The 141520-nt window shown below is 47.8% G+C and overlaps 4 protein-coding genes and 1 long non-coding RNA gene across 7 annotated transcripts in view; 4 read left to right on the forward strand and 1 right to left on the reverse strand.

Annotated features, from left to right (window-relative positions):
* The first annotated feature begins 13390 nt into the window (after positions 1–13390).
* SIRPB2 (signal regulatory protein beta 2) lies at positions 13391–26222 on the forward strand. 2 transcript variants are annotated; one of them, XM_014844998.3, is made up of 5 exons: positions 13391–13597; positions 20328–20693; positions 21770–22111; positions 22667–22732; positions 24043–26222. In XM_014844998.3, the coding sequence occupies exons 1-5, from the start codon at positions 13540–13542 to the stop codon at positions 24186–24188; spliced, it is 978 nt and encodes a 325-aa protein (XP_014700484.1). In that variant the 5' UTR covers positions 13391–13539; the 3' UTR covers positions 24189–26222. The 2 variants fall into 2 exon arrangements, with proteins under 2 accessions (XP_014700484.1, XP_070341789.1); XM_070485688.1 differs by lacking the exon at positions 22667–22732 and having other exon boundaries at positions 13399–13597; positions 24043–26221.
* A 6238-nt stretch (positions 26223–32460) lies between these two features.
* NSFL1C (NSFL1 cofactor) lies at positions 32461–56217 on the forward strand. The gene is made up of 9 exons (XM_044748048.2): positions 32461–32695; positions 34947–35044; positions 40867–40941; positions 43459–43624; positions 44119–44211; positions 45284–45393; positions 45794–45931; positions 52495–52659; positions 54497–56217. The coding sequence occupies exons 1-9, from the start codon at positions 32591–32593 to the stop codon at positions 54657–54659; spliced, it is 1113 nt and encodes a 370-aa protein (XP_044603983.1). The 5' UTR covers positions 32461–32590; the 3' UTR covers positions 54660–56217.
* A 16290-nt stretch (positions 56218–72507) lies between these two features.
* On the reverse strand, positions 72508–94421 carry LOC139040311 (uncharacterized). Its single transcript, XR_011494600.1, has 3 exons — positions 76014–94421; positions 72956–73069; positions 72508–72825 (listed from the first exon to the last, which is right to left on the reverse strand). It is a non-coding gene; the product is annotated as an uncharacterized lncRNA (long non-coding RNA).
* Positions 75742–101094, forward strand: FKBP1A (FKBP prolyl isomerase 1A). 2 transcript variants are annotated; one of them, XM_044748171.2, is made up of 5 exons: positions 75742–75954; positions 76047–76094; positions 94430–94542; positions 97461–97625; positions 100019–101094. In XM_044748171.2, the coding sequence occupies exons 1-4, from the start codon at positions 75918–75920 to the stop codon at positions 97587–97589; spliced, it is 327 nt and encodes a 108-aa protein (XP_044604106.1). In that variant the 5' UTR covers positions 75742–75917; the 3' UTR covers positions 97590–97625; positions 100019–101094. The 2 variants fall into 2 exon arrangements, with proteins under 2 accessions (XP_044604106.1, XP_044604107.1); XM_044748172.2 differs by lacking the exon at positions 76047–76094 and having other exon boundaries at positions 75761–75954.
* Positions 101095–127707: 26613 nt separating this feature from the next.
* The window catches only part of SDCBP2 (syndecan binding protein 2), a 23098-nt gene continuing 9285 nt past the window's right edge, over positions 127708–141520 (forward strand). The window contains exons 1-2 of the mRNA XM_014845002.3: positions 127708–132947; positions 141318–141390. Coding sequence (XP_014700488.1) covers positions 141337–141390 — 54 coding nt within the window. The 5' untranslated portion in view covers positions 127708–132947; positions 141318–141336. The remainder of the gene's footprint in view (positions 132948–141317; positions 141391–141520) is intronic.

Genomic DNA, 141520 nt, shown 5'->3' on the forward strand with positions numbered 1-141520 from the left:
AGTAATTCCACTTGGATGCCCAATAACATTTCAAAAGCGACATTTCAAAAAATGACCTTATCCTCCCAAACCTCCTCCACCCACACACTGCCCCATTTCAGTTGATGGGAACTCCATTCCTCCAGGAGTCTGAAACAAAAATCTAGGAGGCATCCTTGTCTCCTCTCCTCTCTTGTCTCACATCCTTTCTATCAGGAAATTGTGTAAACTTGACCTCAAAAGGTCTCCAGAATCCGACCGCTTGTCTCCATCTCCACGGCCTGGATTCACCCACCGTCCTCTTTCTCTAGTTGCTGCAATTAGCTCCTCACTGGTCTCCTGCTTCTGCCCTTGCCTCTCTCATCCTTCTCAATACGGCCAGCAGGGGATCCTTTAAAAACAAGAGTCACATCCTGGCCCTCTTCTACTTCAAACCTTGCAATAGCTGCTCACATCACTGAGTAACAGCCAGAGTCCTTTCCTCAGTCCCATGGTCCCTCACCACCAACTCACCTCACCCCTGCTTCCTCGCTCTATGCTTTCTCCATAGGACTTACCACTTTCTGACATACTGCATCATTTACTTATTTGCTTTATTCGTTATTTATTCTGTATTGCTGTCTTCCTCCCACCCCCTGGAATGTAACTCCAAAGGGCAGCGAGTTGTGTCTGTCCTCTTCACTGATGTCTCCTAAGCACCAAGAACAGTACCTGGTACATAGTGGGTACTCAATAGTTGTTGAGTGAATGAATGACTGCACTACACAATCTCTCGTGTTGAATAGGTGAGAGAAGAAATGAAGAGAAGGATAAATGGAGGGCAGAAGGCAGAAAGGGAGGAAAAGAAAGGGGCATCCTATGGTCTAGGGCTGCAGAAAATATTCCCTGATCCTGCCAGCTCCAAAAGCTTATCCCGTGATCTGTGACTAGAAGTTTCTAGGAGACCACAATATTTAGGCAAATCATTCTTTTGGAAAAGCAGCCACGAGTACTAAGCAATGAAGAGGATTTGTGAGGTAGTTCTGAGCTCAGATGCAGGGCTCATCAATGTCTGCCATTCCTCTGGCTACTCAAAGACACATTCTCTGATGTGGGACATTGTCACCTGCCATCACCAGGTTCTGGGAGGGAAGACAGGGAAAAAGTAGCTCTTTACTTCATCTTCTCTGAGGGGTAGGGCTGAAATCCTTCATATCTCCTCTCTGGCCCCAGACACTGTCCTGTCCCTGCCCCTTCCTTCTTAGAGTAGATCTGGTTATCAGAGCATGACGCCCTAAGCACTATGATGGGCCACATCCAGCCCACCCACACCAATGCCCCTGGTCATCTCCGCTGGTGACACTACTCACAGGACCCTCCTGAGAGTAGGATAAGGGACAGAACAGGAGTACCAGGGAACTGAATCCAGAGGCCCCTCACGTTGCAGACTAAGAGAAGAGTGAGAGAGAGAGTGTCTACTCAAAAGACCACGACGTTCCCCGACCTCTGTCCAGGTGAAGTTCACCCAACCCCCTTGAAAAGACTCCCTTTGTGTTCCTGTTCTTGTAGCCAGTTTGTTGGACGTACTGGAGTCCGAAAGGTTCAAGGTGAAAGTTGCTTCATTCTTCCTCACACCACCTTTCAAATAAGCTCAAATCATCCCTCCTACTAGGTAATAATGGTACTTGTTATTCAGGTAATAGAAATTGCAATCTCACTTTCAGTAGGTTCCTCTCCCCTGGGGGGACCAACCTCAGGTTGGGAAACCTGTGTGGGGCTGAGTGGTGGATGGGCTTCTTGGCCATTTCCCACCTTGGTTTTCCATTCATTCTCCCTCCCACTGCTGCCTCTGGCTTCCCCATGATTGAGAAAGATGAAGAGAAGAGAATGAGGGAGTTCTCTACCCACTTTCATTTCTTTCTTCCCCCTTCAGTGAGACCTTAGTAACCAATTGGTGGTGGAGAAGTCCAAATATAGTTCTTACAAGCGACACTTTTGTGAGTTCTTGGGCATGTCCCCCAGGGAACTCCAAGCTGCTTTCTGAGCAGGTAGCCAGCCCCTCACTCTACATTGTCTGGATGTGAAACACTGAAAATTCCAGGAGACACATGTCAAGCTTGCTGAGGGTCCTCTTAAAGCCCTCAGTCAGCCTGAGGTGGGGTTAAGCTCTCTTCTCTCCCCCAAGCATGTCTATAATCCATGCTCTAAAGAAATCCCATTCTAATGTCTCTCATGATTAATAGCCCAGCCTCCCCTTATATACTGTCAGGGTAGGCATCGGGGTATCACCGGCAGAGGTAGTCTTTGGCCATCTCTTTTGCTAATCCTGTGTAGATGGGCCAGCTCCTCCATTTGCAGAGATGCCTGACATCTCTTTTTCTCAGCTTTGGGGCCTCAGTGATAGAGTCTCATGAGCTTCCTGTTGTAAAACTGCATTTAGTATTGATGCTGTGCCAGGCACTTTGTTATGTCATTTTATCCTCATAAGGGGACATAGAGGCAGAGGATATGAAGGTATTTTTTCCAGAGGAGATTTACAGATGGCCAACAAGCACATGAAAAGATGTTCAACATCACTAATTATTAGGGAAATGTAAATCAAAACTACAATGAGATATCACCTCACATCCATCAGAATGACTATAATTAACAGGACAAGAAATGACAATGTTGGAAAAGATGTGGAGAAAAGGAAACCCTCATACACTGCTGGTGGGAATGCAAACTGCTTCAGCCATTATGGAAAACAGTGGGGAGATTTCTCAAAAAATTAAAAACAGAACCATCATATGATCCAGGCATTCCACTTCTGTGTATTTATCCAAAGAACATAAAGTCAACAATTCAAAAGGATATATGCACCCCTATGTTCATTGCAGCATTATTCACAATAGCCAAGATGTGGAAGCAACCCAAATGCCCATCAACAGACGAATGTATAAGGAAGATCCAGTGTGTGTGTGTGTGTGTGTGTGTATATATATATATATATATATATATATATATATATATACACACAATGGAATACTACTCATCCATAAAAAAGACAAAATTGTGCCATCTGCAACAACATGGATGGACCTTGAGGATATTATGCTGAGTGAAATAAGTCAGACAGGGAAAGACAAATATCATATGATTTCACTAATATGTGGAAGCTAAACCAACACAGAGATAAGGAGAATAGATTGGTGGTTTCTAGAAGAGAAGGGTGTGGGAGGAGGGCAAAAGAGGTAAAGGGGCACATATGTATGGTGATGGATAAAAATTGGACTGCTGGTGGTGAACACAATACTGTCTATACAGAAACTGAAATATAGTGATATACACTTGAAATTTACACAATGTTGTAAGCCAATATGACCCCAACAAAGCAATAAAAAGATATATTTGTACATAGATGGAGGTTCTGAAGAGAAACAGACTATGACTTAGCACCACACACGGAGTTTAGCTGGATTTTATTTATAATTGTATACAGTATAGATAATAAATCTGCATAGGCACATGTGTTCAATAAGTATGAATATTAGCATACAAAAAAAAGCTTTCTGATGAGAAGGGGTGATGCCAGTAAGATAGTGAAATAGGAAACCTCAGACCATCCTTCTCACAAAGATACAGATCTGACAACAATACAGGGACTGATTGCCTTTGTGAGAAATCCAGAAACCAGTTAAGAGGTTCCTGTACCTCAGGCGAGCTATAAGCCAACCACTGAAGCAGGAGAGGAATATTCATGACGTTCAGGCATCACAACCCCTCCTGCTGGCATAGGGCAGCGTTATTGGGAGAAACCCTGAACTCCCAACCTTTCCCTGGAGAGGGAGAGGAGTGGAGCGAATCAACATTCTGACTTTTCTGGGTGCTGCCAGAGGGGCTGGTTTCTGTCTTGCCTAAATACTGACAAGAATGGGACGCAAAGCTGGGGGCTGTTGAGAACAAGAGCAATCAACACGGCTTGGTCTAGCACCAGAGTTTGCGGGACCACAGATATACATTAGGTGGCGCTCCAGCACTGTGGCTTACTACAGCAGGAGTGAGGCTGCAGTACTGCAGACAGACGCAGGGGGAGCTCCTGGGTAGAAACGCAAAAACCTCTTCGTTTAGGAGATAAGTACAAAACCAGAGAGGACACATCCCCAGAAAAGGCTTGGGACGTCTCGGAAGCTCCAGAAGCACCAGACTACAAAGACGGAGAGGTAGCTGAGTTTTCAAATTCCAAAGTGCCATGGAAGACAAGACATGCAAGGAAACCAGGAAACATGGCCTATTCAAACAAATTAAATCTTCAGACATTGACCCTAAAGAAACATAGATATATGAATTATCACACAAAGAATTCAAAATAACCATCATAAAGATGCTCAATGAATTCAAAGAGCACAAATAGACAACAAAATGAAGTCAGGAAAATGATGAATGAAGTGAGAATAACAACAAAGAGAGAGAAACTATAAAGAGGAAATGAACAGAAATTGTAGAACTGAAGAATATGGTAACTGAATTGAAAAGTTCTCTAGAAGGACTCCACAGCCAATTTGACCAGGCAGAATAAAGAACCCATGAACACAAAGACAAGACTTTTGAAATTACCAAGACAGGGGAGCAAAAAGAAAAAAGAGTTAAGAAAAGTGAAAAGAGCCTAAGGGACTTACGAGACACCATCAAGAGGAACAACATACAGATTATGTGAGTCTCAGAGTAAGAAAGAGAGAAAGGGGCAGAGAGAATATATGAAGAATTCGTGGCCCAAAACTTCCCTAATCTGAGGAGAAAAATGGACATACAAATTCAAGAATCTCAAGAGACTCCAACTAGGATAAATCTAAAAAGACCTATACTGAGACATCGTGATTAAACTGTCAAAAGTCACACAAAAACAGAGAATCTTGAAAGCAGCAAGAGAAAAAGCAACTCGTTATGTACAAGGAGATCTGTTAGAGGATCAGCTAATTTCTCAGCAGAAAATTTGCAGGCTAGAAGGGAGTAGAATGATATATTCAAAGAGATGGGGAAAAAAAAAACTACCAACCAAGACTATATCCAGCAAAACTGTCCTTCAAAAATGAAGGCGAAATTAAGACTTTTGCAAATAAATGAGAACTGAGGTAGTTCATCACCGTTAGACCTGCTCTACAAGAAATGCTGAAGAAAATCCTTCAGGTTGAAGCAAAAGGATGATAAACAGTGACATAACTCCCTGATAAAGGTAAAATATACAGGCAAATAGAGTCTTGTAGTGTGTAAGTCACTTTTAAATCTGGTGTGGAATTTTTAAAAGAAAAGCATAAAATAAATATAAATCTAGATGTTAATAGTATGCAATATAAAAAGAGGTAATGTGAGTCATCAATAACATAAAATGGGGGAGCAGAGATGTAAAGAACTCGAGTTTTTATATGCAATTGTTAAATTAAAATTAAAACAAATTAAATTAAAAGTTCAGTTGTTGTCAGTTTAAAATAGATTATTTTAACTTTGAGATCTTTTGTGTAGTTGCAATGGTAACTGCAAAGAAAATATATATAAAATATACCCAAAGGGAAATGAGAAGAGAATCAAAATGTATAACTTCAAAAATCAGCAAAAGCACAAAAGAAGGCAGCATGGGAAGGAAAGATAAGTCCAAAAAGCTACAAGACAACAGAAAAAAATTTTAATAGTAGTAGTAAGTCCCTCCATATCAGTAATTACTTTAAATGTAAATGGATATAACACCCCAATTAAAAGATATAGATTGGCCAAATGGATTAAAAAATAAGATCCAACTATATGCTGTCTACAAGAGCCTCACTTTAGATCTAAGGACATACATAGGCTAAAAGTGAAAGGATGGAAAAAGATATTCCACACAAATGGGAACCTAAAGAGAGTAGAGGTGGCCATAATTAGACAAAATAGACTTTAAGACAAAAAATGTCACAAGAGACAAAGAAGGATGTTATGTAGTGATGAAAGGGTCAATACACTAGGGAGATATAACAATTATAAATACATATGCACCTAACATTTGAGCTCCCAAATATATGAAGCAAACATTGAAGAACTGGAGGGATAAATAGACAGAAACATAGTAATCATAGGAGCCTTCAATACCCCACTTTCAGTTAGGGATAGAACAACCAGACAGAAGATCAGAGGACTTGATCAACACTGTAGACCTGTTGGACCTAAGAAACATATACAGAACCCTCCACCCAACAGCAGTCTAACACACAATCTTCTCAAGCACACATGGAACATTCTCCAAGTCAGACCCCATCTTAGGCCACAAATGAATCTTAACAAATTTAAGAAGATTAAAATCATACAAAGTATCTTCTCTGACCAAAGCAAGATGAAACTAGAAATTAACAGCAGAAAGAAAACAGGAAAATCCACAAATATGTGGAAATTAACTCATCCTTAAACAAACAATGGGTCAAAGAAGAAATGACAGGAGAATTTGAAAATATGTGGAGACAAATGAAAACAAAAACACAACATACCAAACTTATGGGATGCAGCAAAAGAAATACTAACTGGTAAGATTATATGGTCAACACTTACATTTAAAAAAAAAAAAAGAAAGATCTCAAATCAACAACCTAACTTTGTACTTCAAGGTACTAGAAAAGAAGAACAAACCCAACCCCAAATTAGCAGATGGAAGGAAATAACAAAGATTAGAGCAAAGATAAATGCAATAGAGAATAGAAAACCAATACAAAAAATCAACAAGACTAAGACTTAATTTTTTGAAAAGATCAACAAAATCAACATCTGCTTAGCTAGATTAACTAAGAAAAAAGATAAAAGGCTCAAATAACTAAAATTAGAAATGAAAGGGAACGTTATAACTAATGTTACAGAAATAGAAATGATTATGAAAGACTACTATGAACAATTATACACCAACAAATTGTATAACCTAGAAGAAATGGATAAATTCATAAAAACATACAGCATACCAAGACTGAATCATGAAGAAATAAAACATCCGAACCAACCAATAATAAGTAAGGAGACTGAAGCAGTAATCAAAAACCTCCCAAGAAAGAAAAGCCCAGAAACACGTGTCATCATTGGAGAATTCTACCAAACATTTAAAGAAGAATTACCACCAACCCTACCTCCAAAAAATTGAATAGGAGGGAACACTTCCAAACTCATTCTATGAGGCCAGCATTACTCTGATACCAAACCAGGAAAAGACACCAGAAAAGAACTACAGACCAATATCCCTGATGGATATTGATGCAAAACTCCTTAACAAAATACCAGCAAACCAGATTCAACAGCATACTAAAAGGATTATACATCATGACCAAGTTGGATTTAAACCTGGAATGCAAAGATGGTTCAACATACGAAAACCAGTCAAAGTAATACACCACATTAACAAAATGAAGGGCAAAAACCACATGATCATTTCATTAGAGGCAGACAAAGCACTTGGCAAAATTCAAATTCCTTTCATTATAAAAACACTCAAAAAACTAGGACTAGAATGAAACTACTTCAACATAGTAAAAGCCATATATGAAAAGCCAACAACTAACGTCATACTCAATGGTGAAAGACTGACAGCTTTTCCTCTAAGATCAGGAACAAAGCAAGGATGCCCACTCAAGCCACTACTGTTTAACACAGTACTGGAAAATCAGTTAGACAAGATAAGGACATAAAAGGTATCCGTATTGGAAAAGAAGTGAAATTATCTCTATTCTCAGATGTCTTGATCTTGTATGTAGAAATCCCTGAAGATTACACACACACACACACACGCATGCACACACAGTTTACAACTAATAAATTAGTTCAGCAAAGTTGCAGGATACAAAATCAACACATGATAATCAGTTGCATTTCTATAAACTAACAATGACCAGACAAAAACAGAAATTTTTTTAAAATCCTGTTTACCATACCATCACAAAGAATAAAATACTTAGGAATAAACTTAAGCAAGGAGGTGAAAGACTTCTACAGTGAAAACTACAGAACATTGCTAAAAGAAATCAAAGAAGATACAAATAAATGGAAAGACATTCCATACTCATGTGTTGAAAGACTGTATTGTTTAATGTCCATATTACCCAAAGCAATCTGCAGATTCGGTGCAATTCCTATCAAAATCTCAATGGCATTTTTGCAGAAATAGAAAAAAAAATCTTAAAATTGATATGGAATCCCCAGGGACCCTGAATAGCCAAAACAATCTTGAAAAAGAGCAAAGTTGGAGACCTCACACTTCCTGATCTCAGAACATACCACAAAGAAATCAAGACGGTGTGGTACTGGCATAAAGATAGATATATAGACCAATGTAACAGAATAGGAAGCCCAGAAATAGACCCTTCCATATATAGTGTCTTTTGACAACAGTGCCAAGACCACTCAATGGGGAAAGGACAGTCACTGGAACCAATGATGTTGGGGAAACTGGATACGCACATACAAAAGAATAAGTTGGACCCTTACCTTATACCACATACAAAAATTAACTAAAAATGGATTAAAGGCCTAAACTATAAAACTCCTAGAAGAAAACATATGGGAAATGCTTCATGACATTTAATTTAGCAATGATTTTTTTGGATAAACACCAAAAGCCAAAGCAACAAAAGCAGAAACAGACAAATGGGACTATATCAAAACTTAAAACTTCTGCACATCAAGAAAACAATCAACAGGGTGAAAAAGCAACCTATGGAAGGGGAGAAAAGATTTGCAAATCATAAATCTAATAAGGATTAATAGCTAGAATATATAAGAAACTTCTATAACTCAACAGCAACAACATCAATAACCTGATCAGAAATGGGCAAAGGACTTGAATAAACAAATCTCCTAAGAAGATATACAAATGGCCAACAAGCATATGAAGAGATGCTCAACATCACTAAGCACAAGAGAAATGCAGATCAAAACTGCAATAGGATATCACCTCACACCCAGTAGAATGGCCACTATGAAAAGAACAGAAAATAACAGGTGCTGGCCAGGATGTGAAGAAATTGGAACCACGTGCACTGTGGCTGAGAATGGAAAATGGAAAACAGTATGAAGTTTCTCAAAAACTTAAAGCTATGATATGAGTCAGCAATCCCAATGTATACATCCGAAAGAATTCAAAGCAGGATCTTGAAGAGATGCGTGCACACTCACGGTCATCACAGCATTATTCCCAATAGCCAAGAGATGGAAACAACTCAAATGTCCGTCAACAGATCACTGGGTAGAGAAAATGTAGCATATCCACAAAACGAAATATTATTCAGCCTTAAAAAAGAAGGAAATCCTGTCACATGCTATGACATGGATGAACCTCGAGGACATTATGCTAAGCAAAATAAGCCAGCCACAAAAGGACAAATACTGTATGATTCTGCTCATATTAACTATCTAAAGTAGTCAAAATCATAAAAACAGAAAGTAGAAAGGTGGGTTCCAAGGGCTAGGGAGAGGGGAAATTAGTGTTTAGTGGGTACAGAGATTCAGTTTTGCAAGATGGAAAAAGTTCTATGATCTATTGCACAGCGATGTAAATAGACCTAACACTATAGGATTGTATGCTTAAAACTGGTTATGACGGTACATTTAATGTTGTGGGGTTTTTTTTACCACAATAAAGAAAAAAGAACCCACAAATAAAAAACCACCTTAAGATGAATGAATTAATCCAGACACCACTCATTGCATGACTCTATATGAAATTCAAGAACCAGTAAAACCAATCTATGGTGATAGAAATGAGATTGGTGATTGCTAATGGGGCCAGAGATTGAATGGGAAGGAGTAAGAAGGAAGCTTCTATGTCTTGGGGTTGTGGTTACACGGGTGTATACAGACATGTAAAGCCTAAAACTTCAGTGAGCCACACATAATATTGGTGCACTTACCTACAGTAGTATGTATAATGCTCAATTATTTAAAATTTAAATGAAAATAAAATTTAAATTCTGTTTTTCAATGAGAATTTAAAACAACACCAAAAAGCAGGTCATGGGATTTGACGCAAAATATCAAAAGGGGTCAAGAAAGGCAAAGCAAGCCGCAGGACAGGACAAGTTGCAAATAGTAAAAAGTCAGGTTCCAGGACTTTAGAGGCTTCAATGAAACACCAAATGCTTCCCCCTAAATGAAGAGAGTGGCAGAAAGGATGCCAGATGAATTCCGAGGTTAGGTCGTAAAGCCCTGCACTCCTGCTCTGTTCTGGTGGAAGATGTGGGATTTGGTGCTTACAGAGCACTGGAAATCCCCCACGGCTTCAGCTGCCCAGTTCACTGCTAGCCCTCGGAGAATCAGGAATCTGCAAGACTCGCAGAAACCCGCCACCAGCGATCACAGCTGCCTGTGATTTGCAGGTGATCTACAGAACAGCGTGGGGACCACTGCAAGACCCCACGTTTGCATCCGCTGACGCACACACACCTGCCCCTCTCCATGTCTAGAGGAGCAATCACGCCTCTCCTCATTCACCTTCCAAGTCTAATGCAAGCTTCTCTCCTCAGCAGAACCAAATCCAGACTAAATCTGGCAAGGAGTTCCCGGAAAATACAGTTCCCAGGCTTTCAGCCCTTCCAATAAAGAGAAGAGCAGCGAAAGGAATGGAGATGAATGCCGATTGCAAAAACATCAGTATCGCTCTTTTTTTAATTGGTGTTTATTTGATCGCTAATGAGGTTGAATGTTTTCCCTAGACTTACTGTGTTTTCCATTTTGTGGTAAAGAAGGAAGAAATTGTTGTTTTAACAAAGTTCCATTTCTGTAGGGAGTAAACAGCTCATGCAAATGAAGACTTGTGTTTTATTTGTACCTGAGGTGCCCCTGTTGAAAACAATTTAGGCTGACTCCTCAATGTAGTGACAGTCACCGCTGTTCCCGCAATGACCAAGCCCCCTGACAAGGGGAATTGCTGTTCCTTGTCACCGAGCCCTTGCTGGGAGCCAGTGCCCCCCCCCCCCCACAGTGTCACATGGCATGTATTTTACAGATGAGCAGGACAGGCCTGATATTTTTTAAGCACTTCCACGTTCATGTCCCTCTCCTGGGAGTCCAGTTCCCTCCAGCGCAGCTCTGTTTCCTTCAAAACTAGAGCCTGCAACTTGCTGCCTCGAGGAGGTGGCTGGAGAGATTCCAGCCAGAACAGAGGAGACCATCTGCTCAGAAGAGGGCTGAGGTTAGGAAAGTCCCTGCAAAAGGAAAGAAGGGAACGCCTCCCCTTATGACTTGGTGAGGGTGGCAAGAAAAGGGGGGAGAAGGGCAGGAGTTGAGAGGCCAGACCCTGGGGTCAAAACTCTGGGGTGGGGTAAGAATGGAGTATAGAACTCTCAGGTATGTTTAGAGATTCCTAGAGCAGAAGGGACCATGGCCTGTCTTCCTAGGGTGTCCAGGAGGCCACCCACCTCAGCAAGGGGCCATGTCCAACCAGGCTTCTGAGCAATAGATCAGAAATAGTGGAGGAATTAAATATCTCCAGAAATTGGTGCCTATGGATAACCCTAAAGAAGGTAATATCTGGGAGCCCTATAAAGAAAGGAGACTTTGAATCCTGTGAGTTCTGAGCCCTGTGGATGCCCGTGGTAGATAGATTGCAGTTCTTTGCCCGCTCCATGTATCCACGCCCTTTGCAATCTGATTTTGCTGCTCCTCCTATCAAGAGCTGAAGTCTATTTTCCATGCCTTGAATCTGCTCTGGTCTTGTGACTTGCTTTGGCCAAAAGAATGTGGAAGAAGTGACGTTGCATCCTGCAACTTCTGCTCTCTCTCAAAACTGCCCATCTCAAGTAAACAAGCCCAGACTAGCCTCCTGGAGAATGAGAGACCCATGGTGGAGAGCTGAGGTGGCCCAGGTGACAGTCAGCCAGCCCCAGTAGCAGAGTTACCTAGCCAACCTGCCGCTAAGCTCAAGTGCATGAGCAATCCCAGTCAAAACCAGCTGAGATGAGAACTGGAGAGCGGAGCCCAGACAAAATCATCAACATACATCCCGAAGCACAAATTAAATGTGTGCTTGTTTTAAGCCACAGCCTTTTGGGGTGGCTTGTACACAGCAACAGTTAACCACTGCAATGCCTTTCCTATTAAAATAAATAAAATTAACTTTAAGCAAAACTTGAGAAGAAACGACACAGCTGAAAAAGGGATCCGCACAGGTGGGCAGGTGATTCAGAAGTTCCCCTGGGAAGATGACATGGAGGTGCTGAGGGTCCGTTGGAATTTTCGAGGCCTGTGGTCAGTTAAAAGAGGTTCCAACATATGGGTCTCCTCTACAGGAGACCAAGTAGAAGGAGCAATGGGATTTAGCAGCAGTCCCAATGCAAGGCCCCAAGCGACCAGAGGGGACCAGCCACCTCAGCAGACCCAGTGCAAAGTGCTCAGGGACCAGGTGCACCAATCTCCTCCTGGCAGACACCAGACCCCAGACAGTGCTCAGACCCAAGGCCCGCTCTCCTGCCCCAGAGAGAAACTCCAGCTTCCTCTGCACCCAGGACCAGCTGGAGTAGGACTGAGAGAAGGAAGCGCTGAAAGCCTCAGCTTCCTTTTTTTTTCTGGAAAATACTAAGTTAACCTAAAAGAGAATGACGGTGGCTTATCCAGTGCTTACTCCACCCGTACGTCCAACCGTGTTTTCATTCCTGTTTTACAGACCAGGAAACTGAGGTACCAAGTGCTCAAATGATTGTAATGATTGGGTAAAGCCAAGATTTGAACCCCGACAGTGCTGCTAAAGAGGCTATCAGAACCTAGAAGAGCCTGGCATTGCTTAGTAGGCAAACTTCAGTTCTGCCTTCCTGATAGCCAGTGTGATGGGGGCTCCTGAGGAAGTTTAGATCAGTTACAGAAAATTAAGATGCCACAAACACAAATTTTTGTACAATCTGAGTGTCTTACATTTGGACTCCAGGAAACGGAGATTTAGAGAGTTGTCCACGATGATACATTTAGGAGTGGCATCTGTGCCCTCCGTGTGCTGCCAAAAAGAGGATTCCATGGGGCTTGCTTTATAATAAATCCTTCTTAAGCAAATGTCACCTCATCTATTTCCTACCCTTCATGAATAATGATGGCCAATATGTTTAGCATTTACCTTGTGCTGAGCCCCCACACATGTATCTTGTATAATCCTCAAACACCTTTCTGAGGAGGGGATTGCAACAGTTTGTGATTTGCAGATGAGGAAACAAGGTCACAGAGACGGCAAGCGAGTTTGAAAGGTCACACAGCCAGGAAGAGACAGATTCAATACTTGACGGAAAGTCTGGCTGACTCGAACAGACGCTGTGACAGCCGTGTCCTTCTCTCTGCCAGGGTGCCCAGGACAGCGCCTAGGGCAAGAGGTCATTAAGATTTTGACAGAGTGATTATAGGAACTACTGCCAAGATGTGGAAGCCGGAAACCCCTCCACCCAGCTCCTTCCTCTTGCACCAGCAGCCTTGTCTTGCTGTACTGAAAACACTTCCCCGAGGAGCCTTGGCAACAAGGAGCAGAAACAGCCTTGATCACGGGCCCCACTTCAGACACCAGCACCCATCAGAGAGCAGACCAGCGATCAGTCTTAGGAAGCACAGAAGGCGCGTGTGCCCCTTGCGATGTGCACCCCCACCCACCCCTGCTCCCGACTGCTCGTGCTGCTCCTTGTCCTCTCAGGTGAGTGGAGTCCGGGACAGAACAGGATCCACCCCTGGCTTGTCCCAGAGAGGGGCGCCACATGCTCTGGCATGCCTAGAGGGGCTGGACCCCACCCAGATAGAGCCGGAGAGGGGAGCTGAGAACATTCCTGTCCCCAGCAGAGCCCAGACCCAGTGTCCCGAGAAGCAGAACTTCTTGGGAGGCAGCACAGTGAAGTTAAGCTGCCAGGCTCTGGGGTTCCAGCTGGGACACTTGTGTGCCCCTGTCAGCTGCCCTGGCTCGTCAGTCTCCTGCAAGACAGGCCTGCTAATAGGACCTTTCCATAGGGGTGCCGTGAGTATTCAACACAAAAATGGTGAGGCTCAGCCCAGGACCGCTACATAACTTGCGGGGGCCCAATGCAAAATGAAAACGCAGGCCCTTAGTGCAAAACGTATTAAGGATTTTAAGCCAGCAATAGCAGAGCATTCGTGCGAGCGTGGGGACTCTCTAAGCACAGGGCCCTGTGCGACCATACAAATCGCACACCCTGGAGCAGCCCTGGCTCAGCCTGAGACAAAGCCGGGCTCAAAGCTCACCACTGATTACTTTAAGTAACTGCTCTTCGAACCTCTGTGCCTCCACCTCTGCGGAATGGGGCTCATCGCAGGACCCACCTCACGACTTTGTTTAGAGATTCAATAAGGTAATACCTATAAGCACCTGGCACGATGTAAAGATTTAATAACTGTTGGCAATTATTATTGTCATACCCAGGTCTCCTCTAAGTCATTGTCAGGCTGATTTAACTCCTGAGTCTTTGGGCTCCTGGGTACAGCTCAGCCTCTGAGCCCAGAACCCTCTAATCCACCAGGCAAGATGCTTGGCTCTTAGTTGGCTCATTCCATCTCCTGCCCATCTGAGTCCCTCCCTGCACCAGGCCCTCCTGAGAGCCAGATTCTGTTCATCACACCTTGGGTCTTCCAGGTTGGTCACCCCCAGGAGAGGCCTTCGCGGGACCCAGGTGTGGGGTCAGACCTGGATGCTCCTTCGCTCACTGGCTGTGACTTGGAGCACCGCTTCACTTCTCCGAGCTGGCTTCTTCGACTGTAAAATGTGAATCGAAATTCCTAGTCATTCATTCCACAGATACTTTTGAGCACCCACTACGTGTTAGGCACTAAGCTAGAAAATCATATATCTAAACTACCCAGGATGAAATAGTTTTGAAAAATATTGATTGTCTGCCAGACTTCCGAAAGGGAGCCCCTCAACAAAGATTATGAAAGACAGGGGACGCAGATAGAAATAGATGGAAAGGAATCCCAGAGCTGTAGGGAAGGGGCTGGTCGAGTTCCACAGACAAGGTACCCAGGACATTTCCCAAAGTCCATGAGACAACATGGAAGAAGAACCAAGAAGGAGAGGGGAGGAGTAGGGGTGTGGGGCGCGTGGCCTCATTCTAGGCTGCAGTTTCCTTCCTGCTGTTTCACTTTCCCAAACTCACCCCTAGCTGGTGCTCTCTGAGGCCTCACGTCCTCCCACTGCCTCTTCACCATTAGTTTTCCCTTTCTCATCACACACATGCAGGCTTCATCTTCATAAATTTTTTTTCTTTTTTATAACAGCTTTATTGAGGTACGGTTGACATACAATAAATTATACACATTTAACATGTACAATTTGATATGTTTTATAGGAAATTGGATATGTTTCACACTTGTGAACTCAACACCAAATTCAAGATAATGAACATTTACAACACACACAAAAATGTCCTTGTGATTCCTTTTCGCCACTCCTCCTCCTCCCCAGGCAGCCACTTAGCTGCTTTCTGTCACTATAGAGGAGTTTGCATTTTCTAGAACTTTATAAACAAAGATCATACAGTATGTCCTCCTTTTTGTCTGGCTTCTTTTACTCCGCACGATTATTTCAAGATTCATTCATGTTGCTGCACATATCAATAGTTCATTTGTTTTCCTTTCTGTCCATCGTCTGGATAAACCAGTTTGTTTTTCCATTCACCTATTGACAGACACTTGGGTTGTTTGCATTTGAGGCTATGACAAATAAAGCTTCTAGGAACATTTGTGTACAAGTTTGTGTGTGGACATATGCTTTCCTTCCTCTTTGGAAAACGCCTAAGAATAAAAGGACCGGATTGTATGGTAAGTGTATGTTTAACTTTTTAAGACACTACCAAATGGTTTTTCCAGAATGGTGGTACCATTTTACATTTTCATCAGCAATATATGAGGATGACATTTCCTCCACATCCTCACTGACACTTGGTATGATCAATCTTTCTTTTTTTCTGCTTTTTCTCCACCAATCCCCCCAGTAAATAGTTGTAAATTTTTTAGTTGTGGGTCCTCCTAGCTGTGGCATGCCGGACACCGCCTCAGTGTAGCCCAATGAGCAATGCCATGTCTGCGCCCAGGATCTGAACCAGCAAAACCCTGGGCCCCCGAAGTAGAGTGCACAAACTTAACCACTTGGCCATGGGGGCGGCCCCCAATCTTTTTAATTTTAGTCATTCCTGTAGATGTGTAGTAAGATCTCATTGCGGTTTTAATTTGCATTTCCCTGATGTGTAATGATGTTGAACGTCTTTCACATGTGTCCTTTTCGGTGAAGTGACTGTTCAACTCCTATTTTTAAATCATGTTTTTTATTATTGAGTTTTGAGAATTCTTTATATATTCTGGTTACAAACCTTTTATCAGATATATGCTTTGAAAACATTTTCTCCTACTCTGTGGGTTGTCTTTTCATTCTTTTACCAGTGCCTTTTGAACAGCACAAGTTCTTAATTTTTATGAAGTGCAGTTTATCAAATTGTTCTTTTATGGATCATGATTTTGGTGTCATGTCTAAACGTAAGGTAGAATTCACTAGTGAAGCCATCTGGGCTTGGAGTTTTCTTTGTAGGAAGGTTTTTAATACAAATTAAGTGTTTTAAATAGATAATAAGGCTATTCAGGTTGTCTATTTCTTCTTGAGGTAACTTTTTGGTAGTTTGTGTTTTTCAAGGAATTTGTACATGTTGTCAAAGATATATAGCCATGAACTTGTTCATAATATTCCCTTATTATCGTTTCAATACACTGATGTCACCTCCCTCATTCCTGATTTTAGTAATCTAAATGTGCGCTCTCTCTCTGTCTCTCCGTCTCTCTCTCTCTCTGTCTGTCTCTCTCTCTCTCCCCGCCCCACCCACCCCCCCATTCAGTATGGCTAGAGGTTTATCAATTTTAATGATTTTCTCAAGATTTTATTCTTATTGATCTTCTTTATTATTTTTTCTTTCCTACTTCATTGATTTTCACTCAGACTTTGTGGTTTCCTTTCTTTTACTTACTTTGGGTTTAATTTGCTCTTTTTTCTAGTTTCTTAAGGTGAAAACTCAGGTCACTTAAGTCCTTTCTTCTTTCCTAGTACAAGCATTTAGCTATAAATTTCCCCCTGCTTTAATGGCATCCCACAAATTTTAATGTTGTGTTTGCATTTTCATTCAGGTCAAAATACTTTCTAATCTCCCTTTTATTTTGTCTTTGACTCAGGTGTCACTTAGAAGTGTGTTATTTCATTTTCAAATATCCAGGGGTTTTCTGGGTATCTATCTGCTATTGATTCCAGTTTAATTCCATTGTGGTCAAGGACTATGCTTTTCATGACTTGAATTCTTTTAAACTTATTGAGACTAAATGACTCAGAATACGGTCTGTCTTGGTAAACGTTTCTCTTGCACTTGAAAAGAACTGTAGATCCTGCTATTTGGGCGTCCAGTGCTCTATAAATGTCAATTAGGCTGAGTTCATTCCTAGAATTTTTCAAGCCATCTATATTCTTTCTGATTTTCTGATTACTTGTTCTATCAACTACTGAAAGAAGGATATTGAAACCTCAAACTGTAACTCTGGATTTATCCGTTTCTCCCTATAGTTCTATTGGGTTTTGATTCATGTATTTTGAAGTTCTGTTATTAGGTCCATAAATGTTTGGGATTTGTATGTGTTCTTGATGAATTTACGCCTTTATCATCATGAAACGACTTGCTTTATTCCTGGAGATATTCTTTGCTCTGAAATCTATTTTGTCTGATATTATATAGCCACTCTAGCTTTCTTTTGATTAATGTTAGTATGCTATATATTTTTCCGTCATTTTCATTTTAACGTATTTGCACTTTTATATTTAAAGTGCATTTCTTGTAGGCAACATATCCTTGGGTCTTACTCTTTTATTCAATCTTACAACCTCTAAATTTTACTTAGGATATTTTGATCATTTACATTTAAAGTAATTTTTAACATGATTAGATTTAAATCTGTTACCCTCCTATTTTTTCTTTATTTCCTTTTTCCATCTTCTTTTGGTAATTAAATATTTTTATAATGCTATTTTATCCTGCTATTGACTTATTAGCTATAACTCTTTATTTTGTAGTTTAGTGGTTGTTTTCGGGTTTGTAGTACACTCAGCCCTCCCTATGTGTGGATTCTGCATCCAAGGATTCAGCCAACTGTGGATGAAAGGCCTATGATGGTTGTGTCTGTACTGAACATGTACAGATTTTTTTTTCTTGTCATTATTCCCTAAATGATGTAATATAACAACTATTTACATTGTATTAGGTATTATAAGTAATCTAAAGATGATTTAAAGTATTCAAGAGAATGTGTGCAGGTTATATGCAAATACTGCCCCATTTTATATAAGGGGCTTGAGCGTCCTCAGATTTTGGTATCTGCAGGAGGTCCTGGAACCAATCCCCCAAGGATACTAAGAAACAACTGCATACACCTTTAATTTATCACGGTCTACCTTTAAGTGATATCTATAATTTCCCATGTAGTATAAGAACCTTACAATGGTATCCTAACATTTCCCCCCTCCCAGCCTGTATTCTGTTGTTGTCTGAACTTTACTTATACATATATTATAAGCCTCACAATAGAATGCTATTATTTTTTATCATTTTGGGGTCTTGTGTTCCAGATTGGTTAGGTGGGACCAGAGCACTTGTCTGTGGGTAGAGTGTCTCTTCCGGGTGGTCTACCCATTGCCCTGTGGATCATGAGGTTTTCCAGGTGGGCAGGTGGGAGCAGGTGCTATTCTCAGGCCTGTGCTGAGTGATGGGCACTGTTCAGTGCGTGTGTAAGGAAACTACCTGAGGTCAGGGAAAGAAACACCACAAGGGATTAGAGAGAAGAGACTCGACTGACTCAAATAACAGTGTGTGGGAGTGGGAGGTGATGGACTTCTCAGAACTGAAGACACCAAGGACAAAAGGAATCCACAGAATTGAACGTGGGGTATCACTTGGTCACAAACATGAAGCTGTTCTTAGTGGCTCATAGTTCATGCCCGGCTGAAGACGAGCAGGAAAAGAATTTAGAATTCCACAACCCTTCCTCAGACCCTCCTAGAAGGGAAGGTTTGCTTCACCTCCCTACTCCCTCAGCTCACTGGCAACTGAGAAGCACCACAATATAAGTCTTGGAGTATGACCGAGTTATTCACAAGACCTAAAGGGCGCACAAACCAAGCGAAACTCAGGTCACAAAGCTGATGCCCTTGTGTTGAGCAGAACCTTATGTCACCTGATCTGAGTTCATTTCCCAGCCATGGCACCTACTGAATGCGTGGTTCACCTCAGGCTTATTCACCTCTCTGAGCATTAGTCTTCTCATTTCAAAAATGGAGGTGCTAACAGCATCCACCACGTGGAGCTCTTGGAGGGAGTGCTTGTGACCACGTTCGTAACCCAGGTATGCAGGGACTGCCATGGGAGGCCTCGGCGCTCTTTCTCTCCGCCCAGTCCTAGGCCAAACTCAGCACTCCAAGCCATCCGCAGAGTTGACCCACTTCACAACACATCAACGAGCTCTGGAGCTCATTAAAGGAGTCATGGGAGGCAGGGAGGGTATGTGAACACCACAGCACACAAGCTTTGTGTGACACATTGGAGGGTTAAGAGCAGAGACTCCAAAATCAGGCTGCAAGGGCTTGAATTGAGGCTCTGTCACATTCTTTTTGGGTAAGGCATTAGTTTGCTTGGGCTGCCAATAACAAAGCACCACCGGCTGCTGGCTGAAGCAGAGAAACTAATTTTCTCACAATTCTGGAGACCAGAAGTCTAAGACGAAGGTGTGAGTAGGGTTGGTTTCTCCCGAGTCCTCTCTCCTTGGCTTGGAGATGGCCATCTTCTCCCTGTGTCTTCACGTGGTCTTCCTCCTGTGTGTCTGTGTCCTGATCGCCTCTTCTCACAAGGACACCAGTCATGTTGGATTAGGACCCACCCATGTGACCTCATTTTATCTTAATTACCTGTTTAAAGACCCTGTCTCCAAATGTAGTGGCAGTCTGAGGTCCTGGGGATTAAGACTTCAATATACAAATGGGGGATGTGTGGCCACAATTCAGCCCAATGAAAGTTATGTAACCTTTCTGGGCTCTCAGTGTCTTCTGTTGTAAAATGAAGATGAGGCTGCCCACCTCGTAGGAGTGTTGAGAGGAATAAGTGAGATAATACATGCAGTGCCTGGCATGTGGGGAGCATTCAAGTGCCATCTATTATTTGTAAGTTCTCCATTTGATAACTGTGTTCTCTCTCTCCAGCCAGCTGCCTCATGTCCTCTTTCACTTCCCTCTCCAACAACACCCTTCGAGTGTCCTGAGCAATTGTTCTTGGCCTCTAGCTTGCCTCTTAGGGCTCCAAGTTCTTCCTGCCCAGCCCAAGGCGCTTCTTCCTCTGTTGTAGGAGCCTCTGAGCAGAGCGACGGGAATGAGTGGCAGGTGCAGCAGCCGGAGGGCCCCATGCTGGTGGCAGAAGGTGAGACTCTCCTACTGAGGTGTACATTCGTTGGCTCCTGCCTTGATGACATGATAAAATGGGTCAAGGTGAGCAATCAGGACCAGCAGGAAATTTATAACTTCAAACACGGCATCTTCCCCGGGGTGACACCCATGATCCAGAGGACATTGGAGCCACTTAATTGCGACTATTCCATCTATATCCACATTGTTACCAGGGAGCATGCTGGAACCTACCACTGTGTGAGATTTGATGGCTTAAGTGAGCACCCAGAAAAGAAGCTGGATGAGGGCACCTCAGTGCTCGTGAAGGGTGAGTATCAGCCCTTTGGGTGCCAGCATTCTGCTCGGCCCTGTCTCCCTGCATCAGTCACCTTTATCCACAGTCACGCAGTACACACAAAACATCAGGGGCATACAGTTGGTATATCTCACTCACACATTTACAGGCAGCTGGGGGGGCTCTATCCCTCATGGCTCATTCCAGGGCCCAGACTGGCCGGAGTGCGTTTTCCTCATGAAGGTGGCAGATGCACAAGAGGGCAAGTCCCAAAGCCCCAAGCACATTTCAAGCTTCTACTCGCATAATGTCTGCTAACAGCCCATTGACCAAAGCAAGTCACACGGCTAAGCTCCAAGTCAAGAGACAAGGAAGTGTCCCTGCCACCATGAGGTCACGGCAAGCATATGCATGTGCCATGATACCAGAGGAGAGTCAAGAACTGGGGCTGATGATTTAATCTACCACACTCCCCGAGTAATCAGTCATACTGTCTGTAAGTCCGCCAACAGTGACCTGGATGCCAAATCCTGGGTCTCTCTCAACAGGAGTGTGTTCTTAAATCGGTCGCTCCAGCTCTATATAATTCAAATGCTTACTTGTAAAATAGGTAACATAATTCCCTCTTCAAGGGCCATTCAGGTGATGAAATGGAAGAATGGGTGTTTATGAAAATACCCCAATAAACTGTTGACACGGAGAGTATCTGGGGGTGGGAGTTCATTTTAACTTGATGCAAACATTTCAGGACAGCTTCTCTGACTCCTTCCGAGCTGTGACAGGTGTCTTCTCCGTGGTCCTGCAGTCCTCTGGGTTTCCAACCTCAGGGGGATATTCTGGACCATCTCCACCACCAGACTGGGAGCTTTCTCAGGGCAGGACATCTCTGTGCCTTGCTGAGTTTCATTTTCCCCAGTCCTAGCATCAGCACACAGTAGGCACTGAGAACCTCTTTACTGAGTGAATCAGCTAGTGAGTAATGAGGGAATGAGGAAGGGAGGGGCTGAGTGAGGAAGTCAGGGGGAAGGCAGGGAAGATGGGGGGGGGAGGAAATGCGTGGGAGATGGCGGAAGAGAGGGCACTCAACAAGAACCTCTCTTTGGCTTCAGGAGCTGGGGACTCAGAGCCAGACCTCTGGATCATCCAGCCCCAGGAACTGGTGTCGTCGACCACTGGAGACACTGTCCTCCTGAACTGCACAGTGCTTGGAAATGGTCCCCCCGGACCCATCAGGTGGTTTCGGGGGTCTGGTCTGAGCCGGGAGGCCATTTACAACTTTGAAGGCCTCTCCCACCCCAACGTGACAGCGGTCCGGGCCTCCAACAGCGATTTCAGCATTCTTCTACACGGCATCTCCACTGAGTATGCAGGCACTTACTACTGCGTAAAGTTTCAGAGGAAACTCAACAGGCAATACCTGTCTGGACAGGGCACCAGGCTGAGAGTGAAAGGTGAGACGGATAGTCTAGGAGGTGTTGGGAGAGAGGGGGAGGTGGTCCATAAGGACCTTTTCACCATGTCCCAAAAAAAGCCAGCTCTTCTCAGCCTCCATACCTTTACATATTGCCATTCCCTCTGCCTGGAATGCATTCTCCTTTTCTCTGGAGAACTCCTACTCATCCTTCAAGGCCCAGCACACATAGCCCTCCCCTGTAAAACCTTCTCCTTCTCCCAGGCAGTTAATTTCTCCCTCTTCCGGGCTCCCCCTTCTGGGCTCCACAGAACTTTTTGTAGACCTTTAATGATTCAACAAACATCTATTGCCTACTGCTACCCTGCACTGTACTAAGTACTGCAACACAGCAATGAATCAGACATTGACCCTACCCCAGAGATGCTCAAGCAGGTCTAACTAGTCCTTCATAGTTATAGGGTTTGAATTCTAGCCCCCATTCCAGGTAGAAACTGGAAGACTCATCTCAGTAACCCCAGCTCCTAGCACAGGGCTCGGGAACTGGCAGGACAGACAGAAAGGGGGAATGCGAGACCACCTCTCTCCCTTGCAGCAAAGCCCAGTGCTCCCCAAGAGACAGAGTTCATCAATGAGCGTGTAGCCAGGATATTTCCATCAGGTGAGTATACCTACCTCCAGAGGAGTTAACCAGTCCTCCCTAGGCAAAGGGGGCCAAAGATGGCTGGTCCGTGGAAAGGGAGCAGTCCCGGACTTTTAGGGCCCGTATGCCACCAAGAAAGTTCCCAGGACTCCACCTCAACTACAGAACCAGGAACCCGAGAACCACGTTAAAGCTCAAACAAAGAAAAGACTTTCTTGGGGGCCGGCCCGGTAGCTCAGCGGTTAAGTTTGCACGTTCCACTTCGGTAGCCAGGGTTCACCAGCCTGGATCCCAGGTACGGACATATGCACCACTTGTCAAATGATGCTGTGGCGGGCGTCCCACATATAAAGTAGAGGAAGATGGGCACGGATGTTAGCTCAGGGCCAGTCTTCCTCAGCAAAAAGAGAAGGATTGGTGGCAGATGTTAGCTCAGGTCTAATCTTCCTCAAAAAAAAAAAAAGAAAGAAGGAAGGAAAGGACTTTCTAACAGCCAGTGCTAACTGTTCAGTGGGTGGTCTTGCTTGAGAGGTAGTGAGCTCCCTGTGATTCAGTGCAAGGATACGGTGAAGCTGTGCCTAACAGTGCTGAAGAACAAGCTTTTGTAGCCAGCCTCCTGGATTAGCCCCTTTCTAGCTGTGTGATTGTGGGCAGGTTGCCTCGCTCCTTGAATCTCTGGTGTCCTCCTTTAAGAACTTGGGGGGAGGGAGGATAAGAATCCAAGAGCCTCCCTCATGGGGTTGTGTGCAGATCCACTGAGAACCCAGAACTGTGCCTGCCACATCACCTGTTACACTCGGGGGTGCTCGGTAATGGGGGGAGGGATACAGGGGGCCAGGTTAGCCCCCCGATGCTCACCCTGTTCCTGCCATTCCTGGGAGCCAGACCACCTGGTCTCATCATTTCTTTGACGCATGGGGCCCTGAGCAAGTCACTTCCCCACTCTGAGCCTGTCTCCTCATCTAAGCAAACTGCATGGTTATCCTAGTAAGCAAGATTAGTTTGAGGATTATATTAGGCAATTAGGACTGCTTAGCTCAGCGTCTGGGGCAGAGAGCAGAGCAGCCAATAGATATAAGCAGTTTTCTATTATTATCAGAGGTCAGAGATGCTGTCAAGGTGATTAAAGGTACAGATAAGATATTGGGCAAAGCCTCTTCAGCCCAGGACAGAGGGAGGGGAGGTCTTTGACTCCCCACAACGTAGAAAGGATGTGGCCCCAGAGGTTATACAGCAGTTGGGCCCAACCTCACCACGGGGGCACTGAGGTGTGGGCTGTGGGGGATTCACCCGGGGGTCTTCCCTGAGCTCTCCCCTGTGTCCCCTAGGCCTCCTGTCTGTGCTCACACTTGTGGTCCTGGGGCTGAAGGCAGTGACCTTGGCTGCTTTCCTGCTGGCCCTGGCTGTCCGCCGGAGGAACCCTCGGCAAGAAGACTGCAGGACCCCAGGCCCAGCAGAGTTGTACTCATTTTAGCATGCGGCGTGGGGCATGAGGCGTGGGTGAAGGGTCAGCCCCTGAGTGGGTTCTCTGAGTAGGAGAGGGGCTGGGCTCCCCGGTCATTTCTCTGCCTCCAATCCCAGCCTCCAGATACCCCCAGGCCTCATGATGAACTCCAGGATCCCTACGCGTGGTTTTGGTTCACCTGGTGAAATTCCCCACTTGGCACAGCGCTCCCCTCCAATGTGTCTCCCTTTCCTTGTCCTTCAAGGCCTTGCCTGGGTCTCTCCTCAAGGCCCTTGCTCCTGCTCCAGCCTCTTCTGGAATGCCTGCCCCCTTTCTCCACCTCCCCACATTTTCTTCCCCTTCAAGCTCCAACTAGAGTCCTTCCTGGAAGGTTTCCCTGAGCGTCTCTAAGCTCACCCAGCCAGACACCCTGTGCCCCTCCATTTGTGTCCTCTGTCCCCCTTTCCTGCTTCCCTCCTTCCCCACCGTGGCTGGCCTAGGTGTCTGTAATAGTCAGAATGCAGGTTTGGCAACTTGAACAAAACTTTTAAATAACAGTGGCTTAAACCACAAGAAAATTGATTTCTCTAGTAATATCTAAGCACAAGCAGGCCAGGCAATATGGGGACTCCCTGGTTTTGAGACCCAGGATTCCCAGGTCTTGGTGCTATGAGTCCACATTCTAGGCCTCAAGACCAGGGAAGAAGGCAGTGAAAGGGAGCATGACCCTCCACTTCAAGGGCACAGCTAGGAATCACCCACATCACCTCTAATTGGCTGGAATGTGGTCACATGGTCACACCTAGCTGCAAGGAAGGCAGGGAAATGTAGTCTTTATTCTGACCACAATGTGCCCAGGTGAAATTTGTCACTAGAGAACCAGTGGGCAGATATGTGTAGATAATCAATAATCTCCACCTCAGGGGCATTGAGGCAGCCTCTTACTTGCTCTGCGTGACACCAGAGTTCGATTGCCATCTGAAACGGCCCCTCTTTGTACCACCACCTCCACTAGGGCAGCGTAAGGGAGGGCGGTAGTTCTCAAGAAGGGGAGATTTTGCCCCCACAGGGGACATTTGGCAAAGTCCAGAGACATTTTCCATTGTCACAACTTCGGGGGTGCTATCACCATCTAGTGGAGAGAGGTCACGGATGCTGCTAAACATCATATGATGCCCCCACCAACATAGAGTTGTCTGGCCCAAAGCATCAGCAGAAGCCCTGATGCAGGGAAAGCACACGTTCCCCGGGGTCAGACACGCCTGACTTCTAACCCTGAAGCCCTGCCTCTCTCCCCGTGCGGCCTTAGTGACCAACCAGTCACTTCACCCCTCGGAACATCGATGATGGTAACATGGACTTCCCTGCATTGTATGAGAACCAATTCAGGTCGTTTACTGAGGGCTTACTATGTGCTGTGTGCTCTGTGTACCCTCAGATCACGTGAACTCCCTTTCCATGTGCACATTTACTAGCACCTACTATGCGGGGAAGTGGATTCCTCTGGATGATTTCATTATAATAAACAGAAAAACAGCTTGAACAAACCTAAGCCAAACAGGACATTAATTTAGGCCGAGAAGTGAATAGATCGTTGAATTACCAGACATCGGAAGAAAGGGCAGATATGGTAAACTCAATAATGTCTCCCCCGCAAAAGATACCCACGTTCTAACCCCCAAACCTGTGAATGTTACTTTATACCACACAAAAGGACTTCGCAGATGTGGCTAAGGATCTTGAGATGGGGAGGTTATCCTGGGTCATCTCCGAGGGGGGGGCTGTAAATGCAGTCACAAGTGTCCTGATGAGGGAGAGACAGAGGGAGATTGACACAGAAGAGGAGACAGCAGTGTGACCTCAAAGGCAGAGATGGGAGTGATGCGGCCTCAAGCTGAAGGATGCTGGCAGCCCCGAGAAGCTGGAGGCAGCAGGAACAGAGTCTCCCCAGAGCCTCTGGAGGGAGCATGGCCGCTGACGCCTTGATTTCAGCCCAGTGACGCTAACGTCAGGTTCTGGCCTCCAGAACTGTGACAGAATAAATTTCCACTGTGTTAATCCACCAGGTTTGTGGTTGATTTCTTACAGCAGCCGCAGGAAACTAGTAGCAGGGAAGCCCGGAAATGGACCTCCGAAAGAACTGGAGGTGGTTCCCTGCTCGGCCCCGGAAAACCGCCTCATATGGCAGGGCCCTGATGAGCTGGTCCTTGTCACCCCCAATCTCATCTCCCATCACCACCCCTTAAACTGACCCCCCTCCGACGCCCACCTGAGCCTTGACGGCGCCAAGTTCTCCAGTTCACCCAAGTCTCCGCCCACCCGTTTCTTTCAAGAGGCCTCCCCAGCCCGTCGTATCCATGACATCTTCATCCCTCTCAGTTCCCTCAGGCGGCTTACATTTCCCTCACAGCACTTACTGCTGCCGCTTGAAATAAATGTGTGTGTGTGTGTGTGTGCGCGCGCAAGCAGTTGCTTGATGGCTGCTAGTTGTCCCCACTAGAATTTGAGCTCACTGAGGGCAGGAACCTAACTTTTCACCGTTGTAGCCTCTTTCGTCCAGTCATAAAAAGTGGTTGAAGGCAGACGATGGCCCAGGCGCTAATCAGCATGCGAAGAATAAAGCAGAAAAGTCAGCTCTCAGAGCTCACTTCCTACTGCAGGGAGACAGACAATGGGTGACTAAACATAGATAAGTCGTACGTCACACGGTTGTGAGTGCTGAGGGAATAATAAAACAGTGGTCGGGGTGGAAGTTGCCAGAGATAGGAGGAGGTGATGCTATTTTATTTAGGGTGGTCAGAAGGGGGCTGATCAAGAGATATTTGAGCAGAGACCTGAAGGAAGTGAGGGAGAGAATCTTGCAGATATCTGGGGGAAGAGCTTAATAGGCACAAGGAACAGCAAGTGCAAAGGCTCTGAGGCAGGAGTGTGCTTGACATGGCACAGGCAGCAAGCAGAATGTTTGGCACCTGTTAGACCCCTGTAAACATCTGAGGGGGAGCACAGGGGAGAGGTGAAGTTCATGATCTTGGGAACCTGACTGCTCAGGTTCAAATTCCAGTTCTCCTGTTCATCTCTTGGGTGACTTTGTTTCTCTCAGTGTGGCTTGGTTTCCTTATCTGTAAATTGCTAATAGCATTAGCACCTCCCTTCTGAGGCAGTTTTGAGGCTAAAATGCATGAATGCATGTTATCTGTGCCTGGCACCTGGGAAGCACCAAATAATTGTCATAATGTGTTGATGGAATAAACTGCAGTCAACGTCCTTCACATGGCAGGGAGCAGGGCAGCCCACGGTGCCTGAGCCCCTCATCTTGTGACGTCAGCCACTAGAGGGCCCTGACCCTCCTCAGATTTCACTGGAAAATCCTAGGGAAAGACATTGACGTGACTTATAGGGACACGGCAGGGCAGGGGGGTCCAGGCCCCAAAAGAAGTGGAGAGGGTGCTGGCAAATAAAACACATGGTGGATAATTCAGGGCCCTCGGGGAAAACCTGGTCCTGACAGATGGAAAGAGCAAGAAATGAACTGGAGTCAAAGTTCTCAGTCCAGCCCCTGCCCTGCTGTGGGGCCTGGGGCGCTGCACAGGCAAGATGACAGATCAAAGACAGAGAAGGGGGCGGGCCACGTGGCGGCCGAAGCTCCCATCAGGGCCAACAGGCCGCTGGCGGCTCATCCTGCTTAGGCCTCGGGATCTGAGGTGGGAGGTCAGTGCCCATACTCCAGGCCTCCCTGCATCGGAGCGTCTGTTTCTCTCCCTCCTCTTCTTCTGTTCTCTCCTTTCCTGCGCTCTTCTCTCTCTCTTCTCCCCTTCCCATGGTTCTTGCCCCTCTCCTCGTCCTGCCCTAAGGAGACCCTTGACCCCAAGGAGTCAAGGCTGCCCAGGGCCCAGTCTGCATGGCAGCTCCTTGTGAGAGAGACAGGTCTATTCACGTCGCTCTCCTCGGGCCGTGAGGGCCTCTCACTTCCTCCTGCAGAGAAGGCCCAGAGCTGGAGAAAGAGGAGGGGCAGACACCGCTCCACAGGGAACTCCTGTATCCTGGCATCTGGAGCACGGAGGACGGCAGCCCTGAGGGTTCAGTGTTGGGCTGGGGTGAGAAGGGACGCCAGGCCTGGTCAGGTGTGCTCCACCACCATGCACAAGACACGCACTCGCACAGCTCAGAGGGCAGCTGTATAGCTTTGGGCTGGGGGGCAAGGGGGTGCTGGGCCTAGTCGAGCATGGTCTTACACATTTCTAAACTCTAACTAAATGGCACTATATAATGGCACTTCACTACACATATCATCCCAACCTTGCTTTTTCAGCTCAACATCTGAGATTTAGCCAGATTGGTTACCTATAGCTCTGATTCGTTCATCTTCACAGCTGTATAGTATTCCATTGTTTCACTATATTCTAGTTGTGATTTCTATTGATGGTTGGAGACTTAAGTTGTTCCAGTTTCTCACTGTCACCACAGACAGTTTCAATGTGTCTCCTGAGTATGCATGCAAGCATTTGCCTAGGATATATGCGCACAAGTAGAGCTAGTTATATAGGTTTTGGGCTTCTTCAACTAGATTTGCCAAATTGTGTTCCAATGTCTTTGAGCCCACATTCACTCCCACCAGACAGGAGACGATTCCTGTTGCCTGACATCCACACCACTACTTCATATCATCGGACTTGTACACTGTTTTGCTTGGTTGGCTGGGGCTAAAGGGCATGTTGTCATAGTTTTGCTTGGGTCTCACTGCCAACTAGTGCAGCCAAGCATCTTTCCATACACAGGTTGGCAGTATTGTTATATTATTATTACTATCATTAGTTGGTTTGGGGAAGTCATGAAAAGAGAGAGAAATAGTCCCGACTTTGCTGAGGCAGTGATGGTAGGGAGAGGGGAGAGGTGCCTCTATGTATAGAAGCCTCTGGAAGATTTGAGTATCAGTTGAGAAATCAATAGGATCCTCCACCTGGCAGCTCTCCCTGAGCCACTAAGCTATAGAGGGTCTAGTGCTTGGGTGCCTAGACAGATCAGAGGAGACACATGCCCTGGGGGTGTATAATCCCCGCCCACAATGACATCACCACTAGTGGGGGGACAGCTGAGGGGGTGCCAAAGGAAGGTAGGGAGGTGGTGGAGGGTGGGACTAAAGGGTGGGACTGGGGTGAGGCTAGGGTGACAACCAAGGTGGGGATGAGACTGAACGGAGGCTGGGGGAGTGGGGTGCATGTAATACTGGGGGTGAGATTAGCGGTGACAGTGGGGCTGGGTGCACCAGCAGGTGGTAGTGGTGGGTCTTCAAGGGAGAGGTGAAGCTGGAGGTGGCAGTGGTGGTAGGACTTGGCATAGGGGTGGGGGTGGGGCTGGAGGTAGGAAGCGGGGGACTGGCGTTGGGCATTCAGCACCCTCCCTACACCCAGTTTTATTAAGGACATTTAGATACATGTTATGAAAACGTAGTTTCAACTTCACACCCTCACATCCCCTCCTAATCAAATTGCTGCCGTAAACACCTCCAGTCAGATCACCTGGAGCCAGACATGGGAATGGTCCAACACAGTCCTACAAGACAAGGAGAGACAGCCTAGGAACACAGGCTTGGAGCCCTGATGCCTGGGTCCATGCTCATTTAGGAGCCTAGGATTCCCTCTCGTAAAACAGAAATGGTGATAATAGAACTCATTTCATCGAGCTGTTGAGAAGATGAATTAGTTAGTGTATTTAAAGCTCTTTTAAGAGTGTCTGGGGCATAGTAAATGCTCAAGAAACATGAGCTGCCATGTAGTGTTACAGAGGAAGGATGCCCTGAGGCCTCAGGAAGAGGGGTCAAGGATCCCCTCACCTAAGACAGGGCTTTCCTCAGTGGCACAAAAGTGAAGAGGGAGTGGCATCTGGGTTCAGGGACTTGAATACCAGCCAAGAAGCTGGATCTTGGGAACCCCATCACCCACCAATCTTTAAGCTGAAGCAAGTTGTCAGTTTCCAGGCTGGAAAGACCTTGCTAGCCGCCTAGCGTGGACATGGTCTAGAGCGAGACTCCAGGCCTCCGGACTTTCTGGGAAGTTGGGGGGCATTTGGGGTTGACACAGCAACAAAGAGAGCAGGGACTGGGACCAGGCCTGGTGCTGGGTGCCCTTGCAACAGAAAGCAGAATCTCAAACCATGAAGAATGGTCCCTCCTCCCACACGGCTTGCCACGACTTGCTAGAAACCTGCTCATAATAACCTGAACCTAGACCCTAATGCATTTGATGTAGTATAAACTTAAAGGATTTTTTTGCCCAGTTTTAATGTACACCAGATTTCCCAGGAACGCAATTACTGTGTCAATCAAGGGAAGACTGAAATTTGTCTTGTTCTTAACTTTATTGAGGCTTTTTTTTATCATTTTGAAAAATTGTATTACCCACAGCAACACACTTAGAGTATTTCGATCACTCATAAAACAGCCAAGTACATAGAGGTAAGCATCTAACTGCTTCATTTTGTCCTGTTTTGTGCTTATACCTGAGGATTGAAATACAGATCATTCTATCCCAAATTACTTTCCCTTCATTTCTCCAGTTAGAGCATGATGTCGATTTTTTCAATATGTGTAGGTCAGTTTTATTATCTCTGAATTCCATCTAAGGCAGTAAAGGGTGATACAAAATGTTTGTTATGAACAGGTGAATGTGGGCCTGAGCAGGCTGTGAACACTTGCTGGCCCACTTCCCACCCCCCCCCACACACCTTGTTCAAATGTAGGCCCTGAGGCCCAGAGAGGGCAAGAGGCCTGCCCACGTCACCCAGCTTGTCAGAGAAGAGCCTAGCCGGCAACCACAATGAACACTGAGGGCAGTGGCTTTGCAGCCACGTCAGCTTTGGGACTCTGTGTTTGTGGTTCTGAGGGTCCAAGCCGTTTCTCCTCACCACAAAGGCGTCTGTTTTATGGAAAATGAAATTTTTTATTTATTGAAATTAGATCACCCCATAGTCAGCTCGACACTCCTCAGGGGTCCGGGTACGTGCCCTGCATCCTTGTCCTCGGATTCTGACCCCTGCATTTCTCACCTGGATCTGCAGATACCCCGGGTTTTGTTCATTCACTCCTTCATTAATTCAGCAAAGAGTCATTAAATGGCTATCTAATGCCAAAGACGGCAATTCACAGGAGATAAAGTGACTGCTAACCTGTGCTGAGGGCTCACTAAATGTCAAGCATTGCTCTCAGTTCAGACTGAACCCTCACACGCTCCTCTGAAGTAGGTCCTGCTAGGAGCTCCATTTCACCCATCAGGAAACCGAAGCTTAGAGAGAGAAGCTGCCCAAGATCCCACAAGCAGTAATATCTGGGCTTCAACCACAGACTGTCTGAGTCCAGAGCATGTAGTCTTAAGCCATATCGGGCTGGAGACAGCCACAGCTCCTGCCGTCACAGGGATCATGGCCCTTGGGGAAGGTGGACACAACATGGAGTCACAGAGCATGCACGGAGACTGTCTGATGGCACCTGGGGACATAGAGAGGCCTCCTTGAGGAGGGGACACCTAAACTGAGCCGAAGGATGAGCAGTAGCTGACAAAGGGAAGATGAAGAGAAATGCATCCCAGGGAGGGTGGCAGGAGGCAAGAGGGCAAAGAAGCTGAGGACCTCAAAGACAGGGCTGTGTCTGAGAAGGTCCCCTTTGAGCAGAGGTCTCCGAAAGTGAGGCAGCATCTTGCCCCCGGCGAGGGAAGGTGTTCCAGGCAAAGGGAGTCACGAATGCTGAGGCTTTGAGGCAAATGCATGCCTGGCACACTCCAGGAACAGCAAGAAGGGCAGTGTACCTGCAGCAGAGGAAGCCAGCGAAAGGCCTAGGAGAAGAGATGGAGGGGCTGGCGCGTTTCACGGGGGTCTCGCAGGCCATGAGACTGTCTCTTACGCAGAGAGAGATGGGGAGCCACAGCGGGTTGGGAGAGAGAAGTAACCTGTTGTTCAAGGTCTGGGATTTCTTCCCTAGAATGTGAGCGACAAGTGGGCAGGCACTTTGTTTTGCTCGCTGCTGATCCCCAGCCCTGGAAGAGAACCGGGCCATTGATAACACTCAACAAATATTTGAACAAGCAAGTGAATGAACGAATGAGTAAATTAATGAAATGAGGGAATGAGTCAATGAATAACTGTGAATCTGGCCCCTCTCGGGATCCTTCATTCCACAGGTCTGTGGAAGACCTGCCCCGCCTCCCATCCTCCGCCCGGCTCCCTCCCCCGCCGTCAGGCTGCAGGTCCGCGCCGCAGCCGCCAGAGGGCGCGGAGCGGCGGAGTTTCCCGCACGGAGGGCTTTGCGTGAGGCACCGCGTGGGGCGGGGCCTGCGGGCGGGCGCCGCTCGCCTTGGTCGGGTCGACCCGCGGGCGGAACGCGGCCGCCGGGCTGAGGCGGTGCGGCGGCGGCCGGAGCGGTTTGGGCGGCGCACGGGGCGAAGATGGCGGCGGAGCGACAGGAGGCGCTGAGGGAGTTCGTGGCGGTGACGGGCGCTGAGGAGGACCGGGCCCGCTTCTTCCTCGAGTCGGCCGGCTGGGACCTCCAGGTAGCGCCGCGAGGCGGGCCGCGTCGGGCGGGCCGGGGCTGCGGGGCGCGGGCGCCCGGCGCGACTAGCCCGAGCGGCTGAAGCGCACAGTCATCCCGCCGGGCCGCGGCCGACTCAGGCCTCGGTCCCGGGGCCGCTTGCCGGTCGCCCGCCGGGCCTGGGCGAGGGAGCACGCGGGTCACCCCTGGCCCCGACCTGCGTTTCCGGGCCTCAGTTTCCCCTTCTGCCTGGCCCGTTCGCGGGGTCAGCCAGACTTCGGGTACCGCAGCCCGCGTGGACAGGGCAGCCTGGGGGCGTGGCGGCCGCGCCGGGAGTGACCGGCTCCGGGGCGGAGCGGCGCTGGGGACGAGGCCGTGGTTCGTGCCCATTGCCGCAGCGGCGCCGCAGGTCGGGGAGAAGCCGGGCCCGGGGTTGGCCCGCGCCCCCTCCTCCTGCCTGATTGCGGGAGAAACTCCCTCGGGCGGGGGGCTATCGTCTTTCTTAGTCAACTCATCTGTAAAATGGGAGGGTCGGGGCCTTTCTCGTCCAGTTTCCTGGTATGTATTAGGTATCGATTAAATACTTGTTAATTAATTTAGAGAGCGTTAAGATGAGCTACACGAGGCAGGGGTTTTTGCAAACTGTTGATTTCCCCATGCCCAGAACAACGCTTGGCACATAATGGGGCCTCAGTAATCAATGGTAGAAAGAATTGCGTGAATGTTCTTGGCCAGCCTGCGTCTTAAGTAAATGATGATCGTGAAGATGTGCTGAACCTGCCCGTGTGCCACCTGGTGCTGTTCTGACCGCCTTATGTCTCAAGTCGTTTAACCTTTGCATTTTGCACCTGAGGCTTGGGGAGGTTAAGTAACTCCCTCAAGGCCTCAGCAGCTACCGGTGGAAGAGAGAGCATGAGAACTGAGTTCTGTCTGATTCCAGAGCCCAAGCTCTTAGGCGCCACGTGCCAGGCCCTTTATATGATGATTAATTTAATCCTAGCAACACTATGAGGTGAAGAGGACTAGCCCCATTGTGTGTAGCTGAGGAATTGGAAACTCAGAGGGCAAGTTATGCCCAAGGTCACATAGCCAGTCAGTAATGAGGTTGGGATTTGAAGTGGGTCTGCTGACTCCCATCACTTAATTTGCTTCCCAGAAGTAAAAGAGTTAGGTAGAGCATCACACCTGTCCGGACACACAGTGTGAAGCCCCTTGCCAGGCTGACATACAAAAAGCAGCGTCTGCCTGAAAGACCTAGAAGCTCACAGTGTTACAGTTGGCAGGTCATCAGTCCCAGTCTCTTCATGCTGTAGGTGGGGAAACTGAGGCATGCGACATGACTTGCCTGGCAGGGCCAGGACTTGAATGTAGGCGCCCCCCTCAAGTGCCAGTTCAGTGCATGTCCTGCAACAGCTCTCTGTCTCTGAGGCTGGTCACCTTGAGGACAGGAGCCATGTCTTTTTCATCTCTGTAGACCTCAGTGCTCTTTCTTGTTTCTTAAGTGATTACTAAATACCTATCCATTGAGTCAGTGAGAGAAACAATCACAAGTTGGCCAGAAAACTCCCATGTTACTTCTGTATGTAGAGCTAGACGTGACTGTGTGTAAATGTTACTGGATCCTCCCATCCCGTTGTGCAGGGTTGAGTGGGACGGGTGTCCCCATTGCACAGATTAGGAAACTGGGCCTCAGAGAGCAAGTAAAAGTGGTGATCTGGACTGACCTCACAGTTCCTGACTCCTGGCTGTCACATAAGAGCTGAGTAAGGGCCTGAGCAGACTGTCTGGGAAGGAACCTGGCTCTACTCCTTACCGACTGTGTAACCTTGGGCAGTTTTCTTAACTTCTCAGCGCTTCTATGTCAGCTAAAAAATAAGAAACTTATAGCACTAATTACCTAGTTCTTTAAGGATTAAATGAGGTAACACATGTAGAGTTACACTCAGAACAATGTGGCGCCTAAGTAAATGCTCAATATATATATACACTGCTTTTACTAGGCCACATTTCTTAATAAAAATGAGAATGAAGAGTGTCTCTATCTCAACCTTCCTTCTTGCCTTCTCTTCCCCTTAGTAGGCGAAATTTGTTTCAGGTGATAAAAGGCTCATAGTTGGACTGTTACCTTCGTCTGATTTTCTGTGGCCCTCAGGTACAGACCACCTTGTAAGTCTGGGCCATATCTTTCAGTCTTTACTCCTTTGTGGTCAAAGGAGATTTGTGTTAGATGAACGCCTGTTTAAGGATCCCAAGTTACTACCTCTCTGTTTCAGATCGCCCTAGCCAGCTTTTATGAGGATGGAGGGGACGAAGACATTGTGACCATTTCACAGGCAACCCCCAGTTCGGTATCCAGAGGCACAGCCCCCAGGTAAGGGCCAGCTTCAATTATTGCTACATGGGTGTGCTACCAGCACATGAGGAGCTATTTCCTGACTTGACAGTTAGGCCCGGGCATGCGGACCAGTGGATGTGAGTGAGAAAGCTAGACTGACTGGTGGATAGTAGCTCCTTCCAAGACTTGTTCCTTTCCTGTAGAGATATGCTTGACACACTCAGACAGAGGCCCTTACCTGAGTGTGGTTTGTGGTCCAATCCTGGGGGAAGCCACAGAACCTACTTTTTAGATGTTTGAGGGTCTTTTATTTATGAAATGGGAGGAGTAGACTCTTTCTCTGGAAGTTTTTAAGTAGAAACCAAAGGACTTCCTGTCAGGGGTGCTGTAGATGTAAAGGATTAGGCCAGGTGACTTTAGAAATGCTCTTTTGATATTTGAGGATGGCTCTTACCCTATTAAGAAGTCTTAGAGAAATTATACCTGTGTAACCCACCCTTTGCCAAATTGATTCTAGAGCCCTTATCTTATTAGGTGAAACAGTGTTAACCTTTGTGATCCATTTGAATCCCCAGTCCCCGTCCCCCTGGCTCCGTGGTTCCCACAGCAGATCACTGCTCTGGTCTGCAGAGTGGGACAGTGCTGGTCTTCCAGGAGACAGGCCAGGCCTTTTCCTAAAAAGGTGTTTGAACTACAATTCCCCTGCCTGCTTTTGCCTGATTTACTTCTACTCTTATGTATGTTTTCACTTGAAAAACTTACTTAGTTTTTTATTCAACCCCAGACTACAGATAAAGTGTTTCTTTGCCAGTGAGGTGGTAAATTGTGTTTCTCTCTAAGGGCATCTGAGCTTTAAATTACATTTCCTCCCTTTGAAGAAGGAACACTAACGCCAGATCTGTTGGTTCCGTAACTTTTTTCCCTACCTCCCATTGCCAGAGAAGAGAGATAGTAGGCAAGTGATCTTCTCATTATTCACAGTTGCTAACCTGCGAGGTATCGGTGGTAGCACGTCAGGATGTTACTGCCTGCAACATGGTTGTCAGGGTGAGGACTCTTCTTGCAGCTGCTGCTAGAGACAGCTGATTTCCTGGGGTATGAGTCTTTCACAGCCAACCCAGGTTACTATCAGTGTCGGCGTGTCAGAAATACCAGGAGAGAGAAATTGAAACTTAGCCTCTAATGTCAGTCACATATTCACACCTCTCTTCTCTAGTAGTCCCAAAGTCCTATCAAGGCAGTGATTTATTAGAGTATAGGCCTAGGAGCCTAATTTTCCACATTCAAATCCCAGCTTTGCACTTTGGAGCTTTGTGACCTTGGGCTGGTTACTCAACATCTCAGTCCCTCAGTTTTCCTCACCTGTCATTAAATGAGTTCATACTTAAAAAGCATTTAGAACACAGTACATTGTTAGCTGCTGTTACTGTCATTTTACTATCATTATTAGCATCCATTCTCATCTTCTTCATTCTTATGTATTTCCTGTCTCATTCCACAACAAGTACATTTATTAAAAAAAATAGAAGGGCCGACCCTGTGGCATAGTGGTTGGGTTCCACGCACTCCACTTCGACAGCCCGGGTTCACAGGTTTGGATCCTGGGCTTGAACATAACACTTGTCAGCCATGCTGTGGCAGCATCCCACGTATAAAGTGGAGGAAGATTGGCACAGATGTTAGTTCAGGGCTAATCTTCCACAGCACAAAAAAAATAAAATAGTAAAAGAATCAAGGAAATAGGAGAGTTTAATGTTAAGACCAAGGGGAGTAAAAGACTGAACACACATTCAGGCCTAAAGGCCTTGCTTTGTTGCTTTGGTTCAGCCTCAGACTTAGTACTGGGTTTAGGTGAAGCAGAGCAGAAGGGAGAGGGAGGGCACAGTTTGCTACATCATTGTCTTTGTCCAGAAGGAAAAGGCTAACTACATTCTCAGGAGAAGCCAAGCTTTTGCTAGCACCTCCAGAGTTTTCTGTGGGGCCTTCCTTCACCCCAGTTTGACCTGACTGTTGCAGGACACTTATCCTGCTGCTGGGCTCTGCCCATCCCCCACTGTCATCTTCTCAGATGTCCTTTCATGTCATCACTGCTGCCATGGAACAACACTCAGTTAGTGAGTTCCTTTGACTCTAGAACAGAAGTTGTTAATGTGGAGGCCCTGAACCCCTAGGAGGAATCTATGGACTGGGTGTGAAAATGTCCATAAGTTACCTGAAATTGTAGACAGAATTTTGTGTGTGTTATATCTTTTCTGGCAAGAAAATCCATAGCTTTTACTAAATTCTCAAAGGGCTATGGAACATAAAATGGTTAACCATTGCTGTAGGAGAGAGTCTAAACTCCTCCATGATGATAGCTGTCATTTATTGAGCACTTACCAGGTGCCAGGCAAGGGCTTAAGCCTTTACATATGCCTCTCTTTCGTCCTCACTACAACCCTGTGAGGTGGGTACTCTTGCTGTCCTCGTATTACAGATGAAGACAGTGAGCTGGGCATCGTCCCAAGATCACACAGCTAGTGAAACAAGGATTTACGTGCAGACTGGTTTCTGCTTCTGGCATTCAGCTCTCAGCCAGAATGATGTACTGCTTTGCCTTGAGGACCTTCAGGGTCTTCCAGAGTTTGCCCTGAACCTGCCATCCTAATCTTACCGTCTTTTCCTCATTTCTTAAATCTGTGTTCCAACCAGACTGATTCTTCGGTATCTCAATTCTGCCTTATTTTTGTTCTGCTTTTCTTTGTCCTGTCACCTGACTAGATATGCCCCCTCTTGTTTCCTGCCTGTCCAAACCCCATGCGTCCTTCAACATTTAGCTCCCTTGCAACCTTTTCTTTTGAGCATGTTATCCCCAACCTCTGGCAGCACACCACACTTCTCTTCTTCAGAACTCCAGCTACAACTGTGAGTCATTCACTTCTTTAACACACGTCTACGTCCTACTTGGTGACGTCTCTCCTGTATGGTCTTGAACTCTTCTCTTGATATTTAGCTTAAGTTTTTCTCCTTAAGTAAATTGTAAGTGGGAGGCTAGTATTTCAGGAGCGCCCACCATCTGTCCAGCTCTGCCAAATAGTCTCACCTCTGTTCTCTTCTTATACTTCAACAACTTTGGAAGTAGCTAGGGTGCTCACCATTTCACAGGTCAGGATACTGAGTCTTAGAAAGGGTGAGTAGCTCAGAGCTGCTGTTATGGCAGATACAAGCCCAAGTCTGTCTAAATCCAGAGCTGCTGCTGCTGCTGCTGCATCCTGCCTCCCTGTCCAGCACCTCCCGCCCCGTACCTAGCGCAGGGTTGAGCTAAAGGGAGTGGTTTCACCATTTTTTTTCCTTCATCCACCAAAACTATACTTTCTTAGAATTTCAGTGACTTCCATTGTCTGATTGTCTAAAACTATACCATCCAGTATGGTAGCCACTAGCCTCATATGGCTGTTTAAATTAGTTAAAATTAAATAAACAGTCAGTTATTCATTCACGCTAACCGCATTTCAAATGCTCAGTAGCCACATGTGACTACTAGTTTCCATGTTAGACTGTGCAACTACAGCATTTCCATCACCACAGAAAATGTGATCTGGCAAAGGGTTTTTGTGCCACTTCAAAGTGCCAGGGTACCTGAGAGATAGAGTTTTGATGCTGAAAAAATGAAAGTTCTGAGACAATTTGCCAATTTGTGGAAGACATGGGACAAAGTATTCTGAAAGTGTTGATGTGCCCGGGACATCCATGCCGTAAGGTAAGTCTCAGAGCATTGCAGTCCTTCTCAGACTTGAGTGTGCATCAGAATTATTTGAAGGGCTCCTTAAAACCAGATTGCTGGGCACTCCTTACATTGTTTCTGATTCTGGAGGTCTAAGGCAGGGCCTCAGGAGTTGCGTTGCTCACAGTTTCACAGGTAATGCTGATGCTTGCAGTCCAAGAAGCAACACTTTGAGAACCACTGCTCAAGAGTAGTACTTGAAATGTGGTCCACCACACATTGGTGCCCCAGCTGGTCACGGAAAGCCCATGGGGTTGGTGCTGTAATTGTCTCCATTTTCACATGAGAAGGTGAAGGCTTAGAGAACTTCATTAGCATGCCCAGGATCCCCAGGTGGGAGGCTAAATTGAAATCGGAACCAGGTATGTGGACGCCAGAGTCTGTCTCACATACTGTCAAAGTGGGTGTAAGAACCTTTGGAGAAAGAATCAAGCCCGTAATCAGAGCAGGTAGTTTCTTCAAATAAGCGTGCGTCTGTGTGTCTGAAGGTGTTTAACAACAGAGAGAGGACTCTTTTCCATAGATGCTAGGCTGAGCATCTGTGGAAAACTCCCCCTGGGAAGATTAATGAGTGGGATTAGCCTTTGAGGGCACTGCATGTCTTAGAGTATCAAGGAATGCCCAGGAGGTTGCTCCCAGCTAACTCAAACAGGGAGTGTATTTGCTAGAGCGATTGGTCTTTGTCCTCTCATTTCTAGTTGATGGAACCTCAACGCCTGATCTGTCCTCTGATTGTCTCCTTGAAATAAATCTGTATTCAAGACTGAACTGGAGCTTTCTTCCTAGAAAACAGCTCCTCCTCCTCTGTCTAGCCTCACTAAACCTGTATTACCCTTTTCCCCCTTGTTAGAGAGAAGCTACTTTTTCCCCTAAGAAATACAGAAAATGTTTTTATAAATTGCATGTCTCATAATCCTTAAGAAACTAAGATTATTCCTTGAGGACAAGTCTAAACTAGGAAAAAAGTAGCAGTGCACTTCGGCAGCCCAGGGTTCATGGGTTCGGATCCTGGGCACAGACTTACACACTGCTCATCAAGCCATCCTGTGGCAGTGTCCCACATACAAAATAGAGGAAGAATGGCACAGATGTTAGCTCAGCAACAATTTTCCTCAACCAAAAAGAGGAAGATTGGCAACAGATGTTAGCTCAGGGCCAATTTTCGTCACCAAAAAAAAAGTGGCAGTGTAAGACAGCGTCAGAGGAGGGAGTTAACCTTTCTCACACCCATTTTTAGTGTGCCCTCTCCACCATACCCATATAACTCTGCTTTTTTCCTAAACACTAATAAAAACTTTTTCTTGAGTAGCCTACAGCAGAAGTACACAGAGGCCTTCTCACCCGCGTATTCATTTCATTTTTACTTCTTGACAACTTGTCCTTCCTTTAATGTGTTACTCTTGCTGGTCTCTCTGTATGTGCATATGCTGCCTTCCTGTAATGCCCTGCTGGTCCCCTTTCCCCGCCAGCCCCACCATCCTTTATCCAACTGACTGGCTGTCTACCAGTTCCCTGGCACTCAGTCCAGATGTTGTGTTTTTCTGGGAAGCCTTTCTTGATGTTCCCCCATCCCCACCCCTCACTCAGAACAAGAGGCTCTGTTCCCACCTCTGTCACAGCCCCTATTGCACAGTATTAATGGATGGTTTCCTGGCCACAGTGCCACTAGCCTGTAAACAACTCAAGGGTGAGAACTGTGTCTGATGAGCTTTATAGACCTAGCATCCAGTTCAGTGCCTGGCACACAGGCAGTCCCTCTGTATTTAAAAATTAAATGATGAAAATAGCTATCCAGTAGTAAGTTTTTATAGTAGTACAGACCCCATCCTATTCCTTCACTCTGCCCAGGAGAGCTTAAATTGGATTCCATTTTACTTCACGATAGTGCTTTCTCGTTTATTCTCAGTCCTCTGTGACCTTGAAGAAATAAATGCCACATTATTTTGCATATAAACTCAGAGAGGTTAACCCTCTTCCACATAGATCCTCTTCCTGCCCCCCCCTAAAAATATAGCCCATGTCCTCAACTCCATAGCAGCTGGTGATGGGAGTTAACCTCCCCTAAGGTCATTTTTGCTCCTTTCTGTGTCTCCAGTGATAATAGGGTGACGTCCTTCAGAGACCTCATTCATGACCAAGACGACGAGGAGGAGGAGGAGGAGGGCCAGAGGTGAGTCTTTGTTTCGAGGGTGATGATCCACAGGCAGGTCCATGTTAACATAAAATGTGGTAACGTGTAAATCATCTAGAACGACCTAGAAGGATAAACGTGCTTGGTTCTCGGTAGCCGTTGCTACTGTGGGCTGTGTCCTAGAAACTGTCTCCCGCTCCCTGGAGCTTACAAGTGATCCCTGTCCTTTGTTACTATTTTTTTCTTTTGGACTATTTTTGGTTTGTTTTTGTTCTTTTTTTTAATTATTAAAATAATACATAATTATTGAAGAACTTTAGGGGAAGGGAAGCAAGTCAATAAGAAGGAAAAAAGTCATTCATAATACCTCAACCCAGAGGTAACCAGGTATCAATATTTTTGGTGTATTTCTTTCCAGCTTTTTCTTTTTCATTGAAAAAGCAATATATCACATAATCGACAGAATAAAAGATTTATAAATATATGTCTCCCAGTATACACAAACATACGTACTGTTTGTTCGTTTGTTTTTAACCTTTAGAAATGTTATAATAAAATTAGTGTCCATTGTGGAAAATACAAAATAGTGTAATGAAAAAATATAACACTCAACCACCCTTTGGTAACTATGGTTAATATTTTGACATATTTTCATTCATTCACTCTTGGCTCTCTGTATAAATATACTTTATTTTATATTGTATTTTACATGGTGAAGGTCAGATAATTTTGTTTCTTGCTTTCGTTGGATTAATGCTGTATCTTAAACACTTCTCGTGTCATTAAGATTCTTCATACGTGTTTTCAGTGACTATAATAATAATCCTTCGTGGGGGATGTCCAACATTCAGATTGTTAGCAGTTTTTACTACTGTAAATATCAGTGCTGTGAACATCTCTGTATTAATCTTTGACTACGTTTCAGATTTTTTCCTAAGAAAAGTTTCTAGAAATGAAAATGCCAGGTCAAGAGCATGAATATTTTTAAGGCACTTCACAGGTTCCATTCGTAAGTCAAAACTTTGAGATCCCTTAATAAAGACCTTACAGTCCATTGAGCAGAACTGCATCTACCTGGAATGAGCAAGAGTGAACTGGCTATAGCCTCATTTCACGGGTTTTGGTTCTCCAAGGGATCTGCCTCGGTCTGTCAAACATTCCTAAGGAACACTGTATAATAATCATTATGGAAATGCAATTACTTCATCATGGTCAGTCTTTGGGAAGTGGCCTGAGAAATTACATGTGCTCTGTTCTCTGTTTTTATCTATATAGTGACCTTTACTCTGCCTCAGAGCCTTCTTTTTAGATACCTTCACGGTTCAGGAATAAATGTTAATTTCAGGGTTTTACTCTCCTTGGGTGAAAGACAATGTCATCAAGTATGTGAATACCCAACTCCTAAATGACCTCCTCCTCCTTCCTCCATCCTGTCACATTGTCCAGGCAATGACCTTGCTGCATTTCACATCCCACTTACTTCCTTGATCCCTCAGCATTTCAGACCTGATGACGCTGGTGCTGTTGTCCTTGCCAGGGCTCATAGCTTTGCTTTGCATTCCCTGAGATAGGGAATGGTTAGGAAATAGAAGGCTGAGACTAATTTTTATAGCTTCTCAGTTCTCCCTACTCGGAGACATGCTATTGGCTTAGCTGTGAATAGGGGTGATAAGGAGGCAGCTAGCTAGGCTATGTGACCACTGGTTTTCAGACCCAGTAAAAAAGTGCTAACTTAATCTTAAGCTGTGCTTGGCCCATTGCAAAGCCTGGTGTGGGTATCTTGGGGCTTGTATTCGACCTTCTCCAGTACCCTCTCCTCAGTGCCCCAGTCTATGTCACAAGAATAGCGAGCTGAGGTTTAGGTGAGCTCTCAGTGCTCTGTCACGCCACCTTACATGTGTGCATTACTCTGTGCTTATTCTTTTGCATACATCCGCTGATTTGAACCTCACGGCCCTGACTTAAGGAGCAGGTAGGTAGGGCATGTGGTCTTTCCCTCCCTTTTCAAAGACAAGGAAAGTGAGATACAAGGCAATGCACTGGCTTGCCCAGGGTCACACAGTGGCAGAGCCAACACTGGAGCCTAGCTGTTTGTACTAACCACACCGCTGCCACCATTAACCCAGAGCTGCTAGTGACCATAGTTGCTACCTCCTGGAGAGGTGCTGGCCACTGGATGGCTAATTCCCAGTTTGGGACTCTGGAACTGACATGCTGTCGTGCATGCCTAGAATATCCTTCCCTGTTTTCTTCACCTGCTAAATTCATCCTCATCCTCATCCTCAAGACTCAGCCCAGAAGATACCCTTGTGAAGCCTTGACTGTCCTTCCCAGTTCAGTGTTTCCCACATCACCCCTTACTGACCTCTGTTGCTGCTCACACTGCATTGTGCCTGCCTGCCCCCTTACATGTGTCCCCAACTAGACAGTAAGTTCCTTAAAGATGGGCATTGTACCCTTCGCCTCAGTGTGTCCAGCACCTAGCCCAGAGCCTGGCACATGCTCTATTCATGTTTTCCAGGTGCGTTTGGTGTTAGATTTGTGTTTTCTGCACAGGTTTTATGCCGGGGGTTCAGAGAGAAGTGGACAGCAGATTGTTGGCCCTCCCAGGAAGAAAAGTCCCAACGAGCTGGTAGATGATCTCTTTAAAGGTGCCAAGGAGCATGGAGCTGTAGCTGTGGAACGAGTGACCAAGAGCCCTGGAGAGACCAGTAAACCGAGAGTGAGCATAGGGGATCGTTGTCTGTGTCCACAGGACTCGGGTTCCAGAGTGGGAGAAGGAGGCTTCCTCACCTCACCCCAGTAGGGACTGGATTTGTTTTGTTTTTCATTTGCTCACTTGCTCTTGTATAGAGAAGAACAGTGCAGTTTCTCTCACCCTTTAACATGAAATCAAGACTTGAGGCAAAGTTTTCAAACCTGTGGCCTATGGCCTGGATTGGAAGTCTTTGGTGTTATCCTGCACCTAGATTCCTACATGGCTGTGATTAACTAGAGCTTAGTAGCAGAGCTAGTCCCTCTGCATGCGCTGTTCCAGTTCTCAGCCCAATCCTGGCCACTTAATTCATTTACCATACTGCCTGGCCCTGTAGCTCTGAGTTTGATACCAGAGAAAGTGCCCCTAGTTGTTAACAAGCTTGAGATACATCATTGTACCTGAGTAACCCCATCACTGTTGACCCACTTCTCAGGTGTTTATGAACTTGTCTTTTATAGCCGTTTGCAGGGGGCGGCTACCGCCTTGGGGCAGCACCAGAGGAAGAGTCTGCCTACGTGGCAGGAGAAAGGAGGCGGCATTCCAGCCAAGATGTGAGTGTGCATCTACCTTCCTGAGGGAAGCTCGTGGACTGTTCTGCTGTTTTTCAGAAGGGATTGGTCACATGTTGTGTGTGAACAAGCAGCCTGTGGAAGAGAAGAGGGAGTGCCCTCACTGTGGTCTGTGAAGGGAGAGGCTTACCTTAGAATCAAAGGCAGTGCTCATCTGGTTGGGCGAGGGGGCTTGTGAGAAGGAGTGGGCAGAGAGAGGGGACAAATGAAGGAGTTTGCTGAGCATTCCATGGATCTCAGGCAGAGAACTAGTGATTCCGAGGTTCTCTGGTAGTGTGGACATAGCTAAAGAACTTGGTCTTCAGACCACCCAGGGAGGCCTAAAACACAATTTTCTAAAAATTTTCCTTACTGTTGTCCAGTCCTTTTTTCCCTGTGCATAGGGGTTCCTCCTCCAATAAGTGTAATCATACTATATAAACACTTTTGTTTTAATATTACGCCATAAACATTTTCATATAGCCATGTGACCATTAGTTTCTATAATGTATTCATTTTTAATCATTTTGGGTTATATTTCAAAATAAAGTCAAGAAGAAAATAAAAATCCTATCACCTGATAGGTAGCAGCTGCTAATATGTTGGTTTGTAGCCTCCTAGACCCTATCTTCTGAATATGTATAGGAAGTTGTTAACAGAAGTTGTAGGTAAAATTTTTAATGGCTGCAAAACAGTCCATGAGTAAATTTGCTGTGATAGTTTAGTTAAGTATGAGCTGTGTGCCAAGCACACTGGCACCCCTGCAGATAAGCCACAGCTTCGACTGAGACACCTGCTCAGAGCCACTTAAATAGTGAGTGGCAGAATCAAGCCCAGACCCGGGTCGTCTTCAGTCAAAGTCCGTGCTCTTAACCTCTGCCACATTACCTTCTTATTGTAGGCTGATACTTACATGGTCAGTTGTTGATTGGTTTCCTTGTGCATGCATGTGTGTGTCTGTCTGTTTTAATAGTGACACAGTAAAATAGTAAAAACCTGCCAATTTGCAGGTTTGCATGGGTGTGCTTGCCAGATTCCTGGCAGTGTATGGACTGCTTACCTCATGTCGTCACAGGTTCATGTAGTGTTGAAGCTCTGGAAGAGCGGATTCAGCCTGGACAATGGTGAACTCAGAAGCTACCAAGACCCATCCAATGCCCAGTTTCTGGAGTCTATACGCAGAGGGTGAGCAGAAAGGCCTCCTCTGGGTTCCGTGTCCGCGAGGGAGATGGCAGATGGGAGGGAGGAGGCTGATCCAAATGGTTATTGTTTAAGAAGTAAAATCTGTTTAAGCAGATTTGGCACAGTTGAAACACAGATTCACAGATCTACTCCAAAACCTTGTTTGTCCATGTTTCTCCTTCAATCCTGGGGCAGAGCCAAGTGACCAAATAAGATACAGGTCTCTGCTATGATTTTGAGCAGGCAAGAGAGAAGGGGGAGGCAGGCAGCCACTAAAGTAGCCAGCTCCCTCTGAAGGCCCAGCAATTTTCACAACTGGAACTAAAGTTACTTCTCCTCTTGCACCCATCACCAATTGCCATCCTGCTCTGTGCGGACCCCAGCGTTGCCTTTTCTCCTGCAGGGAGGTGCCAGCAGAGCTGCGGAGGTTAGCGCACGGTGGACAGGTGAATTTGGACATGGAGGACCATCGGGACGAGGATTTCGTGAAGCCCAAGGGAGCCTTCAAAGCCTTCACTGGCGAGGGCCAGAAACTGGGCAGGTAAGGAGCAGCACGGGCAGGAGCATGATTGTGTCGGTCACTCCCACCAGGCCCAGCAGACCCTATGCATCGCTCACTTTTTCTAGCTCTTTCCTTTTTACGAAGTACTTCAAATTTTATTTTTGTGGGGGGAGGAGGAGTATGGAGAATGTGAGCTTTGACATTAACAGACCTGATTGTAAATCTCTTCTCCTTCACTTTCTAGCCATGTGATCTTGAACCGTAGAGCCTCAGTTTGCTCAACTATAAAGTGGGACTAATGAGAGTCCTTACCACCTCGATTATTGGGTGGAGCGCATAGAGTGCTGCCCCAGGGATCAGTCAGTGTCAGCAGGAAGGGAACACATTGCTGCTTTTACTGAGTAATCTAGGGTGTTCAGGGCAAGAATGACATCCTTCATGGCTTAAAGCTGATACACATATTTGGGTCACCTGAAATGGGGATTCAGAGGGAATAAGGAATCCCAGACTCTCCCTCCCACCCAGCCAGCCTTGCAATGGCACTGTTCAGGATTCAAGGAAGCTCAAGGACATTGTTGCCCTGTGAAGGCTGCTGCTGCACTGTTACGGCAGCTCTTATTTCTACTTTGGCCCTGCTTGACACTCAGTCACTTCCTCTGACTTTTTCTCTTGTGTCCTCTGCCGCTGCCTCCATCTTGCCTTCAAACCCCCTGATAGGATCTGGTTGGTTGATAGTCACTGTTACCTCTGATAGGCAGCATTCTCCCACCAGACCCTTGGCCAACCCATAGGCAAGCTGCCTTCTCTCAGGGGCCCACTCAGCTTTAACCATGGCCGTGAGGTCACTTGGTCAGTATTGCTCAGAGGGAACTGTGCACATGAGAGGCACTCAGAGCATTGTAACCCTCCCCACCAGTACAATCCTTACTTTACAGAAGGAAAGCTGATGCTGTAGGACTCTAAGGGTTCCCATTGGGTGCATGACTGGTATGTGGTGGAGCCAAGACTGGAACCCATACCTTCTGATTGGCATTCCTTCCCACACTCGCAAAACACCCTTTCTGACCTAGATCTGGCAGCTCTTGAGCTAGGCACTGACCTTGCTCACCTCGTCACCATGTGCAGGGATCAGGGCGTGGTCTGCCAGCAGCTGTGCTCTTTGAGCTTCTGGCTGGCCCTCTCCTGGAATACCCTAGCCCCCTGTCGGCCATTAGTGCCTCATCAGGAGCATGAGTCACACCTCAGGACAGTAGAGACTGATAGATTGTGATTTTATCAGGACCAAAATAGTTAAGTCCACCTGTCTCTCATCATTTCATCTACCACATTGCAGCCTGAGGGTTAGACCAGGACAGCTATTTTCAGTGGTCCATCTGTGGCTTCTTTGTCAGCTGTGGTAAGCTTTGTAGAGCACCAGATAATTTTTTTTATCATTATAATTAAAATGTGTTCATCTTTAAAACAGAAAATGCAGATAGAGAGTTAAAAGCATTCCTAAACTTAATACCCAGATATATCCAGTTAGCATCTAGGAAGTGTCCTTCTAGTCTTATGTGTATGTTGGGTGTGTGTGGGTATGTGTGTTTGTAAATGCTATTTTATCACCTGTTTTGCGTAATCAATGTAGCTGTCATTCCATATCAGTAAAGTTATTTCTATAATATTATTTCTAATGCTAACATTTTCAATCCTGCATTGTGTGCTGTAGTTTAACCAGTCCCTGCTATTAAATATTTAGGCAGCTGCTAGTAGTAAGAACAACATTGCAGTGAATATCTCTGATTAAATCTTTGTCTCCTTAATCTTGGGCCAGAAGTAAAATTTCTGGCTCAAAAGGTCTTCATATTTTTAAGATGTTGTCAAATTGCCCACCAAAATGTTGTATCAGTTTTTTACCCACCAGCAATTACAAGGGCCTAGAACTCAGAACATTGTGCAGTTTGGGTTTGTTTGGTTTCATGATACTAACAGGAAATGCTTCTGCTATTGGAGAGTCTAACTGTATTATGTGTGCAAGACCGTCTATCTCAAAAAATTATTTTTAAAGAAGTCTGTTTTAGCAGGATGGGAATAAATAGTTTATTAGTGCAGAAGATGAACCCAAAAAGTTGAGATAGAGTTTGATAATCAGGTATGATGTTTGTCAGCTAAATAGTTGTTCATTTCCAGTTCCACTTTTATTTCAATTCTGGCTTTTTATGGAAAATCAGCTAAAAAAAGTCTTATACAACTAAGTGAAATAAGACTTTAGCTTTTCAGTCTAAACCAGTTAGACAGCTTTTTTGGTTTTTTCCATAAATTCTGCTGTGTTTTCCGTTGTCATCTTGTCAACTACAATGATCAGGAGCCAAAAATGTAAGAACCTTTTTTTGAGTTTGCCTCGAAATTCAGTCAGTCCTGGGTTTTCTTCCTCCTGTTATCTGGAAAAATAAATTAAATGAGTAGATTGTTGTCAGTTCAAAAATGAGAATATTCTTACAGTCATATTAAACTTTTTTTGTTGTTTTAGGTTTTGCATGTTTGTGTGGATGGGAACTAATCTGAAGATTTGGAAAAGACTGCGTTTATTTGATTTTGAGTAGCAAACACCAGGAGTGCACTGGGCAGGGTCTCTGCTGCCAGTTCTGGCTGCTCACCATGCTTTTTGCAGTGTTCATTTTTGTAAAGGAGATAGCAGGGCCAAGACTTAAGTTGTGGCAACAAAGCACCTTAGTGTGCAGTTTATTCCCACTACAAAGGAAATGAGTGGTCAGTGATTCAGGCTCTCATCTAAATGAGACTCAGTTTTCCTGTGACTCGTTATATGATATTTGCAGGGAGACAGTAAAGTAACTTACCTTTTCAGAGATGTCTGATCTGACCATTCCCACCCCTGAGTGAAGTGCCCTCACTACTACAGATGGCCCCACTGCTCCTTGAGAGGAATGGCTCAGGTGTTAGCAGTTCTCAGAAAGCACCAGACAGAGGCTGGTTCCCCCTAAGCAGATGCGTGTGGCTGTCCTATGATGATTAGAGCAATTTGGGCCTGATGCTCTTTGATTGTCTTGCTCCAAATACAAATCAGGATGCCTGGTATTGAGGTTCCTCCTACTCTAATCGCTACAGCCTCCTTGAGGACAGCATAGGCTGGGAGTGCCTCTCAGGTGACCTTCAACTTATAGCCCACAGATAGACAGTAGCATCTCCAAGTGATTTGGGTCCAGAATTTAGTAAATATAAGTGTGGCAGGACCTTGAAGAATGATAGTAATCAGCTATTTGAGTGTTTTTCTACTGTTAGCTAAATACTGTACTAAGCATTTCACACGTGTTATAGCCTTTAATCCAGTTTTGATCCCCATTCTACAAACAAAGACTCTGACTCTTCTGCACACAAGCCTTAAAGAGGTCAAGTTGCATCCAAGGCCACACTGCTGGTCACTGTAGAGCTGGGTTCCCTCTAGTCTCTGCTCTTACCTGCCATGCTACATTGCATCCTGGATGTTCTTCCATAGCTGCATAGACGTTTGTGCTTCTAGTATTTGCTGGATACGGTGTGTTGTTTTTAGCTATTATCTCAACCATGGGACATTTTATTTAACTCTCATTGTATTGATGAGTAAACTTTCTTAGAGTAATATTCCTGAACTCTAGGTCTAGGTCTGCCAGTCTCCAAGGCCTGGCCGGGGAGTGTGGCAGGTGTTAAGAGCACAGGACCTAGAGCCAGACAGCTTGGATTGTGTCCTGGCTTCACCTCAAAAGAACACTGAGACCTTGGGCAAGTTGCTTAACCCCACTGTGCCTCAGGTTCTTCATCTGTGAAGTAGAGGTGGTGAATCCCTACCTCACAGGCTGTTGTGAGGATTGAGTGAAGTCATAAATGTAACGTACTCAGCATAGGGCCTAGGTCAGTCATGGCTGCTTCATAAATAGACACAATTTTCATCCTGCCTCCTGCACTCACCTTATTTTTAGGGTGTGTAAGAGAAACAATCAGAAGCAACACAGCCAATTCCATGCATCATGCATTCCTTGACCTTCAAATGATGAGCACCAGCTCTGTGCAAGAGGCTATGCTGAGGAGAAAGGCAAAAACATCAATTGCCTTGTGTGGAGGACTTCCTAAATGTCTGACCTCTGTTGGACCTTCTGTGCAGATTATCTCATCTGACCCTCACAGCAGAAGAGTTGCTTGTGTTACACATGGAGCCACTGAAGCCCTAGGAATCTGAATAACTTGCTCAAGGCCACACCTCTTGTTTAGTATAGTAGTAGACCTGGGTCCAGGTGGCAGGTCTTGTGCTGTTCTCTAGCATCACATTGACTCTCCTTAATGATAATGGCTGCCATTTGGTGGACTGCCTACCCTAAAAGGTATGGAGGTGATGGGATAGTATTTCCATTCTACAGAAAAGGAAATTGAGAAACCAAGGTGTTCAGTAACTTGCTAAGGGTCGTACAGCTCATAAGAGGGGTATATCAGATTCTCTGGGAGCGGGGGAGAAGTTTAAGAAAGCATTTTCAAAATAAATATTATTTTCCTAAAGTAAACCATAGAAAGTAAAGCTTTACAAAGTCCTGACTGATCAGAATACACAGAATATAGAGGAAGAAAGCTTGTTCATTGCCTAAGTTTTGAAAAATTTAAACCTGCTTTACAACATGTGCTTCTGTTTTCTTATCTATAAGATGGAGATAATACCCATTTTAAAGGATGGTTGTGATGAGTCAATGAGGCCATGGATATAAAACTCCCCCCTAGACAGTGCATGCACAAAGTAGCTGTAAATGTCATTCATGTTTTCTCTTCCTCCCACCCCTACCCTTGCCTGCACTGTAAAGTAGACATGATGAATCCCTCATATCAGCTATTTTGGAATAACAACATCTTTCTCATTTTAGGCCTGACTGAAAATGTAAGAGTTCCCTTTCTGGCAAGCAGTAGCTTCAATGTCTTGTCTTTGGAATTACAAACAGTTGAGGGACAGGCTGCCTACAGTCTTAGAGAGTTGACCTAGCGCCCATAAAACTAATGAACAAAACAGAGTAGATCTTAGGCATTTACATGTGTAACATTTAACTTTTCACTATTTCCAAGCATCTCTTGAGGCCTGTGGTATTGTAATTTATCTGTGTCCCAGCCCACATTTAAGTCCCACATGCTGTGAGACCAATGCATAGAAGAAGCTCCTCTTACATCTAGTAAGTGTGGCCAGCATTCTCTTCTGAGCCCCACTTTATAATTCTCTAAGCCCATATTTTTCCCATTTACAGAAAAGGATAAGTTCACTTTTCATTTTTTCTTTGCTAGTTAAATGTTCTGGGGCAATGTTTCAAAAACTGTGTTCCATGAAATACTCTGCAGGAGGTTAGTAAGTGTAACGTGAGAAAAGGACATGGTAGTCAAATAAGTTTGCCTTAACTGCATGGTCTCTCAAGAGCTTTAATATGCTAGTGGCCTGTGATGTTGCTGGTCTAATATGTGCCATTTCCAAAACCTTCCCAGAGGTATCTCAAGGGACTAGGATCCCAGGGAAAGCACTTTCAGTTGAATTTGCTAGGAGTACCTTTTTAGGTTTAAAGATCAGAGGGAAGCTGTAGGTGCTGATCTAATCAGAGGCTTGGGGAGGAAGCAAGCAAGCTCTCATCTAATGGCCTCTCTCCTCTGCAAAGGTCTAGGCCAGGGCATCTCCTCAGAGAAAGGCTGGCAGTAAGATGCATAGGTGGTTTACAGGAGAGAGACAAAGGCTCCAAATGGTGGTGGAGAATTGAGAGTTGTGTGTGCATTTTGTGTTTGTCAGCACCCTGAGTGCTTTATGTAATTCTCCCCTTTAATCCCCACAAAAACTGAGCAAGGCAGGTAGCCGTAACCCTTATTAAAGATCTTGTTAGTACCCTTGTTGAAACTAAGGAAGCTTAAGTAACTTGCCCAATGCCACATAGCTAAACCCTGGGTCATGTGATTCTAAGATCTGAACACAGCAGCAGACACCATGTCCTATTCATATTGTATACTTAGTCCCTCTGGTGCTGGGCACTTAGTTGGCCTTCAGGACATCTTGGCCCCCTTCTGATAGTTGACACATGAGTATGAAATACACACAAGTGAGGTTGCACCAAGGAATGCAGGCTTGAAAATTCCATCACAGGGAAAGAGTCTGGACTCATCCCTTACATTTCATCAGCCACTGCCGGGCTGTGTCAAGCCTGCCTCCACTGCAGATTTGGGGTGCCCCCTCCCTCTTCTGCCCTTAGCCTCTCATTGAGGCTAAAACCCACTCTGGTCTGTGAGGTCTGCCAGCCTCAGGTCCCCATCTCCCACCCCAGGCTTTTGTGCATACTGCTTTCCTCCCTTCAAGCCCTTGTGCAGGTGAGGACACCAAGGAAGAAAGGGGTTGAGTAACTTGCCCGAGGTTACTTAGGAGGGAGGGAGCTACCAGTAATTTCAGGGTTTGAGGTGAATTCTGCTAGACCTCTAAGTTCCATGAGGGCAGAGATTCTTGGTCACGCCTTGTGTCAGCAGCACCAGGTGCAGCAAATGCTCAGTAAAAACCTGAGACAGGATGCCCCTCCTACTGGGGGCCTTGTTTCTGTTTGTGTCCTGACACGATCCTCTCTCCTCAGCACTGCCCCCCAAGTGTTGAATACCAGCTCTCCAGCCCAACAGGCAGAAAACGAAGCCAAAGCCAGCTCCTCCATCTCAATCGATGAGGCACAGCCTACCACAAACATCCAAATACGGCTTGCTGACGGCGGGAGGCTGGTGCAGAAGTTTAACCACAGCCACAGGTACCTTGCGTTGTCTGGCCTAGCTGATTCTAGGAGGGTCCCAGACACTCCCACAAGTAGGTGGCAAGCAGAGAGCTATTCTTCCTCCTGAACACCAGCAGGCGCTGGTGCTCTATGCTTCCCCTAAAGGAGGCAGTGCCATGGAAGGTGTGTAAGTCTGAAGCCTTCGGTTCTCATCCCCACTCTTCCAGTAAGTGTGGCCAGTGGCTCCTCACTTCCCATCCTGTGGGCCTCATTCCTCATCTGTAAAATTAAGGTTTGGATTCCTCGGGGTTTTTAGCCAGCAAACTCTTTGTTCAAAGGGAGTCTCATGCAGCCCAAATGTAGAACAGATAAAATTTGAATGGCTGTGGTTGATGGAGGGGAGAGGGGATGCAGTGCCAGCATCCCATGCAGGGTTTCCTCCACCTCCCTCCCCACAAGGGACCTCTGAAAACCACCAGGCTCTTAAGATCTCTTCTAGATCTGACCTTTGAGAGTTCTAGAAAACCTGCTCTATCTCAGATCACTTGGCTGGATCAAAGCAAACTGTGCCTCCCCTATTTTAAAGAAGGAGAAACTGAGGCACAGAGTGATGAAGACGTTAGTGGGGAAGGACTGTTAACAGTAAAAATATTTGGCAACTCCTTTTTGTAAATGGCAGTGTCTAAATGTCATCAGTCATAGGCCAATAGACCAGAACCCACATGTGGGGCCCAGTGAATGACTTGACAATCCTTGAGTGTTGACAGGGTTCACATGCAGGGTAAGTTGTACAACCAGCCCTGGGAGCACAAGGAGGCTTTGTGCAAACGTTTCTCATTCATTAGGAACACTGCCCTGCACTTCAGGTGCTTGGTGCTTAAGGGGATTAACCCCTTTCACTGATCTGAGTTCTTCACCTCAGTTTCATTTCACTCATTAACTCCAGCCTTTCAGCGTGACTGCCGCCCCACTCCCCCGCACCCTCCCCCCAGGGTGGACAGCCCATCCCAAGTGCTCACCAGCTGGGTAAGAGAGGGCTGTTTGCTCAAAGTCTCGGGCTGCGTCTTGGGTGTCCAACCCTTAAATGTGCCAAATTGTGGATTTTAAGGGTTGATGATGGAAAACAACTTCTATTTAAATGCTCTAGTGGAAAAGGCTGTCTGTTTCCAGGTGGCTCCACTCTTGTATGATCGTCAGGTTCAGGATACAAGCAGTGCCTGGAGAGGGGATTCCTGGCACGTAAAAGTTGCTGACCTCCATTAATTCTTCTCACTAATAGTTTGAGTGCCTCCTGTGATGTACAAAAGAGACATAACATTTTCTGCCTTTGTGGAATTCATGGTCTAAAGAGGAGACAGACATTAATCAAATCATCCCACAATTGTTTGGTTACAAACCTACTAATCAGTACCATGGAAGCAAGATCAGGGCACAGAGACCAAGAGTTTGGGGAAGGATGCCCTGAGGAAGTGGCATTCGAGGTGAGGCGTGAGGTTTGATCAGGATTATAGGAAAAGGATCAGGCAGAGGACCCCTTAGGAAGAGGGACCCAAAGTAGGCAGGGAGCATGGCATGATGAACTAAAAGGAGGGAGACAGAGAACAACAGAAGGAGGGTGGTATAAAGTTAGGCCTTGGGACCACAGTAAGGAGGTTGGTGTTTCTCCCAAAGAAAATGGGAGCAGCCATGAAGAGTTTTTAGCAAGAGTGACATGATCCGATGGGCTTCCAACTGAGAGCTTCACGGCTCTGTGGGGAAGGATGGGACCAGGGAGGGCCTTGGGGGGTGTGGTGTAGCCTTCCACAGGTGGGGTTTGTGGACAGCATAGAAGGGCACTGCTCACCCACCTCCCCACTCACCCCCACTCCACCAGGATCAGCGACATCCGACTCTTCATCGTGGATGCCCGGCCAGCCATGGCTGCCACCAGCTTTGTCCTCATGACCACCTTCCCAAACAAAGAGCTGGCTGACGAAAGCCAGACCCTGAAGGAAGCCAACCTGCTCAACGCCGTCATCGTGCAGCGGTTAACATAACCATCTGGCCCGGCCGTGCCTCCCTCTGTCTCCCGTGGCCAGCTGCCCCACGGGGACCGCCCCCCCCCCACCCTCTCCTGCACACCCAGCAGTCCAGTGCCACGTCTTCTCCGTAGCTCTGGGTTCTTAGATCTCGGTTGGACATTTGTTTTCTCCTTAGTTGCATTTCCTGGGTTTTTGTGACGATCAATGGACTTTAAAGAAAAAAATAAAAACAACCAAAAAAATTGAAGGGATATCACCAGCATGTTGCACAGAACCTCTCCCACTGAAGCAAATTCTGATCGCTTTAAAATCACATTTACCTCCCGGGCGTGTCGGGAGGAGCCTGCCTTCCATCCTTTCTGCGTAAAAGTTTCTTGTGGCACAAAGCTCCCATCCACTCATGTGTCCACCAGCCACCCCTCATATGCCTGGTGGAGGATTGCCCCCTTTACAGGAAAGGAAGCAGGAGGACTTGTAGAAAGAGGCTTTGTAGCCACTTCCTCCCACAAGAGCAGATCTCGTGCCAGGATAAAACTGGGCAGTAGCAAGAGGTCCCTGTAGTGTGAGGTCAGATCTAGATGCACACGACCCCTTCAGGTGAAAATGAAACTTCCCTGTGCTCCTTTCACTCAAACCCTGGGCAATTCAAGCTCCCAGCCCTTGGCCAGTTGAGAGTCTAACTACATCTGCCTGCCCAGCACTTTCCTCCCTCATCCAGGCTGCTCCCACCCTGGTGATTCTCAGCCACTCTGTCATTGCTTTCCTTACTCCACGTGCAGAAATCTGTACCCAGGACATAGAGGGGATATCTTATTGGGAAACAGTTCGTGCCCACCCAAACGAGTTCAGAGTCAAGGTATCTTGGCCTAAAAGAGAAAGAGTCAAAATGTCACTGAGCTCTTCACTGATGCTGTGTGGCAAACCAACTGTTGAAGAAGGGATGGGTTCCCTGTGCTGCCAGCACCTTTTCCTCTGTTAGCATTTGCAGGAGGCTTCTGCTGAGCAGATTTGGAGAGCGAATGTAATGTCAGTGTGTAGCTTTCATGTGCAGGTTCGTTTCAGAGTTGTCCTCTGCCCTGCTGAGTTATGACTGGCAGTAACTTGGACAGTAGTCCCAGCCAGGTAAAGACCCTCCCCCCTGAGTGTGCTTCCTGTGCAAGTGGGAGAGGAGGATCACCGGGGCCTTGGATGGAAGCCTTTACACCTCCCTATTAAATGAACCACAGGCTTAGAATCAACACTGACTCAGAATCTCCTGGTTTTGAATCATAACGTGCCTCAATCCTTTTCTCAAGCAGTCGTCACCAATCACTCTCTCTTTCCTGCTTCACATCTTGCGACAAGCCAGGAACCAACACTGCTGCTACCAAGAGCTGGGGTTTCAACCCAGACCCATCCTGAGAAAGGAACTTGGCTTGGTGTTTGCAACCCCACACTGGTGAGGGCCTGCCGGGCTGCAGCATCTGCCACAGCTTGCCCTCCAGCAGGTGGAGGTAAACTATGGAAACTAAGTGCAGGGTGGGGGAACTTTGTAAATTGTCACCTTGACCATTAAAAACCAGAATGAGGACAATGGAGTTTTGTACTTTCTAATGGATTGCTTTGAAGAAATCACAGCAGCCATTGTAAGTACTTCAGTGCCTCACAAGGGTCCCATTTTACAGGCAAAACCTGAAGCCCAGCTCATATAACTGGTAAGTGGGAGGTACTGTCTGCTTCCAAAGCTGGTGCTGTTAACCAGCATCCCGCGTATATACTCCATCCCTAAGCCCCTCACCCTCCTCCAGGGTTCCTGCTTAGGTCCCTTAGTACACACCAGAAGAGAGATACAAATGCCACTGACAGCCTGCATCATCTGGAAGAGTCTGCAAGGCCTCTGGATTCCCGCCCAGCCCTGGGAGGGAGTGAGGCAGCTGATCTAACTTGCAGCCCCCAGGGACTAGCCGGGTGTCTGGCCCAAGATCAGAGGGATTGCCAGCCACAGAACCAGGGATCACACTGGTCTGGATCCAGGCTGGATAAAGATGTTTCAGCTCTAGTTTTCTGTTCTGGGGGGCCCAGCTAGAAAGGTCTGTCCACCCAGATAGGCTTTCACAGGTTTGTTTTTTTAACCAAAAAAAAAAAAAGGTTACTCAACAGCCATTTGTCCTGGGTCTTCTGAAGTCAGGGCAGTTGTTCTCAACTGAGGATGTTACTCATCTTTAAGGGCACTGGGTCATCCCAAAAATTGGTTGGCGAGTAAGAGAACCTTCTCGCATTAAATGGGCCGGGCCAAGGATATATTGCAACACATGGGACGTGTCCTGATGGAAAGATATCCAAAATTCATCACAAGTTAGCTGTTGTTATGATGCCCTCTTTGACGAATTCAGTTTTAACTAGTCTCTGCTGTGGGACATGTGTACTGATTCTGTTTGGTCTTGTGAACCACGCTGTGCCAAACAACCTTGGAGGTAGTTTGGGGCACATCTGGTTGCTTGCTCAGGAGATGGCCATGGGAGGAAGCCGGCATGTGGGGTGAGAGCTGGGCACGACTTTATCGCTTTGGATGGCATTGCCAGAGTGCCCTCTAGAGCGGCAGCGCCCTTTCCCTGCCCACCAACAGTCCAGAGTGCCCGTTCCCTCCAGGAACACCTCAAAGCTGACTTTGAGCTCATGGCAGGGAAGCAGCCGGTGCCTGCTGCTCCCTCTATCCTAACCACTGGCATTTCCAGAGGGAACTGCTGTCGGGACTTCTCCCTCCCAGGGCCAAATAAAAGGACGTCTTCGTTCTTTAAAATGGGCTTTCCTCCTGTGTCACAGGCTGGAGCTGTGGCCTCCCTTACCCCTCTTCCATGTCCACTCTACTCAGGCCGGGACAGAGAAGCAGAGCAGAAACCACATCGTTGCCTTGTAGTGTTTGTCCTGGGTCCTGCACTGAGCAGGCTTCTGTGCCGTGTGACTGCCTCTCTCTTCAGTGACCTCACGCCTCACCTCACGTGCAGTAGTCCATCAGCAAGTCCTCTAGGCTCCACCACAAATGCATCCCAAATCCAGCCACTTGTCATCCCTCCCCTGCCATCTCCCAGGCCCAGCCTCCATCAGCTCTCACATCGACAGCTGCAGTGACCTCCTTGTCGGTCCCCTGCTTCTGCCCTTGCCCCAACAGTCTGTTCACATGCAATCACCACATCCATCACTCCTTCCTTTAGAGCCCTCAGGAGCTGCTCATTACCCCTGGAAACTTCTCACTGAGGCCTAAAGAGGCCTGCAGGACCTGGCCCCTGCCCATCACTCCCTGTCCCTTTGTCCTGCTTTATTTTCCTTATCATCCTGTCTCCATCTGATGCACTGTACACTCGCTGTCCCTGTGTGTTTGTTTCCCTCATCCCTCCACTAGATTATAAACTCCAAGAAAGCAGGGGTTTTTGTGTTCTTCACTCTTACATCCTGAGCTCCGGTCATAGTGCCCGACACATAATAGGTCCCCAACAAATAAGTGCCTGGATGAAATGGGGATAAAGCCTCCCTATCTAAAGGACGAAGACTGTGATGCTCAAAGCGCCCCATGTGGTAGGTACTTAGATAACTGGTCCCTCTCCTCCTCCCAAAGCAGGTTCTCATTCAGCCACAGGGGGGCATCGTTCTAAAGGGCACCTGTAGGTTCCAGCAAGGGATTCCAGGCTCTTCCAGCAAAGTTGCTAAGAAGGTAGAGCTGAAAACAGGAGTGTATATGGGGAGAGGGAGCAGGGTGTGAAGGGAATGCCTCCCAGCACTGTCCCCGCCCGGCCTGGACTGGACTAGGAAGCTTATTAAGGGCCAATTACCCTCCCTGTTGAGCACCTGAGACCCTCAGTGCCAGGACCAGGTCTTTAGCTACTACTGATGATAACAGCAGCCGTTATTTGAGCACTAACTTTGTGCCAGGCCATGTACGTACCTTACCTAATGTAGTTGGACCTCAACCCAAAGGTACCATGGTTAGCCCATTTTATGTAAGGAGGAGGACACTGAGGCTTACCATGGTAAAGGGACTTACCTGAAGTCACACACCAAGTAAGAGGCAGAACCGAGACTCGAGTCCCTGACTGCCTGGCTCCAAGGCCACGGCCCTTGACCACCAGTCTCAATTGCTGTGAAAAAGGCAGGCCCAAGGACAGGCAAGAGGGATGACCAGGACAGGTGGGGAGTGGGGTAAAGGAAATCAGGGAGGACTTCTCAGAAGAAGGCACCGTTGAGCTGGGTTGTGAAGGATGATCAGGGGTTGGTTCTTTGACAGAGAGGCAGAAGGTTTTTCCTTCCTCAATAGACAAACCCAAAGGATGTGTGAAGGTGTGGGGCAGGCGGATCCCACTTTGAACTTAGGTTCTGTTTTTTTACCAGGTATGACCTTGGACAAGTCACAGAATCTCTGGGCTCTGAGAGGGAGCCAGTGCTCGGGACAGCATCTTGTCCCCTACTGAAAGACAAAAAGCCCCCTCAGACTTGTGGGACTGGAGTAGACTGATGAAACCAAGAACGGACCCCAGAGACGGCCTGTGTTCAAGCCCTTGCCCCTCGACTCACCTCTGTCTCTGCTCTGCAGTTTTCCCACCTCGTAAAATGGGTTCTGAGCAGGATTAGAGGAATCAGCACACATCATGCTCTTAGCCCAGTGACCTGTGTTGTCAGTAACAGTTTCCCAAGCCTCTGAGTTCCTGCATCCCCAGATCAGCAGTACTGTAGGTTGACGACCACACTGCAGCCCCCAGGTGGATTTGGGACACCTGAGCTCCCTGCAGGTGATGGGGTTCATCAGGAGGCTTCAGACTGGTAAGTGGCAGGTCAGCTTGGGTGACCCTTGCACCCTCTCTCCCTATTTTCTTCCCCAAATGTTGGATGATTTTCAGCCAGGAACCTGGAGGTCGAGGCTCCAGTCACCTGAGACACAGAAGGCTCTTATCAGGTTTATCAATGATCCCTCGACTGCAGGGAGATGGGACTGCTTCCCCTGCAGCCAGGCCAGACAGGTCCCCAGATCCCCAGTGGTGGCCAGAATTGCAAGGAGACTGGCCATCTGAACACTGAGCTCCCCAGCCACATGACAGATCTGAAGTGGAGTGGGGGAAGTCCCCGGGGGTGAGAGTTATCACAAAGGCCTACAATTATCTAAACCAAGTCCTTGGAGCTCCAAGAACATCGGCAGAAGGAACCAAGAAACAAGTGCCCAGGGCCCTGAGCTGGACCTGGATTTGATGCTCACCCCACCCCTTACTGGCTGTGTGTCCTTGGTCCAGCTGCTCCCCTCTCTGAGCCTTAATGTCCTCATTTCTAAAGGAAGACAGTCATTGTATCTGCCTCAGAGGGTTACTGGGAGAATTAAGTCCAATAATCCATAAAGGCTCGCACTTGAGTGTTCGGCGTTAGTTGTTGATCAGGGCAGGAAGCAGATAGGCTGTGAACTCAGACCAATGAGCTTGCTAACAGCCCTCGGCTTTGCCAGGGCCACCTGTGACCTTGAGCACAAGGAAATGCATTTTCTAAAATCTGTGTCTCTTGTGGATTTAGAATATTAAAACAAGTGAGAGGAACATAATCTGTGGTATCCATCAGTCAACAAGGGTTGGTGAGCACCTGCTCAGTGCCAGGCCCAAGGGTCCATGGTGAGCCACTAGGCTTCTCCAGGGTCGCACCTGTGTTCAGTCTGCAAGGAAGAAGGTCAGTAACTCGAAGGTGGCAAGGGGCAAGACGGGCTCTGCGAGCTTCTCACAGGTGGACACGGCCTGTCAGGGACCCAGGGAGCCTTCCTCGAAGCAGGACTTCAGAGCCAAGAACTGGATGTTGTGCAAGAATCAGCCAAGAGGTCAGAGAGCAGGTGAAGAACGTTCCAGGAGGAGGGAGTGGAAAGGGCAAAGGTCAGGAAGCCAGAGAGAGTGTGGTGCATTCTGGGAGCTGAGTGAGGCAGGCGGGCAGGCATGAATGAATAGCTTTGAATCAGTCTTTGTAATATAAGAAGATTCTAAACGAATTTAAATGTCCATCAACCCAGATGGTTAAGTACATTATGGTAATTCACATACTGGATACAATGCAGTCATTTATAAAGAACGAGTTCTCGATGAATGAAGATGGATGTTCTCCAAGATACCTGATAAGTCATTTCCAGGAGTCGGGCTTACTGTGTGCCAGGCACTCTTCTAAGCACTTTATAAATACCCACTTCATGATCCTCACACCAGCCCGGTGAGGGAGAAAGGAAAGAGAAACATGGGGTGTGGGTTGCTTGCCCAAGGTCACGTGCAGCCAGTAGGCGGAGGAGGCAAGATGTGAACTTGAGACCTGGTTCCAGAACCTGTGCTGGACCATTTTCCCTCCCTCCCTCAGAATGTGCAGTTTGATTGTGGAGGAGATGCAAAACTTTACCTTTACCCAACTTAGGTTTTCAGCTGGGACTTTAACAAAATGTTAGATGAACAAGAGAAAAACAGTTTATTAATACACGCAGCACACATCACGAGGAAGAGACCTAACGAAAAGTAACTCAAAATGGCAGCTTAGAATTCCAGCTTATATGGCATATTCGACAAAGAGCAATGAATTGGTAAAGAAATGACAGGACACAGGAAAGCAGGTTAGGCTTCCAAGGGTGGGAAGGTAAACACATGGGAGGGAAGGAATGGAACAAGGTTTGCTTGCAAATACCCCTTGTGTCGTCTGGGCTGATAAGTCCGTCTGCAGTAAAAGAATTCATATCCTGCCTTTAGGCAAAAAAGGGGAGCTTTTTGTAGGTTTGCTGCTTCTTAATTGACTTCAGCTCAAAATGATTTTTTTGTCAAAGAGGCATATTTTGGAATGACGTATTTTGGTTTCCTTCACTTCCAGCCCTATAAAATAAAATGTTTATAAATATGTATTTGCTTGTATTTATATACACCCTGTACTCTGGAAAGACACACCAAATGGTAATCGTGGTTGTGGGGAGAGGGGGTCCCCTGGGTGGCTGAGGGACGGAGAGGGAGGGAGACTTATTTTACACTGCCTATTTTTTTTTTTTTACTTTGGAATTTTGAACCATGCAGTTTTAATGCCTATTAAGAATCATGCTGGCTGGAGGAAGAGAATGGATTGGTAACATACACTGTGTATGGGAGTGTAAATTGTTAGGACCACCTTGGAAAAAGAATTCTCCTAGGTGTATACCCAAGAGAAATGAGTGCACATGTCCAAAAAAGGCATTTCAACATCTCCAACCTGGAAACAACCTAAGCTCCCATTCACAATAGCATATATAGATGTGGTGTATTTATGTCATGGAATATTATACAGCCATGCAAATGAACCGACGACTGCTACATGCAAACATACCGATGAATTTCACAAACATAAAGTTAATCAAAATAATCCAGACACAAAAGAACACATACCACATGATTCCATTTATAAAAAACGAATCTGTGGTGTCAGAAGTCAGGATCAAGGGTACCCTCGGAAAGAGAAAAGCAGCTAATGGAAGGGCTCAAGGCGACTTCACAGGGGTTATTCATATGCTATTTCTTGGTTTGAGTGATGGTTCCTGAAGTGTGCTCAGTTTGTGAAAATTCATCGAAATGCACACTTTTGATTTTGCAGTTATCTATATGTGTGTTCCAAATGAATAAAAGGCTTGAAAATGAGAAAGGGAGGAGCCAGGAGGTGTTTGCAACTGTTGAAGTGAGAGATGAGCCAGCCGATGGACGCTGGCCTGGGGAGCTGGCAGTGGGGTGGAGAGAGGTGGGCCACTTGAGGAGTGATGAGGGGGTAGGATTTTCTCTGTTGGTGAGCCGGGGTGCAAAGCCGGAAGGGCACCCAGCTTCTGGCTGCTGCTTATGGTGGTGCTGTCCAGAGAGATGGAGAAGTTGGTAGGAGGCACAGCCTGGGGGAGCATAGGAGCCCAGCTTTGGACAGGGCGAGAGTGCAGTGCCTGTGGGATGTTCAGGAAAGACGTCATACAGAGAAACGGTTAGATGGGTCTGAGTTCGTAAAAAAGATCTGGAACCTCTGCTTTTACAAAGTCCAACCTGGAGCCCAATCCAGGAGAAATCCTACTCACTAAGAATCTATCAGGTCAGAAAAAACACAGCCTTTTCCCTCTGAGCATTGTCCCTGGAGCCCTATTGGCTTGATGGAGCCTGGCAGGTCTGGCTGGTTGTGGGGGAGGGAAAAAGAACCTGCCTTTGTTGGGGGACAGGGTTCTGGGGCTGGGTGCTCAGGAAGGTCAGTGCATGAGAAGAGTGGAGTAGATGTTCCCCGGGGCCTGAGCCCTTGGCTTTAGGAGGAGTCAGGGGAAGGGCCGAGTTACAGGAACTCAGCTGACCCCTGCCGGGTGGTTCCAGTGAGGGCCACTGGTGCCTGTCTGTACCGCAATCAAGGGAGTGGACACAAGGAAACTGATGTTTCACTAAGAAGGTGAATGTAGTCTTACTACAGAACCTCAAATATGCCCCTTTCTTAGAGAGGGTCTGAGGATCCCATAACAAGTATCTATAACCAGGTGGTCACAGGATGAAATGTACCTAACCACATGCAAAACTGCCTGCACCACCTCCTCCTGGACCATCTACACCATCTTCCACTTCCTACTCCCCAGCATCCACTCCTCCACTATCACCTTTACCACCATCCCCACAGTGGCCTGTACCTCCACCTCCTCCTCCTCCATGACCACCGTCACCATCTCCACCACCTCTACCATCATCTTTACTGCCACCACCTGCGCCTCCACCTGCACCATCATCATCTCCACCAACAGCTTTCCCCCCACCACCATCGCCAGTAGCACTGGCTTCTTCACCATCTCCTCTGCCCTCCCCGCTCCTCCACCTCCATCTCTGCCACCTTCACCCTTATTTCTTCCGAACTCAAGCTATCTGAGGATACCCACACTGCACAGGGAAAAATTTTTTTAAAAAAAGGAAATTTCTTTTAAAAAGGAAATATATTAATAGTTATTTTTTTCTGATTATACCTGATCATTTGAAACTTGTAAAACAACACAAAGTTACTGTCCTCCGTAATCCACTACCACCATCCAAGATAAGTCCTTCCTGACCTTTCCGCCATGAGAGCTAATATTCACTGAGTGCTTGCTTCCTGCCCAATGCTATTCTGAGTGCTTCAGATGAAAATTTTCCACAACAGAATATAAATTTAATTTTCACAACAACCTGACGAGATGTGTACCACTGTGTTCTCTTTTTTATAGGTGAAGAAACTGAGGCACAGGGAGGTAAACCGAGTTGCCCCTCTCCCTCACCTCCCGCCCTTCTCCCCAGTCCGGGCCTCCCTGCTGTTCCTCAGACATGCTGGCATGCTCCCACTGCACAGCCTTTGGGCACGCTGTTCTCTCTGCCTGGAGCACACGTCTCCCAGAGCTTTACATGGCCTGTTTCCCTTACACACAAACATACACTATGTTCAAGTCTCTGATCAAATGCCACCTCCTGGAAGAGGCCTCCGGGGACCCCCACCTCGTCCACCAGCTTTGTGTTGCCTCATGACAATTTTCACCACCTGCCATATTCATTCATCCATTCAGCACATATTAATTGAGCCCCTACTGTGTGCCAGAACTCCCTGTTCTGTGCAAGGGGGCTGCAGCAGGGAAGGGCAGACCCAGTCTCCACCCTACAGAACTGGCGTCCATCCTCAGGGGAGCCAGACATTACACACGAGTGAGTAGCACACACAGCCCATGAGGGGCGTCGGGCCGTGTGTGCTGTGGGAAAGCAGGGAGGGGAGAGCGAGTTGCAGTTTTAGGTGGTGAGTTCAGGGGAAGACTCACTGATAAGGTGACATTTGAGCAGAGTTAAAGGAGGCAAGGGAGCAAGCCATGCAGGTACCCAGGGGAAGAACATTTCCAGTCCAGGGAACAGCAATGGGAAGGCTTAGGCAGGAACAGCTTATGAGCACTAGGAGAGCAGCGACTTTGTTTTGCTCACAGCTGAATCCACAACACCCAGCACAGTGTCTGGCACATAGTAGGCGCTCAATAAATGCTTTCTGATAGTTGAGCACTTTCTATACCCTACGCACTGTTCTAAGGGCCTTGTGCACGTTATTCCATTGACTCCTAACAGCTGACCTATCTCTTGCTTCCATTTATGAGCTGTGTGACCTGGGCAGCTCCTGAACCTTTCTGAGCCTCAGTCCTCTCATCTGTAAAGTGGGGCTAATCATAGAGCCCACCTTGGAGGGCTGTCACAAGGATGAATTGAGCTAGTAGAATAGTAACTGTTTAATAACCGTTAGCAATTATTGTTATGGTGGTTATTGTTGTTAGGCTCTGGAGGGAGGGGGAAGAAGTAGTCACTATCTCCGCCCTCGGGGAGGTGGTAGATGAGCTAGGAAGTCAGAATGACATGTAGGAGAAGACCCTGTGGCCTCAAAGTTTTGCAGAGCAGGCAGAGAGATCAATGGGGGCAGAGAAGGCATTAGAGAGAAAGCAAGCCTAGAGCCAGGACTCAAAGAAGGGGTGGGATTTGGAGCAGTGGGAGATGGGGAGAGATGGACCCCAGACTGGAGTCACTGCACAAACAGAGGTGCGGAGGTCGGACTGAGCACAGGGGCCCAAGTGTGCTTCCTCCTCCTCCTTGTTCCAAGGCGGAGGGCGTACATGATGGCTGGGTGCCCTCTGCTGCCTGGTGCTGGTTCTGGGCGTGAAGGAATAGCCAGATAAGGGAATGAGGGGGCTGATGGGTCTACAAGGGTCAGATGACCTCATGCCCTGGGGACTGTGAGCATGAGGCTGTGGGGACATCCAGAGGGAAAATGTCACCACAGCACTAAAGGAGGCTCAGTCCATCCTTGAACTTGGTGGAGCCCCAGGAGTGTGGCAGAGCAGAGGCCAGCCTGCCCAGAGCTGCCTTGCCCTGGTGTGGATGGAGCAGCCCGGGTGAGAGGCTAGCTTTTCTCCCACCTTTCTGCTCTGTCAGGGTCACCAACACCTCCATACCGCCAAGTCCAATGGCCACTACTATGGTCCCTTGTCCTCCTGGCAGCCTCCAGGTAGGGTCCACTGGCTCCTGGGGGCTTCTAGGATGCCCCACTCTCATTCACGACCCTCTCCCAGCTTCCTTTGCCAGATCCTCGGGTTTTTTTTTTTTTTTTAAGCACTTTTTTACTTTCTATCACTACAAGATGCTCCCGGCTCATCTTGTATATTTCCTACCCCAGGCCTAGAATCAGCCATTTCTCCAAGGAGCCCTGGTTTAGTGATGTTAGACACCAAGATCTGGGCGCTGGGTGTGCTCATTGCTCTTCAGGGTCTTTCATTTAGGCCATCTCCGCTAACAGAGCAAAGAAATGTGTGTATACTAACCCATAATATACACATATTTATAAATATTTCTATATGTAATCATCTGTATCTGTATTAAATTAAACATGAGTTATTGCTGCAGGCTCTTTTTTATAATCCCTCTTTCATTGCTGAGATTTTCTACTTTTTCCCTTTTGTTTCAAGACAATTTGTATCAAGATCATGAAGCATTTTTATGATGGCTGCTTTCAAATCTTTGTCAGATAATTCTAACATCTGATTTATCTCAGTGTTGGAGTCAGTTGATTGTTTTTCTTATTCAAGTTGTGATTTTCTTGGTTCTTATTATGATGAGTGATTTTCAGTTGTATCCTTGGCATCTTGTCTATTATGTTCGGAAACTCTGGGTCCTGTTTAAATCCTTTATTTCATCAGGCAGTCACCCTGTTCTGGTTTAACATGCGGGTTCTGGACTGGTTCTGTGGACTGTGGTTCCAATGACAGTTTAGTTTTCAGAGGCTTTTCGGTATTACTTTGGTCGGCTTGCTTTAGCTGGTGTTACTGTGTCTCCCGCTGGCCTCTGCTCATGCTGCCCAGCGAGTGGGAGGAGCCTCCCCAGGCCTGGCCAGTGTGCGCCTCTCGGTGTGGAGGGAGCTGTCAGACCTGCTGTGGTTGCCTGTTGTGGTGGGGCCCCTCTCACCTGTCCACCTGCTCGCCCCGTGTCTCCCTGTGGAGAAGGAGAGTGCTTCCCTACAGGCTTATTGTTGGCAGGACTCCCCATCAATCCCTCTTGCCAGTGATGTTGGGCTACCTGATGTTGGCAGAGGGCCTCCCCTTCAATGCGGGGCTGCCTACCTGGGCTGCCTCCTGATGCTAGGTTGGGGGTCAGGAAACGACAGGTGTGGTTTGCCTTCTTCTGCTGTGGGGGGACGTATAACACCCCACGTCTGTGTTCTTCCCCCAGGTCTGGGCTCCAAACCAGTTCACCTTCCTCTACTACCTTTCCGCATGCTCCTTTGGGTACCTCTTGCCTTATCATTGTGCTCAACAGGGAGGAGCGGGAAGAAATGTGTCTGTGTCAACCTATCTGACCTGAAGTCCAGTAGGCACATTTTTAAGGCTATTTATTTGTATTGCCAAACTACTCTCTCTTTTTTGTTTTTTTGGTGAGGAAGATTGGCCCTGAGCTAATGTCTGTTGCCAATCTTCCTCTTTTTGCTTGAGGAAGATTTCTCTGTGCTAACATCTATGCCCATCTTCCTCTATTTTGTATGTGGGATGCTGCCACAGCATGGCTTGATGAGCGATGTGTAGGTTTGCACCTGGGATCCGAACCCGTGAACCCCAGGCTGCTGAAGTGGAGCGTGTGAACCTAACCACTATGCCACCAAACGGGTTTCTTGAAAGGCTGTTCTAATATGTATTCCCAGAAACGATGCATGAGAGTACCTATTGTTCTCATTTTACACAGGAGGAAACTGACACTCAGAGTGAGGTCACCTGCCCAGCGTCACACAGGAGCACACTGGCAATGCAGAGTCCTGCCCAAATCTTGTGTTCTTCCCCTGACACCCACACCTGCTGCCCCCACGCTCAGCACCATTCCCCGGAGCTCCAGAAAGGTCACATCCTGGCCCGGAGAGCAGACCGGGAGTTCACGCTCTGGGGGAACTGGGAGTGGGAGGGGAGCTAGGCCAGAGATTGAAGAATCAGTCCAGAGGGGACATCCGGGAGCCAGGCATCCATATCCCACCCCCGGCGCCATGCTCTGCCTTGTGCCCCTGCTTCTGCCTCTTCCAGACCTCTGTTGTCTGCGTTAGAATGCTTCAGACTCCAGGCCACCGTGTGGACTCAAGTCCCCGAGTGTGGGGACTCCTGCGTGTCGCTGGTGATCACGGCCACCAGCCCTTGGGGTAGGGGATGCGGGGCAGATCCAGGCACCTGTGAGAACAGGCACTGCCGCAGGAGAGCCTGGAGACTCGGGTCTGGTCCTGGCTAAGCCGGTCCCACTGGGCCAGCCACCGCCCCTCTTTGGGCTTCAATTTCCTCCCCTATAAAACGGAAACGATAATTCTCACCCTTCAGAAAATCCATGTTTTCAACAGGCTGGATAGCCTGTAAGTTCTGTTAAAATGTGAGAGAAGGAAAGCTCTAAAAAGACAGCAATCTTGGCTTTCTCTGGCTCAGAACCCTCCAATGGCTCCCATCACGTTCAAATTAAAACCAAAGGCCTCACTGCACTACCTCAGCCACCTTCCCTACCCCGGGTCCCTGCTCTCCGGCCACAGTGGTCCTCTGGCTGCCCCTTGAACGAACCCAGCAAGCTCACAGCCCAGGGCATCTGCATCTGCTGTTCCCTCTGCCACCAATGGTTTTCCACGGGATCAGTGCATGGCCGCCCCCCTCAACTTCATTCAGGTCGCTGCTCAAATGTCATCTCCCCAAGAGGCCTTCAGTGACCACCCGTCATCCCATGCTTTTCCTTTACCCTGCCTTCTTCTTCCTAGAATTAACACAACATGTATATGCGCGTTTCTTTTCGGTCTCTCTCCAGAAGCTCCATGGAGGCAGGGACCACGCCTTCTCCAATCACTGTGCCATCCCCGAGCAAGGAACAGTGTCAGGCACGTGGAGGACTCGTGCCTCCCTGCCCACGGCTCTTCCCACTATACCACCCACATCTCCCTGGAAACTTTCATAGGGTCCCTCGTGTTTCCTCTTCTCTGTGAAGGGCTCGTACTTGCAGGGGAACGGCTCCACGCTGTCCCTGTCAACCTTGCACATATCCACCTAGGCCACGTAAGCGAGGCTTAACCACAGCTACCCTAGGCCTAGGGGAACACTCTGGGACCCTCCTGGAACATGGGAAGCCAGGTGGTCGTGTGAGGAGCTGCCACAAGGTCATTTCTATCTTCAGGGAGGCTGACTCAGGCTGTTTCTCATCTGCCTCCCTGGTTCTGATGAGGTGGGGGCTTCCCAGTACCCTCCTCCCAGCAGGGTCCAACTGCAGGCTGTAAAACTGCTCAGCTGCCACAGGGAATCGGCTCCCCATCACTCCTGTTGCATATCATCCGGCCCCTTTTGTTTCAGTGTCACCCTGTGGACGAGCGACATGGGGAGCTGACCCCATTGCTCATCTTGCTTTTGCCATCTATGTAAATAATAAACGGTCTCAATCAATTTGGGCTTGATGTGTGCCCCCCTGCTAAAGCTATGGCAGACTGGTACGCTAACCTAGCAGCTTCTGATACGTGGGGTCTGTTAGCCTGTCTGACGATATTACTTTCACATCAGCATGACTGTCCTCTCTGAGGAGCACCTGTGGTGCATCCCTCATCATGGGTTGTCCCTGCCCACAACCCGTCCTCAGGATCCAGCCACTCACTTTACTCAGGAGCCTGAACCAGGAAGCATTTTTCAGACGACCACATGTAGCAACGTTAATCTTCATCATCATAATTTTTTTAAAGTCCACCATGCTCCTCAAGCCAAATAATGGGCCCGTGTGGGTTCTCCATGCCCACTGCACTCCATGCGTGCAGACCGTGGCTCATGGTGCAGAGGAAGCAGCGGAGCCGCTGCGGCCAGACAGACCTGGGCACGTTTCTGGCTTTATGGGGTGCATTCGTCATCTGAGGCTGTTGTAGTGAACGACCACAGACTGGGTGGCCTAAACCGAAAGAAACTTGTTCTCTCACAGTTCTGGAGCCTGGAAGTCCAAAAGCAGTATCTCTTGAGACAACAGTAAGGTGCTGCCGGGGCCACGCTCCCTCTGGAGGCTCCAGGGGAGAATCTGTTTCCTGAATCTTCCAGCTTCTGGTGACTGTTATCCCATGGCTTGTGGCCACATCGTTCCAGTTTTCAGGGCCAGCATCTTGAAATCGCTCAGTTCCGTCGTCACATCACCTTCTTTTCTGTGTGTGTCAGATCTCCCTCTGCTTCCCTCTTATATACATGCGGCTGCATTGAGGGTCCCCCCTGATAGTTTAGGATAATCTCCCCGTCTCAGAATCCTTAACTTAACCCCGTCTGCAAAGGTCCTGTTTCCGTGTCAGGTAACTTTTATGGGTTCCAAGAATTAGGACCTGATTTCTTTGGGAGGCCATTTTTCAGGCTACCACATGTAGCGATAGGCAACTTACCCACTGTCACTAAGCCTCAGCGTTCCCTTCTGTAAGAGGGGTTTAATGACAGTGATGTTGGGGTGAGGATTATGTACAGTACTGTATGCAAAACACCTACCGCTGCATCCCCTGCTGTTCTGTCGGCTGCCTGTTGCCTGGTTAGGTGGGAAAAAAGATTCCACCAGGGGAGAAGAGTCAGGGTCACCAAGGGTCGGGGGCAGAAGGGTAGAGGTCTATGTGTCCTGGCTTCCTCACTGAGCGCACAAGTCCTGGAGAAGGCAGGGTTAGCTAGGAGGAGAAGGTCAAAAGCACCGGAAAAGGTCACACCAGGAGGTGAAGCCGCACATCTTAGGTGAGGCATACAAGGTTTCCTGAAGTTCCCTATACCTCTAGGTCAGGCTGGGGAGCCTGCCAGAGCGGGACACCCCAATGCCAGGGGTCATACTCAAAAAAGATTTAACTAGCAGGGCAGTGCCAATCATACGAGTGGCCCTGGGCTGGAGCAGGTTCCTGGGGGTCCCTGCTGTGCCAGGTTATCAGCTCTTCAGTTGCTGGATCATAGAGAGTTCTGAGAAGGGGGTGTCCCTGGGAAGAGTAGGGAGAAAGGCAATAGGGGTCTGGGGGCGCTGATGTGTAGTAACTGATTTGGAGGTATTTCAGTATTTTAATAATCATTGAGATCTTGTGGCAGATTATATGTCCCAGAAATGGCCGTAACAAGACCTCCCATCCCACATGCTCTTCTTAATGATGTGACTTTGATGCTCCTCTCACTGAGAAATGGGGTCCAAGTTCCCTTTCCTTTAATCTGGAGAAAAGGGTTAAATATGGGGTAAGTAATGTGATGTGACCTCCAAGATTAGGTCATAAAATGCAATACAGTTCCCACCTGGTTCTCTTGGGACACTGCCTATTGGAACCCAGCTACCATACTGTAAGGAAGCCGAACAGCCACATGGAAAGGCCACAGATAGGTATTCTGGCTGTTACAGTCAGAACGTTTGTGTCCTCCCGCAAATTCCTATGTTGAAGCCCTAACCCTCAATGTGATGGTATTAGGAGGTGAGTCCTTTGGGAGGGAACTAAGTTTAGATGAGGTCATGAGGGGGAAGCCCCCAAGACGGGATTAGTGCCCTTATAAGAAGAGGCACTAATCCCTTCTAAGAAGAAGCTATGGAGCTTCCTCTCTCTGCCATATGAGGATATGGCTTCTCTCTGCCATATGAGCTTCTTCTCTGCCACAGAAGGATACAGCAAAAAGGCAACCCCTAATGACACTGCGTGGAACACAGGCTAGCTTTCCCCACCAAGTTTTGTTCAAATTGAAAACTTATGAGCAAAATAAATGTTGGCACTACATTTAGGGCAATAGATAACCAGAAATACGTTTAGCCACACATTCCTAGAAGAATATCAGACTGGCAACCTCTCCATGGGTACCACACGTGAGCACCCATGGCAGCATCCTCAACCCCCAACTCCAAGAGGATTTTAAGCCTTTACCTTCCCAGAAGCCACCAGGGGAGGTAGATAAGGAGACAAGCAACAGCTCTGAGGAATTGTCTCAATATTGACTCTTACAGAGAGATTGTTTTAAATGAAAAGAATTTTGTTGTTGTTTTTATTTTTTTATAAGGACTTTCCATACCAGCCACATTTGTTCTCCCCAGAGTTTAAAAATATTTGGGGGGAAATAATTTCAAACTTACAAAAAAGTTGCAAAATTGGTATGAAGACTTCCCACTATAGCCTTCATCCACATTCCCCAACTGTTAACATTTCACACTTGCTTTATCTTTCTCCCTCTCTGTCTCCGGAAAGAGATCTTTTTAAAATCAAAGAGGACTGGGTCTGGCTCAGGTAAGATGGAGTAAGCATACTGCACTTTGTTTTTCCCAGTGCAAACAGCTATAACACCTGGACAAAATGCATGGCTAGCTATTTAAGAACTCTGAAAAATAAACAGTAGCAGATAGACTGAGGAACAAGACCAGAATTTGAAGTACCACCAAGCCAACAGTGAGTTTACCATTTTTTCCCTCCAGTATTTCCCAACCTGGTCTCACTGCCACTTGCAACCTGGAAGTGCACCCCAGGGCAGACAAAGCTCCAGGTGAAGCCCTCTAACTGCGATGTGAGCAGCAGGAAAAGGTTTCCTAATGCTCAGAGTAGGAGAAATCTCCCAGCGTTTTTTTTTTTTTTTTTTTTTTTCCATTCACTTGTACCCCAGCCCCCAAGAAATCCCAGTATGAGAGTGGCAGCAAAAGCAACAGCAGTGATGAACTGCACCTGCAGGAGCCTAAAACTCTGAGAGGTGGGAACCTCCTCTCCAATCGGAGGAGCTATGGTCCCAAGAAGGTGGGCAAACTCCTGTTGATTTTTCTTTCTCTCTGTTCACTCACTGCTTGGTCCCAAATCCAGTTGCAGTCTTGGGTAATCACTGACATAGTAGGGTAAATAAGGTCCCAGATTTCTAGGTGGAGGACCAAAAAGAGGAGTCCCAGTGAACAAAACTTTATTGAGGCGATCACAGAGAGGGAAAGCAACCTAATAAAGTTGTTAATGAACTTCTGGGCTCCTCCCCCTTTCGGCATGTGTGAACACTAAACAGCTCACAGAGACTTTGAGAATTTACTACAGGATAGACTACCACCCAGGTTCAGACAGAGCACTGATTGGTGCACACACAGGACAGATCCACAAGGCATTGGAAAGGCTTTGAAAATAGAAATGTCACTGGAATCACAATCCATAGAAGGTTGGTTGGAACTCACAGCCTGAGCCCAGTCTGGTGAATTACCTGCTAAAACAAAATAACAACATTCTCTACAGGATTTTGAAAAGACCCTGGGGATTATAACATGAGACTCAAAATGTCTGGATATATTCCAAAATTACTTGACATATGAAGAAACATGAAAATCTCAACTCACATAGGAAAAGAAAATCAATAGATGCCAATGCTGAGATGACACGGCTGTTGGAATTATCTTACAGTCTTTAAAGCAGCTACTATAAAAATGCTTCAACAAGTAAGGGCAAATCACCTAGAAACATAGAAACATGGAAAGTTAGAAAGTGTAAGCAAATAAATAGAACACATACAGAACAAAATGGAAATCTTAGAACTGAAAAATAAAATAACCCAAAATTGTAAAACTCCTTGGATGAGTACATAGCAGAATGGAGATGGCAGAGAAACAAATCAGTGATCTTGAAGAGAGAAAATTAGATATTATCCAATCTGAACAACAGAGAGAAAAAAGATTGGGGGAAAAATGACCAGAACTTCAGGGACCTGTGGGACAATTTCAAAAGCGCTAATGTTTGTGTCATAAGAATCTGAGAAGAACAGGAGAAATAGAGTGGTGCAGAAAAAAATATATGAAGAAATAATGGCTGAAAACTTCCCATATTTGGTTAAAGACATGAACCTACATGTTGAAGAACCTGAATGAACCACAAACAGATAAACCCAAAGAAAGCTTAGCCCCATTTTTCAGATTTCAGAGCTGCTAGGAAGGGATCACTTCCCCTGTCATCAGACATGCTTACACCTTGAGATTCAAACTACTCTGTCTCCTTTATAAATCACAAAAGTAATACACTCAGAGAGTAAAAACAAATTCTGTCAGCTCAGAATATTATATAAAAAGTCAGAATCTCCTTTCCTTTTCCCCAGTCCCACCTCTTAGAGTCACTCACTATTTCTATTTTAAGTTCTTCAAGTTGCTAAAGCGTGATTTTAAAAGATTTGACTACTTAACGTTTTTATTAATAACTAGGCTTAAAATAATAAATCAAGTCTCTAAGAAAAAATCATAATTAATAACTAGGCTGGAAATGAACATAGAATCAAAACCCACTTGGAAAGGAACTCTCCTACTTATTTAAAAAATCTTACAAACATTTAATGTGTCCCTTGTGTCGATGCACAGCACGCATCAGACCTACCTCAGGCCTGCATAGCACCGCTGGAGGCTGAAATGGTAGCCATACATTTTCTTTCCTTTCCTCAAAGCAGTGAAGAAAAGGCTGTGCAAACATGAGGTTCTTGGAGAATCCCCAGAGGAAAAGGTAAACAAAGTCCTATATCTGTGGATTGGGACGGACACCGTCTCAAAGGCAGCTCTATATTTTTAACAGGTGCCCAATCCAGAGCCATGAAGAGAACCAAGAGATCACAGAATGAAAGTGAGGGAAGCCACACGCTGCTGGGCTTCAGGGAAAACTGGACCCAGGAACTCTCTGCAGTCTGACTTTCTCTAGGTGGTGGTGGTGGTGGGGAGTAGAGTCCTGGCAACTGCTGGGCTCTCCTTTTTAAATTCTGTCTCTTAATATCCATTCTTCCCTTCTTCTATAGGCACAGAATCCCTATTTTTAGTTGGGCACATGGCCACCCAGAATGAAGACTATATTTCCCAGCCTCCCATGCTTTGGCCATACAATCGGTTGTAGCCAATGAGGTGTGAGGGGAAGAGATGTATGCAACTTCTAGGTGGTGCACTTAAAGGAAGGGGGATATGTCCTCATGTTCCCCCTTTCCACTGGTTGGAAAGCCAACATGTTGGAGAGCCAGGTTGGACCATGCATAAGAGGGCAGTACCCTAAGGATGGGGAGGCACAGGAGAAGGAGCATGCATCCCGGGACAGCCTATGAAGCCGAGCTGCCGCACCCGCCCCTGGAGTGTTATGAAAGACAGCAACTTCTGCCTCATTTCAGCCACTGTTAATTTGGTTTCTGTTACAGCCTGTATCCTAAATAACAATGAAAATTGCCGAAGCAGTCACAAACTCCCTGAGATTCTGAGGAAGGGGACATTGATGATGGAAAGAGTGTCAAAGAACTTGGAGGTCATGTTTGAGACACCTCAGGAGCACACGGAGGGAGACACAGAGAAGGATTACTCCACCTGCCTCCCTCAGGCCGTAGACTGTGTCACCGCTCTTTCAGGTCACAATGCCTCTGACTGTTCCGTCTGCCTCTCCCATCCCAACACACACACAGCTGGTCAACTCCTTCAGACCTTGGCTAAGCCTGGCTACCGCAGGGAAGCATTTCACCACACTCCAGGCTAAGTCAGGCAGCTCTGTTGTATGTCTCTCATAGCATAACGCCATGTGTCACTCTCTCGCAGTACTTGTAGATGTGAAACTTTACATTTATCTGTGTGGTTATTTGGTGGTCTCTCCCTCACCAGGCTCTAAGTTCTGTGATGGAAGGGACTGAGTGTCTCCTTCACTGCTGTTTCCCCAGCACCTAGCACAGTGCATGGCACACAGTAGGTGCTCAATAAGAATGTACGTATGTAAGCTATGAATGAATGAATGAATCCCGACCGGAGAGGACAGGATCACGCAGGTGAGTGTAAATTCTGGCTCCTCCTCCAGCGCAGAAAAGCGGAACTCAGAATCTCCAACTATTTATCGACATGAATTTATCTAACATGAAAGCACTTTTGCGCTGACCTCCCACACCCATCCTTTGCAGGCTAACCGTGCACTTAGCCATGTGAACCGGCTCAAAGTCACGGAGTCAGAAACTGGCGGACCCCCCGTGCTTACTCCCCTTTCCCAGCTGCGGAAACTCGGCTAAGGAGCTGCCCGCCAGGCTGGAAGCACAGCGACAGGAAGGGTTGGGGGAGCCGACGGCCGCTCAAAAGGCTGCATCCGGAGGCCTCGGGGCTTCCCGGCTTCCGGTGCCCCTGCCCCGCGGCCCGGGCTTCGGGGGCGCGCGCGCCGCGTGGAGCGCGCACGCAGGGCGGGGCGTGCGGGGGCGCGCGCGTGCGCAGGCGTCGCGCGGAGGGACGAGGCAGAGCCGCGGAGTCGCAGCCAGGTCGGTTCGGGGTCCACGCCGCCCTCCGCGCCGCCCGCCCCGCGCCTGCCGCCGCAGCCATGGGAGTGCAGGTGGAGACCATCTCCCCCGGAGACGGTGAGTAGGCGCCCCCGGCGGCCCCCGGGAGCCCCCAGCCGCCGCGCGCATCCGCTCACCGCGCCCGTCTGGTTGTCTGTCTGTCTCCCCAGGGCGCACCTTCCCGAAGCGCGGCCAGACCTGCGTGGTGCACTACACGGGTGAGTCGCGGGCCCACGGAGGGGGGGCCCGGCCCGCCTGTGGCCGCCCCGAGGCCTGGGGGCAGAGGCCCGGGGCGTGGCGACGACGGGGCCCGCGTGGCCCGAGGCCGAGGCCTGGGCGGTGGCAGCGCCCCCGAGGGGCAGCCTCGGGCCTGCCGAGCCCGGGACGGTCTGAGCCGGCACTTGTGAGCGCCGACTGCGGGCCGGGCGTTATCTCGCGCTTCTAAAGCAGTTTCGTGCCTCGAATGCTGCCCTTATGCCCACTGCGCAGACGGGGAAACTGAGGCTTGGGGAGGCGAAGTCCCTTGCCCAAGGTCACACGCTCAGGAATGGGCAGAGCCCTGGCCAGGGACCATCAGAAAGGATTTGCACCGCTTCTGTGTCCCGGTTGACACCCTACCCCGCTTCCGGCCCTGTCTGGATGGCGATGAGACGGGCGAGGTAACTCCCAGTCTGCGGAGCTGCCTCTTCCCATCGGGGGACTGAGGATTTGCCCTCCGCTGCGGGTGGGGAAACGTCCCGCTAACTAAGTCTTTGCTTTGGCTCAGCCTGGCCTCGGAGGAACGAGATCTGCGCGGTCGCTTTCCTCTTCTTACTTTTGAGCCACTTAGAAATCCAAGCCTCAGTGGCAGTGATGGCCCAGGCTGACAGAACATGTAATTTAGCCCCCACCCCTCCTCGGGTTCTAGGAGTAGAGGCTTTTCTCCTCCCCATTTTGAAGATAAGGAGGCTGAAGCCCAGTTAGGGTAAGAAACAGTAATGTAAGCCAAAGGAAATTGCAGACCCTCAGCCAGAATGCAGACCTCAGAGTCATGTGCCTTGGGACCATCTTTTACTCCATGCCCTTACAAGGTCCTCCTGGGTTGTATTGGGGAGGAGGGGGGAGGCTGAGCAGGCGGAGATTCCGTGGCTGGGTGGGGGGGGGTTGCTGCAGCGCAGTTGTTGATGTGAATAACCTTCCCTTCCCCTCCCCCCCTTCCCCTTTCTCCTCCTTCCCACCCTTTCCTCTGTTCCTCCTCCTCCTTCCTCTGTTTCTTCTCCTTCCCTCCCTTTTCCTCCTCCTCCTCCTCTCCTGGGTAGTAGGCTGTAGGCAGTTCTGACCCTGCTGCTCAGGGACTGGCTCTACCCTTCTCTCCCTGATCGTGGGGGGAGCTCTCTATTGAGGGAAATGACTTTCATTGGGAAGGAAAAAAACAGCAGCTAACATCCCCTCTCCCTTTTATTTCTCCGGCTGTGTTGTTTCTCTGGCCCTTCTCCATGGGAAGGAATGAGGGCAGGGGATGGAGGGGGTTAAGGGCTGAACCTTTTAAAAGGCCACCAAAGGAGGAGGTGTTGAAACCCTTCTTTGTGGGGAACAGTCTCATGCCTGTGAACAAAACTGGAAAGCGGTTTTGGCGTTTTAAATGGCTGTCTTTGTAGGCCATGGTCAGCACCTGAGTCTAGGAGGTCTCGTGGAGGAAAGCTGGTCACTCTGGTTGTTTTTTGATCAGTGAGGTGAGAAGAGTAACCATTGCCTGTTACAGCGCTGGGGTGAGCGAGCAGTTTGTTAGTTCCCACAGCAACTGAGACACAGACTGGGCCTCAGAGGTGATGAGGTGACTTCTGCCCCCTCTCCCCCGCAATTTGTCCACACCAGGATAATTGACTACATCTGTCCCACTCCCAAGGCTGTACCCCTCGTCCTTGGCTTAGCCACTTCCTAGGGCTCATGGCAGGACTGGACACCAGCATGTAGGCAGTACCACATTTCACTGTGCCTCTTGGTGAAATGTCCCCACACAGCATGTCTGGAGCCTCTTTCTAAGAGAACAGATGGTCGTGGGACCCAGAACATCATCAGGGCTCCTGGTGCCTCTTCTCCAAGTCTGTGTTTTCTTTGAGGGTGGCACCCACCCACACGTGCCCAGAACAGCAGCAGGACCCTGGCGTGCCTTGGGACAAAAGCTTGCTTTTTTATTTCATTTTTGATAAGCCCTACAAAGACGCCTTAGTGAGGAGCCAGCTTTGCCTCATGCTCACAGAATAGGCTGTTCTTGGGCGGGCGGCTTTGTTCCTGCGGGCCTTTGCCACCAGCCTCCCAGGAAGAACCTGTTTGAAACCTGTGGGGGCGTGAGAGGAATAGGTAGGTGCTTTGAGATTTCATCTGTAGCGGTTAAGGCTTTTACACCCCTGGGAACAGAATCCATCTTGAGGCAACATGATGTGGCGGGGGGAGAATAATGATAAAGATTTAAGGGTCTTCCAAGGCAGGAGCCCCACTGGGCCTCAAGAAGGGAGAAGTTCTCATGATGCCCCTACTTTTCATCTCTGTTTCTCTCTACCTGGCTGCCTCAGTAGTCTCTTGTTACAGATTTCTCCTTTTCTGCCTCTCCCAAGTGGTGGATGGTGGGAGTCCCCAGTGCTGACCCCTCCTCCCACCCCCGTGCCCAGTTTCTCTGTCTCCTTTTGACTATCTAGCTCAGATTGCTTGGCTTTGTGACTCCAATGATTACAGTTCCTAGAAGAGAGACTCTGATTGACTCAGGTTTGGGTCAGAACACTCCTGATGCAGTCCCCTCTGGCCAGCTGCCCACTACTGCTGATTTAGGGGCAGTGGGAGTAAGGTAGCCAAAATCCCCTCTCAGCCACTGGAGATTTGCATAGCACAGACTTTTACCATGTGGGCGTTTTAAATGCTGCCAGTAGCTGCCACTAGTAGCCTTGATGCCACTCTCAAGGCTCCCTCTGGTGCCTTCGGTGGCCTCTAGCAGAGCACAGCATGAGCATGGCCTCAGAAAGGCTGTGTCACATTTTTGTGATGCCAGAAGGGAAAATGAAAACTTTGCTGTCACCAGCCAGGCACCTCCTAGTAGCATGACAGGCGTTGAAGTGGGAGGGAGGAGGTGGAAAGGTAACCTGCCAAGTATGTGCCTTGAGGATCAAGTGGCTTCTCATAGCTCCCTCCTTGCCTCCGGTAGTTTGGTCATCTTTATTGTTGAGCTTGTCCTGACACACAGCTAGGCTTATGTTGCTTTTACTCACAGCAGCAGGCCATGTGCCTGCCATTGTCAGGGCAGCCTCAAGTGGATTGAAGGAATTCTTTTTTTATCCTCTTAAAAGCCAGTTGACATCTTGTCCTTGAGGTCGGGTTTAAGTTGCCAGTAGTCTGGCTTCTGAGAAAAACCAAGGGTCCCCCAGCCACGTCTCCTTCGAAGGCCCACTTGGAGGGATGCTGAGGCTCCCAGGGCAGGTGTGGCCACCTTCCTGCAACCCCCTCTCCGCCCCCTGCTTCTCTGGAGCCTCCCTTCTCTGCTTTATTGCACTCATTTCCCTGCTGGGTGTTTCTTGGCCAATGATCTGATGTCTGGAGGAAGGCTCACCACCAGCAGACTCCTTGGAGGGGCCCTCGTGCCATCTTCAGGTGGAGAGGCTGTAACTGTGGGCAGGGCTGCAGCAGGACCCTTGCCTACCTGCAGCAGATGTTCACTGAGCAGCAGCAAGCCACGCACTAGGGACATGGTCAGTGAACTAAACAAAGACTGATGTAGTGGATGAGACTAATAGCGCGAAGGTGTGACACGCCGCCGGGTGCTGAGGAGCGCTGTGGGGGGTTAGAGCGGGAGGGCGTGGGGAGGGAGTTTGCTGCGCTAAGTGAGGGTGGTTGGAAGAGGCCTCTGACAAAATGACATTTTAATATCACCCAAAGGAAGTTGGAGCAGTGTGGCTGTCTAGGCAGAGGGAAGAGTGGTGCAGACCCCGAGGCTGGGGCGTGCTTGGTGTGTCAGAGGAGCAGGAGCGCCTGTGCGGCTGGAATGGGTTGTGTGAGGGGGGAGGTGGTGCGAGATGAGGTGGTGGTGGAGCCCTGTAGGTTGTTATGAGACTTTCTCTCTGAGTGAGGTAGAAGCCATTAAAAGGTCATGAGCTGGCTTGGATTTTAACAGGACCCCCCCCCCCCCCACCTTCCGGCTGCTGTGTGGACATTGAACTGTTGGGGGCAAGGGCAGCAATGGGGCCCAGGTTATATCCTGGATGTGTAGAGTGCCAGCCTGGGCAGGTGGGAAGAGGTGGTGCCAGGTGGACAGTGATCCCCAAAGACGATGTAGGTCCTTGACTGGGTTCAGATCTTGCCTCTGCCGTTTAACATGTTGTGAGAGCTTGGGCAAATTGTACCACTTTTCTCAGCTTCCACATGCCATCTGTAAAATGCCAGTAACAGCGCCTCCTGTGAGGACCTGCTGGAGTGTTAGAGCTGGGGGTGAGTGCGTTTTGGGAGAGGCAGCGACAGTGATGCCATTATTGTGTCATTAAGGCTCCGTGTGTCCCAGGCACTGAGTGACGTATGCCCCCTGGTCCTTGGTCCTGCCAGCACCCCCTGTGATGTCTAAAGTGGGAGAAAGACAGAGTCCTGGTCTCAGCACTCCGGCCCCAAACTTACGTGCAATTTAGGATTGGTAGAATGATAAATACCTGTGTGCCCACCACGTAGATTCCATGATGGCTGACATTTTGTCGTGTATGCCATTTTTGTCTACTTACAGAATACGTGTATGGAGCTATCACCTATTTTTTTGCTGAGCCATTTAAATTGCAGACCTCGTGACCCTTTACCTCTGAATGCTTGAGCATGCTCAAAGAATGAGAATGTTCTCCTTATCCTCCTACTGGTCACATCCAAAAAAATTTAAAATGATTCCGTAGCATCTAAAACCAAATTCATGTTGAAACTACCTCAGTTGTCCTCAAAGTGTTTTTTTCTTTTTTTTAAAGATTGGCACCTGAGCTAACAACTGTTGCCAATCTTTTTTTTTCCTACTTTTTTCTCCCCAAATTCCCCCAGTATATAGTTGTATTTTTTAGTTGTGGGTCCCTCTAGTTGTGGCATGTGGGATGCGCCCTCAACGTGTCCGCACCCAGGATCCGAACCCAAGAAACCTGGGCCACCGAGGCGAAGTGCGTGACCATAACCACTCAGCTGCGGGGCCGGCCCCCAAAGTGTTTTTTAAGTCTGTTTTTTTAAAACCAGAATTCAGTTGAGGTTCACTCACTGCAGTCGGATATTGTCAGTCTCACGCTGATTTTTTTCTTACCAACCCTGGTTTTTCAAAGAGAGCAGGCTGGTTATCTTACAGAATACCCCATGTCTGTCTCATTGTTTTCTCCCGGTGTTATCTTAACTCCTTCCACTGCCTGGATTTCCTGTAAACTGGAAGTTGAGTTTTAAATGTCTGAATAGTTTCTGGTGAAACCTTTTAGCGAGCAGACTTCATACGTGATGCTGTGTGCTTCATACTCGGCACGCCGAGGGGAACATCGCTGTTTGTGATGCTCAGTTTGGTCTCGTGAAGGTGCGTTTCCTGTGCAGCCGGCAGGCTGTCTGTGGAGCCCTTGGACGTGCTCAGAGGCCTGCTCCTCGTCAGCCCTTCGCCTGTCGGGATTTACAGCTAGTGATAGTTATCGCCTGAAGAAAGGATCTCACTGGCATTTGCAAAGTGGCGATTTAAAAATTCTTTCATACCTTCTACATTTATTAGCTGCCATTCCTCTATAAAATAGGGTAAAACTTAATTCTTTCCCTTTAATCACCAATTTTTAAAGTGAGGAATTGGTTTTATAGTCATCCCCAGTGGTGGCAAGTGACTTTTTCCCCGTTTTTTAGTATACTGTGAACTCAGAGCCTTAAAATCTTTGACATTCATTATTCTTTTTGCTACTCATATTGTCCCAAATTCAGCCCGTAAGAGCCCCTTCAAGCTCGTTCCACTGTTCCTTAATCACTTCCTTGATTTCACTGCTCTGGTCCTGGTCTCAGTCATGTCTTCAAAGAGCTCTGGTTCCTTTCAGTGGATCTCAGTGACTTTTTTTTTCATTAACAGCTTTGTTAAATATAATTTATGTACAATAAAATTCACTCATTTACCTATAGGCTTTTTTTTTTTTCCCTGAGGAAGATTTTCCCTGAGCTAACACCTGTGTCACTCTTCCTCTGTTTTTTAGTATGTAGGCTGCCAGCACATCATGTCTGCTAACAGAGCACTGTAGGTCCACGCCTGGGAACCGAACCCAGGCCGCCAAAGCACCAAACTTAACCACTAGGCCACCAGGGCTGGCCCCCCCATAGGCTTTTTAACTTGAACATTTTTGGTGATTGAAAACTGATTTTTGTCAAGTGCTAATCGGTTCATTATATCTGTAAACTGGGGGTCATTTATCTGCCTTGGGATTTTCTCTAAAAATAGTATTGTCAGCTGCTGTTTCCCGTGGAAAAGGCCAAGGGTATTATGGATAACTTAGATGTGTACTATCCGCCTCTCCCTTTGGCGCTCACAGTGGAGTTTGCTTATTTTTATTTGTTTTTTCTCTTGCCTGTTTTGTTACCTACTGGGGAACTCACCTGAGTCCTTGCATTCCTTCCCCCAGCCCCCTTTAATTTTGGCCAGGTTAGCTCCAGCAGTGCAAAAAGTAGGAGGAGGAACAGGAGGGAGAGGGAGAAATAATCAGCTCCTGGATGCTGCTGTCTCTCTCACCGCCTTTATTTTACTCTTCCCCTGCCCGGAGCTCAGACCACCCTGGCCTGCGTTGGGTTCCTCAGACACACCAACCTTTCCCTGTATGAAGGGCTCTGCCCTATGCTTAGGTGCCACCACAAAGCAGGCTCTGTCACAGTTTAAATGACACCCGTTAGTGGGTCTCCACAGGTCCTTGGCTACAGTGGTTTTTGCCTATGCACACACGCCTCCAACTCTCCAACAAGGCACCCGCCCATTTCCTCTTGAGTCTGGGCTGTGTGTCTTACATCTGCTCTTTACCTGGCAGACTGCAAGTTCCAGGAGGCCAGGCCCCCACTGGTGGTGTTCACTGGTGGTGGTCTCGCCCCCTTGGTACCTGGCATGGAGTAGGTCCTCAGTGACGGAGTGCGCAGGCAGTTAGGACCTGCATTAGACTCGCTGGAGTGGGGAAAGCCCACATTCTTGTTATGATGGGTATAATATTTCTATTTCCTTTAGGTTAGAGTAAGACAGAACATATTCACAACATCTCGGACTTTGTTCAATCCCTGTGGATTAGTAAAATTGTGACCACGCCTTCCGGTCACACCTACTGCACACACAGATCAACACACCAAACCTTTCCCTCACTCATTGAACAGATGTGTTAGGAGCTGGGGAAAGCCCCGCCTTGCCTGCGAGGTGCTTGCCTTGCAGGGAGTGGTCCATTACAGGGGAAGTGCCTTGAGCACCCTGCACCTGGGGCCACGGTCTTTGATGTGTGTGGCTGGCTCAGGCACAAGGAAGGGGCTTGCCAAGTGTGTGCAAAGGTCTGGAAGGGGAAAGGTGCCGTTAATTTTTCTACAAGTACTTACCATGTATTATGTGCAAGGCACTGTTCTGGGTAGCAAGAATACAGAATACAGGAGCGAAGAAGACACAGTCCCTGCCCTTGGAGATCTTACACTGGGAAAGACAGGTAACAAATAATGATTAATAAGTAAAAATATGTTGTACGTTAGTCAGTAAGTGCTAAGGAGGGGACAGGAGAGGGTTGAGATTTTAGACCAGTGAAGGCCTCAATGTGAAAGCGATATTTGAATAAAGACCTGAAGGAGGTGAGGGAATAATCCATGTGACTGCCTGGCTAAGGGCATTTTAGGCAGAGGGAACAGTGAGGGCAAAGGCCCTGGGGTGGAAGTATCCTTGGTGTGTACACAGAACATAAGGAAGCAATGTTCTCGGAGTGGAGAAGTGTGAGAGTAATCAGAGATGAAGTCAGAGAGATGGTGGCGTGGGGTGGCAGCTCTTACAGGGCCTTGACTTTTCAGGACTTAAGGGCTTTGGCTTCTCTTCTGAGTGAGGTGGGGAGCCACGGGAGGGTTTTGAGCAGAGGAGTAATAGGGTCTGACTTGTATTTTAAGAGAACGTCCCTCTGGCTGCCGTGGCAAGTTTGGATTGTAGGAGAGCAAGGGCCGATGCGGAGAGAGCAGGGAGGGAATCACTGTAATAATCTGGGGCCCAGCTCCAGAACTCATGCCTCTAACCGCTGTGCCCTCGACCTGTAGCTTCCCACTTCTGTTTTCTGGAAAACAGAGAAGAGAAAGGTAACGATCATGCACATTTCTGCCATTTCTAGATAGCCATTGTGTTGCCTTGTGTGCATCTCCCCCCGCCCCCCGCCCGTTTGAGACATAATGTAGCAGTCCTCGTATTTATGTGATGAAATAGAAAATAGAAAGGCGTGCCCACAAGGACGTGCATTCTGGTCTGAGTCCTGGGGTCCTGCCTGTTTTTCCCACCGTGAGCCCGCCTTTGTAAACACTGTTGGTCGTAGACTACAGGGGCTTAGCAAAGGTTGGAAGCATTTCTAGACGAGAGATGGAAGGTAGTCCTGCTCTCACCTGTGTGCTGAGGAGAAGAAGGTGGTGCCCTCTTTGCACAGGTGCTCGACCTTTGATCCCGCCATGCACCTGGGGTTCTCAGATCGCCGAGTCGGGAAGGTTGTCCTGGGAATGCAACCACAGAGGCCCAGAAACGGGGCAGAGACGTAAGCTTTGAGCTTAATGCCGTTCACCCGGCTCAGTGGAGAATCCCTTTTCACCCATCATGATTGGAACAACTGGGTAGTTGATGTGTCAGTCATAAAAGTGACAGGGCTTCTCTAACCTTTTTTTTCCTTTCTGCTTTTTCTCCCCAAGTTCCCCCCACTACATAGTTACATATTTTTAGTTGTAGGTCCTTCTAGTTGTGGCATGTAGGACACCACCTCAGCATGGCCTGATGAGCGGTGCCATGTCCGCGCCCAGGATCCGAACTGGTGAAACCCTGGGCTGCCACAGCGGAGCGTGTGAACTTAACCACTCGACCACGGGGCTGGCCCCTACCTTCTTTTTTAATTAATTTTTTTTATTGAGGTAACGTGGGCTTATAACATTGTATAAATTTTGGTTGTGCATCGTTTTATTTCGGCTTCTATATAGACTACATGGTGTTCACCACCAAAAGTCTAGCTGCCATCTGTCACTGTACACTTGCACCCCTTTGCCCTTTTGCCTTCCCCCCAGCTTCCTTCCCCCCTGGTAACCACCAGTCTATTCTCTGTATGTGTGTGTGTGTTGTTTCCCTGTCTTCCACATGAGTGAAATCATATGGTACTTGGCTTTTTCCCTCTGACTTATTTTGCTTAGCATAATACCCTCCATGTTGTTGCAGATGGCAAGATTTCATCTTTCTTATGGCTGCGTAATATTCCATTATTGTATATACCACATCTTCTTTATCCATTCATCTGTTGATGGGCACTTAGGTTGTTTCCAAGTCTTGGCTGTTGTGAGTAATGCTGCAGTGAACATAGGGGTGCATAGATCTTTTTTCCAATTGGTGTTCTCATGTTCTTTGGATAAATACCCATACGTGGAATAGCTGGATCATGGTAGTTCTATTTTTAAGTTTTTGAGGAATCTCCATACTGTTTTCCACAGTGGCTGTGCCGGTTTGCACTCCCACCAGCAGTGTCTGAGGATTCCCTTTTCTCCACATCCTCTCCAACACTTATTTCCTGTCTATTTAATAATAGCCATTCTGATGGCTATGAGGTGATACCTCATTGTATTTGCTTTTCCATAATAATTAGTGATGTTAACATCTTTTATGTGCCTGTTGGCCATCTGTCTATCTGGTTATGGTTTCAGGACTTACATTCAAATCTTTAATCCATTTTGAGTTGATTTTGTATATAGTGTAAGATAAAGGTCTATTCTCATTCCTTTGCATGTCATTGTCCAGTTTTCCCAACACCATTTATTGAAGAGATTTCCCTTTCTCCAGTGTATGTTCTTGGCTCCTTTGTCAAAAATTAGCTGTCCTTAGACGTGTAGCTTTATTTCTGGGCTCACATTTGTCTTCCATTGATCTGTGTCTCTCTTTTTCTGCCAGTATCATGCTGTTTTGATCGCTATAGCTTTGTAGTATATTTTAAATTGGGGCATGATACCTCCAGGTTTGTTCTTTTTCCTCAGGATTCCTTTGGCTATTCAGAATCTTTTGTTGTTGAATATAAATTTTAGGATTCTGTGTTCTATTTCCGTGAAAAATGTTGTTGGGACTTTGATAGGGCTTGCATTGAATCTGTAGATTGCTTTAGGTAATATGGACATTTTAACTAGGTCAGTTCTTTCAGTCCATGAGCATGGAGCGTATTTCCATTTCTTTGTGTCTTTCATTTCTTTCTGCAATGTTTTATAGTTTTCAATGTAGAGATCTTTCACCTTCTTGGTTAAATTTTATTCTTAGGCATTTTACTCTTTTTGTTGCAATTGTGAATGGGGTTGTTTTCTTGATTTCTTTTTCTGCTATTTCATTGTTAGTGTACAGAAATGCCACTGATTTTTGTATGTTGATTTTGTACCGTGAAACTTGACTGTACTTGTTTATTATTTACAATAGTTTTTTGGTGGGTTCTTTAGGGCTTTTTATATATAAAATCATGTCATCTGCAAATAGTGACAGTTTCACTTCTTCCTTTCCAATTTGGATCCCTTTTATTTTTTTTTCTTGGCTGATTGTTCTGGCTAGGACTTCCAATGCTATGTTAAATAAGAGTGGCAGAAGTGGGCATCCTTGTCTGGTTCCTGTTCTCAGAGGAATAGCTTTCAGTTTTTCACCACTGAATATGATGTTAGCTGAGGGTTTGTCATATATGGCCTTTATTGCATTGAGTACTTTCCTTCTATTCCTGTTTTGTTCAGAATTTTTATCATAAATGGATGCTGTGTCTTGTCCAATGCTTTCTATGCATCTATTGAGATGATCATGTGATTTTTACTTGTTTGTTTGTTTTATTTTTGTTGAGGAAGATTGTCTCTGAGCTAACATCTATGCCAGTCCTCCTCCATTTTGTAAGTGGGACACCGCCATAGCATAGCTTGATGGGTGGTCTCCACCCAGGATCCAAACCCATGAAACCTGGGCCGCTGAAGTGGTGCACGTGAACTTAACCACTACACCACTGGGCTGGCCCCGATCATATGATTTTTATTCTTCCTTTTGTTAATGTTGTGTATTAACATTGATTGATTTGCGGATGTTGAACCATCCTTGCATCCCTGGAATAAATCCCACTGGATCATGGTGTACAATCTTTTCAATATATTGTTGTATTAGATTTGCTAATATCTAGTTGAGGATTTTTGCATCTATGTTTGTCAGTGATATTGGCCTGTAATTTTCCTTTTTTGTGTCGTCCTTCTCTCTCTTTGGTATCAGGGTAATGTTGGCCTCGTAGAAAGAGTTAGGAAGTGTCCCCTTTTCTTCAGTTTTTTGGAAAGAGTTTGAGAAGGATAGTTGTTAAGTGTTTGAATGTTTTGTGGTCATCTGGTCCTGGACTTTGGTTTCCTGGGAAGTTTTTGATGACTGTTTCAGTCTCCTTACTAGTGATCGGTCTATTCAGATTCTCTATTTTGTCTTGACTCAGCTTTGGAAGGTTTTATAATCCTAAGAGTTTATCGATTTTTTCTAGATTATCCAATTTGTTGATGTATGGCTTTTCATAGTATTGTCTTATAATCTTTGTATTTCTCTGGTACCCATTGTAGTTCTAAACATTTTATTTCAAATCCAAACAGAAATCATTTACTAAAGGGCCATGTGTTTCTTTGAGGGTGGCTCTTCTCGTGGAGTTTCCCATCAAATTTTTTGCAAAAACTAATTTTGGCTTCTTTTAAAGTAGAGCAAGGACTCTTGTGAGGTCATCTAAGTGTCAAACCTTTCTAGATTTTTAAGATTTTCCTTCCTCCAAACATGCATTGGTCTCACCCATACACAGTTATTCACTAGCAGTATTTTTTAGTGACTTGCCTTTATTGAGTCTGTCCAAGCAGTCAGCTAGGACCACTTATTCACACTCATATTTCATTTATTTTACATGCTATTTATTATCTGTACTCAGTAAGTATAGCTCACATAAATGGATTTGAGAATAAACACAGCTAACTGATCTTTGGTGAGCATAAAACTCACATGGGAAAGAAAGGGAGGATGAGCTGGAGACTGGGGCAAGAAGATGCTCTCACCATGCTGGGGCTTTGCAGGCTGTGCTTGTTGTAAGAGTCTGTGGCGAGGCAGTGACGTAAAAGGTGGTTGAGAGAGCTTCTGTATATGATGAGAAGAAAGAAGGGAAGTAGGGAAGCCTAGGTCACTATACCCGTTTGTACCTAGGTTAGTATGTTTATTTGGGAATGTTCAAGTGGCTTCCAATGCAAATCTGCAGAAAAACTGGCGACTTTGAATTGGTTCCCCCTCCTCCATAAAACCGTTCTTTTTATACTTTGGAAGCTCCCTATTGAGTTGAAAGTAGAAATCCTTTCTCCTTCTCCCAGCTGTGAAGGGCAAGAACTTTATTTTGTTTTGGAAGTTGAGGATTTAGGGTGTTCTGTTTTGTTGTGTTGTTATCATTTGATTTAGGTTTGGGCGTTTCGTTTTTTGATCTTAAAACTTTCCATATTTTGGACCCTGTTAAATGCTGCCCGTGAAAACCACCTGCAAAGATTCGTCCGCAGTTGAAAACCACACTGAGTCATGAGCTTTAACTGCAGCAGGTGCTGAAGCCTGAGCTCTGCAGGTGCCTTCTCCACTCGTCTTCCCTTCCTTAGCAGAGCGTCTGTGGACATTGTCTTCCTGTGAAGCAGAGCACACTGGAAGTGGCTCTGTTTCTGTTGGATTATCAGTGAAATAATCACCACTGGTCCTCTTGAATCTCCAAATCCTGACGTGGGTCTTAACCACTGCTTCTGTGACACGGCCCAGAGGCACTGTGTCAGCAGCTGCTGGGTCCCTCTCAGCAGGAGCGCTCTCAGGCAGATGAGCAGCAGCAAAGAGCAGGCTGCGTGGCAGAGGGAACTCCAGACTTCCCCACTCCCTTTTTAAAAATTTTAAGCCCTCCTGCTCCGTCTCCAAGGATTTGAGTTCTTCCCCCAAAAGAACAGCTGAACAGTTTGGGAGGAGACCCAGGCGGAGGTGACATCGGCTGCCTTGCAGCCAGAAGCTGCTTTCACAGTCTCTCAGGCAACCATAGCTTTCGCACCTTTCATGGTTTTGTGCTTTTAACTGGAGACCCCAAAATTTTCACATTTTTCTCACTGATTAGTAATTTAAAGGTGCCAAAAGTAAAAACTGCCGTTCTGGGATGACCCCTCAGATTCTTCCTCCTGTATAGGGAAGAGGTCTGAATGTGGAAGTCTCGTGTTTGTCGTGCTGGTTCTTAAAAATCGTGCAAGTGAAGCAAATCCTAAAGTACTCCTGCGTGCCTGGTGGAGTTGAGCTGAGTGCCACAGGGACATGGAGCCTCCAGGTCGCCGTCTGCAACCTCGAGCTGTGTTCAGACAGGAAACGAGAAGTAGTTCTTGAAATCAAGAGTACGGAGCTATCCCAGGCAGTTTCTGGGTCATGAGGTAGAGGTTTGTGTGTAGTTAGAAATGAAATTGGTCAGTTGTGCAGAAAGGAGGTTGTACTGGTGATGGTTTTTGCTACGAGTGGCCTTTGGAGCTTAAAGAGTGTCAGCTGTCATGTCTGAACCGTAACCTCAGTTGCCTTCTCTCAGCAGAGCATGCTTTCTCTAGGAAATTATGGCACTGACTTGGCAAGTGGCTTCACTGGTCAAGGGCTCCAGGTCCTGGCATGGAGATGCCCAGAGTTAAATGGGAGCAACTGCTGAGTCTTGCCTTGCTGCCTGCTTTGCCTGCTCCTTCCCCAGGCAGAGGAAGCACCTTGCCATCCGCTGCCAGGTTGGGTATAGGAGGGAAACATGTAGGCTTTTAGTAAATCTCACTTTTTTCTCTTTTTTTCCCTTTCTTTCAAAAGCAGTTTTATAGAGGCATAATCGACATCCAATAAACTGTCATATTTAGCGTGTACAGTTTCATTAGTTTTGATGTGTTTCTTTGTACCCTTAGAAACCTCCCCCTTCCTAGCCCGACTAATCACTGATACACTTTTTCTGTCAACATAGATGAGTTTGCATTTTCTAAGATTGCATATAAATGAAATCATACAGTGTGTACTCCTTTGTCTGGCTGCTTTCACTTGGCATAATTATTTTGAGATTAATATGTGTTTTTGTTTGTTTTTTGTTTTTAAAGATTTTATTTTTTTCCTTTTTCTCCCCAAAACCCCCCGGTACATAGTTGTTTATTCTTCGTTGTGGGTCCTTCTAGTTGTGGCACGTGGGACGCTGCCTCAGCGTGGCCTGATGAGCAGTGCCATGTCCGCGCCCAGGATTCGAACCAACGAAACACTGGGCCGCCTGCAGCGGAGCACGCGAACTTAACCACTCGGCCACGGGGCCAGCCCCGAGATTAATATGTTTCATGTCCCAATAGTTCATTCCTTTTTATTGCTGAATAGTTTTCCATTGTATGGGTATACTTGTTTATCCATTTCCCAGTTGGCAGATGTTTGAGTTGTTCCAGTTTTTTGCTATTACAAGTAAGTCTGCTATGAACGTTTATATAGAAGTCTTTTTGTGTGGGCATAGACTGTCATTTCTCTTGGATGAATGTCCAGGAGTAGAACAGCTGGGTCGTATGGGTGGTGTATGTTTAACTTAAACTGCCAAGCTGTTTTCTAGGGTAGTTCCTTTTTATGTTTCTACTAACGGTGTATGAGAATTCCACTTCCTCCACATCCTCACGAATACGTTTTAGTTGTACTCATTCTGATAGGTAGTAGTCGTATCTCCTAGTAGTTTTAAGTTGCATTTTTGTAAGGACGTAATGTTCAGCATCTTTTCATGTGCTTGTCCATCTGTATTTCTTTTTCAGTGAAGTATCTATTCAAATCTTTTGCCCTCTTTTAATCCAGTTCTTTTCTTACTGTTGAGTTTTGAGAGCTCTTTATATATTCTGGACACAAGTCCATTATCAGATACATCACGTAAAAAACATTATCTCATATGCCTTTATCACCAGCCTAATTCCCACCATAATATTCTTTGCAAAGATTTTCTCCCAGTCTGTGGCTTGACATTTCATTCTCTTTAAAGTTTCTTTTAAAGTGCAGAAGTTTTTAATTTTGATGAAGTTCAATTTATCGTTTTGTGGATTGTGCTTTTTGGCCTCATATCTAAGAAATCTTGCCTAACCCACCGTCACAAAGATGCTTTCCCTCTGTTTTCTTCTGAAAGTTTATAGATCTAGTGTTTAGGTTTGCTATCCATTTTGAGATGATGTTTGATTAGGATGTGAAGCATAGACTCAGGTTTTTACTTTTTGCTTGTGGATATCCAGTTGTTCCAGCCCAATGTACATTTCACCTCAGGCATTGTGGTTTTCATCTCTGGAAGTTTAATTTGAATCTTACTGTCTTCTCTACTAATTCTAACATCTGTGTCAGTTCTGGGTTGGTTCCAATTGGTTGATTAGTCTCCTTATTGTGGGTCCTGTCTTCATGCCTCTCTGCGTGGTGATGCTTAGTGATCTCTTGCTGCTAGACGTTGGGAATTTTACCTTTTGGGGTGCTGGATATTTTTATTCCTGTAAATCTCCTTGAGCTTTGCACTGGGAAGCAGTTTGATCGCGCCGCGTCTTGCTTTTCTGACTTATTAGGTGGATCTGGAGCAGTGTTTAGTTCAGGGCTCATGAGTCTGCACTGAGGCAAGCTCTTCTGAGGTGTCTTACCCAGTGCCTGGTGAACCACGACTTTCTCCAGTCTGGCTCGTGGGAACAGGCACTGATCCCCACCCCGTGTAAGCTCTAGTGTGTTAAGTAAATGTCAGGTAAAGATTCACCTCATAACAGGTTACTCTCCGCTGCAAGTAACTGAAAACCTGACTTAAGGCAAAGCCGACTTTTAGTCACCTCAGAACACAAGTCTCGAGGAGGGTGGTTCAGAGCAATGGGACAACTGCTCTGTGGTGCTCCTGACCTTCTCGTGGTTACAAGGTGGCCACCATGGCTCCAGACATCACATCCTCACATGAGGGTCTTCAGCTGGGATGGAAGAGAGGAGCTTTCTTCCCTAGTGCGTTTCTTCTTTACCAGTGAGACAAGTCCTTCCTGCAAGATTCCAGAGGACTTCACAGTGGGTCCGAGTGCCCGTGCTGGCCCATATGCCCTACCCACATCAACCCTGACATAGGACGAAGGCTTAGATTGGCTCCAATTCATCTGGGCCAGGCTGTGGCTGCTTCCTGGAAAGTTGATTTTCACCTGGAAAAGGAGGTGGGAGTGCTGGGTCTGGATTTCCCAAGGGTCTGGAATGTGCCTCAGCCTGGGTTCCAGCTGCCCCTCTGGGCAGGTTTTCCCCTGTGGGTTTTGTTCAGCCAGTCTTTGCAGACAGTCAGGGCTCAGGGGCCAGGGACCACCCTCCCATCCTTGGCTCTTCCCCGGGTGGCTTCCTCACCTAGTGACTTGTCCACCGTGATTGCTCAGGAATCCCTGGGGCTTTCCTCAAGGTCTGCTCTGAAGGGCACCCACCGGGAAGGGGCTATTTCTGGTCTTCAGTCTTCTTTGCAGCTTGGTCCCCGTTGGTCTAATTCAAGCCTCTTGCTAGAGCTAGGCCCACTGCTCCCTCGCCCTGACCTCGGCTGGGTTACTGAGCCTTCCAGCTGGTTTCCTTATTTCTGAAACAAGCAGTCTCAGGCCGGCGGCTGGAAAGGCTCCCTGCCTGGCCAGAGACGGGATTCTGGGAATCTTAGCTCTAGGTTCGTTGCCTGCTCTCGCCCTTAACGCCGAGTTCAGTTGGGTTGGGGTCAGTGTATGAAGTAGAGCTTGAAATGGCTGAAGGGAACGTCTCCAGTGAGTGTTGTGGAGAGTGGAGACCTCTTCTATCCCAGTTACTCATTTGTAGAAAACTACTCAAGTCCCACCATTGGCATTTCTTTTATCAGGTAGTGATTGTGTTCTGGTGAAAAGATGAGCTGCGTGTACACCCCAACTTGCTACTTTGGGGGGGTTGCCCCGTCCTGGCTCTGCACTGACTTGGCAGGGGTGGGCCTCCATCCTCCTGTCTCCCTCTAAGTCCGCAGCTCCCAGCCCCAGGCTTCAGGCAGTATCAGCACCCCTCTGCCCCAGGACGTCTGTCTCTCCTCCAGCTCTGTTAGGACAGCAGTTTCTGTCCCCCACACTCCCTGTTTCCTATTTTGTCAAAGTACAGATAGTCTGGTGGCTGTGATAAAGCTCTCAATTGATCCCTGCTTCCCCATCCCACTTAGAAGCGTTGACACTTTTTTATGTTGTGATTTTGTTGGGATTTCCCTCCTTCTCTAAAACATAGACACACAACAAAATTCTGTGTTTTGCTGGGTCTTCTGAGTGATGCTTAGAACCATGGTGGGTGCTCACCCTCAGCCTCCAATAAAATCAGCTTTGTGTTAATTATGTGACAACAGCTGGCTGTCCCTCCCATTTTGGGATTCTGGTGTGAGTTTTCAGGATGTCAGTGACAGCTCTCACAGTTGGCTGACGCTGGCTTCCAGAGAAGCCAGTGCTGTGGTCTGTTTTGGTGGGGAGTTGCAGGCGTCTATTCCTCTTTCCTCGTGGCGCTCACCCTCTGGCATCTCGTCTCTGGAAGTCCCGCTTCACGGAGGGTGCCATAGTGGTTTGGCTTCTGGGAACCTGGAATAGTAGAATGAACATGGTTTGGGGATTTAGGGCCTAGCTTTACTGCTTCAGCACGTTACTCCTCTTCTCTCTGCCTCACGTCGTCATCTGTGAAATGGGGACGGTGCTGTGGGAAGGACTGAGCAAGTGCATGTGTGGAGAGGCTCTAGCCCAGTCCCTGGCTCGGAGCGGAAGCACTGCCCGCAGGTCAGCTGGAGTCGTTAGCTGTCTGCTGGTGAGAGGTTTTCAGTGTCTTCGCAACGCCATGACTAATTCTCCCGCAACAAGTAACCTACAGTGCAGTTCAGTTCTGACACTACCCACGTTTCTGTAAAAGATGACGGCTGAGTTGAGGAAGGAATATTGCTTCTTGCACTGTATGTGACTTTCGGCCATTGTCTGTGTGTAAAGAGCTCACAGTGATTCTTAGTCTGGGAGGAAATCCACAGGGTGCTGGAAATTCATGCCAGGAGTGTGTGCACTTCGCCATTTTCCAGACCAAGGTAGGGTACTGCCTGCCTCTGGTCATCAGCGTCCTGCTTGGAGTGAGGGAAGAGTGTTCACGAGCCTGGAGTGGAGGGACTCCCCTAGCTCCTTAGAGGCCCAGTGGGGACACAGGAAATCCTCCCTGGACGCCGCAGTTCCTCCTCGGGCCTCGGACACCCTGCCAGGCCCTTGAGTGCTGGCGTCTGGGATGGGCCTTCTGCTGCTGGCTTCTGACTTGCCTCGTGTCATTACTCCTTGTTGCTCATGTTACAACTGCCCTTTTTCACAGGGATGCTTGAAGATGGAAAGAAATTTGATTCCTCCCGGGACAGAAACAAGCCCTTTAAGTTTATGCTGGGCAAGCAGGAGGTGATCCGAGGCTGGGAAGAAGGGGTTGCCCAGGTATGCTCTCGTTTGTTTTGTGTCGTTTCCTAGTGTCCACCTTTTAAATTATGTTTCTGGGTAGGACATTCAGATGGTTCAAAAATCAAAAAAGTATAAGTGAGAAGTTTTTCTGCCACCTCACCCTATCTTTCCAGTGCCCCCCGCCCCCCGAGTAACTCCTATTATTAATGTTTCCTGTAGAGTTTCTTTAAGCATATACAAAAACATGGCTTTTTTTTTTTCCTTTTAGGCACACACATTCTTCAGCACATGGCTTTTTCAGTTAATCAATTTTGACCCCTTATATACCAGGACATGAAAGAGGAGGACTCCCTTTTACAGGAGTGTACTCTAATGCATTTGACCAGCACCCACTGATGGCCATTTGGGTCATTTCCAGTATTGTCACAATACTGCAGTCACTAATCTTCTTTGGACTTTATTTTACATTTGTGCAAATGTCACCATAAGCACATCCTCAGAAGTGGAGTGAGGGATTCAGTGGCTTTGTCTTTTGACATATTGCCAAGGTGCCCTCCGTAGGGGTTACCCTGTGAACTGCCACCTGCAGGTTATGAAGCTGCTTGTCTCGTCCGAGTCCCACCAGCACAGTGTGTTGTTAAGCTTTTGACTTCAGGACAATATAAGGAGTGAAAAATGGTATCTCGGTGTAGTTGTAATTTGTGTTTGTCTTATTATTGACCATGTTGTGTCAGACCACTTCTGAGAGGTCGTACTCGTGTAGAAAGTCATTTCGTCTGTCTTGAGTCTGTTTCGTCACCTCTCCCGTCTCCATTTGTGTAAACAGCTTTTGTCCTGCCAATTCTCCGAAATTCCCAGTAGACAGTAGGGACCCAGGGTTGCCGGATTTCACTTGGAGCCAATCCTTCCGTTGAGCCCAGGAGTTTTTCTCTTTGGCAGTAACCAGGTAAAGGGGTGTTCAGTGGCCTGAAACCCAGGGGGCTTTATAATTAGGCCCTGTGTGGTGGGTAATTAGTCTGTTAATTACCTCTCTCACCAAAGAAAATGGGGGATTTAACCAAAGTGGAGAGAAAGATTTTTATCTTTTTCTTTTCCTGAACACACATTGCTCTGCTTCCTCTGTAAAATGTCACTGATTTATCTCCAAATAAACTGTTTAACTTTCAGAATTTTAACCCCTCCCTCTCCCAGGTGTCTGGATTTCTGTTCTTGCAGAGCAGAGGGTTGGCAGGACTAGAAGGAGAGGATCTTTGTGGGTTACTTCCCTTTGGAAACCTTGCCAACCGTTCCTTTCTGTCCCATCCTGTCCCCACCCCCCACGTCTGGCCGGCTCTTGGGTCTGTGGCCCGTCCCCCATCTCCCATACCTGCCATTGTGCACAGCACAGCTCATCTTCTCTGGCTGTCCCGGCGCTGGAACAATAATTGTGTTGTGTTTCCAAGAACCGTAGCTGCCCTGAGATAGCGTTATCAGCCTGTGTTACATCCCAGGCCTGGCGAGCATGACAGGATGTTGGGGCGATGCCCAGTCTCCCCTGGGCCCTGTGCTCTGGGGTCAGTCACGGCTCTGCCACTTGTGAGGAGTCTGAGTGCTCTGACACCCACACAGCGTCTTCTTTAAACTCCACAGAACATTTCTTCGGCAAGTGAGTTAGAAGCACGAGAAGAGAGGGCTCATCTTGTGTCCCTTTTCCTTTTCTTTTGATAATTTTGTTGGTTTGGTTTGTGTTTACAGGTATGCAGTCCTGTCACAAGTGCTATTTTCAGCTTGCTTTTCTCATCTAACAGTGTATCTTGGGCGTCTTTCTGTGTTAGTACATTTAAGGTCACTATATTCTTTCTAGTGGCTCACCCATGGTGCAGATGTGCCTTATAATGGGCATTTGGGTCGTCAACAGAAGATTCTGGAAGTGGAATAGCTGGATAAAAGGATACGATCGTTTTGAATTTTATTAGCTAAAGCATAAGCTGTAACTGTCCTTGCCACCTTGGTCCAGCATGTCGCGGGTTCTGAAGGCAGCTGTGGGAAGCGAGACTTCTGCGTTGTGTTAGAAAGTTCCTTACAGCCTGTGGCGTCCCCTTTACACCATCTCTTGGGCTGAGTCAGAGAGCCAGGAATGCACACATGGAGACTTAGAGAGACGGGTAAAAGGATGGAAATAGAGCAGGGAACCTGCTCACTGTTCAGAAAATAGGTGTTTAAGTTTATTGGTGTAGTGATTAGAAAATAAGAAAAGTACAAATACATTTTAAAAAGTGAAAATTTTCCCTCTGACCTGGCCGCTGTACTCTGTTCTCTCCTTTGAAAAACACTGGTATTGTGTCCTTCCAAAGATGTTTTCTGTCTATACGGGTGAGTACAAATTATAATATTTTCCTCTTTTTCACACAAACGGAAGCATACTGTACATGCTACTTGCTATCCCAGAAAATCATACTATCTTTTTAAAAGTCTTTCTATATTTCTGAGTATGAGTATAAATATAGAAAGTACAGAAAAGGAGATTACCCCAAATATTACTTTCTTTGGGTTTTCTTTTAAAGCAAAGTCTTGAAGAAATTATTCCTTTTTTAAGAGCATACATACCACTTAACTTGTCCTTTGAGTGACAGGCCACTGAAGGACTAAGTGGTGACACTTTCAGAGTGTTAGCTGCCCAGAGTTAGGTCAGTAAGACTTGGGCAGAAAGGTTGAGAAGCTGACCATTCCGGGAGTCAAGAGGATTTTTATCTGCCATTGAGCCCCTTGGAGCCGGGCGCAGGGATCATTCAGCCTGACTGCCAACCTCCACGACCTGACATGGGGGTGCCCAGCACACAGGCAGCCATGCAGTCACTGGGATGTCCTAGTCATACCATCCTGGCCAAGGGATACCCAGGTAAACAGGTCTGCTGCTTGCCAAGACAATTGGGGAGTGCGTCAAGCTGATTCTTTCCTCCTCGTTCTTTTCACAGATGAGTGTGGGTCAGAGAGCCAAACTGACGATCTCCCCAGACTATGCCTACGGTGCCACTGGGCACCCGGGCATCATCCCGCCAAACGCCACCCTTGTCTTTGATGTGGAGCTTCTAAAACTGGAATGACAGGAGTGGCTTCCTCCCTGTGCTCCCTGTTCTTGGGTAAGGAACCCTTAAAGCTCAAGGGTCTGTAACCACCTTTGCTCCTCCGTGTAATGCCCGGTGTTTGAGGCGGGCACAGAGAACCCGGAATGCCATGGGGTGTTTTTCTCCTCTGTGGTCTTCCCCTGTCAGGTAGCCTTTCAGTTTAGTTATTAGTGTCTACCTTGAATGTAAAAGTTGACCATCCTATAGGAAGGGATGGCATATGCTCTCAAACGAAGTCATGGGGATGGTGCAGCTGACGGTTATTTAAATGAAGTATTTTTATAAGTGGTTTGTAAACTAAAACTGAACTGGGAGCTGGAAATATAGGCCAAATTTCTGGTGCCGCCATTTAGTTCTTTAGAAGTAAGCCTGTTGGAGACTTTGCCTGCCCTGTCCTAGTCTGTGCAGCTGCCTCACTCACGGAGTTTGTGATCGCTGCCTGGTAGATGGTATGAGAGAGGCTTTACCACCTGGGCCACCTGCCTCGGGGAGCAAGCCTAGGACACTTGACAGCAGGCCAGCTTGTTTTTTTTGTTTTTTTGAGGAAGATTAGCCCTGAGCTAACTACTGCCAATCCTCCTCCTTTTGCTGAGGAAGACTGGCCCCGAGCTAACATCCGTGCCCATCTTCCTCTACTATATATGTGGGACGCCTGCCACAGCATGGCTTTTGCCAAATGGTGCCATGTCCGTACCTGGGATCCGAACGGGCGAACCCAGGCTGCCGAGAAGTGGAACGTGCCACTGTGCCACAAAGCCGGCCCTCAGACAGCTTGTTACCAGTGGGTTGACAGGCGAGGCCAGAGGATGCTTGTGAAGTATAAAGGATGCTCTCAGACAGTCCTAGGACAGGGTCTTAGGGACCTGAGTCACCCTCCTATGCAGCAGGTGAGGAAACAGGCCCAGAGAGCAAGGCCATACTCAAGGCCACATCAGGCAGTCGCAGACTGCGACCAGAAGCCCTTTCCTGCTTCCCCTTCCTGGGCTTTTTTCTTTCCTCTCCCCTCATTTCTAGGAAACCAAACTCAATATCTGACTGGCCCATAACTTTCCATGTAGGTCTCACAGTCCTGGAACACATAACTGCGTCGTCTTCTTCCCCTTTGTACCTAGGCCTCTACGTCTGCTCCCCTCCTGCCCCGGAAGCACAGGGCCACAGCCAGGGGCTGGCTGAGAACGTTTTTGTTTGAAAGCTGCAATAAGTGGCTGCCAGCCTGTCTGTTAGGGTGTGGCCTTGTGCTGTTGTGGACTTCTTTGAGTAGAAGAGCTTTTTTTTATTATTAGCTATTTTCTCTCTCAGTGGTTTGAGCCCTACACACCAGGGTCCTCCAGGCCTGGTCAGGTTTGATGACTCTGGCGTCTCCACTTGTCGTTTCTATCAGGAGGGAAACGCTGACGGTTTCCCGAGCCTCTGTCTGCCCAAAGGTCTACCCCTGGCCCACACCCTCTTTCTGGTTCTTTGAGAGCCGAATCCTTTGAACGTAAATGTCCTTAGGGGAGCCTTGAAGTTGTCTTGATTTGAGAGCAGGCTTTCTGTGAATCTGGCAGGATGGAGGCAGGGCCAGGAAGGGAGAGAGGGAGGAGGGGCTGCAAGTCACCTGGCCTAAGCCTCCCCACGCTGCCAGAGAACATCTCCAAGCTGCTCGCAAGGGTCTTGAGGGAAAGCCCAGGGCCAAACCCGGAAAGTTAGAGGTTTGCATGAATGAATGGAGAGTGCAGACATTTTCTACTTCTGTTCATCTTGAGGAATGCCAGTTTAGGGCTGTGCACATTAAAGTCACCAGGGAAGCTTTTAAGACTCCTGATGCCCAGACCAGTTAACCACAGTCACTGGGAGTGGGCTCCAAGCATTAAGACTTTTTTAAAGCTCCCAGGCGGTTCCTGCATGTAGCCAAGTTGGAGACCCAGTGATAAAGGGGAACTGTATTGTCAGCGGCTTTGGTGGACTGCCCCTCCTGCTGTCCTCAGCAAGGTAAACTTAACCTTAGGTTTAAAAAAACACACACCGGGGCTAGCCCAGTGGTGTAGTGGTTAGCTTCACACACTCCACTTTGGTGGCCCAAGGTTCGCAGGTTCAGACCCTGGGCGTGGACCTACACACGGCTCATCAAGCCGTGCTGTGGTGGTGTCCCACCTACAAAATAGAGGAAGGTTGGCATAGATGTTAGCTCAGCGACAATCTTCCTCACCAAAGAACAAAAACACACGAGCAGTTAAAGCAGGAAGGAGGTTGCTCACCTGTATGTCCAGCCTGAGCCCAGCTGGCTCTGCCCCCTGGAGCAGAAGAGGCTTGGTCCAAGTGAAACCTGCAGCCGTGGGGAAGGGACTTGGTGTGGCAGGCGGCCTTCTCCCCACCACACACCCAGGGCACTGAGTTGCTGGAACTCACAGATTCTCTGTCCCCAACAGATGTGCCGCAGAGGGATCTGGCGCCTCCAGACGTGCACACGCAAGTCCGTACGGAGCTTCTCCTGATGTCCACCACACTCTGTATAAGCATCCACCCTGACTGAATGTGTCCTGTCACCCGGCTTTGCTCTCCCCCTCTCCTGTGTGTGTGTTGACCTAAACGACATGCGTAAACCTCAAGTTACTCTCCTTACTTTGTTCCATTTTGGAGGGAGGATTCAGTTTCAGTCTTCTGGATCTAGGCTCCCCGTTAAGCATTAGTCAAGTATTAACAGCACAAATAATGGGTTAACTCTAGAATAGGAATTGGTGTTGAGGGGGGATGCAAGAATCTTTATTTTATTTTATTTTTTGGATGAAATTTTTATCTATTATATATTAAACGTTCTTGCTGCTGCGCTGCAAAGCCATAGCAGATTCGAGGCGCTGTGGGGGCCGAATCATTCTCCCAGTTGAGAGATGTGCTTTGGTTGAATTAAACGCCCTAACCCGAGACTGAAGTGGGAGGGAGAGCCGTTGCCTCTGCTGCCCACGCCACCTCCCCGAAGCCCTCTGCCTTTTGAAAGCAGATCGTTTTCACTGCGATGTTGGACGCTGCAGGTATCTGTCCCCGGGCCAGCAGGGACCTCTGAAGCCTTCTTCGTGGCCTGGCTTTTTTTTTTTCATCCTGTGGTTTTTCTAATGGATATTCAGGACTTTTGTAATCTCATAGCTATCCAAGCTCCACTTCCTAAATTTTAAGAACTTTAATCGAAAGTTTAAATTGAAGGTGCTGTTTGTAGACACTTAACACCCAGTGAAAGCCCAGCCATCATGACAAATCCTTGAGTGTTGTCTTAAGAAAATGATGCTGGTCATCGCAGCTTCAGCATCTCCGGTTTTTTGACGCTCCGCTCCCCCTGCTGATCTCCGAGTTTCCTGGCTTTTCCCTCCCCTCTCGCCCCTTGCGGTCCTGTGTAGTGATGTGGTGAGAGGAGTTAGTGCTGCCTGCCCACCCTCACCCCATCCCTCCGCACTACATATGAGTTTCAAGTTTTATTATTGCAATAAAAAGTGCTTTATGCTGGCTTTTCTCAGCTCGGTGTGATGGTGGTTACTCTCAGGTGCCTCCGCTTGCCCTTCGGCGCGAGGGGGTGGGGGTGGGGTGTGACAGTGGGCTGTGGTGTCAGAGAAGAGCTGCAGGAGCACCCTTCCCTGTTGGCCTTTCTGGCCAGAGTCGGGTGTGGGGGGCAGTAGATTTGCGTCTTCACCCGAGGAGGCCACTGCCTGGAGGTTGGGCAGGTCCTCAGGGAGCACCCCCTCGCCCATCATCAGATGATCATTAAATCCGTGCTCTGGCTAGAGCACCCTGCGGGTTCTCGGGGTGACCAGGAAGTGGGAGATGCAAGCAGCTCTCAGGAAATGGGTCGCACCCAGTTGGAGACAGGCCGCCAGCAAACTGAGGAAGAGGGGTGAAGGAAGGCTAGTTTAAATCGGCGTCCTCTGACACTTGGTGAGGAGAGCCTTGGTCGTGCGGACAGGCTGGCTGGCTGCAGTAGGTTCCCTGGCCCCGCCCTGTACAGTCTGGTGCTGCTCCCCGCCTCCCTCCTGACGAGGCGTCAGAAACGCTCCCACACCCTTAGCCACCTCCCCAGAGGCCCTGGCTGAGAGCCTTTGATTTCAGATAGAGAAGCTGAAGAACTTGCTTAATGACTTTTCCAAATCTATCCCTTTGTAAATTTAAGTCACTGGGTAATATTTCAGAGTCATACCTTATTTTCCCCAAAGTTATTTTATAAAAATTGTCAAACAACAAACGAAAGATTTTTACAGTATACTCACCATCTAGATTCTACCATAAACACGTTACTATACTTACTTATCACACATTTTTCCATGTCACATTTCAGACTAAATGGCAGACATCACTACAATGCCCTCTAAATACATTTCATTAGAATTCAGTACTTGTTTATACTTTTGTACCCTAAAACCCTATCAAGACACAGAATATGGCCGTCCTCTCGGAAGCTTGCCTTATGCGCTTTCCCAGTCAGTCCCCACCCCAACCCGAGGCAACAGTGGTTTAATCTTCCGTATGATAGTGTGTATGTAGCCTGTTACAGAATTTAATGGGATCCTACACTATGTCCTCTCGCACTCAGCGTGGAATCTTCACTCAGACACACAGGGAAGCTGTGAGTTCTCATTGAACTTAAAGTTCGGAGAAATCCTCTGGATTGGGCACGGGGGTCTGTGACAGGCAGAACCATGGCCCCCAAAGATGCCCGCATCCTGATTCCCCGAGCCTGTTGAGCATGTTCCCTTGCAGGGCAAAGGGATTGTGCAGATGTGATTAGTTAAGGACTCTGAGGTGGGGAGGCGATCCTGGATTATGTGGGCGGGGCCGGTGTGATCACAAGGGTCCTTCAATGAGTCAGAGATGTGAGGATGGAAAGACATCTGAAGATGCCAGCTGCTGGCTTTGAAGATGGAGGAAGAGACTACAAGGCAAGGAATGCCGGCAGCCTCTAGAAGCTGGAAAAGGCCAGAAACAAATGCTCCCCGAGGGCCTCCGGAAGGAACCAGCCCTGCCAACACTTCGGTTTTAGCCTGGCGAGACCCATCGTGGATTTCTGACCTCCAGAACTGTAAGATGATAAATTTGTGTCATTTTAAGCTACTAAGTCTGATAATTCAATACAGCGACAAAAGGAAACTAATACAGGGCCTTTGTTTCTTTTAGTTTTAATGTGTAACAGAGAACAGAATAACAAATCAGGATTTTTAAACAATCTCCAATAGGTGGTTAACCTTGTTAAAGGATAAATTATTTTAGAAAGTAAAATCATGACTCAAATACAAAATGAACATGTTAAGGATATTATTATTTAACTCGTTAATTAATGAAAGAACCAGTAGGATGTTTTAATTGGTTCAAAGTAGAATCCAAAGGGCAAATAAACATATGTCCAGTAGGAACGCAGAAATGAATTTGCTTAATAGGTAGAAAACTGGCAAAATTGGGCAATATCCACAGAGCAATAATCCGTTACATTCCACTGGACGCAATTGGCATTTCTGTGGACAAGAATCGTCTGCATTATCAGTTTCCCTCCATTTACATCATTTTAAAGAGTGAAAGGTGGAGACAACCCAGAAAGGTGGGCCAGATGGAACACCCGGAATTGGGGGTGGGGGGACCTATTTCACAGGCTTTCACAATGTTTCCTGACACCCTATTGTTGGATACTTGGGGTATTTCCAATTCTTTGGTTTTTTTTAAACAAAAAGCCAATACATCTTTGAACAAGTAATTTTTTTCTTTCCTAAATACCTCGATGCTACACGTAAGATACTAGAAGGGGGCTGTAGGGTAAAAGAGACTTTTGTGACTTTAAGTTCACATTGCCAAGTTGTATAAACTTTTTCCCACACACCGAAAACAAGCCCCACTCATGTCCCGTGGCAGGAAATGGGCTGTCACTTCCATGATCTCCTAAAAAAACACAAGTTTTTCAGACGCCCTCCCGCCAACCCATTTTTCCCTCGTGTTCGTTGGCCAGAGTTAAAGCTGTGGAGAGTTGACTGATCTGGACCAGCTGAGAGAGACACACACACCCCCACCCTCCAGTGCTGGAGAAGGCTCAGGCTCCCCGGAAGCCCAGAGACCCCGAGCCCCAAAACAGAGTCAGGGTTCTGTTCTCAAAGCAGCAGGGGCACTGCTGGGCCCAGCCAGAACTGGTGTATGTTGCTACTGACCATGTTTTAATTTTTTTCTTTTCCTTTTATTTTTGAGAAGTGTGATGGTTATATTCACAGTCCTAGGATTCAGGAAAACTTTCTAATCCTGTGTCTGACCTTTGCTATGGCTTAGACACTGAATAACCATGACAACAGTTTGACTACGAAAAAGCATCCATCGACCCCTACTTATTCCAGGAAATGGCTGGCCACAGAAAACCCTCCACCCCTTCCTCTTTTGAAATGTCCCCAAATTGCTTGCTTGCCCCCTTGCAGCTGAGGATGGCCAAATGAACTTGATGCCAGTGAGTCTCTCCCTCACTCCACAAATCCTACCCTAATAGAATGTTTTCCAATGAGACACAGTATTTCTTTTTTTTATTTGGTGAGGAAGATTGGCCCTGAGCTAAAATCTGTACCAGTCTTCCTCTATTTTATATGTGGGACACCACCACAGCATGGCTTGATGAGCAATGTGTACGTCCGCACCCAGGATCTGAACCCAAGAACTCTGGGCCACCAAAGCAGAGCACATGAACCTAACCACTACGCTACTGGGCCGGCCCCCACAGTATTTCTTTTTACTCAATAGAGCATACTCCCTGACACCGCTGAACTCTTACTGAAACAAAAATGATGGCAGGAGAGTTCCCGTGCTGCAAGTGTATGAAAAAACAGTCTTTGTTAATTTTGTCTTCGGCTTAGATCTCTGTCTTTGGACACGTGTGGGCTGTGTCTGTAAGAATTCCGCCCTTAACACACACCTACTTCCTGGGTAAGTGGGGGTTCACTTCGGTTGACAACCTTGGACTCACTGGCTTTTCAGGAACCGTCGAGAAGTTGTAGTTTAGGGACTCTCCTTCAGCCCTCTAGTTAAATTCAATGAATCAGTGAGGGACAGCTGACACCAAAAACGGATTAAAATAAAACTGCCCTGGGCAGTGTTCCCCTGGCTTCTACCCGGAGGCGTCTGATGAGTTCCTCCAAGTCGCTCCGAGTTCCCCGAGTTCCATGCGTGCGTGGGGCAGATTGATTACGGACCCTTCAGAGGCTGGACTTGCCGCGGCAGCTGCCCCACAGGGCGCATGGGAAAACAGCTGTCAGCCTTTATTAGGAAGGTAGAAATATTTGCCAGTGGGTACGTAGGACCGGAATATTATTGGATCTGTCTGTTCATCACCACCGTAGTTTTTCCTATTTTAGAATTAATTCCTATATTTCCCAAAGCAGTACATGCCCAAGATGTAGGGAAATAAATTCAGTTAACCACAGAGTGTATTTATGGTATGCCACCCCCATGATCAGTGCTGCTCTCGGTGCTGGGAGTGAATCCCGGAGGGGTCAGAGAAAGGCGCTGCCTGCTGGGTCCTCACATTCTAGTGGAAACCCAAAACATGAACAAATAATGTTAGGTATCCAGGGCGACAGCAGTGAGGAGAGTGAAGCAGCCGAGTGAAGGCTTGGAGGAAACTGTTCCAGGCTAGTGGAACAGCAAGTGCGAGGGCTCTGAGGGGTGCTGGGAAACGGTGAGGCCAGGGTGGGGAGAGCAGCCATGTGAGGGACAGAGTTGGGCAGGGGCCAGGGAAGGCAGGGCGTTGCCTCACGGGTAGAGTGAGCATGAGGATGCCATTGGTGGACTTCAGCAGGAGAGTGGTGTCTATGTGTGTTAAAAAGATGTCTCTGGAAACTGGAGAACTGACTGAAGGGGATCATGGGAGCTAGTCTCCAAAGATGGCCCCTAGTGATTCCTCCACTCCTCTTGAGGCTGGGTTGGCCTTGTGACTGCTTTGACCATTAGAAGGCAGTGGTAGAGATGTTCTGGGACTTCGAGCTCAGGCCTTAAGAGGCCTGCCAGCCGACACTTCCTTCCTCTGAAACACTGGCTCTCGGGCCCAAGACACGGCCACACGGAGGAGAACCGAGGCCTGCAGCTCTCGGCCCCAGCTGAGGATGCAGCCCACTGCCTGCAACAGCTGCCGGCCAGGCTGAGTGAGCCGCCTGGACATCCTGCCCAGTTGAGCCCACAGAGTCCCCAGCCCCAGCAACATCACATGACCAGGGGAACCACCTCACCGAGCCCAGGAAAACCACAGAACTGTGAGATTTAATACTTGGTTTTGAAGTGGTTTATTTCACAGCAATGGATAACTGAAACGGGCGAGGGTGGACGCAGGACACCAGGAAGCCGGCTGTTGGGGTCGTTTCGGCCAGAGATGCTGGCGGCCTTGGCCAGACTGGTGGAAGCGAGGGGAGAAGTGATCAGATGCAGCGTAACTTTGTCAGTGCAACTTTCAGGCTGGACTGTGAGGGGAAGATGAGGAAAGCAGCACTTCCCTGCCCGGCTCGCCCGCCTCCAGCCCCTCCGTTGAGATGACGATTTTAAACTCTGCTCTCTCTTCTGACAGTTACCACCATATTGCACCAATTGCATACACTTTTTTTTAAGGAAGAAAATAAGATTAAAGTAAATCTTTGAGTGGCAAGAGTCTTTTTTTTGGAGGAAGATTAGCCCCGAGCCAACATCTACCACCAATCCTCCTTCTTTTGCTGAGGAAGACTGGCCCTGAGCTAACATCCATGCCCATCTTCCTCTACTTTATATGTGGGACGCCTACCACAGCATGGCTTGCCAAGCAGTGCCATGTCTGCACCCGGGATCCAAACTGGGGAACCCCAGGCCACCGAAGCAGAACATGCAAACTTAACCACTGTGCCACCAGGCTGGCCCCAAGAGAGTCTTCTTAATCAAGAAACAACACCTCAAAGACATAAAGGAAATTATTAATAGATGTGATCACCAAAAAATGAAAAAACAAAACTACTTTACTGTAAAAATACCATGAGCAAAGTTAAAAGCTGAGCTGGAATGGAGAGGAAAATATTTGCAAAGTATTTTTTGCAAAAATATAACAAAATTCTTAGACCCTAAATATATAAACACTTCTAAAGAAAGAGAAAAATTTCATGGAAAATAACATTAACTGGCACTAAGAACTTTCCACATGTTGCTGTGTCTTGATGTGTCATTTTTAGCCATCTTCTCAGGTGGCCTCTCGCCCTCCAGTAGCCACGCCCAGGCTTCTTCACAGCGGTGGCCTCGGTTCTGAGAGGATGAGAGGAGAGGCCTCAAGGCCTCTTTAAGCCCTCGGCTGCAGAACTCACAGTGTCACTTCTGCCACATTCTGTTGGTCAAAACAAATCGCAAGGCCAGCGCAGATTCCAGGGGATGAAGGAATAGACTCCCCTTCTCACTGGAAGGGTTAGCAAAGGCACATCGCAAAGAGGTGTGGCTACAGGGAGGTGTGATTCACTGGGGACACTGTGACACTGCACCACACGATGACTGACATTTCTACCCTCACAACTGGGTGACAGCTTGGCTGGGACTATTATTCTAGATTGGCAATTATTTTCCCTAAGAATGAAGGCATTGCTGCATTGTCTTGTTGTTTCCGGTGTTGAAGGCTGATGCCATCTTTTTGTTTTTGTTTTTTTTTTATTGGCATCTGAGCTAACATCTGTTGCCAATCTTTTTTCTTCTTCTTCCTCTTCTCCCCAAAACCCCCCTAGTACATAGTTGTATATTCTAGCTGTAGGTCCTTCTGGCTGTGCCGTGTGGGATGCCACCTCAGCATGGCTTGATGAGCGGTGCTATGACCACACCCAGGATCCGAACCTGGGAAACCCTGGGCCACCAAAGCAGAGCGAGGGAACTTAACCACTCAGTCATGGGGCTGGCCCCCAGATGATGGCATCTTAATTTCTGTTCCTTTAAATGTGATCTCTCTTACTGCTTTCTGAAAGCTTGAGGATCTTCTGCTTATCTACAGTATGGTAAATTTTCATAATATGGCCTGTTTGGTCTTCTTTTTTTCTTTTATCTCCCCCTCCTCCTGTTTTCATTTACTCTCCTAGGCATTGGGAAGGTCATTTTAATCTGGAAACATATGTCCTTCAGTTTGGAAGCTCTTCTCATATTATTTCTTTGATAGCTATATTTTCCACAAATATATTTTTCCACAAAACATATTAGAAGAGTGGCATTATTTCACTTTTTTGCAAATCTCTTTAATACGTGGCTTAATAGAAGACAGCTGAATTCTCACAACTACTTCTGCATTCCATCTGTTGCAATATGTTGTTTTGGTTGAAGTATATGAAGAAATTCCAACTAGGCACATTTTAAAAGAGGCTTGTGTCTGAACAGACTGCAGAAACCAATATAACTAGAAACCTGGCAACCATCTATTTACCTTAGGATTTTGCTAAATGGGAAATATTCAGTCATCTTTTTTGAAAAAACTGTCCAACCTTGCATTGGTAGAAGACAAAGCTGGCTTTGTTTCCCTGTATGAAAGCCACTTAGCACTTCATTTGTAAGTCTGAATGTAGAATTTTGTGAAGAGAGCAGTCAGAGAAATCATGTGTCCACTTTGTAAATATAACCAGCCAAGAGAGACTCTACAAGATCAGATGACCCCCCAGCTAGTCCAACAGTTGCCATCACGAAGTGATGCCCTGAATAGCAAACTGCTTCCACCAGGGATCTGAGCGCGTGGGTTGGACAACCCTTGGAGAACCTGCTAAGATCAGATCAGTGGATAAGATCAGTGAGGTCCTCAGCTCACACAAGCCGCGATAGGCAGCAGGGACTGTAGTCTGCTGGTTGTTCTCGTGCGTCGTAAAGAACACGTCCATACTCCTGTTCCTAACATGGGACACAGACGGCAATAGAAGGCCAAGGTTACAAACCCTCAAAACTCCCTGGCAAGAGAATGACTGTTTTTCATGTATTTTGGTCTGAGCTTGTGATTAGTAAGTATATGACAGAGCAGACCAATTCAGATAAATCCAAAAGAAACCATCCTGTTACTCTGAAATCTTATCCTACCGTTGCCTGGAAATAAGTGCTAAGTGATGCATTAAACGTTTCCTCCCCTGGATCAAAGAGTAAGAACTTCGAGAGCAGAAACACAGCAGTGGTGGTGGCAGGAGCAACTGTGGTCCATTGGCCCTTGGTGTCTGTCAGGCAAGAGTAGAAGATGGTGGCAATCCAGATGAAAACACAGACAAAAGTGGAACAGAGTACCGCTCAGCCATGGAAGGAAGGAACTGCTGACAGGCCCAGCGATACGAGGGATCTCACAGGTGACATACGAGTAAAAGAAGGTCTGCTGTTACTGAAGAGCACGTTCTGCGTGATTTTCTTTATCTGAAACTCTAGAAAAGACAAGTCCAATCCGTAGGGACAGAAATCAGATCAGGGCTTGTCTGAGGCCTGTGATGGGGGGAATTGGCTGGGAAGGGGCACCTGGAACGTTTTGGGGTGGTGGAAATGTTCTTTAACGTGACTGTGATTACGTGAGTGTATATATTTGTCAAAACTCATGGAAATGTGCATTCTAAATGGACACATTTTATTGTGTGTAAATTCTACCTCAAAAAGTTGATTTTTTAAAAAATATGGGGCTTCCATTTCCAGTCAAGATGGAGTAAGTGGATTCTACCCTATTCTTTTCATTTATTACAACTGAAAATTTGACAAAATACATAAAACAACTCTCAGAATACTCTGAGGGTGCAAAAAGAAGGTGGACTGGCTGGGCAACTTGGGTCTCCAGGGACAACCCAGCAGGAGGTCCCCAGGGGCTTTACTACTTCCTGGGCACTAGAGGAAGCCACAACCCAAAACCGCCACCGAGCACAAAGTCCCAAGGAAAGCCTGCTTTCTTGGGGCAAAGGACTTGAAGAAGACAGCAATGGAGGACAGACCTTTTAACAATACTTGCTCTTGCCCAGGCGAACACCAGCAAAGTAGCCACAGCCCTCCGTCTCCCAGCAGGCTCTGCAGAGACTGTGGCAAGGAGCCTGTCGATGCCCCTTGCCACGCACTAGAGTGTGGGCAGCCCTCCCTCCTCACCAGTGATGACCGTGATGTGGAGCTCTGTCCATCAGCCCCAGTGGGCACTAATGCAATCAGAGGGGATACCCCCCCACCCACCCACCCCTCTGCCGTGGAGGGCTGTGGAGACTGAGGGGTGGAACCCTGTCACTATCCTTGCCCTGCTCTAAGCAAAGGTAACACAAAGAGGCAGCCCCACCCACCCTCAGCTGGAGTGTGGGGAGGGTTACAGAGAAGAGGGAGCGGCAGAAAGAGACTCTAAATTTGTGTATAAAGTCCAGGGCACACCCCCAAGTGACCTTGTGTGAAACCCACCAGAATCAACCTAGCAAAAACTCTGAGAACTGGACTCTGATGTGGAATACTGCACAGTTTCAGATTGGCCTCTGTACAGCACTCAAGCAGGGCAGACCAAAATAGCACTGAATTTGAAACTAAATTGACATTCAAACTCACAGACCACAAAAGTGAGCCATGGTGGGCATTCTGAACTTAAAACACTTTGAATGCATGCTAAAATAGAAGATTTAAAAAGGAACCAGAGTCTCATAACATAACACCCAAAAAGGCCAGGATAAATCATATATTACTTGTCATATCAAAAGCCAGAAAAAAATCTCAACTGAAATGAGAAAGGGCAATCAACAGATGTCAACATCAAGATGACACAGATGTTGGGATTATCCAACAAGGATTTTAAAGCAGCTATCATAATAAAAGAAAAGAAAAGCTTCAACAAGCAACTGTGAACACTCTTGAAACAAAAATAAAGTTTCAGCAAAGAAACAGAAGATATAAGAAAAACCAAATGGAAATTTTAGAACTGAAAAATACAATAACAGAAATAACAAACTTACTGGATGGGCACAGTGGCAGAATGGAGAGGACAGAGGAAAGAAGCAGTGAAACTGAAGATAGACCAATAAAAATCATACAACCTGGGGCCAGCCCAGTGGCGCAGTGGTTAAGTGTGCATGTTCCGCTTCTCGGCGGCCTGGGGTTCGCTGGTTCGGATCCCAGGTGCAGACATGGCACCGCTTGGCACGCCATGCTGTGGTAGGCGTCCCACATACAAAGTAGGGGAAGATGGGCACGGCTGTTAGCTCAGGGCCAGGCTTCCTCAGCAAAAAAGAGGAGGACTGGCAGTAGATGTTAGCTCAGGGCTAATCTTCCTCAAAAAAAAAAAAAAAAATACAACCTTTACAGAGAAGCAATGGACGGAAAAAATGAACAGAACTTCAGGGGCCTGTGGGACAACACCAAAATACACTTATGTCATTAGAGGCCCAGGGAGGAGAAAGAGTACAGGGCAGAAAACATACTTAAAGAAATAATAGCTGAAAACATCCCAAATTTGGCAAAAGACATAAACCTATAGACTTAAGAAGCTGAGTGAACCTCAAAGCCAGAAGATACAACAATCCTAAAATAGCGTGCGCCGAAAGGCCAACTCACAGAGACAGAGAGTAGAATGGTGGTTCCCAGGGGCTGGGGGTGGAGGAAATGGGGAGGTTTTGGTCAAAGGTACAAACTTCCAGTCATAAGATGAATAAATTTTGGGGATCTAATGTACAACATGGTGACTATAGTTAACAATACTGTATTATGTATTTGAAAGTTGCTAAGAGAGCAAATCTTAAATGTTCTCACCACAAAAAAGGAACGGTGAAAGTATGGAGGTGTTAACTAACCCTGTTGTGGTAATCATTTTGCAATATATAAGTGTATCAAATCATCACATTGTATACCTTAAACTTACACAGTGTTATATGTCAATTATATCCCAATAAAGCTGGGGGAAAAAAATAAAACGCAAAGTGAAAAAATAATGAAAAAACTAGAACAGAATATATCTAGGAACTGGGAGACACTTACAAAAGGTATAACATACACATAATGAGAAAACCAGAAGGAGAAGAAAGAGAGAAAGAAGCAAACGAAATATTTGAAGTCATAATGGCTGACAGTTTTCCAAAATTAGTGATAGACACCAGACCACAAGTCTAAGAAATTCAGAAAATATCAAACAGGATAAATACCAAAAAATCTACACCTAAGCATATCATATTCAAACTGTGGGAAACCAAAGACAAAGAAAATCTTGAAAGAAGCCAAAGGAAAAACCCCACCTTATCTGGAGAGGAACAAGGATGAAAATTCCATCAGACTTCTCATCGGAAACCATGCAAGCAGGAAGAGAGTGGAGTGAAATATGTAGAGTTGAAAGAAGCCTAGACTTTTGTATCCAGCAGAAGGTTACCATTCGAAAAAGGAGAAAGAAAGTGTCTCTCACACAAACAGAAACTGAAGGAATTTGTGGCCAGTAGACCTGCCTTGCAAGAAATGTTAAATTCTTCAGAGAGAAGAAGAATGAAATAGGTTGGAAACTCAGATCTACATAATGAAGAGCATCAGAGGAGGAAGAAAGGAAGATAAAATAAAATCTTTGTTGTTTGTCTACCTACCCAATCTTATAGATAACTTTGTTCAAGGTAATTAGAGCAACAATGAATTCTTTGTTCAAAGTAATAATAGCAACAATGAACTGGTTGATTCTAGCACATGACTAAGTGACACGAATGCAGCAGTGTTCTGAGGGATGGGAGGGAGGAACTGGGAACACTGTTGGGAGGCACCTGCACCGCCCAGGAAGTGGTGTGGTGGTGTTTGAAAGTAGAGTTAGATTAGTGGTAAATATAGATTGCACATTCTAGAGAAACCGCTAATAATTTTTTTAAAGAAGTAATTGATACACTGAGAGGAGAGAAAATGGAATCCTAAAATTAAAACCAGAGCAGTCAGAAAAAGAGGGGGAGATAAAAAAAGTTAAAGAACAAAGAAAAAGTGGAATGAATACAAAAAAGTTACCAACATGGTATATATTAATCCAACTATCAATATTTACTTCAAATGTGAATGGCCTAAATATACGAATTAAAAGACCAATTCAGGGGCTGGCCCCATGGCGAGTGGTTAAGTTCGCGTGCTCCGCTGCAGGCGGCCCAGTGTTTCGTTGGTTCGAAACCTGGGCGCGGACATGGCACTGCTCATCAAACCACACTGAGGCGGCGTCCCACATGCCACAACTGGAAGGACCCACAACGAAGAATATACAACTATGTACCGGGGGGCTTTGGGGAGAAAAAGGAAAAAATAAAATCTTTAAAAGACCAATTCAAATCAATTGTCAGAGTAGATTAAAAAAAAACAAGACGCAACTATATGTTATCTACAAGAAACCCACTTTAACCATAAAGACAGAGATAGATAAAAAGTAAAGGGATGTACCTTTACTTTACAGGAAAGCTGGAGAAGCTATATTGATTTCAGGGAAAATTATCAGTGATAACAAGGGACACTACAAAATGACAGAGGTCCCTCTACAAGGAAAGACAAAATCCTTATTTGTGTGCACTGAACAACAGAGTGACAAAGTACGTGAGGCGAAAACTAGTAGGACTGTAAGGAGAAATAGATGAATCTACTCTTACAGATGGAGACATTAACACCTCTCAATCAGTAATTGACAGATCCAGCAGGCAGAAAATCAGCAAGCATGTAGTTGAACTGAATAGAACCATGATCAACTAGATCTAATTGACATTTATAGAATACTTAACAACAGCAGAATACACATTCTGCTCAAGCTCACATGGAACATTCACCAAGATAGACCACATTCTGGGCCATAAAACACCTGAACAAATTTGAAAGAATAGAAATCATACGAAGTTTGCTCTTAAACCACAATAGAATTAAATTAGAAATCAATAACCGAAACATAGCTGGAAAATCTCAAAATACTTGGAGATTAAACAACACAAAGGAGTCTCAAGAGTAATTAAAAAAAAAATTTTTTTTTTTTAGGAAGATTAGCCCTGAGCTAACATCTGCTGCCAATCCTCCTCCTTTTGCTGAGGAAGACTGGCCCTGAGCTAACATCCATGCCCATCTTCCTCTATTTTATATGTGGGACGCCTGCCACAGCATGGCTTGCCAAGTGGTGCCATGTCCGCACCCGGGATCCGAACCTGCGAACCCCAGGCCGCCAAAGTGGAATGTGAAAACTTAACTGCTGTACCACCGGGCCAGCCCCTCAAAAATATTACGAGCTAAACAAAAATGAAAATACAACTTATCAAAATTTGTGGGATGTAGCAAAAGCAGTGCTTAGAGGGAAATTTATAGCATTAAATACATGTATCAGAAAAGAAGACAAAGGAGCCAAGGATATACGGTGGGGAAAGGACAGTTTATGTAATAAATGGTGTTGGGGAAACTGGACAGCCACATGCAAAAGAATGAAACTGGACCATACACAAACTCTTACATCATGCACAAAAATTAACTCAAAATGGATTAAAGATTTCAACAGAAGACCTAAAACCATAAAACTGCTAGAAGAAAACATAAGTTGTAAGCTCCTTGACATCAGTCTTGGAGATGATTTTTTTAATTTGACTCAAAAGCAAAGGCAACAAAAGCAAAAATAAATAAGTAGGAGACATCAAACTAAAAAGCTTCTGCACAGCAAAGGAAATCATCAACAAAATGAAAAGGCAACCTACCGAATGGGAGAAAATATTTGCCAATCATGTATCTGATAAGGAGTTAATAAGTAAAATATGTAAAGAACTCATACAACTAAATAGCAGGAAAAAAATCCTATTAAAAAATGGGCAGAGGATCTGAATAGACATTTTTCTAAAGAAGACATACGGAAGGCCAACAGGTGCATGAAAAGATCACAGTTTGTAAAACACTGAGATAAAACATTACAATAATTGGAAATCACCAGTTTCTAAGTAAAAATGGCAACACTAACAGTGGAATTATTTTTTGTTTTGGGTAAGTGGGGCTTGCAAGCCATGGCTTGAAACAACATCACAAGTCATCAGGGAAATGCAAATCGAAACCACAATGAGATGTCACCTCACACCTGTTAGAATGGCTGTCATGCAGAAGACAAGAGCTAATAAGTGTTGGCAGGGACAGAGAGAAAAGGAAACCCTTGTGCACTGTTGGTGGGAATGTAAATTGGTGCAGCCACTATGGAAAACAGTATGGTGGTTCCTCAAAAAACTAAAACTAGAACTCTCATATCATCCAGCAATTCCACTTCTGGGTGTTTATGTGAAGAAAATGAAAACATTAACTTGAAAAGATATATGCACCCCCATGTTCATTGCAGCATTATTTACAATAGCCAAGATAGGGAATCAACCTAAGTGTCCATCGATGGATGAATGGATAAAGAAAACGTGGCGTATATATACAATGGAATATTATTCAGTCGTAAAAAAGAGTGAAATCTTGCCATTTGCAAGAACATAGATGGCCTTGAGGGCATTATGCTACGTGAAATAAGTCAGACACAGAAAGATAAATACCGTGTGATCTCACTTGTATGTGGAATCAAAGAAAACCCAAAAAACACACACAAAAACTGAGTTCATGGATACAGAGAACAGACTGGTGGTCTCCAGAGGCGGGGGAAGAGGGAGCAAAACAGGTGATGAAGGTTAAAAAATACAAACTTCCAACTATAAAATAAGTCCTGGGACGGAATGTGCAGCGCGGTGACTCTAGCTGATGACACTGTGCTGCATATTTGAAAGTTGCTGTGACAATAGATCCTAAAAGTTCTCATCACAATAAAAAAAATTTTTGTAACTACGTATGGCGATGGATGTTAACTAGACTTATCGTGGTGATCGTTTCTCAATATATACAAATATAGAATCACGTTGTACACCAGAAATAATATAACGTCAATTATATCTCAATTTAAAATAAATAAATAAATGAATAAAAGACTTTGTGTCATAGCAGAAACTCAGCCTTTTTCTCTGCTCCAGAAGGATCCTGCCTGCTCAGAGAAGGTGGCAACAACCGCGAGGTCCCATAGAAAGGGAGAAGCAGGCCAGGAGCTGCGGCATCTGCTCTTGCCCTGTGCCCGCCTCGCCTCCAATTCATCTGCACCCGTGGCTAAATCAGTGTGAAACAGGGTGTACAGCTGAGCGTGTGTGTTCTCTTCCAGGCAATCTGGTGTCCCCACAGCCCTGCAGTGGATCCGACAGCCGTCAGATTAAAAGTGGGAAGGGAGCAGAGGTTGTCGGCAGGGAATGAGGCTGCCTTTTCACCAGCCTCAGCTGCAGCACAGCCCGCCGGAAAGGAGAGGGCTGAGTGACAGGACTGAAAGATGTCGTCATTTGGGGACCCAGCCTAGGGCTGTGGAGCCTCTGCAACAGCTGGACGCTGGGAAGGCATTTCTGTACAGACTGGGAAAGGAGGTGGCACAGTGGCAGCCATGGGGCAACTCCAATGGCAGAGTCCTTGGGAGCTGGGGGCATCCAGAGCGTCGGAGGTCAGCCCCTTCACATGATGGCCTGCAGAGCCTTAAAGGTCTCCGGACAGCCAGGCAGCTGGAGCAGGAGGGGCGGCAGGTGAGGCAGGCCAGGCCCAGCCAGGACCAGCGTGGGTTTGACTTCTAGAGAGGTGCCCAGGGCTTGGAGCAGGCATGCATTTGTCACTTGCTTCTGCCCCTAGTCCTGACATCTCCATTGTCCAGGCTGAGTAAGGCAGGCAAAGGAGGCCCCATTGCATCTGAAGCAGAGAGAGGGTGTGCCTTCCCTAAAGACACAGCATGTGATAACTGAGTTAGTCCTAGGACTCAGAAGCAGTGGCTCCCTGTTCTGGGCTCCCTTCCTCACCCGCTCATTCACCTCTTTCTGGGGATGCCCAATGGTGACATCTTGTTATGATCATCAAAACGACACTTACCTTGGGGTGGGCCCCGTGGCACAGTGGTTAAATGCGCACGTTCTGCTTCAGTGGCCTGGGGTTCGTCGATTCAGATCCCGGGTGCGGACATGGCACCACTTGGCACGCCATGCTGTGGCTTTATATGCTCCCACATATAAAGTAGAGGAAGATGGGCACGGATGTTAGCTCGGGGCCAGTCTTCCTCAGCAAAAAGAGGAGGTTTGGTGGCAGAGGTTAGTTCAGGGCTAATCCTCCTCAAAACAAACAAAGAAACAAAAAACCACACTTCCCATGCAATGAGCACAGTGGAGTACTGAGGGTGGTCAGAAGGAGGTAGGTCCACCCAGCACAGGCAATGAGGGGGGCATTGTCTGTAGAGTTTAAAAGCAATAACAAAACCACTAAAAGTCAGCCTGCTTTTTATTATCACTCTGCACTGGCAATCCTAACTGAAGTCGGTGATTAAATTACTCCTCCGGGTCAAAATCTTTTGTCCATCTAAGTTCTAAACAATCACTGTGGTTACTGTTAAGTTTTAATAAGACGACATTAGCACATTTTAAAACGACTTTTCCTGTAATAAACACTGTGTTCTACGTGGAAGTTAATCTAGACAACTTCATTATACACTTGGCTCCCAACACACCCAGACTCAGCTACAGGCATTTGTTTCAAGTTTGTTAACAATTTGGAACGGTTCAATTCAACCGCAGACACAGTTGGTGCTCCATCCACTGTTCCACGTAGCCCTGCATTGAAACAGCAACTATGAACTCAGCAGTGACAGAAGTGACTGTGAGAGGCAGACAGAGCCTGAGTGGCCTCACGCTCTCACTCTGTGTGCAAATCACGCTCTGAACCTCATGGATTCACTCTTTTGCAAATGTTTCTTAATGTGTTTTTCCTTTTTGCAAAAAAAGATATTTGGGGCTGGCCCCGCGGCCGAGTGCTTAAGTTCGCTCGCTCCACTTCGGTGGCCCAGGGTTTCGCTAGTTCGGATCCTGGGCGTGGACATGACACTGCTCATCAGGCCACGCTGAGGCGGCGGTCCCACATGCCACAACTAGAAGGACCCATAACTAAAATATATAACTATGTACTGGGGGGATTTGGGGAGAAAAAGCAGAAAAAAAAAAAAGAAGAAGAAGATTGGCAACAGTTGTTAGCTCAGGTGCCAATCTTTAAAAAAAAAAAAGACATTAATGTGACTTAAAAGTACCAATTCCTTACTGTTTTCCTTCTCTGTACTCTAATATTGCATTTGTTTAGTTCGTTATTTTCACTGCCACAATTATATATATGCAAAGTCCAATAAAAGAAAATTTTCACTATCTGCATTTCTTTTCTGGCCATTGTTCTTACTCATTTTATTTCGTGATTATTAATGACAATAATTACGTTGCACAGAGGAGGGAGGAGGGAGAAAACGGCTGCTGCCTGGAGGTCAACTCTGTGCCGGGCTGTGCTCAGCCCTAACTTGCCAGAAACTTCACATCGACCCCGTGAGATGGGCTTTTGTAGCCCATTTTACAGCTGAGGAAACTGAGGCTCAGGGAGGGGGAAAAATGAACCCAGGATTACACTGTTGATAAGTGATAAGCAGCAGGAGGGTTCGGCCCCAAGGTCGGCCTGACTCCCAAGTCCACATCCGAAATGCCAGCGAGTGTTGAGACCCCACCAGAGCACGGCACAGGACTGCGGGCTGGGGGTTGAGGGGGGCTTCTTGGAGGATGCGGGGCTGGGAGGGACGTCCACGGGGTGGGCAGGGGAACGTGAAGACCACGTGAAGAGTCAGTGAACGGGGGTTCCAGCCCGAGCCCTGTCACTCCCTGGCTGTGGCCCGGGCTAAGTCCCTTCCCTCCCTGGGCCTTGGTGTTCCCTCTCCGGAGTTTTCAAAGGCCCAGGATTCCACGAATTGCTAAGACAGTGGTCTGGGCAGTGAGCCTGGCTGGTGAATGAGCAGAACATCTCCCTGCCCTATGTCTGAGAACCGGACCCCCAAGACCCCTTGGCCGACTCTGCCCTCCACCTCTGGGGCCAGGAGCCCAGCCCCTGGCTGGAAGTCCAGACGGCATTCTGGTTAAGAACAAAAGCCTGGATACTGGACAGGCCTGGCTTTGAGTCCCGAATCCACCACCTCCTCCCCAGATGAGTGACCTTGGACATGCCACTTCTTGTCCCTGACCTCAGTGTCCTAAACCATAAAGTAGCATCATCACATTAACCTCAAAGGGTAGCTGTGAGAATTAAACAAAATAACCCAATAATAGCTGATATTTATTGGGCAATCCTTATGTGCCAACACCGTTCTAAGAGTTTTACATTGACTTTTCTCACTAAATCTTAACTCTGTGAAGCTATGATTCCTGTTTATAGACAATGTGGCAATTGAGAAACAGAGCAGTTATGTTTCTTGCCCAAGGTCATACTTCTGTCCTGCTTAGCTCAATGCCTGTCTCACAGGAAATGGTAACTATGATCATAACCAGTTCTGACACACTGGCCCCACACACACGTTTCTGGAATGAGGATGTGCCCCACAACTGACGTCTAAGGAACATGCCAGCCAGCAGGCAGAGGGTGAGTCAGGTGTGGTCACTGTCTGCTGTCCAGTTGTTGGGATGGCTGCTATGAAGCCTGATGGAATTTTACCAGATTGGATCCCTAATTATCACTTAAAATGACTTCTAAAAGAATGTCACATGGAAAGAAAAGGTTATCAAGTATACAGAAGGCTATCACCTGCCAGGCAACACAATTAGTCGTAAAAATTGCCAAGTTCATCCAAAGAAAGTTTAGACTTGAAATGTGAAGAACTTTGATCAAATCACCAAAGGAAACTGTGATGTGCAATTTTATAAATAAAAACATACCCTTGTCACTTTTTTGTTTTTTTAAAGATTGGCACCTAAGCTAACAACTGTCGCCAGTCTTTATTTTTTTCATTCTTCCTCCCAAAGCCCCCCAGTACATAGTTGTAGATTCTAGTTGTGTCTCTGATTCTAGTTGTGAGTGTCTCTGGCTCTGCTATGTGGGACGCCGCCTCAGCATGGCCTGATGAGCGGTGCCATGTCTGCACCCAGGATCCAAACTGGCGAAACCCCAGGCTGCCGAAGCCGAGCGGGCGAACTTAACCACTCGGCTATGGGGCCGGCCCCTCTTGTCAGTTTTTAAATTTTTTAAATATTTTTAAAGATTTTATTTTTTCTCTCCAAAGCCCCCCGGTACATAGTTGTATATTCTTCGTTGTGGGTCCTTCTAGTTGTGGCATGTGGGACGTTGCCTCAGCGTGGTTTGATGAGCAGTGCCATGTCCGTGCCCAGGATTCGAACCAACGAAACACTGGGCCGCCTGCAGCGGAGCGCATGAACTTAACCACTCAGCCACGGGGCCAGCCCCTCTTGTCAGTTTTTTAAAGGGCACAGCTGATATGCTTCTTTTTTCACCAAAAAGCTGTTACTAAATAGATATAATAGTTTTCTTTAAAAAAATCGTCTTACAATTGATGGTGTCATAGAATCAAGTCAATCCAACAAGACAGTCAAGAGTCTTCTGGTCGTGAGCAACAGAAGACCTACTTCGAACTCACTTAAATGAAAGAGGCATTGTATTGGCTCTTGCACCTGAAAAGCCTAAGAGCCGGCAGTTGGCTTGGCTGGACTGGAGAGATTAAGGTACAGCAGCGGGCCCTGGTCTCTGGGCCCCCAGCCCTGCATTCTCCGCAAGGGTTCCATTCCCAGTGGAGGCAGATGGCTGCCAAAACTCCAGCCTCCAGCCCAGCCAGGTTTGATGCTTCCAGACTTCTCGATGTTTGGGACAAGTCCTAAACCTGACTGCTGTTGGCTGGCATTGGGTCAAATGACCATCCCCCGGACAGCTCCATGAGAGGCTCAGGGAGTGGAGTGCAGCCATTTGCCCACCTGGTCACCCTCCTCACTTGCAGTCAGTGGTGGAGTCATCTCCTCCCACTGCACGTGGCCGAGCTGGAGGAAGGAGACTCCCCCGAGGAAACTTGGGGTCTGCTACCATAAGAAGGGGAAATGGATGCTGGGTGACCCCCAAATAACAGCCATCCTTGGAAGATAACAATTGGTGGTGAAAGGAAGGTTCAGAGAGGTAACTTCTACCAGATCATCTACCTGGCAGCTCAGGTGACCCCAGAAAGGAAAAGCATCATTGTCAGACCACCCGTCAGAGTGGGAAGAGCCCTTGGAGGTCCCTGGTGTGGTAGGGATGGAAGCTGCAGGTTCAGAGAGGGACAATGACTGTTCCAAGGCCATACAGCAGCCCACCGGTGGGGATGAAACCAGAACACACATCTCAGGTATCTTGGCCCCCCATCCAGTGCTCCAGCTGGCCTTGTGAGGGCCAAAGTGGGCAGGGGAAGGGGGTCCTCTAGCTGGTTCATCGCTGTGGGAGAAGCCCCACCAGCCTCTGCTGGAGAAAGGGCTCTCTCAGCTGCAGGAGTGGGACGCCTTCAACGTCTCCCCCGTCCCTGCCCCCACTGTACTAGGGACTCCGTCTGTCTCAGATGGAAGGGAGAAAGACAAGCGGTGCCCTAGATTCCCACAGGCCTTCCCAGTCATTGCTGAGCCAATCTGAGGCTTTGATCTGACCTAAGACGCAGTTGGCCCAGCCCCAGGCCAGCGCCTCCACCAGCTCCAGCTGCTGCTAGCCTTCTGCGATTCCGGAGCCACCACCGCCCAGCCAGGCTGGGTCCTGCAGTGCCTTCCGCAGCCTGGGCTCTAGATCCCCGCCCTGGCTGGATCCTAAGAAACCTGCCTTGTTTCCTCTGCTTGTGTTCAAAGCCGGAAGGCTCAAGCCTTAAACCGGCAGCCGGGCTGTCTCGGGAAAGCCTGTGGGAGGGGCGCGGGGGGAGCATCTGGTGGACGTGGGACGGGCCGTCTTAAATGTTCGCGTGCATGATAAACCTGCCATTTTATCTGGAGGGTGCCTCTATTTGGGTGGCGGAGGGGCTTCTGATGGAAATTGGGAAGGGGCTTAAGCACTCTCCAGCCCGCCCCTTGGTGCCACCATTGCTATCACCAACTTAGATTGGGGAACCACACCTTCACTCAAGGCCGGGCACGAGTGGTGGAAATCCAGGCCACAGCCGGTGGCAAAGACGTCAGGGGGGGCAGAGCACCCGGACAACATCTTCCCAGCACGTTAGGACTTTAAACAAGGATGATAACTGAGGACTAGATTTATGACAGCAAAGGCTGTCGATGATACAAGTGAATAAGGAAGATTATGAGACAGTATGTGTGGCATGACTACATGTGTATACAACTTACGGTGGTTAAGAGCAGAGGGTCTGGACCCAGATCGCCTGGATTCAAATCCCCCTTTCAACTCTTACTTTGGGCATTTTACTTAAACTCTGTGCCTCAATTTCTTCATCTGTAGAATGGGGCTAATAATAGGGGTACTGGAGGATCCCACGAGATAATCCATCTAAAGCGTGCAACGCAGGTCCCGGCAACAGCAGGCGCTCACACGATGTTGGTCGTTAACCTTGAGTCTCCCGCGCAGGGACCTCGTTCCCACGCCGCTGGGGGTGGCCAGGCCCGAGCCGGCCCCACCCCCGCTCCGGAACCCGCGCTCCGGCGCTGCCGGCTGCCCATTGTTCCCGCCTTCCTGCTCGGCTCCGCTCCGGGAATCGGCGGGAGCTGCTCCAGCCCGGCCCGGAAGGCGTCGGCCCGGGCGCCCTCCCTTACACCCCAGCTCTGGGCGCTCGCCAGGTCCTTCCGCCTCCAGCGCCCGCCAGGGGGTAGCGAGCACTGGACTGTGAGTCCTGAGCCTCGGTCCTACTCTCCTCAGTTTCCCCTCTGGAAAGATAGAAGACCGCGGAGATGCCTAGCTCACAGGGCCGCCTGTGGGTTAAGCAGAGCAGGCGCACACGAGGCCCGGCACCGTGCCTGGCTTCTCCCCAGGAGCACGTCTGTCCCCAGAGGTACTGTCTCCATCGGGTCCGTTTTCTCAATGCTGCTTCCAGCCAGGGTGCAAGGGGGACCGGTTCAGCCCGTGTCTGGGCCTGAGTGGACTTACCAGATCATGCAGCCTCCCCTCCAGCACAAGGCAATAGTGGGTGAAAGAGCTGGGCAGCTTTCCCAGGCTGGCAGCCACAAGAGACCAGGCTCTGGAGTCCTTGCCCCCTGGCTCTGCTACTGAACTGCTGTGTGACTTTGGGCAAAGCCTTCCTCCTCTCTGTGCCCCTGTTTCCCGCTCCTAATGGCATAGGAAGGCAGGAGTGACTCCTCACCCTGGCTGTACCTCTGGCTGGCTGGGTTACTATGGGAAGGTTGTTTGACCCCTCCAGGGCTATCTTAGCTGCAAAATGGTATGCCCACATACATTAACGAGAACTCCTGATCTCAGGGTGTCTTTCTCGTCGTTCTGCTGCCCTCTCCCCCATTTCTCTGCTCAGAAGAGGCACTGTCCCACCAGCCTGGGGCTGGCTTTTTGGGGCTTCTGAACAGTAAAATCCAAGCCTTGGCAGCACGTCTCTCACGCCAGGACCAGGACTGGGCGTGTGACCTGCTTTCACCCCACCCCCGCACCCGTCCCAGGGACGCAGAGAGGGCCTCTGTGTCCTCATGTTGGCTTTGACACACACACGACATGGGGCAGCATGTGGAATGCGCATCCTGCAGGGGAGAACCTCCTGTCAGCGGAGGGAGTTTACTCAAGATTTGAGGAGTGGGAAGGATCGGGGGCCTACAGCCCAGCAAGACAGCAGACTCAAAGCCTAAGCTGTCCTCAGAGTACCACCGTGTGTGCTCCTGCTCCCAGGGGACTTCCCCTGGAGGTCAGCGCACCCGCCCACTCTGTCCATCAGGCTGCCTTCCTTCTCCTGCTCCCCTCTCCTTTTGCTCCACCTGTGGACTGCTGCAGGAACCCCGAAGTCTTCTCTGTTGTACAGAACAATTGATCTGTTCCCAGTTTCGATGGGGATGGCCGTGGGGGTCTTGGATGCCCCCATAATCTCCATCAGCTCCCCCCAAACCATCCCAAATAAAGTCACCCCCAAAGACATCTTAGGAATATACTGTGCTTTTGTAAGCACACCGTCTTAAAATAAGCCCCCTCCAACCTGCCTCCCCCAAGCTCCTGCTCTCAAATTTGCCCACCCAAACGCACCAAAGGGCTCAGTGGGGCAGAGCCTTCAACCAAAAAGTATCTCCTTCCATGGAAGAGTGCTGGGAGTACGGAGGCACGTTTCCCCACGTTACTGCTACAGTTCAGTTAATGCTCACTGAAATTCTGTGGGTCAGGAAGTGCTGTCTGGGTTTGACAGAAGTGGAAGCTGAGGCTCCCGGCTGGACTGGAAGGTAGCACTGTCTGGCGTCACCACCCCAGGCTCTGGAATATCAGATGTCTGTCTGTCTTCTCTTCAGCCCCCTCATGCCCCAGGGAGGTCCCAGCTGGTCTCAATGCAGCCCCACAGGGGAGATCACAGCTGCTGAGGTCGTCCTTACTGTCGTTCTCCATGTTATTTCCTGTACTCTGCCCTCCAGGAATGTGGTGGGATGGCACGTTCCTGCCCCCGTGATTGGGTGGGGTCATGTGACTAGCCCTGGCCAGTGAGGTGCAAGTAGAAGTGGCATTTGTCATCTCAGATTGGAGCATTTAATTGCCAGGTGGAGACCCTCTTTCCCTCTGCCATGGCTGCTGAAGCCTCTTCGAGGGTGACTGCTCCATCGCCCTGCGCCCTGGAGTGAGCTGTGGGGAGCCCTGTTAACCCTCGATGGACATGCAGTGAGCACGGTAACTCCATGTTAGGAGCCACTAAGATTGGGGTTGTGTTACTGCAGCATGACCCAGCCTATCAGGGTCTCCAGATCTCCAGGAAGCAAAACCAAGATGGAGCTGAAAACGGAGTGGAGGACGTTGTCTCTGGAGACTTCTTTTGTGTTTTGAGATGGTCAAGCGTGGCCAGAGAGGGGACACAGGAGAGGCTCAGGAAAACAAAGTTTCTTACTCACGGGTCCCACAGACAGGAAGCATGCACGCCATGCAGGGATGCGTGGAAAACCACAAGTGGTCAGGCAGCAGAAGACAGGTGCGGGGGGAGGGAATGCCTGGCCCATGGCCTTTTTTGGGGGTTCCGTGGGACAGGCAAGGCAAGGCAGGGCGACCAGTTTAGTACTGGCAAGTCTGAATAATGTTGGCGGGCTCTGGGCTACAGGGCTGGTCTCTACTTGCCTGGTAGCAGGCCCTGGGGTGATTTAAGGAGAGGACTATCGCCCCCTGGGGTGCACGGGCCTGATGGAGGTCTGGCTCTGGATGTAGACACCAAATGCCCACACTGGCTACCTGTGGTGTCTGGAGCCCAGCATGCACTGGCGTGATGCCGAGACGGCCCTTTGTTGGATCTCAGCACATCTTGCACGAGTGGCTGAGACTGCTCTTTGCCTACCTAACATCCTAGTAGAAAAAGGGGAGAATATCCCCTTTTTCTAACAGAACCCCCAAATTCTGGGCAATGTGCCCCGCCAGCAGACTCCATTTTCCAGCCTCCCATGTAGCTGTGTGGCCACGTGACTAAATCCTTGCCACCTGATTAAGTTGACGTCTACCTGGACTTCCTGGTGGACTTCCTATAGGAAGCCGACTCAGCTGGAGGTATACTTTTTGTTCTGCTTCCTCCTTCCTGCTACCTGGAATGTCGTTGTCATGCGTGCAGTACCAGCAGCCATCTGGAGTGGCGCAGGTAGCACACCGTGGGTGTGAGACTAAGACTGGAAAGACATTTTAGTATACAATGAATGCTTCATAAAATCTCCTATAAAAATCGACTCTCCAGGAAGATGTGCCACAAGTCTCCCATGGTTTTGTACCGTTAGGGAAGCCCTACTATATCAAGTCAGTCACAGAATGGGCCTGAAGACACCTCTGGTTGGGTTTCAACGGACTGGGGACATTTTCTCTAGCCTTGGAAGAGGACAACTCTTGGGCAATGTGTCAGACGACTGCAGATGTGGGGCTTTGAACTCACATTCTAGAGCTCTCTTCACCTTTCTCCTCTTGCTCAAGTCCCACCTGGGCTCAGACGCCAGTTCTCTGCCAGGCAAAGGAAGGAAGAGGGAGAGGTTTTCCCACCTGGCTCTCCAAGCAGCCTTCAGAAGGGTGGCCAGGACTCCCCAAGATTTGGGGCAGAGAGAGACAAGCCCAGTGGGGAGAGCCCCCAGACCTGCACTGATTGCTCCATGAGTCAGACAAGTCTCCCCAAGCCCCACCCCCAGGACTCAGGCTCCCCGTCTATAAAATGGGGTAGTAACACTTGCCTGCCTCCCTCCCAGGGGTGCAGAGGGTTGTTCTGCTCTGAGCTAGGTGGTGTGCAGCCTGGCCATGTGGGCCGGTCCCAGTCACAGGAGGCTAAAGCAATAATGTATTTTCTGGCGATTGAGTGCTGGCTCAGGTGACTTATGGACTTGGGTTCAACCGGGTGACTCACCACTCACATGCCTTGTGGTCCTGGGCCTGAGTTTTCTCCTCTGTAAATCTATTCCTGTAGACAGGGATTGACGCTAATGGATGTGAGCCACCTGGTGCAGTGCCTGGCTCGCAGTAGGCCCCCAAGAACTGGTGGGTCTTCCACCACCCATTCCCGGTCTTAGTGGACTTCTGCATTCTCGTTGGCTGTCCTGTTTCTGAACCCTCTTCCCTTGTCTGGTGCATCCTTCACCTAATGATGCTTCCTGTAGAAGAGCCCCAACTTACCAGCATGCTTTGCAGTGAGAGCCTGGGCATATGACTCGGGCTCCACCAAAGAGACTCCTAGCCCTTTCCCATGGGGGAATCTATGACCCAAGGAGGCAGGGGCACTCAGACCTATTCTGGTGGTGCCTACATCCAGTGTCTAGGGTCATTAGGGACAGAGGCACTGCAGGGTCTGACCAAGCCTGGATGTCAGCAGGATGGACTGCCATGTCGGTACCCCATGGTGGGTGGCGGGGGGGGGGGGGTTGGTTGGGGCAGGCTGAGGGGTGATCTGGGCCATGAGACCTCTGAGCTCTGGCTCTCCCTCCCAGACTGTTGGCACTCCAGCGGCCTTTAATAAGTTCCTATCCTGTTTAAGTAACCACAGCCAGTTTCTGCTGACGGTGACCACAAACCCCGTTGACTCCTGTCTCTAGGCCTGAAGGCTGACACTCCCTTTTAAGGCTGTCTCTGAACTGCTGACCATCCCCTACCCCAAGTTGTCCCAGTGTGTTCAGATGCTCCTCCTGTGCCTCTGGCCAAGGAGCCTGGCTGGAATGACCAGCTCCTGCCAGGGAAGTATAAAATCAGACCCAGGCCCAGACTAATGAGAGTGGCACAAGCTGCAATGTGGGAGAGTACACATTTACAAGGGGAAAGCGGGCAGGCTCTGGGTTTGAGTCCAGTTCGACGACTTACCACATATGTGATCTAGGGCCCACAGCATACCTCTCAGTTTCCTATGTCACTTTGTGTGTTTTGGGGTTTAAAGGTGAGGGACGGAAAGCCCCTTGCCTGGCACATTGTAGGCAGTGGATTTAAGAAACTGAGTCAGGAAGGAGGAGCAAGGCAGTGGTTCTCACGTTGTAATTTGCATCAGAAGCACCTGGAGAGGTAAGTCAAATGCAGATTCCCGGACCCACTCCCCGAGGCAGATGCAGCAAAGCTGGCGGGCCCCTGGGATCTGTGTTTTTAACAAGTGTCCCCTGCCCAGAGGTCTCTGCTGCAGGGAGCTGGGGCCACCACACGTCGAGAAATAGAGGATCCGAGGGGAAGGAGTGGGGTCTCTCAGGACACTAGCTTCTCTCTCATTAGAAGCTCCTAGACTAACCATTTCGGGAGAGTCCAACCTGGACTTACATTCCAGAAAGGATGCAGGTCATTTTCTGTATGTCTGATCTTCAGTCACATTTAGAACAGTAATAGATACATCTTTCTCACTTGGATAATGCAATGATTCAGTAACGTGGATATTAAAATAGTTCAGATTTCGGGGCCAGCCCGGTGGCGCAGCAGTTAAGTTCACACATTCCGCTTCTTAGCAGCCTGGGGTTTGCCAGTTCCAATCCTGGGTGCAGACATGGCACCACTTGGCAAAAGCCATGCTGTGGTAGACATCCCACATATAAAGTAGAGGAAGATGAGCATAGATGTTAGCTGAGGGCCAGGCTTCCTCAGTTAAAAGAGGATGATTGGCAGTAGTTAGCTCAGGGCTAATCTTCCTCAAAAAAAAAAAGGAAAAGAAAAATAGTTCAGATTTAGTTAGCACTTCTCATGAGCCAGGCATTATGCTAGTAAACACAAAGTGAAGTCATTGTCCCCATGTCACAGGTGAGGAAACTGAGGCCCAAGGAGGTAAAGTCGCTTGCCCAAGGTCACATGGGCTAGAAGGAGGGATCTGAGTGCAGGCAGGCTGGACCCCACAGCCCATGCAATAAGCTGGGCCCCCTTAAGGACATCACTTTGGGGTATTGAGGATGTTACAGGTCAGCGTCTCCAGCAGGTGTCCATGCCTCCAGACAAAGGGCTGAGGTGCTGCGTGGGAAGTGTGAGGAAGCATGGGACACCAGCCCACTGGGTGCCTGACTCACTAGGGCCCCTGGCTGCCACATGGACAATCTATGGTTCAGCTGTGTGGGGGTGGGAGAATCCTGGAGCCCAGGCAGCTGCATCCAGTTCACAGCACAGGCCTAGCCTTACCACTCAGCTGTGTGGCCTTGGGCAAGGTCTTCACTCTCTGAACTGTGCTGTGCACAACAGCGGAGATGGGGTTATGCCCCAGCCCAGCAGCGAGCCCAGCACGGAGGAGCTCAACAGAGCTCTTCCTAGTGTCATCATTCAGTGGCGCGGATGCCGCCATGGTGACGTAGCCATCTAGATCCCATGCGGAGGGGAGGCGTGCACAGCTGGTGCTTCTCCCTGCCAAGCAACCATTTCTCTTCCTTCAGTAAAAGCATCTCCATTTTTTTTTTTTTATTAATGTTATGATAGATTACAACCTTGTGAGATTTCAGTTGTACATTATTGTTAGTCATGTTGTGGGTACACCACTTCCCCCTTTGTGCCCTGCCCCCACCCCCCCTTTTCTCTGGTAACCACCGATCAGATCTTCTTGTCAATATGTTAACTTCCACCTATGAGTGGAGTCATATAGAGTTTGTCTTTCTCTGACTGGCTTATTTCGCTTAACATAATACCCTCGAGGTCCATCCACGTTGCTGTGAATGGGCCAATTTTGTCTTTTTCTATGGCTGAGTAGTATTCCATTGTGTATATATACCATATCTTCTTTATCCAATCATCAGTTTCTGGGCATGTAGGTTGGTTCCACATCTTGGCTATTGTAAATAATGCTGCGATGAACATAGGGGTGCAAGGGACTCTTGGGATTTCTGATTTCAGGTTCTTAGGATAGATACCCAGTAATGGGATGGCTGGGTCATAGGGTATTTCTATTTTTAACTTTTTGAGAAATCTCCATACTGTTTTCCATAGTGGCTGTACCAGTTTGCATTCCCACCAACAGCGTATGAGGGTTCCTTTTTCTCCACAACCTCTCCAACATTTGTCGCTCTTGGTTTTGGATGTTTTTGCCAATCTAACGGGTGTAAGGTGATATCTTAGTGTAGTTTTGATTTGCATTTCCCTGATGATTAGCGATGATGAACATCTTTTCATGTGTCTATTGGCCATATTTATATCTTCTTTTGAGAAATGTCTGTTCATGTCCTCTGCCCATTTTTTGATCGGGTTGTTTGTTTTTTTGTTGTTAAGCCGTGTGAGTTCTTTGTATATTAGGGAGATTAACCCTTTGTCGGATAAGTGGCTTGTAAATATTTTTCCCAATTAGTGAGCTGCTTTTTGTTTCAATCCTGTTTTCCCTTGCCTTGAAGAAGCTCTTTAGTCTAATGAAGTCCCATTTGTTTATTGTTTCCCTCAACTGAGGAGTTATAGTGTCCAAAAAGATTCTTTTGAAACTGATGTCAAAGAGTGTACTGCCTATATTCTCTTCTAGAAGACTTATTGTTTCCGGCCTTATCTTTAGGTCTTTGATCCATTTTGAGTTTATTTTGGCGAATAGTGAAAAAGAATGGTCAATTTTCAATCTTTTGCATGTGGCTGTCCAGTTTTCCCAGCACCATTTGTTGAAGAGACTTTCTTTTCTCCATTGTAGGCCCTCTGCTCCTTTGTCGAAGATTAGCTGTCCATAGATGTGTGGTTTTATCTCTGGGCTTTCAATTCTGTTCCATTGATCTGTGGACCTGTTTTTGTACCAGTACCATGCTGTTTTGATCACTGTAGCTTTGCAGTATGTTTTGAAATCGGGGATTGTGATTCCGCCGGCTTTGTTTTTCTTGCTCAGGATTGCTTTAGCAATTCGCGGTCTTTTGTTGCCCCATATGAATTTTAGGATTCTTTGTTCAATTTCTGTGAAGAATGTTCTTGGGATTCTGATTGGGATAGCATTGAATCTGTAAGAGCATCTCTATTTTCACTCAAACAGCTGACTTCTGTTTCTGTAACTTGTAGCTGGACTGACTCCAAGAAGTTAGAAACTTACATTTACTGAGTGCCAGCAGTGTCCCAGGCACTGTGCATGATTCATTCATTTAATCCTCAGGACAAGCTGGTAAAGCACGTCCCAATACTACCATCTGTAGATGTGGAAACTGTAGCTCAGAGAGGTTTAGCAACTTGTGCAACGTCACAGATGTGGTACTCAGATCTGATACCCTAGCCCAGCCCATCTTTCAAATAAGAGTGGGCCGTTCAGTTTATAACCATGATTGGCTTTTCTTGGAGGGGCATTTATTCACTCATTCATTCAATAAATATTTATTGAGAGCCTATTGTGTGCTAGGTACAGAGCTAGGCCCTGTGGATAAGACCCCCACTGACAAGCCCCTGCCCTCATGGCGTGCCCATTCCAGATGGCAGAGGTTTCACCTCACAGGCCAAATGCAGGTGGTAGCAGCTGTCTGTGACATTATCATGAGAGGATTCTGAGCCACCATGGCAGGAAGGGGTGTAGTGGCTGATCACTCAGGTCTGCCAAGGGTGCTGTTAGGGAGTTTCTGGGTGTATGCTGCATACTGGATACTCATGTTTGGGACTTTTGAAGATTGCTCATACAAATGTCTAACAAAGAGAAATATATCCTAGTCAGAGCACAGGTTCCAATTTTCATTTTGAAAATAACCAGTGTAGATCTGATCACTAGGCCCTGCCCTCAAGGAACTTAGGGTCTAACTGGTAGCCTAAGGTACACAGAATAGACAGTCTGATGCAGAGCTCAGAGCTGGGGCAGGCCACACGGATGGGGATGACAAGGGAGGCTTCCTGGAAGAGGAGCTCCGTGGACTTGGCTAGATGGAGCGGGGACAGGGGGAGGGCACTTGAGGAGAAAGCAGCAACACAGGCAAAGGTATGGACGGGTGAGGTGGTTGTGAGGTGGGGGCAGAAGTAGAGAGGATTCTGGCCTGGCTGGGGTAAGGTGTTGGGGGGACAAGGCTAAAGGGTACTAACAGGGGGCGGACCATGGAGGCCTCAGTGTCAGGCCTGACCCTCCCCATCCCACCTCCCACCCTTCATTAGGGAGCCAGTGAAGACCCTGAGCAAGGGCATCCCAATGAGATATTTCTTGGTGCCTGGAGTGAGGGGAGAAGTTAGAAATTGGAAGTGGCTATAACACCATGGAAAGGGAGCCCCTGCATGCAGGTGGGGGTTAGGGGACCTGGGTCCCAGTCCCAGGTCTATGCTGATGTGCTATGTGACCACAGGCACATAGTTTCTTCTCCTTCTGGGCTAGTTTTCTTCTCCATCTTCTCTTAAAGGCCCTTTCAGACCATGACCGAGTGAACTGAGGTGTCTGTGTGTGTATCAGGGGGCGTCCCTTGGTTCACTTAGGGTCTCTATTTCCTACTCTTCTTTGGCCTCGAAGACCCGGCCTAAGGTGGGTCCACCCATGTTTACTTCATGCTTCAGGCTCATGGGCTCAGCCACAGGGTGTGTCCAGGCCTCAGCTTCAAGAGGCACCGATCGGTCTCACAAAAGAGAAAACATGACCGTGGAGCCACTTCCGCTGTGTACTGTGAGAGACGGACTTTGCCTGTCACATCTACCTCCCAGGGATGATACGAGCCATGGAGACGATGCCTCTGAGGTGCCCAGGGGGAACAGGCAGCACCTCCCATGCAGGCAGGCGGAAGCGCTCCATTAGCGGCAACTGCCTGTCTTGCTATTGTTCTGTGAGGGCTCCTGTGTGGGACCCTCGGCTGTAAACTCCTCAGAGGCTGGCTGTGTCTCCTCCATGGGGCTGAGCACCAGCTGGGCCCTTGGTCAGGATCTGACACATGAGGCACTTAATGCAACTCTGCCCAGCTAGTCACGGGCACTGTGACGTGGGCCTGCCTGGCCTGGTGAGCAGCCCCGCCCTGGGCGGCGGCCCTGCGTCATTCCTCATGGGCCTCCCCAGGCACCAAGTACGACAAGCACCTCTGTCCAACCAAACCCACCACAACCCAAACTAAATTCCTCCTCCTTTTCTGTTTAATTTTATAGGATTCTTTTTGGGATAAGTAATACATTCAAATTTTTCAAAATTTAAAAGGCACCAAAAAGCGTGCTATAAAAAAATCCCCTCTCACCAGCACGCAGCCCCCTTAGTTCCCCTTTCTGGAGACAACCAATCTCAATTCCTGTTTAAAACAATTAAACTTAATTTGCTCCTCCTCCCTTACAAAAATCGTAAGCATCCAAGGCAAAAACTAACTTCAAAACAAACAAAACAAAACCCCACCGCCTTGGAACCCACACAAAAGTACAAATCAAAAGCCCCTCCTAGTCCCACCACAGCACAGAGGTCCCACACTTTAGACGTCCTTCCAGACTGTTTTCAGTGCACATCCACTTTTCAAAAAAGGAAAACCAACGGAAGCCCAGGCTGCAATATTGATTTTTCAGCGCCCTGCCAGCGTCTCAGGAACGCTTCCTCATGGTCTCTTTCCTTAAGAACCTTGAACGGCTCTGTGAACTTCCACAGATACTGGCTTACTGAACCAGCCTCTAGTGATGGGCATTTGGGATTTCTAGATTCCCCTCTTATAAGTCACAAGGTGCTGGGCCCTGGGACCTCACTGCCTACTTATTTTCTTGTAACAAATTCCTAGAAGCAGAAATGCTGGGTCACAAGGTTTGGCCGTTTTTGAAGACCCTGGAAACCCGTCAAACTCCCCTCATGTTCAGCAGGACTGGGGGTCCCATCCAAACCCACTTTCCTCAAGACCAAGAAGTCGGTTCACACCCTCCCGGCGGCAGCTATGTGTGCCCCAACCCACCTCCACTGTGGGAGTAAGGCCGAAGTCCTCCTCCGGCCCCGCCACCTGCCTTGTTTACCTGGCCCATCCCAGTCCTGGGTGAGTCAGCTGACCAGGGAGCAGGCGCCACCCTCCCCAGAGCAGGAACCCAGCTAGCACAAGGGCCACCTTCCAGGGAGGCGAAGAGACTCTCTGGGCAGCGGCTGGAGAAGGACGTGCAGCAGCAGCTGGCCTGCAGGTAAGAGCTGGGCCGGGCCTGTCCTGGCTGGGACGGGGAGAAGCGAGACTTGTGCTCACCTGCCACCTTCCCTCCCTGGCCCGCCCCTTCTGGGACTTCCCAGGCCTTTGCTCTCACGATGCATCACTCTGGGGACGAAGTGTGACTGGGGTCTCCTCTTCTGACCCCAGCCCTGGGCTAGGTTTGAGGGCTGAATGACTTTTATCCAAACATCACGAGGGCCCCGGCTCCTTCTGACTGCCTGTGACAGTGCTCAAGGAGCTGGGACCCCCACTTTGCTCCCTGAATTAGGCCCTTGGAAGGCGAGGCAAAGAGCTGATTTCTACAAGGAACTGAGAGTGGAGGCCTCAGCTTCTGTTACTCACTTCTTTGCCTGAAGCTGTTTCTATCAATGACCACCTACCACAGCAAGGGAAACCTACAGGGGAACTGGGCTGGTGGCTTGACCTCTCTGAGAACTGGTTTCCTCATTTGCATACTGGAAATATTCCCATACAGTCTGGAGAACTGAATGAGATAATGGAAATAGAGGCCAGTATGTGTGCTCCACACAGTCTCAGAAAATGGTGTTTAAAATGAGGCTGCGTGTGCTGGGCAGACACCACCCTGGCTGCTTTCCACACAGTGGCCCTAACTAGTAACAACTCTACCACCACCGTCGCTTCTCACCTCGGCTCCCTGCGTCCACCCTTGCCCCCTAGTCTGTTCTCCAAACATCAGCAGAGGGGGCCTGTTAAAATAAAAGCTGGACCACGTCACTCTGCTGCTCAAAATTCCCCAGGAACTCGCACCTCGCCAGAGTAATGCCAAGTCCTCGCCATGCTGCACAGGCCACACAGGCTCAGGCCCCTCACACTTTCCCCACCTCCTCTCCAGCCATTCCCCCTCTGAACCACTGACTTCAGTCTCACTGGTCACAACAGGCACTCCCACTGCAGGGCTGCCGCAGTGGCTGTGCCCTAGCCCAAATGCTCTTCCCTAGCCCTTTAAGCCTTTACTCAAAAGTCACTCGCCACCCTCTATCCCACAAGAGCGAGACTCTTCTGGACCTCCTGACACCATCCCCCATCCTGCTCTTTCTCCCCATCACTTCCTCCCACCTAAGAGCATACGCACTTATTTATCCAGCCAGAAAGTGACGCTCCTCAAGGACAGATTTCCCTTTTGTTCACTGCCTTATTACTGGTACCTAAAACAGTACAGGGACTCGGGCACTCAGTAAATGTACTGAATGAATGAACAAGAGCTAACGATTACTGCAGGCTTTCACATGCCAGGTGCTGCCCTTGGTGCTTCCCAAACACATCTCATCTCTTTTTAAGAATCTTTTAACTCCCCAGTAAGTCTGGGATGCAAGTATTGTTATCCATATCACAAGGAAGAAAGGGACTTGTCCATGCTTGCTCTCCCAAGTCAGAGGCAGCGGTCTGAATGCAGCCCTGCCTGCCTCCAAGGTCCTTTCTCCTGCCCTGGCTGCTCTTGGGCCTGGACTGGGAGCATCTGCATTCCTTGAAGAAGGTGATTGGGGGGGGGGGGGTGCATGCTGGTGGCCTAGCAACAGCCACTTCCTTCCTGCCCCTCCATACCCCGGGGGCTAATCAGGCCTTCCAGGAGCTACTCCTCTGACACTCTAACCCAGGCCTCCCTCCCTCCCACACACTGTCTTCTGAAGGATGAATGAGGTGTCCACAGGAACAAGTGGGAGTCCTGGAGTTTCAGCTCTTTGGAACCAAGCGTTCCAAAGAAGTGTTCTCATTCCAAAGTCCAAAGATGGGGGCTGATGGCCCCTGATCTCTGAGGACCTGACTGCTGTCCTTGTGGGTGTTGTTATTGCTTACAGCAAAAAGTACAGAAGCTCAGGGATGGAAATTCTGCAAAGTGCAGTGGGAGAGGAAAATTCCTCTGGGAGAGATGGGTTAGACAGCTTCTTTTCCTTTCAGAGGAGGTAATTAATTGCTGGAGGCCAACAGCACCGAATTGAGCAAGCTCTTCCATCAAGAGATTGTAGGAGCCAGCCTTTCAATCTACCTCATTAGAGCAGTGTTTTCTCTCTTACTAGGCCCAGAGTTTTTCTTCAAAGGACTTTTTTGGGCTTTCTCTTATCTCTGGGTCTGCTTTTCCACTGCTTTAAGAAACAATAACTGGACGCCCGCTGTGTGCCAAGCACTGGGGATTCAGAAATGAGCAACATTCCTGACCGGAGAGGGAGACAGGCAACAAACACAGCAGTGGAAATCCAACCCAGGAAATGCAGAGGGCCTTGCTCACTGTAGGTGCTTAATAAACATTAGTGGAATGAATAGGTGAATACGAGACTGTGTAGCCTAGAGAAGGGAGGCCTGCCTAACTATCTGTGTGTGGACGTGGGGGTTTGAGGCAAAACCCAGAACTGAAGGAAGAGGCATCCACCAGATGAACAAGGGGGAGAGAGAAGGCATTCAAGATAGAGGGAACACCACCTGCAAAAGCATGGAGGCATGAACTAGCAGGGTGAGTTTTAGGATCAGCAAGCAGTCTGGAATGAACGAAACGCAGGGTGAGTGTGGAAGGGTGAGAAGGTGAGACTGCAGATGGTACCAGGAGTCAGGTCACAGGGATAATCTAAGCACCACGTTGAAGTTCGAGGTTTATCCTGAGGTCAAGAGCTGGGTATGCCTTCAAGGCAGGAACTGAGGATAAACCCCAGATTTCTGGCTCAGACCACGGGGTGGATTGGGTGGGGCAGTTGTAGAGGGGCAGCAAAACTGGGAAAAGTGAATTCAGCTTGAATAACCTGCAGGAGATAGTAAAGATCTGGAAGGCAGCTGGACTCCTGGGCCTGGGCCTCCCTATCCCGGGAGTAGCACTCTCCGCTCCTACCCTCCTGAGACCTCCTTCCTTACATCAGGAGGGCTTCCTGAGTGCCCCAGCTTTCTGTTCTGCACCCCACAGACTCAGCTGCCTGGGTCCCTTATAACGAGCAAGCGGTCCAATTTTGCTGTGGGAAGACATCTGCCCACCAAAGCACAAGATCCCTCTCCCCTGGGCTGCAGGAGCTCCATCACTCAGTCACTCTTGGGTAGGATCCCGGGGTGAATCTGCGTGGAGTGGGGCGGGGCACTTGCAGCTCCGCACCAGGTCAGGAGTCGGGGCCAGGCCAGAAACCAAGGAAGGAACGAGTGGGAGGGACGGTGAGATCACAACGAGTAGGAACCACCGGGACTGAAAGCGCTTCCGAAACTTTCAAGAGCGAGGGGGTCCTTTTCAGTTCGAGCAACAGGCAGCGGGGAGCGCCGGCGGGGAACGCTGCCCTTCCCCCTCCCCCAGCTGCCTCAGTACAGAATCCTATCGGTCAGCAGCGGGCGGTTCCACCGCACCCTCCCTTCTTCGGAGCCGTGAAGGGCCTTCGGGGCCAGGCGCGTGGGGAGGAGAAGGGACACTCGCCCCTTTACAGCTCGCTCGGCCCGGTAAAGAGAGGACGCGGAGCCCGACCGAGGCTTCCCATCCCGTAGTCTACTGCTTTACCTGATCTCTTTTTCTGGATACCCGCGCCAGCCACAGGCGCCTGGAGAAAGCGAGAAGCCAGGTGGACTCCAGGAAACCGCGACCAACAACCCACGCGGCAAGAAAGCCGCCATACTGCCCCCCCCTGCAGCCGCGGGGCATCCTGGGAGCCGCCCGTAGCCGCGCGCCGGCCAGCGTGGGCGAGACGCACGCGCTTTAGACGCCGCAGCGCGCCCTAGCGGCCTGGCGAGGTCTCTGCGCAGGCGCCGTATCCCATAGCAATCAGAAAACGTTGCTTCCGCGGGATTGGTAGTAACGTGTGGGTCTCAGCAGGAGTTGATTGGGGATCTTTGAGCAGTGTGACAATTTGGGAAACTGAGGCCTCGGGTGAAGAACAGGTCCTGGGACCGTTGGGGATTTCTTTGGTGCCCCGGTGCGTGGCGTCTGTTCCCATTTCAGGAAGCGGGAAATTGAGGCTGGGGAAGGGGGCGTGTTCGTGCCGAGCCGCCGTTCTCCCTGGGTGAAAAATCAATATGATGCCCTATCTTTATTATAAGAGAAAAACGAGGGCAAGGAAAGTAATTTATAATAAAAAATATGCATTTCACTGTGTAAAATCTCAGACTGGGTTACACCCAGTCATGCTTGTACCTAACACAAAATGAGTAAGTTTGGATTTAATGGAAGACAATATCCAACTGAATTTTGCCAACAGTTTATGTTTGACATCTTCAGTCAAGGGCTAAATGTCTTTGTATACGGGCGTGGAGTCACGGGAACAGCTACAGTGCAGACACATGGGCGTGTTCTGGTGACTCACCTGTCGTGAGAAGGATTGACTGATTTTTACAAAATGGTGAACAAAACAAAGTATAATTTCCCTTGATTAACCTGGTATATATATGCACTTCTGGATAATGTATATTAAAACCAGGGAAAAAAATCTCATTGTGCTTGTATATAAAACAGGTTATAGACAGGAGTTTTGCCTACATGAAGGTTCGGCAGGATATTGGAAAGTTGTGCAGGACAGAGGCCAGTTGCATTACAAGAGGTCCAGATCTCTGCTCCCAGCTTCCTAAATGCCAGCAGTGTCCCCTCAGTCTTGTGACACCCAAAAATGCCCACACAAATGTCCAGTCTGTTCCTTGGAAAACCACTGATTTATTCAGTCAAATAATTTTTGCCAGTGTACATGTGCTGGGCACCGTTTTGGGGGGAGGTATAGTGTGGTGAATGAGACACAGCCCCTGCCCTTCTGAGGTGGGTTCCAGTATAAGAAAGTACCCAGATATTAATCATATCATATGATAAATAGCTTGACAATAGAAGCAGTACAAGTTAGGGGTAGGAACACACGAGAAGACCCAGCCCACCAGAAGGGGATCCCATGGCCTAGAAAAGCCAACCAGAGAAGCAGTATTGGAACTGAGCCTTGAAAGAGCACGACACAGGGAAGGGTAGTGTGCCAAGCAGAGGGAACAGCATGACTAAAACAGGCCCAGGGTCCCTGGCACACAGCAGACACTCAAATGTTGTGACTGAATAAATGGATGATTGAATGAGACACAGCATATTTGCTGGCAGGGAGCCGTTCCCCACTGTATCATGAACTGCTACAAGGCAGAGGAATACCTGCTTCCTGATCCTGCCTAGAACGCCAAAACTGAGTTGGGACCCAGAGAAGGTGGCAGTGGTGAAAGGGTTCCAGACACAGAGAAAGGGTTGTGCGGTCCTGGCCGAGGTATGGTATCCAGGAAGTGGATCTCTGATTGTGCTCTCCCAGAGGGCAGCTGCTAAAAATATAACCACTCTGCTGCTTCAGTTCAGAACAAGCAGGGCAGAGTGGCGTCTTGTTTGCACATCTGCTGTTCATGCATGATCCTGGTGGCAGGGCACGGTTATGGCAGATGGTACCTCCTGAGGAGTGTCCCAAGGTAAAAGTCTCCCAGGGTGTGTACACTGGGGAGGCCACAGGCAAAGGGGTCTCTCCACTAGCAGGTCTAAAGGAGGTCAGAGCCAGTTCCCTCTCCCCTAGGACAATGCCTCTCCTCTTGAGATGATCATTTCTTCCCCCAAGGCCAGGTTGAGGCAAGGATCTTGAACTGCCTGCCTCCAGGAGCTGGGCAGGCAGCGTCAGTCGGCTGGGTGGGTCCTTTGGGAAACAAGAAAGCACACAGAGCTCCATCTAAGAAGTGGGCTGCGGCTCAGCCTGGCTGAGTGTTGCCGGGCAGGATTCCTGCTCTTGCATTGCCAAATAGATTGATTGTTTTTCAATACAGTTAAAAGTGAAGAATTTTATATTTCCAGATTTTAAAATGTTGGTGCTCATTCAAATGTAAGAAACAAAAACCAAGACTGTGAGAGGTAAATGAAACATGTTTGGGACCCCTGGTCCTTGTTTCCATCCTAGGAAGGTGGGTGTCCTGAGGACATCAGAACGTTACTTTCCAAGGAGAAGAATGGAAGCCCAGGCAGAAGGCATTGCCTCTGGCAATATTATTGAGTTAGTGTCCGTGCTAGGGGCTAGGGGTTACACAGCAAAAGAGGAGGCCCAGTTCCTGCCCTTTTGGAACTCCCAGTCTAACAAGGTAGGTGGAGAAGTAAAGAGGCGACTACAGGTGTAGTGAACAATCCACAGGCATAAGGACATGGGATGGTTGGGGGCGGGGAGAGCGGGGGGTTGTCACCAATCAAGGCAAGCTTCCTGAAAGAAGAGTCCTCTAGTCTGGTCTGGGACTCCAAAATGAGTAGGAGTTAGCCGGGGAGTGGAGGCGGTGGAAGGTATTCCAGATAGAGGAAATAACACAGGCCAAGGCCTGGAGAGCTGAGAACCTTTGGTTAATTCAAGGATCTGAAAGTAGCTCACTGAGGCTGGAGCTGAGAGTGGGAGTTGGGAGAAGGACACATGGCAAGAAATGAAGCCGAGAGTCAGGCATGAGTTGCAGACAGCTGTCTGTTGGGACTCAGCGCCAGCGAGCAAAGTGGTCTAGATGTAAGAGACAATAGAGAATGGTGGAGCCTGGGGCACCCTAGAGTCTGCTGCTACTCAGCTATAGCTCCTTGGCTGCAGTCCAGAGTTGCCAAAGTTTCCTGTTATTCAGGAGCAGCAAAATTAGATTATTAAATGCCGTGTCTTGAGTTTTGCATTTAGGCGGCTAATTGGAATGTATGAAGTACTCTGCAAGGTGAAAAATAATGTGTTTGCATCTGGCCTGTGAGCCACCAGTTCCAAGGAATCGTGAAGGCCTTGTGGGCCACTTTAGGGAACGTGGGCTAGATTCTGAGAGCGGTGGGGAGCCACTCGGGGGCTTAAGCAGGAGCATGACATCCCATGCTCATGCAGAAAGGTCTTGTTGGCTGCCATCTGGAGAACAGTGAGAGAGGAGGCAGGACCCATTGGAGGATGTTGTGGCCCCTTGGCGGGGGTGGGGGGAGGCGGATGATGGAAGTCTGCACAACAGCATGGGGATTAGGGATGGGACATGGGACAGATGGGATTTGGTGGCAGATTAGAAGGGATGGTGTGTATGTGGGGAGTCAGGGTTGATGCAAGGGTCAGGCAGCAGGTGCAGAAGAAGGAGCAGGAGCAGTGATGGATGAAGATGACCTTGGCCACTGGCGTCACTCAGGGGAGATGCCCAGAGGATCTGTACCTGGGTGGGGCTGGAGTCACGCCACCCCTGGCACAGCCCACTCAATTCCATGTGACAACTCAGCCATCCCTTTGTACCAGGGACAGTAGGCCCAGTGGGGTGAATGGAACACACTTTGACCCCAAGGAATGGCAGTTAAGCTGGGAAGACAGACTGAGGATAATTGATGAGGCCAGAGGCTGGCGCAGAGTCTCTCCCAGAGGGCAGGGCCCTGGGTGGCAGGAGCAGTGACCTCGTTGCCTAGGGAGCCAGAGGAGGCCGGTCCAGCAGGAACCGAGGGTGACAAGGGGTGAGGCAGGGCATCCAGCTGGAATGGACTGGCCCAGCAAAGGCCTGGAGATGTGACAGAGCCAATGGGCCAGTGGGTAAACGGAGAAGAACCCAGAAGACAGACTGCTCCTTCCTCACATTTCACCGAGGAAGGCAATTAAGCGTATTTTGTGAGGTGATTCCTTTGAATTTCTTCAGGTACCTTTCTCTGGGGTCCTGCTGATTGTCCTCCGGGACAGCTAGAAGGTATTTAGTAAATGTTCATGGTGTTCCCCCAAGCCCCCATTCCCCCCTCCCTTTGGAGCAATGAATGTTTAAATTCTGCTGCAGTTTGTGTGTCTGTTTTGAAGAATATCCATTGGTCTTGCTTCATTGTGGCCAAGATCGAGGCTGGAAATGGGTGGTAAACAGTAGGAGCTCAAATACCCAGAGATGAAGAGGGATGTAGGGGAGTGTGCCCTGCTGCCTTTCTGTTGTGATATTAAGTACCACCTCCCTCAACACACGACACTGGACTGAATCCCGTGCGGCTGTGGGACGATGCTGTCCAGACCCCTAATCTAGGCTGGGTATGCAGCAGGTGCTCACTAGGAACCTGCTGGACTGAACTTTGGTCTTGGGTGATCAGACCTCATTAGCCCGTTTGAAACATGGCAGGAAGGGTGTGGCCCCTAGTCCTGCTTTTCCTGGCCAGCATGACCTGGGTGGTCGCCTGGGCCTGGGTTCTAAAGCCCAGACTCACTTGCATGTGGTGGGGTGGAATTTTGTTAGGGTGGAGACCAGGGGCTTGGGAAACAAGCAGGCTTGAGTTCAAATCCTGCTTCCCCATCTCCAAAATGGGGACAGTAATACCTTCCTGGTCTCTGTCTCATCCTGAGAGTGCTGAGTGGCACAGGAGCAGGAGGTGGACGTCTGGGCCTCCTTTCGCCCCTCACCTCTCCTCTCCCTCTGCGCCCTGCAGGGTGTTCCAAGGAGCAGCCATGACCACCCTGTACCCATCTCTGGAGGACCTGAAGGTGGACCAGGCCATTCAGGTAAACCGCCAGGCCCGCGTTGGCCTGGGCCCCCTGAGGGAGCCTTCGAGATTACCCCGGAGTAACTAAAGAGGCTTGTCTTGGAAGGTGTTGGGTGTTGAGGCCCCTGGGCACTCAGGTCACCACTGCA

This window comes from Equus asinus, chromosome 15 (assembly GCF_041296235.1).
Source record: "Equus asinus isolate D_3611 breed Donkey chromosome 15, EquAss-T2T_v2, whole genome shotgun sequence".
NCBI lineage: Eukaryota > Metazoa > Chordata > Mammalia > Perissodactyla > Equidae > Equus > Equus asinus.

What these genes read in the sequence shown, in the direction of transcription:
- SIRPB2 (XM_014844998.3), top strand. Translation starts at nt 13,540, where the DNA reads ATGTGCACCCCCACCCACCCCTGCTCCCGACTGCTCGTGCTGCTCCTT. An exon ending in GCTGCTCCTTGTCCTCTCAG is followed by an intron (nt 13,598 to 20,327) that starts GTGAGTGGAGTC and finishes CCTCTGTTGTAG; the next exon opens with GAGCCTCTGAGCAGAGCGAC. An exon ending in CACCTCAGTGCTCGTGAAGG is followed by an intron (nt 20,694 to 21,769) that starts GTGAGTATCAGC and finishes CTTTGGCTTCAG; the next exon opens with GAGCTGGGGACTCAGAGCCA.
- NSFL1C (XM_044748048.2), top strand. Translation starts at nt 32,591, where the DNA reads ATGGCGGCGGAGCGACAGGAGGCGCTGAGGGAGTTCGTGGCGGTGACG. An exon ending in CGGCCGGCTGGGACCTCCAG is followed by an intron (nt 32,696 to 34,946) that starts GTAGCGCCGCGA and finishes TCTCTGTTTCAG; the next exon opens with ATCGCCCTAGCCAGCTTTTA. An exon ending in CTGGAGTCTATACGCAGAGG is followed by an intron (nt 45,394 to 45,793) that starts GTGAGCAGAAAG and finishes TTTCTCCTGCAG; the next exon opens with GGAGGTGCCAGCAGAGCTGC.
- FKBP1A (XM_044748171.2), top strand. Translation starts at nt 75,918, where the DNA reads ATGGGAGTGCAGGTGGAGACCATCTCCCCCGGAGACG. An exon ending in GACCATCTCCCCCGGAGACG is followed by an intron (nt 75,955 to 76,046) that starts GTGAGTAGGCGC and finishes CTGTCTCCCCAG; the next exon opens with GGCGCACCTTCCCGAAGCGC. An exon ending in GGGAAGAAGGGGTTGCCCAG is followed by an intron (nt 94,543 to 97,460) that starts GTATGCTCTCGT and finishes TTCTTTTCACAG; the next exon opens with ATGAGTGTGGGTCAGAGAGC.